Here is a 144179-nt window from a genome sequence, read left to right on the forward strand (position 1 = left end):
TGGACTGTTTATAGGAAAAATAGTTCCATCTCAGAGTTTGAGGAAAACTATGCTGATATATAGAAATAACCCCAAACAGTTTAAATATCTGTCTTGAAGCGTTACAGAGTGTACATCTTATTTCTAAAATCGGAGTATGTTTAAAAAACTAGACGGGTATCATACCATACCTTGTTATGAAGGTTATAAAGACAAAGATTGTTATATTGTGAGGCGATGTTTAAATTAAAAGTTATAAGAACAACATATGTAGCTAAAACCTCTCTTTATTAACTGCATTGAAAATACATCACAATACAAATAAAAATATCCATTTCTGCACAAAAATCACAAAAATTTACAAATGAATATTCATTTGTATTAGACTCTAATTTATTACGTTGTCACTGACAGAGAATATAAAGTAGACATTCGAGTAGTAGCAACAACTGAAGGATACATGTATACGGTACACTTAACAGCGGCTCAAATATCTAGAGCAATATTCCGGTACATCTCATAAATCCCTCAACTACCTAGTATAAAGGTCGTACAGTTTTAATGCTGTTTTTAGCAATTCTTGTGTAAACCCTTCATCTACGGGTAAAAATCATAATTTGTGAGAGAGCGCCAGGATATCTTATGTGTACCTTTATAAGATGTAGTCAAGTTTAAGATATATCACGCAGATCTGCAGATGTATCTTTACAGAAATTCCTTAAACATTAACGAATATCTCGTATGATTTGTTAACAAATATACCATGACCTATGATTGGCATATCTTTATTTCTTTTATAAATACCTCTTATTGTTTTGGATACATATCTATTAAAATAAAGATCTTCTTAAAATGTTGTATCTCTGAAACAAAAAGAGACCTGCCTTCACAAACAAAATAAATATACAGGGTGTTCCAAAAATCTGTTCCGACTTTTCGACATTATAAAACACTAAAACTTTTAGTATGGAAATAAGACATAGATTAAAGAGTAGTATCATAAAACATTTTAGCGTGTTATTTTCAATAAAGCTTTAAACATTTCAAGCAGCAATACCAAATTAATGCAAAATATCATGTGACGTGAATTTTACCAATAATGCAACTTGTAACGTCATTTTATGTTATTCTTTAGACTCCCAGACATTTTTTTCTGTTGTTAATTTTTCATGTTGCTTAAATTCGGAAACCATACGAAAATTTTTCTTTCTGGATAAAGGTTTAACGTTAGGCTTTTTTCCTCAGAAACTAATTCACCAGTGTCTGCGATTTTCCATTTGCATAATAAAATTTTACCATATTTATGTGTACATCCAATTTTTAATCCATCTAAAAAGAACAAAAAACAAAAAACAAAAAAACAAACTAGCAATTGATATCAGCAATTATTTTTGAGATGCAAAGAACGTGTTACAATATAAATCACGTGACACACAGTATAAGTGATATGTACACATCCACACTTACACACCCTCACACACTCTCACATACAGCCTCACACGAATACAAACTTCCTCACTATGCATTGTATTTAACAGACAAATATCGTAAGAAAAACGATTTATTAAATATTTTACTCTTAAATATATAATTTTACGTTATGAAACCAAAACACACAAACACACACACAAAAAATAATAAAAAACACCAAAACAACAAAACAAATAAAAAAAACCCCAATAATAATAATAATAATAAAATATAATCATATCTTAATGTTAAACCTAAGGATTTATCTATTGTACACTCTTTGACTGCTAAAATTTGAAAAAAATAATGGGCTGATTACTTTGTTTTTAAGCCAATGAAAATACTTGTTACTAGCAAGATTAAAATATCAAATAATTATTAATCTATCAACTATTACGATAATACCGTATATTTACACGTGCATTAAATTTAGTGATGCATTAAATTCAAGAAAAGAAAGGTATACACAGAGGCCTTCGACAAAGACAAAACGGCGTATATGACCTGGTCCCAGTTTAACATCCTGAAGTTTTTTTTGTTGATTCTATTTTTCTCTCTCTCTTTTTTTTTTTTTTTTGATTTAAACTTATTGATTGATTACACCTGATGTTAGGCACATATTCTATACGTTCATCTAACACCATGCTACATATCATACGATCATATCGATAATTGGATAACAAGTGTGCACAACAACCAAACGAAACATAAAAAGAAGAAAAGAAGACTAATGACCTTGTTTAAACATCAAGGTCATAATGTACTTTCTGTGTTTTACTACTAAATTTTAAGACTGTACGTATATCAGGCTGAAAGAAGGCAATAACACCAGAAATTCTAACATATCATCACTTCACCGCGATTCTCCGGAAGAAAGCGAGCTGAAAGAACTTTGACGATGTCCCCCTTCATGGTCCTGAAGCCAATACGTCCTGACTTTTCCACGAAAGCTGTTCGTCAGGTCACTTTGCATCTGAGTTAACAAAACATACCATTACAATTCTACCAGAAAAAAATCCGGAACATTTTTAGGTCACCTGAGACTTTTTCTCATTAACTAAGAAGGCTAGAAATCTGATACTGGGCCTATAGCATGCTCGGGGTAAATGGCTATAACGATTGTTCAGATGAATGAGCATGACCTTGAAATTCATTTACGGCCATCAGGCTCAAATATACTAAAATCTTTAGAATGTCTTCTTGAGGACCAACACACATAGAAACGATGTATTTTGCCTGTAGCATGCTGGAGGGAACACATTGACTTCATATTTAATGTCACAGGAATCAAATCTACCAAAATATATCAAAACTCATGTGACCGTTAAGGCCCATGGGGCTCTTGTTTTAGAAAAGTTATCTTTATGGCAGTGAGACATATCAAAGTGATCTAATCATAGCTCTCTTTGATCTTTACCATCAGAGGAAAGTTTATCATAGGTGTCGACGTATTTACTTCATTTGAGGGAATATTTTCTATCTAAGAAAATTGAGTGGTTTCAATTTAAGCATGATGCACATTTCCTCCAATATTTTCCCTAATGCTGCCTCACGTCAAACATGGAATAAAGCTGTCATACAAATGGAATCAATAGGGAAACATTTTGAATCCTTCTTTGTCTCTCCTCACCTTTCAATACAGTGATATAAATGTATTCTATACGGGAAAATTGATAAGAATTTTGAATTCACTTCAAGAAACCATATATCTTGTTATATATCTATAAGATTTATCAGTAGAAAGATGATGTTATAGTAATATTAACGAACCATCAATCTTCTTATATTTATGACATTTCTCATTAACAAAAGAATATGTTGTGTCATTACTAACGGATTATCAATTTTTTTGATATTTTCCATTAAAATTAATATGTAGTAGTTATACTAATGAGCGATGATACATTTTTCATTAAAAAGAATGTGTAGCAAACAAACTGTAACTATCATAATTGTAATTTTTTTAACTTAATACGATACACCATAAAACGTGTAATGTTAATGGTATGGCTCAGTATAAAATACTTTTATAATACTAACCATCACAGGAAGATCTTGTCTCTGCTTCAGGACGAAGCCACCCAGGTCACGCAGAAGATCGTGCATGGTCTCACTTATGTGAATTTTATTTGCTGGTATTAAAAAAAATAAAAACATAAATCGTTAAATAAGACGATCTTGGCAACATCTGGTACAGAAGAGTGTCGGTTCGCTTCTTCTCTTTATTGAGAGCCTTTGTACTGAAAGAGGGGTCGTAATACAAAATTGCGTTTAATTAGACTTTATTTATTAATATTGACGTAGATATTTGTTAACTGGGATTATGAAGAAATCCATTCCCTATATCATACTCATTTATATACATATAAAGAAATTATACTAACCGGTTAGCAATTGAAATAGAGTACTTTAATAGGTATAAAAAAAAAGTACTTACATAAGCTTTCTTAAATATAAAACCTTATATGACAATTTACCGTATTTATCTGACATACAGCCTACAATAATATGATTGTCCACTGGATCAACACATGCTTCTTACCTTTTCCAAGGGATTCCATCATAGAGGCTATACTGACTGTCACACCAAATAAACAGTATCGAGGCATCTTTGTACCAACCACAGCAGCCACGACAGGACCTTCAATCGAAGGGGACATCTTGCGTATTTTTATTATGATATATCACAATTATAATTTGCAATTTGTTGAGTTCATTTAAGCATTGATGTCATTTTTTTTAGTTTCATCGGGGTATGAAACAAATTTTGTTAGCAAACTGTATCAATCCGCGTAGCGGATTCTTACAGAAGTTTGCAAACAAAATTTGCAAACTAAGTTTGCAAACTTAATTTTCAAAAGCCATGCATTACGGACCATTTGTTTCAATCCTTAATGGGAAATTATTTAGGATGTCAAAAGAACCGGCGACACAGCTGTAATCATGTGTTTCTTTTGTTGCATTCAAATATCAACTCATAACCATATTAAAACGATAAGAATTTTGACTAATGAGCACCACCGGAAAGTAAACAACAAAAACAATGCTTAGAGGCAACAATTAGCACAAACATGGTTATATGGAATGTTGCTCAATAAGATCATCGTTAAAATATGAATATTCCTACCCGAGTGACAACCGATCCTCAGCTTAAACTTTGTCCCGGGAAGATGAGGGATCTCCAGACGGTCAATGTGTTCCAGAATGTCAAGGGCCATGGTAGCCACCTCAGCAGCATGACGTCGGCCATTCAGCTTGGGTACACCTGGATTTTAAATCAGTACTCATACAGTTTGAATTTTGTTTTGTTTGGGATTTAAAATATGCTTCTTACCTCCTCCTTCACCGTCCCTGGTGTAAAAGAGACAAACAGAAATTATCTAATCTTGCTTATAATAAGCATTTCCATTGGCTGAAAATATTATGTTATCAGCCAATAAAGTAAAATATGTTATCGTCATTTGTAACGTTGTTTTTGATTGGATGATACAGCAGCCTAATGCTAAGAGAAAATAGTTCGTCAATAAATTTTTGTGTTATGGAGCTGTAATGCAAAAAAGTGTACTATCATCTTCTGTTGTGTTATATCTGCATAAAATAAACATATTCAATTTCAATTATTAAATAAATAATGAAGGAAATCTTTATCTGATCACGAGGAAGACAGAAATAGATTAAAACATCGCATTGCTTTGTTAAAATAATCATCGTAATATAAACCAGTGAATTGAATGAAATCACATCCTCCTTACAATATGCTTTAGTGTTGATAAGAAAAAATGGTTCCCTAACTACTAATGAAGGCAGTAAACAATAAACCAAAACAGGTCATATAACTTAAGCAACGTAGTCGTATCTCATGAAACAATTGGATCGATTGTATTGGATATGATGTTATCGACAGTTCAAGAGTACACACCATATACTACCATGTTTAATTACCAAATACTACCATATATATACATACCAGAACTACCTTACATTCTCACCAAATACTACCAAATATATTTCCTACCATATAATACCATACATACCCACCAAATACTACCAATTATACTAACCATATACTACCATACATACTCATCAAATACTTCCAAATAGACTTACCAGATACTACCATATATGCGTCTCCAATGGTCTCCACCTTATACACATCAAACATTTCCAGTCGCTTGTCAAAGCACAGGTAGAGACTATTCAACATGTCAACCACTTGCATTGGCGAGCACTGTGCAGCAATTTGCGTGAACCCCACTATATCGCTGAATAAAACAGTAGCATCTGGATAATGTTCGGCCCCAACTTCCTCGTTTCTTTTCAGTCGTTCAGCAACGGATCTTGGCAACATCTGGTACAAAAGAGTGTCGGTTCGCTTCTTCTCTTTATTGAGAGCCTTTGTACTGAAAGAGGGGTTGTAATACAAAATTGCTGTATTAAAGTAGATATTTGTTAACTGGAATTATGGCCGGTGGGCCTCATCATAACGATAAACAATAAACTGAAACCACTTTCCAAACAATATTTTCATCATTCGAACATTACATTTATGTTTTTAAATTGCACCGCAAACATGGGTTCGTCCCTGTCCATTTTAGTTAATAACACGATAACAAAAAAGATTGTATATATTTAAAAAACGTTTTTTCAAAATATCTTTTTTATTTATATTCATTAGCGTTCTTTAATTTGTAATTCAATGGCATGGAGTAATTATTTAATTTGACTAAGGAAATTCATTAAGAAATCCGTTCCCTATGTCATACTTATTTATTTACATATTAAGAAATTATACTAACCGGTTAGCAATCGAAATAGAGTACTTCTGGATCTCAGACGTTAGTGAATACACAGCAAAGACGATCAGAGGGCAAAGAATAAGAATGATCCCAAATACGACTGAAATAAAAACTATATTTCTCAAGTCTTCCTCTGCTTCCATACGTAGGATTTCATCAATTTCTGAAGCGAGGCGGATTTGTACCTCACGGAGAGTGTCTTGGTATACAGTCATGTTTTCGAACCACCAGTTTGCATATTTGAAGGAACCTTTCACAGCTGAACTCCGATTGCTTCTTATCTCACTTCTCATTTCATTGATAGGCTGGATTACACTTGAATTTCGCAAAAGAGTATCTTCATAAATACTGTAAGCTAGCTCAGAATATCGCCTTGCAGATTCAAACGTAATGTTTGCAATATCCTGACTCTCAACAAAGTCAAGATATTCATCTCGAGTCAGAAAGCCACCTATAGCATAAAACGATACCCCTAGCCCTCTTTCTCTGCCAAAGTACTCACTGGCTACTACAATTTCTTGATATGCAACCAGCGTTGGCCAAACTGTACCAGATCGGGCTTCCACTATTGCTTGGTATAACCACTTTATGAAGACCTCGATACTATCTGAGTAGAAAGCCACCTCGTCTTTGGATGTTCGGTTGTAAGACTCAAGCTGGTATCGGTGACGGTTGAGATAAGACAGAAAGCTCTCTTTTGTTTGGAATTCTCGTCTGACGATAGTCTCGCTGGTGGGCCAGAATGACAGATTCTGGAGTCCAACATCTGTATCCGGATATCGATTTAACAAGAAATCCTTTGTCTGAGGACTCTTACTACTTATGTAAAGAGCACTAATGTCACGTTCTCGCTGCATCATACGTAAGAGCCACCCTAACTCGATGCTGAAATAGAGGATATTCCGGATGTTTGACAAACTTATGTAGTTGTCAAGGGAGACGATGAAGGTATTGGCAGTCATACCTGTTAGCACTACCACGGGGACAAGCACCACTGTCAACATTTTGAACATGTGCAATCTCTTACCGGCGTCCGTAATGGGATTTCCTGTCGTATCAAAATAAACATTTACTATCATTTCTATACTTTCTATATATATATTTCAGAAGTATTATTAATAGATTGTTGGTCAAAAAATTAATCTTAAAAATATCATCAAATGGTGATTTGGTAAAAGAAATGGAATTGATACCAAATCACAAAAGAAATTTCTGTAAGAAAAATAATGCTTATATAATGGAGATATCGTTATTCATATTACAAATATTCTTTTTTCAGAGATATTTATTTCATAACATTTCTAGGATATTTGCGCTCTATAAAAAGGTATATCATGTTCATATTTGGAATCGCTTATCGCTCTTTAGTTAATGTCATGGTTTCGTTACTTTGGTAGTATTCTTTGTAACAAAAAGAAAGAATATCACGTGTTTTGAAATACCAGTTATATAAAAATGAACATACCTCGACAAAGTATCTCGCATCTGTTCCAATTCTCATTCACATGCAGCATGTCCATGATGACAGCATTAAGCTGTGATTCGTTCAGAGATTCCGTGGACGACGAGGGACTTTTACCCGGGGTGGGCTCCATCGGTGTTATTTTGTTGCTCGCCATAACGTTTTTTCTACAGGCAAAAAAAAATTCTATGGCATCATTAGCACCATTAAAAACAGCAAAGCAAGATATACAAAATGCCATCTATAAGAACCACAAGTTTGTGTGACCTTTTTCTACCACAATGAAAAAAATATCCTGAAGATGGTTTGACTTCGTATGTTTTGTTAATTATATCATTAAGGTTGTCAGGATAAGACATGAAGTGACAATGCGCTATACATATTGCAAAAAAAAAAAAAAAAAAATAGAGACGATATCCCAAGATACATGATGAGTCATCGACAATGGTTACAAAGACACAACAACTTATCATATAACTAGGTAGTTACTGCATTCAATCAATGCACCATCATCAACACCAAGTATTGAAATGACAGGAATCATATTCGTGGATCAAAGGGCCGCTGATTCAGTTCAGCGGCAGGGAATGAGAATTGAAAGGGGTTGGAAAAACAAGTAGTGTGGGGCTATTGTGACTGCTGGAGCGGGAGGCCGGATACGAAAGAAGGATGAAGCATTCAATGTCAGTTCTCTCTAATCCATATCCTGCATGAACTATCTCTTGCCCGCAGCCTACGCCAATGCTCTCTTACCCACAACATACATAAATTCGCTCTTACCCGCAGTCTTTACCAATCCCCCCTCCCCTACAGAGCCTACGCCAGTGCCCTATTAACTATAGTCTACATCAATGATATCTCACCCACAGTCTACATCAATTATCTCTGACCCACAGTCTACATCAATTATCTCTCACCCACAGTCTACATCAATGATCTCTGACCCACAGTCTACATCAATGATCTCTGACCCACAGTCTACATCAATGATCTCTGACCCACAGTCTACATCAATGATCTCTCACCCACAGTCTACATCAATGATCTCTCACCCACAGTCTACATCAATTATCTCTGACCCACAGTCTACATCAATGATCTCTCACCCACAGTCTACATCAATGATCTCTCACCCACAGTCTACATCAATGATCTCTCACCCACAGTCTACATCAATGATCTCTCACCCACAGTCTACATCAATTATCTCTGACCCACAGTCTACATCAATTATCTCTCACCCACAGTCTACATCAATTATCTCTGACCCACAGTCTACATCAATGATCTCTCACCCACAGTCTACATCAATGATCTCTCACCCACAGTCTACATCAATGATCTCTCACCCACAGTCTACATCAATGATCTCTGACCCACAGTCTACATCAATGATCTCTCACCCACAGTCTACATCAATGATCTCTCACCCACAGTCTACATCAATTATCTCTGACCCACAGTCTACATCAATTATCTCTCACCCACAGTCTACATCAATGATCTCTGACCCACAGTCTACATCAATGATCTCTGACCCACAGTCTACATCAATGATCTCTGACCCACAGTCTACATCAATGATCTCTCACCCACAGTCTACATCAATGATCTCTCACCCACAGTCTACATCAATGATCTCTCTCCCAGTCTACATCAATGATCTCTCACCCACAGTCTACATCAATGATCTCTGACCCACAGTCTACATCAATGATCTCTGACCCACAGTCTACATCAATGATCTCTGACCCACAGTCTAGATCAATGATCTCTGACCCAAAGTCTACATCAATGATCTCTGACCCACAGTCTACATCAATGATCTCTCACCCACAGTCTACATCAATTATCTCTGACCCACAGTCTACATCAATGATCTCTGACCCACAGTCTACATCAATGATCTCTGACCCACAGTCTACATCAATTATCTCTCACCCACAGTCTACATCAATTATCTCTCACCCACAGTCTACATCAATGATCTCTGACCCACAGTCTACATCAATGATCTCTCACCCACAGTCTACATCAATTATCTCTGACCCACAGTCTACATCAATTATCTCTCACCCACAGTCTACATCAATTATCTCTCACCCACAGTCTACATCAATTATCTCTCACCCACAGTCTACATCAATTATCTCTCACCCACAGCCTACGCCAGTGCCCTCTTAACTATAGTCTACATCAATTATATCTAACCCACAGTCTACATCAATTATCTCTGACCCACAGTCTACATCAATGATCTCTGACCCACAGTCTACATCAATTATCTCTCACCCACAGTCTACATCAATGATCTCTCACCCACAGTCTACATCAATTATCTCTCACCCACAGTCTACATCAATGATCTCTGCACCCACAGTCTACATCAATGATCTCTCACCCACAGTCTACATCAATGATCTCTGACCCACAGTCTACATCAATGATCTCTGACCCACAGTCTACATCAATGATCTCTGACCCACAGTCTACATCAATGATCTCTGACCCACAGTCTACATCAATGATCTGTCACCCACAGTCTACATCAATTATCTCTGACCCACAGTCTACATCAATTATCTCTCACCCACAGTCTACATCAATTATCTCTGACCCACAGTCTACATCAATGATCTCTGACCCACAGTCTACATCAATGATCTCTGACCCACAGTCTACATCAATGATCTCTGACCCACAGTCTACATCAATGATCTCTCACCCACAGTCTACATCAATGATCTCTGACCCACAGTCTACATCAATTATCTCTCACCCACAGTCTACATCAATGATCTCTCACCCACAGTCTACATCAATGATCTCTCACCCACCGTCTACATCAATGATCTCTGACCCACAGTCTACATCAATGATCTCTGACCCACAGTCTACATCAATTATCTCTCACCCACAGTCTACATCAATTATCTCTGACCCACAGTCTACATCAATTATCTCTCACCCACAGTCTACATCAATTATCTCTCACCCACAGTCTACATCAATTATCTTTGACCCACAGTCTACATCAATTATCTCTCACCCACAGTCTACATCAATTATCTCTCACCCACAGTCTACATCAATTATCTCTGACCCACAGTCTACATCAATTATCTCTGACCCACAGTCTACATCAATTATCTCTCACCCACAGTCTACATCAATTATCTCTCACCCACAGTCTACATCAATTATCTCTCACCCACAGTCTACATCAATTATCTCTCACCCACAGTCTACATCAATTATCTCTCACTCACAGTCTACATCAGCTCTCTCTTATCCACATCCTACATTAATTCTCTCATACTCACGGCCATTACATTTTCCTCTTACCAATAGTCTGCATCAGTTCTCTTTTTCCCACAGCCTATTTCATTTTTCTCTTACCCTTAATTTACATTGATTATCTCTTACTTACAGTCTTCACTAATTCTCTCTTACCCTCAGCCTTCATTAATTTGTCTCTTACGCACAGCCTGCTTAATTTTCTCTTAATCCTCAGCCTTCATTTATTTGTCTGTTACTCACAGTCTACATCATTTTTCTCTTACTTATGTCCTCTCTTATAAATTATATACATGGACACATCAGAGTTTATCATAAATTATCATTCGTTGCTAAGGTGTTGCCAAGTAGGTAAATTAATGTTGCTATATTTAAAAAGTTTGTATCACCAACCAGGTTACACACTATGCTCAGACAATGTAACACATTCCCTGGTACGTGTGATCAACTGCCTAAAGTCGCATGACTACCAGATCAATAAACTTACGTGGATTTTGACTTCTACTCCATATTTCATCATATCTGTAAGAATAACTAAATATTTCTTATTTTGAATTTATATTTAAGCTTTACAGCCTCTCAGTGAAAAAAAACATAATATGTGCTAATAGGAATTTGGTTTAGTTTCATTTCATGAAATGGTATTGCTTATATGGCTTAGTTCCTAAATATAAAGTGTTCATGAATATATACTTAAACGTTTAATGGAAATTGTATATCTAATTATATACTCATTCAAGCGTCCACAACACCACATCTACTGCATCTCAATGGTTTTTTCCTTCTAAATCGATTATTTCTATATTTGTATATTTCATAATTGTATACATCGATAAACAAAGTATGTTATGATTCAAAGTACCCATTCAAGACAGAAAGAAACTGAAAAGAAATGATAATAAAACTTTCATTCCTTCAGAACGGTAAAATTCAGTAAGCTTAAACAAGAATATGGAAAGCAGATAAAACTTACTTAATGCAACGGAAGTCAGATTTGTCCTCCTTGCTGCGATATTACAGCATAACAATCCGTTTGTAGACTCGCTCTCTTCTTTTCAATTTACTTTTATAGGTGTTGAGTTGCCATGGAAATAAACCTTACGCGCATACGATAAACTAAAAACAAACTGTGAAAAATAGCCAACAAGAGAAAGTCGATAAATTAGGGATTGGGATATTTTGTGCTGGAATTCAAAGGATTGTGATTTACGGTCTGAATAAAAGAGGAAAATTGAATTTACATCTGATACTTTGAATCTTAATCACTTCTAGATATGATTTTACAAATAAATCTCTTGATGAAGGATTATATAAGTGCTTCAACATTTCCCAATTTTCCGTGTGTACTTGTCATATATTTATGTGGATCTCAACACCAATGTGTGTGTACTTGTCATATATTTATGTGGATTTCAACACCAGTGTGTGTGTATATATATTTATGTGGATCTCAACACCAATGTGTGTGTACTTGTCATATATTTATGTGGATTTCATCACCAATGTGTGTGTATTTGTCATATATTTATGTGGATCTCAACACCGATGTGTGTGTACTTGTCATATATTTATGTGGATCTCAATACAAATCTTTGATGGTTTGATCAAGATTGTAACGTACAATTTGAAGTTAAATGCAGAAGAACATTATACAGTCGAACCTCATGATCTCGAAGTTGATATCGTCATTGAAAAACTTCGAGTATTCGAGGTACCGGACTATATTCTACATATAATTTAACGTAGGAATTTATTGTTTATTTCGAGTTAAACAGGATCTTCGACATAACAGAGTTCGACATATTTGGATATACATCATTACCAACCAGTTTCCTCTCAGCTACCCCCTCGTTGATAACGACGGCGTGATTTTAATCGAACTGACGAATTCAAGAATTCTGCGAAGCAGAAGCAAAGATGACAACTGTAAACCTCGTAAACAATTTTTATATTTCACCTCATCGCCAATTTTAATAACGGAAATAGTGATTCAAAAATAAAAAATCGATAAACGGTAACGAGAAATTACAAAATTGTCCATATGACAGTATATACATATCTATGTATCTGATACCGAAATTATTTTATACTTTTATACAATCAACCAGCGCAGAGAACCATACTGTCACATGGGTATGCTATTAAAACTATTTTTAATACCAACGTTTTACCAATACCAGATTATATCATATTTTGCTTTCGGCATCAATAGCAAATGAAAAATAATGAAAAAAGGTACTTTGAAGATCAATTTATGTCAGTATTACTACTATGCTACTATTCATCTTTATCTTTTTTTGTGAAAGATTCCATTACTTTGCAGATTTTAACTCTTTTGTTTTCATGTTATTTCCTATTACTATAAAAAATCTTCTATATACGATCACAAATAATGCATAGTTACTCGATACCTTTACTAATTATACTAAACATGGAAAATAACTTTATTCCAAAGTTTCAACAGTTCATAGTTTGCTTTTTCTAACAAATAGCTGTAACTAGCTCCGATTGCGTTCATGGGTGTAACCATGGTAATGGCGAAAGTTCACCGTTAAAATATCTGTCCTTCCTGAAGGACTATGAAGTTGATACCTAAAAAAGGCATCAGAGAAGTATATATATGTTATACATGTAGGTATAATACATATATGAAATAATTCTTTTTATATTGGTGTGCGCTACAGTACAAAGCAAGCATCTATTGGCAGACATTTGTTATTTCCAGGCAGAATTAACACATACTTAGTTTAATCTATATCGATTCTTTTTACTGGGAATTAAATCATTTCTTTATCATTTATTGATAGTCGTTACATGGCGTTTTAACTGATAAATTATTTGAAATGTCAGTAATTCGGTGAACAGCTTGTTTCTAGGTAACGCCAAAGATAACGTCTATTATAAGGCAGATTTATTGACTATCTTCCGTTCTATTTGATATTTCAGCCATTCAATGGCTTTAACACACAATGCCGCCTGTTACACCTTTCTTTAAGCAAACATTACATACCAAAAATCACTAGCTCCCTCTCTTTAATATTTCTGATTGCATTTGCATTTTAACTGATATTCACTACTTAACATTTTCTGTCATTGGTATAGGCAGTTTCGAAAGCTTTTGACGCATGAAAGTTTTGATATTTCATTAACAAATACTCCGAGAGAGTTAATACTAGTACAGAGATTAAATACTAGAACAGATATTTAATACTAGAACAGAGATTAAATACTAGAACAGATATTTAATACTAGAACAGAGATTAAATATTAGAATAGGGGTTTAATACTAGAACAGAGATTAAATACTAGAACAGGTATTTAATGCTAGAACAGAGATAAAATACTATAACAGAGATTTAATACTAGAGCAGATATTTAATACTAGAACAGAGATTAAATACTAGAATAGTGGTTTAATACTATAACAGAGATTTAATACTATAACAGAGATTAAATACTAGAACAGAGATTTAATACTAGAACAGAAATTTAATACTAGAACAGAGATTTAATACTAGACCAGAGATTTAATACTAGAACAGAGATTTAATACTAGAACAGAGATTAAATACTAGAATAGGGGTTTAATACTAGAACAGAGATTAAATACTAGAACAGAGATTAAATACTAGAACAGGTATTTAATACTAGAACAGAGATTAAATAATATAACAGAGATTTAATACTAGAGCAGATATTTAATACTAGAACAGAGATTTAATACTAGAACAGAGATTTAATACTAGAATAGGGGTTTAATACTATAACAGAGATTTAATACTAGAACAGAGATTTAATACTAGAACAGAGATTAAATACTAGAACAGGTATTTAATACTATAACAGAGATTAAATAATATAACAGAGATTTAATACTAGAGCAGATATTTAATACTAGAACAGAGCTTAAAAACTAGAATAGGGGTTTAATACTATAACAGAGATTTAATACTATAACAGAGATTAAATACTAGAACAGAGATTTAATACTAGAACAGAAATTTAATACTAGAACAGAGATTTAATACTAGACCAGAGATTTAATACTAGAACAGAGATTTAATACTAGGACAGAGGTTAAATACTAGAATAGGGGTTTAATACTATAACAGAGATTTAATACTATAACAGAGATTTAATACTAGAACAGAGATTTAATACTGGAACAGAGATTTAATACTAGAACAGAGATTTAATACTATAACAGAGATTAAATACTAGAACAGAGATTAAATACTAGAACAGAGATTAAATACTAGAACAGAGATTTAATACTAGAACAGAGATTTAATACTAGAACAGAGATTAATACAAGAACAGAGATTTAATACTAGAACAGAGATTAAATACTAGAACAGTGATTTAATACTAGACCAGATATTTAATACTAGAACAGAGATTTAATACTAGAACAGAGATTAAATACTATAACATAGATTTAATACTAGAACAGAGATTTAATACTAGAATAGGGGTTAAATACTGTAACAGGGATTAAATACTAGAATAGGGGTTTAATACTAGAACAAATCAGAAGAGAAATAAAATAACGACAAAGAAAAAAAAATGCTCCTATTTAAAACAATCGTTTCCATATATGACATATAAACATTACACAAGTACTATTTCCTAACGAGATCAACTACTGACTCGGCACGTTCATGAAACTGCACTGATGGAAACCATAACTCGTATACAATAACCTTGTTCGTCACTAGTCGTTTATTACGGACAATTGAGGAAACGGTTGTCAAGTGAGGACAAACCAAACACTGGTCTAAAGTATACAACAGCTAATTCCCAGTTTGTTTTCAACAGACATTTCTCATTCGTAAATTTTGCGGATTCTAAACTTTAGTAACATACATAATTATTTTCCGATTGTAATGCATATGAGAATAAAGAATAAACAATAATACAAAATTAAATTTAAGTCTTGTAAAGACCTGACGAAATTGATTCGAAATAAAATCTGCTAATTAAATTATGTTAAGTAACGGAGAATGTATGTAATGATGTTTAAATTAATTCTGCAAAAAAAAAAAAAGAAAAAAAAAAGAAGAACATTTTAACAATCTTATCATTGCATGTGCAGTTTTATAATTGCCTTTTTAACGCATCATTGGTTTTAAATTATTGTCTGCAGGATAAACCTCAGTCTCAAGGAAATTAAGTAATTATAGAACCAGAATAAAACACATTTTTGGTTATATTAATTTTAATTAAATCAGTGAAAGAGTAGGATTACAAAAGCACATGAAATAAAAGTAAAAAGAAATACCTTCAAATATGTTTAAATTATACTAATTCATTCATGTATTATTTTTTTCTAATCGCTTTTTGAGCTGTAAGCCATGGCTGTTTTAATGATATTTGAATGTTTTCGTGTTTGAATATTACAAACAGCAAGCCACCCCCTGCTCCCTCTTCTGTAATGTCGATGAGGAACGGGCGAACATTTTTTTTTTGTAAATATTCAATATTATCCGTCTCTGTGGTTCTAAGGGGAAGAATATTTTATATTTTGAAAATATTCACGACTATCCCTCTCTTTGGTGCCAACTCATCGGAACATTTTTGAAAGTATTCGCAATTGTCCTTCTCCGAAGTCTCAAAGAGTTCGACTAATTTGAAAGTATTCGTAATTGTCACTGACAAATTAAATAACTTCAGGAAATAACAACAACTTCAACATTACTATGGATTGTGCAAAAGACACACGAAAAAAAATCACTTTTCAATACAAATTGAAGAGTAGCTACTGCAGAGCGAAGGATGCAATAAATTACATCCTACAGCTGTTTCGTCTTTTTAAGATTCGTCAGTGATGATAAGGACCTAAAGTGTTGATAAATAGTAGGTGATGTAGATGGCACGAAATAGGCCGAAAAATATGTCAAAATCTAGATGTGAGAGTTGCAATGGCAAATTTTCAGTGTTAAGATTCGGAGAACGTAAAGCACATTATATTTTTTGAACCGTTCCACAGTTCTACCAATGAAAACGTGGATTGCAACTTATGATATTTGTACGAACAAATTATATGAATATGTCAACATTGTAGACGAAAATGCAGAGGCATACATCCCAGTTATATTCGGCTGAAACATGACTGCTATAAAATCGACAACTCAACTAAAACATGATATGAGGCCGGGTTCCTTAAAAAATCTGTGAAATGATATTGTGTACACATTTGTATATTGACATTATTGCTGATGAGAGGTGAACAAGGGGCAAGTTCGAGATCCTTTGTGAATATATATAAAACATTCTGTATCACATTTGTACATTTGATGTGTGACAACAGTGGCAGTATCACTGTCATATAGAAAATGCATGCGGCGAAATGGTAAAGAATTGTTTCAACATTGGATGAATTGTTTGTAATGTTGATTTCAATATGGCCTATTGTATCATATTATTGTCGCTGGATTTTACTTTATTAGCTTTGCTGATTGTAGTATTAATATATGTACATTTTAAACACATTTAATGGATGAATATAATAATCCCTTGACTAGAGGGTGTGAGATACCTCCAAAACGAAGGGCGATTTTCTTGGTTGTGTAACCAAAGCTTCTGCGGAAGTTTGGACAATCAAAAATATCCCACTGCGGGATGAAGAATTCTCTGTCACGTCCTCAAGGTAGGACATAATAGTTTTGTTCCCATCATACTATTTCATTTGCTCGTCCACTTCAAATGTTTAAAGAATTTTGCAAGCTAACACGATGTTGACGTGGTCTGATTGAAATGTTAACGTTGCATTGTTGCTCCCTCTAACACGTGGAAAGTTTACGCCAGCCAAGTTGAATTTAAACATTTATATCGATTTCAAAATATATGTATATGTAATTCAGCATTTTAATTGATAATATTTGATTGTCACATAATTCATTGCATTTGAAAGCATATTTGTTCAGGGTGATTATCATCCGTCATATCGGTGCCGAGGGAAATTCCTCTCTATCAGGATGATAGCCATACGCTTGGTGAAGACTCACGGAAGTAGGAAAGCATTGGCTAATATCACAAGCAGGCCGATGAACCAGGACAATCCGTGTATAATGGATCCATTGTGATCTGAACAAAATAATGTATATAATTTATTATTATCAAAAATGCAGTTACAATATATATCTATTGTAATCGGTAATCTCATATTGACGGCTGCATGAGAATTTTAATTAATGTGATCTTTTTATGTATAAATGTTGTAGTATTCGTAACTTTGAAAAGATATAAAAAGGATAGTATCATTTGTAATAGATATAACAAAGAATAGTATCATTTGTAAAATATATAACAAAAGATAGTATCTTTTGTAATAGCTATATCAAAGAATATTAACATTTGTAAAAGATATAACAGGATAATATCATTTGTAATAGATATAACAAAGGACAATATCATTTGTAAAAGATCTAAAAGAGGATAATATCATTTGTAATAGATATAACAAAGGATAATATTATTTGTAATATATATAACAGAGGATAGTATTATTTGTAATATATATAACAGAGGATAGTAGTATTTGTAATATCTATATCAAAGAATATTTTCATTTGTAAAAGATATAACATTGGATAATATCATTTGTAATAGATATAACGGAGGATAAAATCATTTGTAATATATATAACATTTGATAATATCATTTGTAATATATATAACATTGGATAATATCATGTGTAATATATATAACATTGGATAATATCATTTGTAATATATAAAACATTGGATAATATCATTTGTAATATATATAACATTGGATAATATCATTTGTAATATATTTAACATTAGATAATATCATTTGTAATATATATAACATTGGATAATATCATTTGTAATACAGTGGAACTTCGTTAACTCGAGCTCGGAAAACTCGAATACCCCGCTTAACTCGAAGTACTTCGTCGGTCCCGGCCGAATTCTCTCTTTATCCCAGTAAAAAAAACTCGGAAAACTCGAAAAACTCGGATAATACGAAGTGAAAATTTGGTCCCAACAATAAAAATCCTACTTAAACTGATCGAATAACTCTAAGTATCATGTTTGTGTCCAACAACGATCGGTTGTAAACGCCGACAATTTTTCAACATCAACATTCCGTTCAAGTATCGGCAATACAATTCTACACGCGATTATAGGTGTTTCATAAATTCAAATTAAAAAAATGAAAAAAATTGTCGGTGGAATCTTATAACAATAACTGTCGGTGATAAAAAGTACTGCTTTACTTACATCAGGTAATTTCCTAAGGCGGTCGCCGATAATAGTACACACGATAGTCAACAACTCATCTACCCGATCGATCAAGTGGAACTAATCTCTGACACACGGTAGATCTACTCGGCTGTTGTTTTTACAGGTGTAGCAATGAAACAGTCACCGGTGCCTATTAAATCTGTAAACTGCAGAAACAATAGCGTAATTACTGCCGAGGTGTACAGAGTACGATTGTAACGGTCAGTGCTGTCTATTAAATCGGATAAAACGCCAACTCAGTAACAGTAATATTTTATACGCACATGCGCAGTACCAACTTCCTGTGCTAATACACATGGAAATGGCGTGGTTGTCGGTAAAACGTAAGTTGGACTATAAAACAGTATTTTATATGTCCAACATAAGGTAATGGTTCTGTTACGTTTTACATATAATCCGTGTTAAATTTAAACGGTTATTTGATATAACATTAAAAAATTGTTATTCGGTTGAATTCAATTTTATCGTTATTCCTTTTGCAAACATGAAATGAACATCATATAGTTATTGAAGTGACTAAGCGAAAGAAACTTTATCGAGACTGTATATCGGCAAAACTACACCAAACTATGAGTGACCGAACAAAACATTACATATACATTTGCATGTATTGACCAGTCTTTACACTGAATTGATGTGCGACAGAGCGGAGTTATAATGATTATATAATGTTGACAAATATTGACCAAACTTTGCACCAGAAACGACAACTCGCTTAATTCGAACACTCGGATAACTCGAAGTTTTCTCATGGTCCCGTCGATTTCGAGTTAACGAAGTTCCACTGTATATATTACATTGGATAATATCATTTGTAAAATATATAACAAAGGATATCTCTCATATCTTTAGTAAAATAGTCTTCTATTGTGTACCAGCTGTATAACTTACCGCAGCTGTCTCGGCATTCGAGTGTAGGATCACTAGTGGATGTGCTATTGGGGAAATCTGAAATTTTGAAATGACAACTGACAACAATACATTTGCATACACATTTATATTCATAATAAAATAACAATAACGTCAAGAGAATGCATACCGAACATCTTTGACCAACAACACCTACATATTAATATACCTCATCTATATTAAAACGGACTATATGAAATTACCCCAGCTCTCATTTTAAGAAAGTGACATTATTATGATATGATTAAGAGTCATAATAACGTATTGTCGGTGAACCAGAAGGCGTTTGATCTGCTAGAATACCTTTCCCCTCTACTTTATCAATTGTCTCTGCGTCTTCCTTTTGTTTATAGTATACCGTTATTTTAGCCTTTAAGTAAGGTTGATAAGGATTTATTAACCTGGACAAAAAACTTCCTAAATAACATAATTGTCATTTGTGAGATCAAGTATCCGCTATGCTTTTAATATTTGGGATAACATAACGAGTATATCAAATATTATCTTTGATCAGAACGCAATACCTTTTACCACCAGAAACTGACTTTTAGATAAATGACCGAAAGATTGACATTTTAGATAAATAGAACTAATCCATAATTCTGAACACAATTTTTTTATCATTCTACCATACTATTGCGTGTTAAATAAATAATGATTTTTTGCTTATATGCCTCGTGGTTCCGACATATATTTGACATATATTTGTAATACGGGTGACATTTAGCAGAAGCCGCTTAATCTTTTGGAGCACCTGGTCTGATTCTCCCTGAACTTTTTTCAATGGGCATTATGGAAATCTATATATAAATATTTTATAGTTGCCCCGTGTTATCATTTCTGAGTCAGAGTTATGGAATCATTGTGATGTCCGTTTCCTCTGTTGTGTTTTTAAAGTATTGTTGATTGAAAATACTGTACTACGTTTGTTGTGTGTACTTTTATCATCTTGCTTACCTGTAATGGACGCTGCTCCGCGTTTCCGTCTAGCCGCTAAAAAACGTAGAAACACAATATATATCTTTAATGATATGACAACGTGACACTGTGATAATTCATGACATGTTTTCAGTCACATTCTCCAATCTGTGTCATTGTAGAAATGTAATCATGTAACAATTAATAAACCTGGTACATAACGTGTGTGTAACGACTTGCTAGTCTGAGGTTCTTTATAAAAATGTTTTAGTAATTGTAAAAGCCATGACATCAAACAACCTTGACGTAAAATATTTATCAAATATCAGCCGAAAGGTATATTTATGACTGAGAATACTCCACTAAAGATGCCATAAAATATGTAACGCCTAAAAAGTGAGGGTATTTCGAAAACAATCTTTAGAGTCAGAGGACGAAATAATGTGTATTGATGATTACTACACCAGTTTAAATAAAAAGCATGATTCTTTCATATCTTCTTACCAGTTGAATTTATAGACGGTTTTGTTGCATTTGTTGTTGATTTCGTTGTTGTTGCATTTGTTGTTGATGATGGTGTTGCTGTTGTTGATAAGGTTGTTGTTGGTGATGTTCTCGTAGTGGGTGATGATGAAACTGCTGCTGCTGCTGCTGATGTGCTTTGAACCACTGTTGACGTCGACGGTACAGGAGTTGTAGTTACATTCTTAGATGAGGTAGGTATATGTGAAACTGTAGATACAGCTGCTGATGTTGAAGGGATATCTGATGTTACAGCCTCTGTATCTGGTAAAGTAGACTCCGCAGTTGAAAACATAGGACTACCTGAAGTTGACGTTTTAGGTAGACCTGTCAATTTACAACACTTTCCACCATTGCCACATGTATCACCTTCGTTTTGAGTTGTATTGCAGTAATCCACACCACCTGAAATGTAATAAAAACAAGTACTAATTGCAATGGGAAACCATTACAGAAGTCCCCCAAACACCCCCGCAGTCATACCATTACATTCGGCATCCCTCAATATCCCTATTAACCAAATTTCATTGAAATCGAACAACATCTAAATTTCGACCAATCAGAAGCTTCCGTATGGTTGCTATGGTAGCGAATCCAATTCAGTTGATTTTGCAGTCCCCTAATACCCCTACATACCAATTTTCATCAAAATCTGACAATATGTAAATTTGGACCAATCAGAGGCCAGGAAATGGCGGCCATTTTGGTAAAAAATGAAAGTGAGGTAACGAGAGTGACCGGTGACCGATAATATATCATCATACAAAATTCGATCAAAATCGGACAATATATCAATTTAGACCAATCAGAGACCAGGCAATAGCGGCCAATTTGTTAAAAAGTGAAAGTGAGGTTACGAGAGAGACCAGTATCCCATGATGTATACCTACATACCAAATTTCATCGAAATATGACAATACGTAAATTTGGACCAATCAGAGGCCAGGAAATGGCGGCCATTTTGTTAAAATATGAAAGTGAGGTAACGAGAGTGACCGGTGACCGATGATATACCATCATACAAAATTCGATCAAATTCGGACAATATATCAATTTAGACCAATCAGAGACACAGGCAATAGTGGTCATTTTGTTAAAAAGTGAAAGTGAGGTTACGAGAGTTACCAGTGTCCTATGATGTACCTACATACCAAATTTCATCGAAATCGGACAATATCTAATTTCGACCAATCACATGCCACCATTTCATTACCATGACAACAAATCTTTTCGGAAATGCTACCACGTTAATCGGCATTCCTAAAAACCCATATACACCAATTTTCACTGAAATCGGAGACCGAAATCTGAAAACAGGAAGTGGGCTCTGGCGGCCATCTAGATGTCCGATCGCGAAAAAAAAACACCTTGTTGCAAACCCACATACGTTAACGAGTATGTCTGTGAAGTTTGATGATGATCCGCCCAGTAGTTTCTGAGGAAAGTGTCGGAAACCTCCGCGGAGGAAGAAAGTGGAAGAAATAAGAATAATATTAAATTAAGTATTTATATAATAATCCGAATTTTTATGGTAATGACGGTAGCGACTAAACAACAACTGTTCTGGATACATAATGACAAAATTAGATGATCTGACCACACGGGAACCTTGTACGATGTTTACTTGCCGAAATATACGCAATTTAATTCCAATCCAAACCGCCACACAGCTTCAGGTCGCCATCTTTGCTCAAATCAAAGCATCTGGGCGTTTGAAAGAGTCAGTACTGCAAAGCTTCTAAAGGATCTTGTGATAAAACATTTAAGATTATAATAGAAACGAAATGTGAATTTTAGAATTTTGATTTCGATTACTTATGCTTTAGGTTAGCGAATCGAAGCAATTATTTACGATGAAACTTTAATGTTGCACAAAATACTGATCACAATATTTTTATTTAGACATTTTTTTATTTAGACATTTCATTTCATTTCAAGTGTTGATTTAGATTTCCCAATAAATTCGCGGGAAATGAATTTGATGACGTAACCGGAAGTCCACATGCTATTAGAACGTGACCCGGAAAACATGCATGACGATAATAAAAACAGAAGATCATTGAACATTATACCGGATTATTTTCGCATTTTTTGAGACACCAATGTGCTAAAATACAACGGAAGGTAACACTGATTTTGTTCATAGCTATCGTATCAAGCTTCACCTGGCTACACCTACTTTCGTTTTACAGTTTACAGATACGGTCGTATAAATAATTCATCTTCTCAACCATAGTCGATCTAATTACTTATCCGCGGGATTTTTCTATTAAGAATATTTGTACTTCTCATGTTCAGTGCATCTTTGTTTAAAATTGACTGGTCTGCAGGTCTGATCTGACTACCCTCAGCAGACCCTGACCACAGGGTCACGTTACTATCGTATCCCTTTTGTAAACACTTCATAATAAATGTCTGTATCCACGGCATATTCGTCTGTATTACTACAAATTTCTACCTACTGGCAGAGACGTGTATATGATATACACGTCTCTGCTTCTGGGACGTTGTGTCTCCACCCCCCTATATTGACTTCATACTTCTGTTTACCCACAGGGACTTGATAATTAGTTACAGTCTACATGTATTTGGACCTCCCCTTGTGTATATCACATTTTGAGACGTTTTGGGGGGCTAGATTAAACTTTGGCAAAAATGACATCCCCGATGGTCAGAATTCGAAGGAGGGAACCCTATGACTCGAGCTCATACAATTTATTGTAACCTGTCTTTGTACTCTATGACTCCTAACCTGTCACAGGTTTAATGGAGTTATGAGTTACAGGGTAAACAGACATACATGTACATGTATCAAGTGTGTCATAGGTAAACAGACATGTAACAGGAGAAAGAGAAAACTTAGTAGCGAGACCGGGGTTCAAACCCAGGACCCTCCAAATACTAGACGGACATTCTACCACTGAGCTACCTGGTCGCCGATGATCAACCGAGTCCAGTTCCGCAACATTCCTCCCTCCTTTTATCAAATCTTCACCCCCCTGGAGAAAGATAGTAGCCAAGACAGGTGTTCGAACCGAAGACCCTGCAAACTCTAGACGTACACTTTATCACATGAGCTACCTGGTTGCTGGTGCACTAATACATGATTCAGGAGTCTGCGGTATGTTCGTGTTTGTCTCCTTGTGGTATTACTGGTAATTTGGAAAACTCAAAAAAAAAAAAAGAAAAAGAAAAAAAAAGATTGTTCCAGCACTGGCAACCCATGTCTTTCCCGTGGTTGTCATTTAGATTAAGAAGATATTTATCAATTTAATCTCTTTTATTTGATCATGTAAAAACAGAAAATATTTCCCCAAATATTAAGTGTAATCGCTTTACACATACCTTGTGCTACTGACCAGGATTGATGTTTAAACGAGAATGGACTACACATTCTTATCAAATATTTGCATTACAAAAAACACTGAATCTTTTGGGAAAAAAACATGCAAGATTTTTTTTGTATAGTCAGTCGGGTTAGTAGAGACAAAGTTTTACTGTATTTGGCATATTAGCCTAAGTCATGAAAATGTGAAATTAAAAAAAAAACTTTGGTTATTGAAGATCAGAGAAATGTAAACAACAAATTAAAAAAAAAAAAAATGGAATTGGATTTTTCTCAGTCAGTCTGATGGCCTGTGTAAACACGTTATAAAGATATAAAATTAAGTTCATTTTACTCAATTACCGGCATCGATTGTCTTTGTTTTTAAATTAAGTTCATCAGTGTATAGTGGGTTTTTTTTGTTTTTTTTTGTGGGGTTTTGTTTGATAAATCCTCGCAACGACTTTTTTTAAGTCATGTAGATATATAAAAGAATATGATTCTTGACAACTTGACTACAGTAAAAATTTAGATTTCAAAATCCATTGCGCTCCACATCATATTGTTTGTTGACATGTTTCTGTGACATTTTCACAATAATTATATTACTTTATTAGAATACTGTGTTATATATTTCTTGAATCCACTCGAATATAGAAATATTTCCTTCATTTCCCAGATCTGTAATTGAAATAATTGTAGAATATACATTATGTGTTTGCAGTAATAAGATTTTTTTTTTAAATACTTGTTAACATATACTGCATTACTTTTGGTCTGATTTCAATACACAGAATGTCTGAATGTATTAATCAATAGATCTGGCAACCTCACCTTCTAACAGGTCAAAGACCTTTGATGAGACTAATTAATGAGTATTTAGAGTTTCCTCTTGCTCCCCATTACCGGAAGTTAGACACTGACAAGCTCTCATACAGTTTTCGAATTTAGTTTAGGAACACATTCTCAAATGACAGATGATCATATGCTAGATTAAGGGTTGGATTTTCACTCACTTGAAGAGTTGTGCCCCTTTGTTTTCTTTCCTATATGGTTGTTTTACTTTCCATTGTTGGAGGCAGAGGACATATTCATATAAATCAGATATATATATCTCCTATATAACAAGGTTTACACTTGCTTATTTGTATACTTAAAATTAGTTTCCTTTCTTTTGATAATATCTCTGTGGTTATAGTCTCTCACATGAGTCTTTATATTTTCTTCTATTAAATATCTTCAAAAGTTTCTTCTCATTTCTTTCTGTTTCCAGTTTCCGTTTGGTTAAAAAATTGTGATATTTAGTGGCTTTTGAGAATTGGTTGATTTTCAAAATTTGCTTTTTGTTTTGCAATACATGTACATAAATATTTTGCATGTCTCTGTAACATATATAAATATATAGAAATGCTCTGCTTCTTCATTTTTAACAATAATTTTAATAAAATCTTTAGTTTAGTTAAGGCATTTTGAATTGGCGGATCTGTCAGATCAGCACATATTCAGCACAGTAGTCCAAGATAGCATTCCTGTTCAATTGTTTTTCTTCTGTAAGGCTAACTTGATGATCTTTTCAAACTTGGTCTTGGGCATTATTTGGCTGGTCTGATTGTTGTTTAAGAGTCTTGAGGCACTATGCTGGCTCCCAAAGGAGGAGGGGATGGGACACAAAAGGACAATTCAACAATTCAAATGCACATGTATTCTGTAGTAATGGTCTGAAATCTTGAATGCTACTATAGGTTTGTTTTAATGAATGACCTTTACCTTCATTAAAGACCACTGGAGCCAGACGTGCAAATTACCTTGAAAATCTTCAACTGAATAACCTTGAGGCCAAGCTACATGGTATTGGGCCTGAAGTATGCTGATGAAGTGATACAAAATTCAAGGTCATAGCCGAAAAAAAATGATTAAATGTTAAAACCGTTTTTTTTTCTCAATAGCAAAAAGAGGTCCAGAGAAGGAGGTGATATGGCCTCTTGTTTGGTTGCTGTTTAATGCCTTAAGTACTCTTTCATACTCGGATGTCAAAGGCCAATGTCACTATTTCTGTCAAATGAAAACCAGTTGCTTGGAATACTACATGTAGCTTAAGATTTGAAAGACAAATGTTAAAGATAATGTAATTAACTATAGATAGAAAAATACTGCACATATATCAATGAAAGACCATGCTTTCCCTACATGAAAAAGTATTAGAACCCAATGCTACTGGTCACATAACACTTCTTTTATATATTCCTTACATGGATGGATAACGGCAACATTATAAATACTTTAATATATAAATACTTATTGTCGGTTAGCTTGTAATAATAATAATAATAATAAAAAACGGAGCAAAAACAATATGTCCCCCCCACTTCGTTTGGGGGACATAATAAACAATGATATATAATCATATTAGTGCCATACTGTATATTGAAAAATATATGGATATTATGTAAAACATCATTTAAATATTGACCATTTCTTTGTTCATCCATAAATCCGTATTGCTTCGTATAATATTTTCCATTTTCCTGAGAGTGAGGTAGGTGGAAATCACATCAAGGAGGGAAATTACTAATCTGCCATAATCTTAGCCAGGATGTTTGGTACATGTAGTTTGAGTATATCAGAGTACCACTGGGCAACGAATGCTCCCTCCCAAACAGTTGGTCAGGTCATATAGACCTATGCTTTGTTGATATTACAAAACTAATTGTTGAGATTTTGTTATACAAATGATATGAATGTATATTCCTCTAAACCAGCTAAAAATTATAATTAAGAAAGACTGTCGTGTCGACAAAACAAAATCGGAGCAGCTGTTTGGTTTGCCTCTGTTTGATATGCACTTCACGGACACCATTGAATGCTGTCGTTTTTATGTGCAATAGACGGTATGCGGTTTATGTAGCGGTGATAAATAATTTATTCACCGTTGAAGTTACATAATTGAAATGATGATTGTGGGATTCCAAAACACTATTAATGAATGCATTGCGGAAAATTTATTGAATTGATCTACGGTTAGAGAAATTGACACATAAACTGCTTTTATTGAAAAAAAGGTATGTTTGATCATAATAAAATAGGTTGTTGTGGTATTTTGGAAAAATAATGAAATATTTAGAATATGTCTGTATTTAAAATGAACTAAAATAATCTAAAAATTAAACAATGAGAAAAATTATATAACTACAGTGTAGCTAAATCACTACTCAATCGCAATCTCGCTTATATCTAACTTCATGCGACAGGCGTCTTATATATAAATTACATTACCGACAATAGGATTCATCGACGTTGTTATAGTTACTGACCTAGCACTCGATCAATAATTTCAAATCCGACCGAGATAGTCGACAATGATTAGTTTATCCGCTTGTCGCTATAACTAAAATTCTTTAAAACAAATAGTATAAAGTTAAATGATTTTTGATTAAGTAACATACTTTTTTTCCCCGAAGAAATCAGTGTAGAATTTAATGATAATTTGTTCGTGATTAAAGAGTTATTCATGATTGTATTTACGTTAAGCTTGCCATGCTTTCAGAAAAGCAGGTCACTGTTTAACATCCTGATAAGATAACAGTTGCATTGGTAATATAGGTTTTAAGCGTTGTTAACGGACACTGATACATGCTTGTTTTGAACTAAATATACGAATGCAGACGTAATTTCAAGTAATTATTTTGCAGGAAATCATTTGCATCTTGGACAAAAAATAACAACAACAACAAAATAGATAAATGAATAGATACGTACACAATCTAAATGATAAATATATATAAAAATAAATACATGAGGCAATTACATATAATTTCTGGTCATGCATTCTTTATAATCATTGATTTACAAAAAAATCAAGTTGTATTTTTTTTGTTGGTCCATGTGAGATAACATCGCTTAAATATCCCTATTTCATTCATACTTATTTGATCTCATAGCGATATTTGCATGTATATAAATATATTTTTGTATCCCAGATTCAAGAAGTATATTTAGATATATTCTTTTAACAAAGCTTATTGGACAAAAGCTTGTACTTACTGACGAACGTTCCAAATACCGCAAACAGGACGAGATATGTCAGTTTCATATTTGTCTACAATAGGGAAAAAAATCTGAATGTATCGATCTTTACAAGTATGTTATATATAAATCAATACAACAAATTAAAAAAATACCATATTTGTCATTTTTTATCAACATTTTCTGATTTATCAGTTTCATAGCAAACGAAATAGATTTTAAGTATATGTGGCAGAAATACATGCTTTATAAACTTTGACGTAGCTTAGTTACTATTATTCCATGTTTTTCTTAAATCAAATAATTATCAAAAGTGTTACTTATTAGTATCTTATTCAAATGCAGAGATCCGATAAAATAAGTTTTATATAATAAATGAAACAGTTTCACAATTATGTAGTGAACATACCTTTGAAAACTCGTGTGATGCCTGCTATCAACAATGAATACAATCTTGGCTATATAACAAGCGTTTATTACGCGTCGCCTAGGTAGCGCGAACAACAACAGCGGAAACACCAATTGGAGTCCCCTTATCTCGCAGTTTTTAGTCATTATCAAAATCTATCCATGCCATCTGTTAACATCAAGTTGTTGCGATAGATAAGAGTTGTATATAACATTTATCTGTCATGTTTGTTTATAACTGTTTACTTGAAAATTAATTCCTTGTAATTACTTATTGATCAGAGTATAATATAGGTCAATATGATTAACGAACATATAAACTGAGATGAGGTTTTATGAAAATGGAAAAAATACAAATTTAACAGTACAAGTGCATAGTTGTTTTTTTTCAATATAAAGACAAAGCTAATTCTATGTATCCCCATCGTTATGATTTAAAGACATCTAAACAAGTAAAACTTTCCGATTTTTTTTAGTATTATTTTTAATATTATTTTTGTAAGACACTTTGATGACTCGTGCCCTGATCTAAGGCACCTAACCGATTAGCCAAATATACCTGCAGCTTACACCACTACACCAAATCCATGTTCTTGATTATGGCTTTGGGTGTTATTTGTCTTTATGCGATGCTGGAGGCGAAAATATATATGGGAAATCAGATCGGAACCAGGGCAAGCAAGCTAATGGGCCTAACGACATCATGAGAGACGAATTGATATACGCTCTAAGCATGATTGTTAATCCTAATGAAATGTTTGTCATTATAAACATTATGAAACAACGCTTTAAATAAAATGTGATTGTGGGAGTTTAGTTACTCCTTTATTTAACCAACGTGGAAAATAATGGTAACAGAAACGAAAATTATATATATAAAAAAAAGAAAAAAAGTGATGTTAAGGTATAAAATGACAAAGGAAAAGTCAATCATCCATAACTAGACATGGTCAAACTAACTGGCTGAAACATGGTCAAGAGGACGTCATCATTTTGAGATATTGACCTAGGTTGTTTTTTTCAATTTAAGAAACAGAGTCAATCATTGTGACGCCACTTCTGTTATCAAAAACATTTCTGAAAAAAAGTGTTATATGTAACAAAAACAAACAAAAAAGAAAACGAAAAAAAAAAAAAAAAAATGCTGTGATTTAGACGATTATATAATTCAATAAAATTGTTAATAATATATAAGTTCAAATTGAGGGACGCTTGTTTACGTTTCCATATTGCACAAGGATATGAGATATGTCAGATGATGTCATGGTGTCTATCATAAAACGCATCCACTGTTCTGTAAGCCTTGTCAGCAGCCGACATATATCACAACTGGCAATGATATTGGGAACAAGCCCTCAGATTAGGATTATCTCATTGATGATAATCCATTATGGGTTTATCTCATCTTTCATCAATACGCATTACAAGTATGAGTTAATTTTTGTGAGGTTTGCAGCATGTTATATGTTTTCGTAATGGTCAAACTACATTACCCTTAGCGAAACTAAAAAAACCCACTTCGAAATCAATATTGAAAACAGTTTTAAGCATTTTGCCCTGTGTGCCTCGCGCATAGCGACGATATAATTTAAAACTATTTATAGACGTATCACTGAGTGTTCTTCATTCCACCCAGAATGCCAGTGAAGTCGTGTGCAGTTTTAGGGAGTTACTGTATATAAGTCGAGCTACGCCCCTGTTTCTACAACATACCTCTGTGCAACATATATTTATATTTATGTATTCTTATATTTAGATTATATTCAAACTAAAAACATTTGAAATCAGCAACATAAAAATTTAAAATGTTGTTTTCCACGAAGTTCACGGGTTTCATTGTTAGCATAATCTGATATTGAATGAGTTTATTGCAAAATTTCCACTGTTCCACTGACCACAAATATATTGTTAGAGAGTAAATAAAACCTGTACAGCCATTAGCTGCTTCAACACCAGATACGATAATGTTTTTTTGCAGACCAACACTTTCAATGCTTGATTATCCGAATACTATTTCCGGTTTCGATTCTAGTTTGATTGACAGGCTACTTTTTATTTGATTGTGTTGATAACGTCAGGTAACCCTGCGAATACTACGAATCAGGTAGCGATGCCCTACCTGGGACAGTTCGTCTATCCTCCAGCGTAGCGATAAGACAAATAATACTGCGAAACCCTTATCTGTTTGTCACCTTTACGACCTACTAGGATTGGCCGGATATGTAAGCTCCTGTCCTACGGTTTAACATTTCTATATGTTTGTGTTGATGTGTAGTATTGAAGATAAAGTTTAACATTTTTAAAAGCAACCTCGATATAAAACAAGAAATTTACTGTGTTACTTGAAGTGGTTTTCTAAGGGTGTAGTTACTTGAGTCTAATTCAGTACAGGGGTATCTTCTTTCTATTAAAAAAGAGTATTATCATTGTGTTAGTTTTCTATAACGTACAATTATTACGCCATAGCTCTGACTCAGCACTGTGTAACTCAATAGTTAAGAACTCGTCACTCAAACCTGTTTACGGAACACAACTCAAGTATGGTAACTCAAACTGCAGCTACTGATCACATAACTCTATTATCAAGCATGGTCACTCAAACTTGTTTAGAGAACACAAGTCTCTATAATCAAGTGCAGTTATTCAAACTTGGTTAGTGATCACCTCACTATATAACCAAGTATGGTAACTCAAGTAAGTACGTATGCTCAAACGTGGTTAGGGATAACTTTACTCTATAACCAATAGTAGTTACTTTAAACTTTGGTAAGTGATCACAACATTTAAAAATAACTATAATAAAAACTGGAGGATGTAAACAATCTCTATTCAGAACCAGAGGGGCGTAAAACTTGTAAAAATGTATCGGATTAATGGACACTGGTGTTCTGTCTGTAGAACAGATCTAGATACTGTGACATATGTTGTTATTATAGCCAGTCATTAAAAGGCGAAGTTAGAGGGTAGACATTTTATTACCATTCTTACATTTGAAAGGAAAGAAATATATACAAATGCACACACATATGAATTCCCGTCTTTTATTTCCACTTCTTTATAGTCATGTTTCCTTGTCTTTGCCGCTCCTGTTTTCAAGTAGTTATTTGAATTAAAGTGTAAGATCAATTATATAGGAGATTAACTAAAAGTTTATTAAATTACATAGCAATCACATGAAAATGTTAATCTCCATATTATACATTGCTATTCAGTTATGTATTATCGTCGCTTCTTTTTGAATATGACCTTCTCCAAACCCATCATAGGCGACTCAAACGCAAGAGACACAACGAAGGCAACTGCGTAGGAAGCTACCAGGGTTGCCAGGAACAGGTATCCCTGTAAAGAAAAACAATTCGTCAATAAATAGTTATTGTTATTCGCCTACATGATTTCGCCTACTCTAGGGTTTCGTCTCCCTACGATACGCAGCGCTCAATCGGCTTTAATCATTAAGTGAGTTAAAAAGTAATAAACCTCCCTTTATGCTGACATTTGAGAGAATAGAATAGGTTGTTTTAATAGTGACCTGGTGTTTTCCTTTGTATATCATATGTCTAACGACTCTCTGTTCTCCTACAATGAAGGTAATTGGTATTGTTGCATAATCGCATAATGGAGTTAGGTACCGTTCCAAAGATTTCAGGTATTTATTTTCGCCGAACGTCCTCATAACTCGTCCTTATCGATGTTTTATCCAACAGTTATCATCAGAGCAATACCAACTACATTGCAAAACTTGCACGACAAATTTTTCTTTCATATCGATACCTTTCCATATATTTTTGTGTAGAACAGTGTATATTATTTCCCTTCTTCCACAAAACTCCCTTGGTTCTAACATGGAAGTTGTAACAGTGTTCATTAATTATTTTTGCATTTTATGCCATATCCTGAAGAACCACTTCACCTTGTCTACCTACGCAGTAAATACATTTAGACATATATACGTATGTATGCAAACATATGAAAAAAACATAGAGATTACCATTCACAGTACAGTATTTGCTATGTGTTTATTCGCGAAATTAAATCCCCGCGAATTTGACCAAATGTACAGTTATTTATCCATAAAGCATGCTTGTTCTATTACATTGGCGTTTTCTTTCGTAAAAGACAAGCATTTTTTAGCAGAATACTGTAAACGTACTTAATTTTGTGTACTCAAATTTTAGCGAATTTTCGAAGTTTAACAGATTAGCGTATTGACTAAATGCCCCGCAAAAAATATTTTATATAAAAATAGTATAAAGAAAATAAATTTAGCGCAATCATAATTTAGCGTAATGATTATAGTGAAAATAGCGCCAAAATAATATAACCGCTAAAATTTGTATTTTTACAGTACAAATTAAGTAAACTAGCATCTTTGACGCGCAATCCATCCATTTAATCAGTCAATAGCAAACTTCATTACATTGTGTTTGTATTCATTTTGTCTTACCATCGTTATATCGTCCATGTAGAGGGGAACTCGCCGGTTGTATGAGACACAATTCAATATGATAGGATGTACCAGGTAGGCACAGTACGTCAATCTTCCAAGTGGCAGAAACGCCTTCCATGATAGCAACTGATTCACAAAACCTGCATTAGAGACAATTTGATGTCTTAGAAGGACGGTAATGAAATGTCCTAGAAGGGCACTAATTTGATGTCTAGATTGTCGCTGATGAGATTTCCTAGAAAGGTGCCAATTGGATGTCTTAGAAGGACGCTAATGATTTGTCCTAGAAGGGCGCCAATTGGATGTCTAGAATGACGCTAATATGTCCTAGAAGGGCACTAATTGGACGTCTTATAAGGACGCTAATGATAGGTCCTAGAAGGGCGCTAAGTGGATGTCTTAGAAGGGCGCAAATGATATGTCCTAGAAGGGTGCTAATTGGATGTCTAGAATGAGGCTAATATGTCCTAGAAGGGCGCTAATTGGATGTCTTATAAGGACGCTAATGATAGGTCCTAGAAGGGCGCTAATTGGATGTCTTAGAAGGACGCTAATTAGATGTCCTAGAAGGGCGCTAATTGGATGTCTTAGAAGGACGTTAATGAGATGTCCTAGAAGGGCGCTAATTGGATGTCTTAGAAGGACGCTAATGATATGTCCTAGAAGGGCGCTAATTGGATGTCTTATAAGGACGCTAATGATAGGTCCTAGAAGGGCGCTAATTGGATGTCTTAGAAGGACGGTAATGAAATGTCCTAGAAGGGCGCTAATTTGATGTCTAGATTGTCGCTGATGAGATTTCCTAGAAAGGTGCCAATTGGATGTCTTAGAAGGACGCTAATGATTTGTCCTAGAAGGGCGCCAATTGGATGTCTAGAATGACGCTAATATCTCCTAGAAGGGCGCTAATTGGACGTCTTATAAGGACGCTAATGATAGGTCCTAGAAGGGCGCTAAGTGGATGTCTTAGAAGGGCGCAAATGATATGTCCTAGAAGGGTGCTAATTGGATGTCTAGAATGAGGCTAATATGTCCTAGAAGGGCGCTAATTGGATGTCTTATAAGGACGCTAATGATAGGTCCTAGAAGGGCGCTAATTGGATGTCTTAGAAGGACGCTAATTAGATGTCCTAGAAGGGCGCTAATTGGATGTCTTAGAAGGACGCTAATGATATGTCCTAGAAGGGCGCTAATTGGATGTCTTAGAAGGGCGCTAATGATATGTCCTAGAAGGGCGCTAATTGGATGTCTTAGAAGGACGCTAATGATATGTCCTAGAAGGGCGCTAATTGGATGTCTTAGAAGGACGTTAATGAGATGTCCTAGAAGGGCGCTAATTGGATGTCTTAGAAGGACGCTAATGATATGTCCTAGAAGGGCGCTAATTGGATGTCTTAGAAGGACGCTAATGATATGTCCTAGAAGGGCGCTAATTGGATGTCTTAGAAGGACGCTAATGATATGTCCTAGAAGGGCGCTAATTGGATGTCTTAGAAGGACGCTAATGATATGTCCTAGAAGGGCGCTAATTGGATGTCTTAGAAGGACGTTAATGAGATGTCCTAGAAGGGCGCTAATTGGATGTCTTAGAAGGACGCTAATGATATGTCCTAGAAGGGCGCTAATTGGATGTCTTATAAGGACGCTAATGATAGGTCCTAGAAGGGCGCTAAGTGGATGTCTTAGAAGGGCGCAAATGATATGCCCTAGAAGGGTGCTAATTGGATGTCTAGAATGAGGCTAATATGTCCTAGAAGGGCGCTAATTGGATGTCTTATAAGGACGCTAATGATAGGTCCTAGAAGGGCGCTAATTGGATGTCTTAGAAGGACGCTAATTAGATGTCCTAGAAGGGCGCTAATTGGATGTCTTAGAAGGACGCTAATGATATGTCCTAGAAGGGCGCTAATTGGATGTCTTAGAAGGATGCTAATGATATGTCCTAGAAGGGCGGTAATTGCATGTCTAGAAGGACGCTAATGAGATGTTCTAGAAGGGCGCTAATTTGATGTCTAGAATGACGCTAATGAGATGTCCTAGAAATGCGCTTATTGGATATCTTATAAGGACGCTAATGATAGGTCTTAGAAGGGCGCTAATTGGATGTCTAGAAGGACGTTAATGAGATGTCCTACAAGGGCTTAACAGCTGCATGATTTTGATTTGATTTATTGTTTGACTCTTAATTCTATCGATATCTCAATTTGAATTGTACAGGACTAATATCTTGTGGTCATTTATAAAAGCCTTGTGATGACGCCATTTTCTTGTTGCTGCAATATTAGGTTTGATGCGCACATTCGTCACTTAGATATCATTAAACAAATCTATAATGATTTACCGAATATGGAAATAATCACGAATAATTGATATGTATTAAAGATTCATCTTTCCTTTAGTTAAATTATAACGCGAGCATTTACCGGGCATATATTAAGCCACTATGTGTGTGGATGACCCGAGTATACTACACAGTGTATTTGTGAAAAGAATAACATTTGGTTTGGTGATTTTAATGTGGACAATATTACTTCATTACTCTGTATGTGCATGTAAATTATTAAAAACGCTGACGTGTTAATTTCAAATAATAACATACCTCCATATCCATTTGCACATGAGAATATAACCCAGCATACGCATGCGCCCCACACGCTCCTGTGAATGGTGTTGTAAAGCGACCGAACTTCAGTACTTAGATCGGCTGTACCTTTGTTTTCCTCATACAAACCGTAAAGGCAGAGACAAGCCAGAACAGCCGCGATAACCCAACACAACAAATTCAAGGCCTGAAAAATACATAGATTTAAACAACAACAACAACAACAACAACAACAACAATAACAACAACAAACTTCATATAAAGTTAACATTTATAATAAAAAGCATAGATAGCCATAATCCCTAACAAACTCTGCTCCTGCGAATTCCATAGATTTGATCAAAACTTTTTTTTTTAATTTCGATAAATTAACTTGGACCACTTTGTTATATAAAGGTAATTGTTTGATATTTTCGTAAAACGTTGACGCATCAGCTAATACAAACAACACAAACAGATTAGATTGTAATGTTTATTGTAATGACAAATTTGAAACTCACTCTGTTTATTCTGTATTTTCCCTCCGTCTTGTACAGAACATAGCCTGTGACTATACCCACTATGTATGGACCCATTCGGCAGTATGGCTTTATATAATAATCTTCAAAGTAAGGCATAGCTTTCCTGAAAATGAAGGAGAGGAAGGGTTATAAGTCAAACGCATAGCATTATATTATACCAAATAACGAAAGTGACCATCATTTCTATGGAAATGCACAAAATAAAAAAAATAAATAAAAAAAAAACACAGGTGAAAATAACATTTTAATGTATGTTAAGTACCAGATTCCCTACAATGCATATAAAACTACACCTTGAGTTGCTTCGTCCTTACATGAAGTCACAAAATAATTGCATGATGTGTCAAATACTGAAGATGAATCTGGTTTGCGAATGTTCATTAAGTCTATTTTAACAGCCGCTTATAATCAAAAGTATAACAAAAGAAGAACCAAAACAAAAAACTTTATATTTACCGTAGAATAGTATCACCGGAAGTAAACAGAAGTTTCTAATAATTATGGAATTAAGTGAAAATTTATATCCGGAATGAATGAAGTATGACGAGTGAGAGCCCTGTTGTATAAGGACATTTTTGTAACTGAATGTGTTTCTCAACAATAAAACTTATTGGAAACTTAACAAAAATGGTTCGTCCTTGTCTGACAATCAGAACGAATGTTAATTCTATATTGTGAGAGAGTGGCTGTCTGTGGGAATCCTTCATTCCCTTGCATGAGGTCAGTCAACTATCTGCCTTATGCGTTTGCTCCTTGATATTATTTGTCTTCTTTGTGTCATATTCTTTATCCATGTACAATCTTAAGTCTATTGGCTTATTTAGAAAACGGACATTTCATATAAGTCTGTAAAGCTGACGGACTCTTCAGATCATTTCCTGTCCATCCAAAATCGTAGGAAATCGTTATACTTTGCTCTGGGCTATTTAATACAGGAAAATCTCGTTTTGGTGCTAAAAATAACAGCCAATCATTTGGCTTCTTCACATGATATCGGAACTCTTTTTGTTGTGTTTGTGAGTCGGGGAATACCCTTGAAACCAACATAACAGTGACGTTGTGACGCAAAAAAAAAAGAGCGCGGACTCGAACGACAGGGTATCGTTAGTTTCCGATGATGGCAGAAGGACGGCAGTGATAATCTGTTAAGAATTGTTTGATAATAAAAACCTTGACTGTATTTGAGACTGAAGACATTTATATGTTTACGATTCATTAACTAGAAAACTTCACGCACATTCTCTAGTTAAGAAAAGAGTAAAAATAAAAAGGGTTAAATACTAGAGGTAATTACGAGGTGTGATATCCTTGGTCGGTAATGAGGGATACACTGCAATGTAAAATGGGCACATTATTAAGATATATCTTCAATTTTGTTTTCCATATATCAATTCCTGTTGTCGTGAACCAGCAAAACGATGAGAAAGCTGGCCATTAAAATCGGACTTACGCTGGGTCAACATGTGGAGAAAAACTGGACACAGGTAAGTCTTCATTGGTAGTGATGACGCCTGTAGCAGTCATGGTACCTAGCAGGAAGATAGCACACACGGCTAGCCCAATGGTTTGGGACCTGGAAGAACAACCATCATGTACATACAGATTTTTTTTTCACAAAATTAATATTCTGATGCTTTCAGTAAGTTTGGTTTGCTTTGTTTAACGACCTATTAACAGCCAGGGTCATTTAAGGACATGCCAGGTTTTGGAGGTAGAGGAAAGCTGTAGTACCCGAAGAAAAACCACCGGTCTACGGTCAGTACATTTGTACCTGGCAACTGCCCCACGTAGGTTTTGAACTCACAACCCAGAGGTGGAGGGCTAGTGATAAAGATTCGGGACACCTTAACCACTCAGCCAACGCAAGAGACATGATACCAAAAATAGGAACCATCCGTTCAAGCTGTTGCAGGTTTCGTAATTGTTACGTATAATTGATATTCTGCCGGTTTTAGCATCGAAGTCCTAATTGTGACTACCAGTCTTTGCAGTAACCCAAAAGTTGAAGAGACACGAGTAAAATACGAAATACCTGTATAGTGAATATCTGATAGGAAATTTCTTACTGACAAATTAGTCATGCCTCTATTTCACTTTAAATGCTAAGTAGAACAAGAAGAAAACGTATAAAAGAACATTAAATATTACGGATGAACACAAGATTGTGATCAATTGAAATTTACATAAATTTAACACTCAATTTTATACTAAATAACCAGTGATTATTTTAAACTTGCATGGATTTTATATTTAATAACCAAAAGCTAACCATGAAGATGATGCATCTATGTTTCGCACCGAAGAATACATTGTATATCACATATTTTAAGACACCTGTCCAATCAGTAAAAGTGTCATTTCTACTGCAATGAACAAACAACCCACTTTCAATATGTTTCACCAGTGAAAATTTGACATTTACATCAAATCGAAAATGCCGAAAATCATAAATGACTGTTTGCGATTGACCAATCGAAATGCTGAAATGAAAATTCATGTATCGTATCAGTATCGTATAGTTTTGACAATATAATGCCTCTTCGGGATTTGCTGGTAACATCAAGAGTGTTGCAATTTTAAAAAGTCTCTTCCTTTATACCACCTATAATTCGCTGGTGCAGTTAATATTTTGATGTTTCACTAATGATATGAATCGTGTAAGATACTAAATACTTTCCATACACCTGAAATGTACATGATAATACTAAAAACACTATATCATTTACTCTTTAAATATCATTTGATAACCATATATCACCTGACCGAACGTACCGTGCGTTCCTTTATTGAGTTTGTACCAGTTGTACCGGTACGTATCTGATGTACTCATAATGGAACGCGCTGTACCAAACGTACCACTTGGATCCAAGATGGTGGAACTGTGATTTCTAATTCGTCATGCAAAGGTACTTTTTGTTCAAACCGAGACGGGGACAATCCATTTACGATGAAATATTATAAATTATGTAAGCCAGCGAATGGCGGATGTATCCAGGTGTTGATTTAACATCCATTCCGTTGTAAAAAGGAAATTAATGAGTTTTTTATGTTTGAAGCGGCGAGCCGCCATCTTGAAAACTCCCTTGGTATTCAATTGGATTCCATTATATGAGACCGCGCGTATTTGGTACAACTGGTAGGAAAATGATAAAGGAAGGTATGGGTAATCTTTTTACTTACAGATACAACGGAATCAACATCAGAGGGCTTAGAATGTAAAACTGCATATCGTTAGAGAGATACCACGACCACGTCATACACTGGTGACAAAAACAAATTTCAGCATTTCAAAATCAAAGTCCAGATTAAATATAAAAAAATCGGACGTTAGAATGAAATATAAATGTAATAGAAATGTTTGTAAGAAGTACATGGAAGTTAAAATCTAACAAGAATACCCATTTTCCCATTAAGGGGCATCTAAACAGCAAATCAAGTCACAACAGTGATATTTTACAAGCCTATAAATGCCTACTATGGCGCAGTTTGACATATGTAACTTGTTTAACTTCTAGTATGTATCATGGCAAACCGTGGGACTTACTGTTAAGATACAACAAAACATGCAAAAAAAAAAATCATATTTCAGGGGGACATAGTTAACTCATTTGTATCGCATATATTGCACAAAATAGCCATGTCGAATTGCTCACAATTGTCTAAAGAATAGAATAGGACCATTGGTTTTGACCAGATTTGACTTTATTATATGTATAAACACTGCTTTTATTTTGACCTTGAAATGCAAATGGCGGTTAAGAATGATATCACTCAAATATGGCATATAAGGATGTATTTTACACATCAAAAACACTCTTATTAGACACTATAAAGAACTCTATAGACATGGCAAGAGGACTGCTTTTAGAAAAGTGTTCAACTATTGAGTTTGTGATAAAATATGCATATTTCTGAAAAAGGCTCAAACTCACCAATTAAACAATTTGATTTAAAAAGATCCTTCTTACTATGATCAGATGTCTTAAAAGTATGATATAGGAGCATTTTTATTGATTGAAATTCATCCCTTTATGCCATATTTGTGTAATATTTACTACAGCCGCCATTTGCATTTCAAGGTCAAAACGAAATAAGTGATTATGCGTACACAAAGTCTAATCCGGTCAAACAAATGCTCCTACCCTGTGCTATAGACACTTGTGAGCATAACAGTAAGGCTATTTTTCAAGTTTGGTCATTTGTGTGACTTAGAATTACTCCATGCTGCATCTTACCACAAAGTAACTTTACAGGAAAAAATGTTAGCATCTACAGGAAATTTTTGGTGATTTTAAAAAAGTACATGTTCAAACAAACATTTTGGTATATTACATGACTATTTTTATTCGTGTTTGAAATTCAACATTAGTTTGCTGTATAGATGATCATTAAAAGCATTATCTAAATGTTACAATAGCCATAATAGTAATTGTTTATGTTAATCGAAGATGGAGTAGACCGGAAAGGCTGTCCTTTACAATCTGTATCGATCGAGTAGGATACTTTCGTAGGAAAGACCTCAATAGTGCATAAAACAGAGAGTATTATATTTTTGCAGATATTATGATGTATTAATATACTTTTGTCCGTAAAACGACAGATTCCATAACTCCGGGGACGAGACTGGCATAACACTACCTGGACAGCCGACGGGGACCGATAATGGACAGCGATATAGCTTAATAGCCAATAGGGGTCAAGAATGGACCATATTGTACATTTTGTTTTATGTTTACTTATTAATATTATGTCATGATCATTTACTTAATAGCCATAACACTATTGTAATTTTGGTAACTGGTATGGCACACGTCGTTGTTTCAACCAATAAATATCAATGTTGTGTTCTTTTATATATATATGTGTAAAATATCATTATATTGTATCGTAAATGCTGCCATTTGTTAATACCGTTATATTCATGTTTATGGAAGAGGACAATTATAAGTTGTAAAACTTGTGTCCAATTCCTTTTGAAATGTTTTCAAATAAAATATGTTTAAACTAATGGACAGTGATATAGCTTAATAGCCAATAGGGGCCAAGAATTGATAGCGATATCGCTTAACAGCCAATAGGGGCCAAGAATGGATAGCGATATCGCGATATGGCTAAACAGTCGATAGGGCAGAGAATGGTATAGCAATATGGCTAAACAGTCGATAGGGCAGAGAATGGCATAGCGATATGGCTAAACAGTCGATAGGGCAGAGAAGGGCATAGCGATATGGCTAAACAGTCGATAGGGCAGAGAATGGCATAGCGATATGGCTAAACAGTCGATAGGGCAGAGAATGGTATAGCGATATGGCTAAACAGCAGATGAGGCCGAGAATGGTATAGCAATATGGCTAAACAGTCGATAGGGCAGAGAATGGCATAGCGATATGGCTAAACAGTCGATAGGGCAGAGAATGGTATAGCGATATGGCTAAACAGTCGATAGGGCAGAGAATGGCATAGCGATATGGCTAAACAGTCGATAGGGCAGAGAATGGTATAGCAATATGGCTAAACAGTCGATAGGGCAGAGAATGGTATAGCGATATGGCTAAACAGCAGATGAGGCCGAGAATGGTATAGCAATATGGCTAAACAGTCGATAGGGCAGAGAATGGCATAGCGATATGGCTAAACAGTCGATAGGGCAGAGAATGGTATAGCGATATGGCTAAACAGTCGATAGGGCAGAGAATGGCATAGCGATATGGCTAAACAGTCGATAGGGCAGAGAATGGCATAGCGATATGGCTAAACAGTCGATAGGGCAGAGAATGGTATAGCGATATGGCTAAACAGCAGATGAGGCAGAGAATGGTATAGCGATATGGCTAAACAGCAGATGAGGCCGAGAATAGTATAGCAATATGGCTAAACAGTCGATAGGGCAGAGAATGGCATAGCGATATGGCTAAACAGTCGATAGGGCAGAGAATGGTATAGCGATATGGCTAAACAGCAGATGAGGCCGAGAATGGTATAGCAATATGGCTAAACAGTCGATAGGGCAGAGAATGGCATAGCGATATGGCTAAACAGTCGATAGGGCAGAGAATGGCATAGCGATATGGCTAAACAGTCGATAGGGCAGAGAATGGTATAGCGATATGGCTAAACAGTCGATAGGGCAGAGAATGGCATAGCGATATGGCTAAACAGTCGATAGGGCAGAGAATGGCATAGCGATATGGCTAAACAGTCGATAGGGCAGAGAATGGTATAGCGATATGGCTAAACAGTCGATAGGGCAGAGAATGGTATAGTGATATGGCTAAACAGTCGATAGGGCAGAGAATGGTATAGCAATATGGCTAAACAATCGATAGGGCAGAGAATGGTATAGCGATATGGCTAAACAGCAGATGAGGCCGAGAATGGTATAGCAATATGGCTAAACAGTCGATAGGGCAGAGAATGGCATAGCGATATGGCTAAACAGTCGATAGGGCAGAGAATGGTATAGCGATATGGCTAAACAGTCGATAGGGCAGAGAATGGTATAGCGATATGGCTAAACAGTCGATAGGGCAGAGAATGGCATAGCGATATGGCTAAACAGTCGATAGGGCAGAGAATGGTATAGCGATATGGCTAAACAGCAGATGAGGCAGAGAATGGTATAGCGATATGGCTAAACAGCAGATGAGGCCGAGAATAGTATAGCAATATGGCTAAACAGTCGATAGGGCAGAGAATGGTATAGCGATATGGCTAAACAGCAGATGAGGCCGAGAATGGTATAGCAATATGGCTAAACAGTCGATAGGGCAGAGAATGGTATAGCGATATGACTAAACAGTCGATAGGGCAGAGAATGGCATAGCGATATGGCTAAACAGTCGATAGGGCAGAGAATGGTATAGCGATATGGCTAAACAGTCGATAGGGCAGAGAATGGTATAGCGATATGGCTAAACAGCAGATGGAGGCCGAGGTTAGTATAACGATAGCTAAACAACCGATGGAGGCCGAGTATGGAAAGCAATATAGCTTAACAGCCGATGGGGGCCGAGAATATTATAACGATAACTGGATATCTGATGGAGGTAATTTTCCATACATACCATCTCGCCGAAGTCGAAGAAATTATTGATATATAGCAAATTTCTCCACCATGAATCTTTGCAAAAGTCTATTTCAAATCCATCTTTTTGCCACAGTGGTCCGTCACCCCAGTATCGTGTGAGGGTGGCGTTAACGAAAAGAACTAGCATGTAAGCAGGAGTCAGTCTGCAACAAATAAACCAATCACGTCTCGGTAGGGAATCACGTGACGCACACTTAATTATAGGATAAGCTATCATTCATCTTGAAATTTGATTTTCATAATTTGATTACAGACCAGCTAATTTCAATATAGGGTAAATAGTTTGATAAATAACCTGATTTTTAAAATTATTTTTTTGTTTTCAATTAATTAACAAAACATATATCACGATATACAATGTAAATTGTTTCGGGGGGATTTATACTGTTCGTGATAATCGTAACAAAATAGACGAGAGGAATGTTTGGAGTAGATTCGTGCCAATAGGAAACAAGGCGGGGGACATATCAAAATTACCACCCTACAAAGTATATTGATATAGACCATTATCTGTGTAACGATATAACTTGTATCGGGCGGTTTATACCTTACGCCAGGCTTAACTTAACTAATTAACCAATTAACTTACCTCCAAAATCTATGGAAATAGAACATCGCCCAGTTTAATTTTCCACTATTCTTATCCATTTCTCGAAGAGTTAAGTAGGCAACTAAAAGTCCACTGAAATTAAGAGAGCCTAAATGAAAATCCATGTTCGTATTAACAGCCGAGATGCTTGTACTAGATTTTGGATTCATCAGCAGTATTTGTAAGTTGAAAGAATGAAAATGGAAAGACAGCAAAACAATGACGTTACATGTACTTAAAAATGGAAAAATAAATAAATCGTAGTCTGTGTGTAGGTTCTAAATAAGTGCCACAAAAGGATTACGGCAAATTCGAATTTCTCTTACCTCAGAGCAAAGAATGTATCCACGGAAACAAGAGCATTCATGATTGCTTGAAATGAAACTCTTTCTGACATATCAATGATGAAATCTCCATAATTGCCTGCAAATAATGAAAAATATTGAATTGATGGAAATGAAAATACAAAAATAAATAAATAAATAAATGAATGAATAAAATAATTATCCTGTTGCCACAGCGACATTTGCTCGACATCCGGAACACATTTCAGAGGATTGTACAAAATAATAGTTTCTTTAACTGTCTTACCCTAAGTTTAACCATTTGATAACTAGCATTATTAAAACTGAATGTCCTGATATTTACACTTTTATCTTATGTGAGTAAAGCTGAGTGAACCGCTCACCAGATATCGTTCTCTCGATTTTGCGAGATTTTAAAAATGATTAAATAATGCGATTATTTAATGTAAAACATATTTTTAAATACATACGTCGAATTTAATCTCGTGACGAATGTACAAATGTCATTTAATACGTTTTTCGTGTCAATAATCCATGGCCATTTGGTATGAATGAACGTATCTGTTTCTAAAAACAAGCTAGTTTGCAGTAGTACGTAAATTTCGTTTTGTGTTAAAGCTTTTTGTTTATTTGATTAGATATCATGCAAATTACGTGTCAACGAAAAGAATTGCAACATTATTCAGATCAGTAGATTTAAACACAAAACGTGGTTAAATATTTTGTAATTTCATTAAACTAAATCCGTTTGCACCATTCTTACTTGCAACTCTTTGAGGAAAAACGTATGCGTGACCCAGAATGACCCAGAACATGCTGAGTACCCGGATGCCATTGATCGCTGTTAAAGAACCCGGAGCTTGTTTTGTACTCAACAACTTCTCACCATTCGAGTAGACAGAGAAGCTAATGAGGAGTTGTGCAAAAATACCTGTATAAAATGACAATATGGTACATTTGTACATTCTAATAAACATTTTGCAGATAGACATATGTAACGGGAGTTTCAATTAATAGTTTCGAAAACGTATCTGTTGATATTACAAACTACTCATGCAAACATGATATTTATACAAATTAAATGTCAAACATAAAACTTTAAAACAGCTGATATAAATTTCGAATTTAATTTTCTTTTAAATCTTATATCAAAATGTAAACTTTATTTATTTTACAGCAATTGCCAAACAAGTTATATTAACGTTTATTAATCACGCTTGTTGGCCCGGATTGAAGCGCGCGAGGGCTCTTACTGTGGGAGGAAACCGGAGTACCCGTGGAAAATCCACGTGGTCGGACAGGTGACCCCATACCTTTTCACATCCGATCGGGGAATCGAGCCTCTGCCGCCTAGGTGAAAGGCAAGGGTGTTACCACTGTGCCACCTGACCACACTTATATCTTATCTTATATTGATTACCGGATATCAATTTCGTGACCCTGACATTCAATATCTTAATTTGACATTACAAATATTTTGAAACGTGATTCAAACAAATAACATTATTTTAATCATATTTTTTAGAATCCGATTTCATTCTTTATGTATTATATTAAGCGGTATGTTATAGTACTAAAATTATTTTTAGACTCTTGTGAGAAGAAGTTATACACAGAAAGCCGCAGACATTACGGCTGAATTTTGAAATATTAACGATAAATGTATCCGAAGGAATATGGTGGAGTAGTGGTATTAGTTCATCTAAATGTTAGCTCATATGCTACTTACTGGCCTAGTGTCATATCATAAAACGGTAAAAATTGTGGAAAGTCTAAAAACCCCGAATGAATTATATATTGTTCAGGGACCAAATGTTATCATGCAAAAGTTTGTATAGCCATTTTATTCATGGCAGCTCAATTTCCTAACAAAAAAAAGAACATAGAACTGTGTCTGTTATTTGAAATGTGTCATTCTAGATTCTGTCAATTAGAAAAAAGAAAAGAAAAGAAAAAAGAACATGTCTGTAAATGCCCCCGCTTCCAAAATCCTCAACCTCAGCAGTTTGTGAGATTAGCTAGTAACATTGTATCAGGACGGGACGGGACGGGACGGGACGGGGTGGGGCGGGGCGGGAGATGGGAAGGTGGGCGAGACAAGATGGGACGGGAGACGAGACAGGACGGGACGCGCGCGGGACGGGACGGACACGGGTAAAACTACATGCCCCCCTACCCCCACCATTTCATGGCAGGACATAAAAAAAATCTAAAAAAAAAAAAAAAAATCATTCTTTTACGCTCTCTAGAACAGGAGGCAAACCTTACCCGGCTGTCCAATGTAGCCATATGATGGTTTGTTTTCTCCAACTAATGGTGTCTTCTCAGACAGCTTCCGTTCATTTGTCAGAGTAAACTCCTCCATCGTAGCACGTGACCATGGTCCCCATTGGTATACCACGACGTCATATGTAGTACCGATCAGCATCATCAACATGATTACTCCAATCAGGACACTGTTTATATAGACCAAACATCCAGGACAACTTATACATGATTATATCATACCATTCGTGTGCTTGCGATTGTTTATCCGTGAGTTTGGAACATTTTAGTATGCGCCCCTTTCAAAATCAAATATTTTCTTTTTTTTTGGTGAGAACAAGAACATGTTTCATGCATATATAACTACATATAAGAGACCAACCAACCAATTGTTTTTCCATAGACTTTAGTGTTAACGCTTTGAAGTATTTCATTCAAATTCTTGAATTCAATATGACAATTATGGTTTGTAACAAAAGTTTAGGGTCTGATATAACACCTAATCAAGAAAAAAAGTTGGGTCCTTCAGCTCGAATTTTCTCCAGGGTAGCCATTTTGAAAATGGGAGAATTTTGCAGTAAAAAATTTCAAAAATCTTAAATGTTTACCTGTTTGTTATTATTACCTAAACTTTTGGGAAAAAATCAACCGGACTTACGAAATTTATATCAACATTTCTTATTGATAGTTACCTATCAGGCTACATATCTATTTTCTCAATTCATAGCATACTGGCCAATCAGTGGCTGCCAGACATTTTATCCTTGGCTCAACTTTCTATTCACAGGGGCTGTTTCAAAATTATTTTTTTAGGGGCTGTTTCAAAAATTCCTTTTTTTAGGGGCTGTTTCAAAAATTCCTTTTTTAGGGGCTGTTTCAAAAGTATTTTTTTTCAGGGGCTGTTTCAAAAAATTCTTTTTTTAGGGGCTGTTTCAAAAATATTTTTTTTCAGGGGCTGTTTCGAAAATTTCTTTTTTCAATTGGTTGGTTGTTCCCTATAACACAAATCCACAAGTAGTAATTGGTATCGATTGCCATATTATTTGATGTCACAGAACCGTCTGAATTATTATTTGGGTATATCAACTTACAATCCGCCAATGGCCTTAGCGTCGTATTCTGTTGTTTCTCCCTCCACATCACAGTCTACGACGTAGGAAAACAATGGCTGACTTCCGTTTCCGGTCGGCAACATGGATAACCCTTGAAAACGATATGCTATTGTTAATGCTATGGTTCAAATATACTTCCATGGCAGATAGTTCTCGCATAAACTTTTTATACCGTCTTTTCAAACATATGTATTATAATCTATCACAAAATCAAATGTTCTCAATGTAATTCGCAAAAAGAGCGTGGGAAAATGTATTATGATTAGTGCGAATTTTTAATTAACATAACCTTGTGGAGTTAATTTACGCAAATTGATAATTGTCACTATATCTAAACAATAGTTGCCGAACATTATTGACTGTCAGTTAGGTTGTAAGGATAGACAAAGGTAAACAACTCTCTATTTTTGGAACGAATTTTTGTGAAAAGGTGAATGTGTTTTCATGATTTACTACAGTGATTTGTAAATATGGAAACTGTCTTTACGAATGTGAAGATGACATTTATACACAATAGTATTCCCAAGTATTTGAGGTGTTCCATTAATACATTTGGCCTGACTGTATTTAATCTAATGCAAAATTGGGTACTGTCATTAAATTCAACTAATACAGAACCCCCAAAGTACAAAGTAGCTAATCGCCAGCCATTCTTTGTACTGTACATTGGGCATAAATTATTAGCTTATCAGACACAATAATACACTTGCTTTTGTCAACCAATTCCATTGTTCAACACTCGCATTTTTTAACAATGATGCCTCTTTTTACGCAAGTATGATCTCAGGTCATTAATACAACATAATTCTAATTCTACCTGTGTTTAAATACGCCATGACGTCATCAGCAGAACATGTGCTAGGGAAACACACTCCTAATGTGAGAGGGGGGACTGCATAGAAGCCGTTTTGCTATAATGAAAAAGAACAAGCATGTTGACAATATCTATGTATATACAATGTATACATAACATAGTAACACAAATGATGAAGGAAGTCAGTGTGTGTTACTCCCGTCCTGACAGAGCTTCGAACCCGTGATCCACGGCACCTAATCGCCCAGCCAGAAGTTTCCCGCATCTTATACCACTGCGCCACATCCACGTTCTTGAAAAGAACATGTTAATGGCGCAGTAATGGTCGGCCCGATACTCTGACATGATCATAGTGACAAATCCTCTATTAGATTATATGAATACCTGAATCACAATGTATATACATACATGGATGCAAATTGTACAAATATTATAAATATTCATCACAGTACAACTACGACAGAAAATTTAAATATTTACCTTCGAATCAACAACCTATGATGCATTAATACATTGTGCTAATAATAAGATATATATCAGAGTAAAACAAATGACGAAGAAAACAAACTTGTCACTTGTGCCCTGACCGGACACAATCGTCAGCACCAAATGAAGATATAATATATACATATTGATGTATGTTGACCTATGTAGATATTGATGTATGTTGACCTAAGTATATATTGATGTATTTTGACCTATGTATATATTGATGTATGTTGACCTATGTATATATAGATGTATGTTGACCTATGTATATATTGATGTATGTTGACCTATGTATATATAGATGTATGTTGACCTATATGTATATATTGATGTATGTTGACCTATGTGTATATTGATGTATGTTGACCTACGTGTATATTGATGTATTTTGACCTTAATGTATATTGATGTATGTTGACTTTTATGTATATTGATGTATGTTGACCTATGTGTATATTGATGTATGTTGACCTATGTATATATTGATGTATGTTGACCTATGTATATATTGATGTATGTTGACCTATGTATATATTGATGTATGTTGACCTATGTATATATTGATGTATGTTGACCTATGTATATATTTATGTATGTTGACCTATGTATATATAGATTTATCTTGACATATGTGTATATTGATGTATGTTGACCTATGTATATATTGATGTATGTTGACCTATGTATATATTGATGTATGTTGACCTATGTATATATTGCTGTATGTTGACATATGTATATATTTATGTATGTTGACCTATGTGTATATTGATGTATGTTGACATATGTATATATTTATGTATGTTGACCTATGTGTATATTGATGTATGTTGACCTATGTATATATTGATGTATGTTGACCTATGTGTATATTGATGTATGTTGACCTATGTATATATAGATGTATCTTGACATATGTGTATATTGATGTATGTTGACCTATGTATATATTGATGTATCTTGACCTATGTGTATATTGATGTATGTTGACCTATGTATATATTGATGTATGTTGACCTATGTATATATTGATGTATGTTGACCTATGTGTATATTGATGTATGTTGACCTATGTATATATAGATGTATCTTGACATATGTGTATATTGATGTATGTTGACCTATGTATATATTGATGTATCTTGACATATGTGTATATTGATGTATGTTGACCTATGTATATATTGATGTATGTTGACCTATGTATATATTGCTGTATGTTGACATATGTATATATTGATGTATGTTGACCTATGTGTATATAGTGATGTATGGGAATATATTGCTCAGTATTTTTTATCAATATTGATATTGAATAAGAAACTTAACATTGGATATCTAGACACTCTTTGAAAACAAGACATGCATTTCACATAAAGGTTTTAACACAATCTGCAATGGTTAATATTTCAAACAATAATTGGTAATTAAGTTATTGTTGGAAATCACCTTAAATATGGTAAAACATAAGAAAGCTGAGATGGAATTAAATCTTTCTAAATTGCACTGCTATGACTTGTGTACAGTTTGAAGAGGAACCGGAAATATACGTACGACATCCGGTGGAGCCATTGGAATTTTTGCAGTGCAGTGTTGCCCTTTGAACACATTTTCCGGATCGGAAGAGTTGTCGTACCTGATCTTCAAGCATTGATCATACGAACCAAGAAAGAACAGATTGCCGTTGAGAAACCCGGGCGGAATTTTCCCAAATGCGTCAAGAACTAGAAAACAGAAAATATTTATATAAAATTGTTAATAAAACTAAACAATTATAAAACGAAGGCAAAAAATAGAAATTGTATTAATTTACGATTAGATCATTTAAAAAGAACCAGGCGAATCACGGTATTGTTATATTCAGCATTTCAGTTACGACATTTGATTTAATTGGTTTAATCTTTTTATTGACTTTTTAGCAACGGAATTGGACACAACTTATCCAAAGCTCTTTCCCTAACGGCTGACCTGTATTATCTGTATTTCTTAACTAGGGGTCACTTTGATTTTTAATTCCTGATGCTCAAATGGACGTATCTATATCTTTCAATTATTAGAACAGCTGAACTGTCTATTGAAGTAATGAGGAAAACAAGTTTACAGACTATAGAATCCTCATTGGGAACCTGTGAGGATTTCCATATTAATTTTGTTGATATTTTTCTCCGGAAATTAATTATTCGCCATGTTAAACATCATATGTGCAGAAATCTTCGCTATCAATACGATATATATAACATGATAATCATTCAATTCTATCACAGTTAACACGGTAACAACACCAAGTCAAAACAAATTTTTTTATAATGGTACAACAGCGTTCAGAATATTTACTCCTAAATATTGTTGTCTCACCTTTGTAGCTCATTCAATATAGCCCACTTACATTGCAGCGCCCATTCATGCCTGTTCTGTATCCCTGCCATTATGAGGGCAGTGTGGTTAAAACAGCTGTCTGATACATTGTAGAAACCTACTACAGCTCCAAGATTTCCTGTTTCTTCACTGAGAAACGCACCAGAATTAATCCATTTTGAATTCAGTGTATATAATTCTTCGGGAACATTTTGTCTTAAGAAGTCCTTGTTGCGCGCAACGATGTCTTTATTGGCTCGCAAAACGGCTGATCGTAAAACATCGTTTTTGAATTCGCAATCCACATATCCACAAAAAAGACAAAATATTACAAATGTGAGCGAAATTGAAAAATTGTCAATCATTTTTACCTCGAAGAAAACACAAATGAGTTTCAATCTAGCAACAGTATCAATCCAGGTGTTATTAAGATAATGGTTATGACTAATGACCTCTCGTGTACGATAAATAATCACGTTTTGATCAGGTACATCGCATCAACTATGATATGAAGCACGTCATATCTTTATCATTTATCCCCGTGATAATACGTTAGAGATAAAGATGCATTGATTAAGTAAACCTTGCCTATGGAGACCACTGATGGCCATTAATATATATATTATTTAATATTATGAAAATTTGAAGATATTAATGAACGAAATTTTATAAGTGTTTATTACTTAATATCAGTTTTAACTTGTACAAAAAGTCAACCTGTATATGCATGAAACCGACCTGTGTTCATGTCACATGAGGAACGAAATCCAGGATAAATGATAATTAACCATTCTGAACAAACTCTTCACCGGGCGTTGTCATTTGCGGCAGAGGAAATGCGACATCTGGGGGATCAGATATAATGATCAAAAGGTGTGTAATATTTCAGTTATCTATTTCCCACGTGATAGTACATGTTTCATAAGGTCATGAAATGGAAATGTCAATCACCCAAAGTGTATTACAGGTATCTCTTTAAATCAAACATCGACTAAAAATATAACGCTTTCCTTCACGGAACGCCTGGTCCTAAATACTCTTCAATATATTTTCAAGGGTATCTGTGATTTCTGTGATATATATCCATATTTTTCAATTTTTACCTCTTTTAAGAAATTTGAATGACTGCAGAATTGCCATTTTTATTATGTCGGTATTCTCTATCTTACGTAATGTTAGTTACAGAGCATGGTTAAGTGTATTGAATCAGAAGTTCGTTTCTTAGTTCGTTTAGCTAGTCTTATGTGATATGTATAGTTCAAGGAAAGTGACGGGTTTCCATATTTGATATAACAGTATAATCACTTGGGTCAGTATTTAGCATGACGCGTATATATAACTTTAAACATAATGTAACGTGCACCGATTGTACAGCGGAGTGGTCACCCATCCAAGAGCTGACCACGCTCGACGTAGCTTAACTTTGGTACATAGACACGGTACTCAACCGCTATCGGACAATGCAGTAGACACGCCCACCCAATAACACAAAGTGTATAACAGGTAGTCTGGAGTTTCCTACCAATTATTTACCTTTGACCCCTGAATGTTAGTAAGATAAGTAGGGAAGGGGAGATAATTCGATTGAAAAGTACAGTGTATCGATCGATTTATATAGGTGCCGCTAGGTACCTTTTACATTAGCATTTATTCAATAATATCAAGCAATACATTCTAATGAAATGAAATATATCAGACTCTGTCAATTGTATCGATCTTGCTTTCTAATTGCAAAAACACGTTAATTGAAGATACATTGTATATCAAAGTAACACCGTATCGGGATTAGAAAGGTTTGACATCTTTAAAAAAACAATTTTTTATCTTTTGATAGCTTTACAGAACGAATTATCAAAATTTATCAAACAGTTAAAGCGGCATTATTTATCGTGTGAGAGTAGTCAGTGCTCCACGATCTTTGAAGTGTAGCTGTTACCTGTATAATGAGTGGATAATGGAAATGTCGATAGGGGATTTGGATACAAATCTTCATCTTTTAGAGTGAGATAAAATATAAAAATATGTTTTATGCATATTAATTATCTAAGTTCCAAAAAAGTAAACTGTAACTTTTAAAAGTCAGATTCGACTTCATGTTATGCAATTTGATAAATAAGATTCGCCTCACTACATGTACATGTATGTGTGATATCAGTAAATTGTCACATTGTACTGTATACAACGACACCAAAGAGTTCCTTTTAAAGGTAGGATTTGCCTACTATACTCAGAATGTACTCATACTCTCTATTTCATGTATATAATAATTATTTTTACTGTTTAATAAGTTTTTCTTAAAATGCCATTTTTTTTTCTCTGGATTGACGGAACGTTGCTTCAAATATCAACACAAATGTTTACTGTACAAATGTATATACTTTATTGACGATCGTGCTATGACAGACGTGTGTGTCGTGATGGAGGTGATGGACGGATGTGTTGTGGCAGACGAATGTGTCGTGGCGGACTAAAATGTCGTGGTGAACGAATGTGTCGTGGTGGATGTGACGGACGAATGAGTCGTGATGGAGGTGGCGGACGAATGTGTCGTGGCTGACGAATGTGTCGTGGTGGAGAGAGATTGCGGATAATTGTGTCGTGGTAGAGGTGGTGGACGGATAATCATTATATTATCGTGATGGGCGAATATGTTGTGATAGACGTGATGGATGTATGTATCGTGATAAATGAATGTGTCGTGATGGACGAATGTGTCGGGATATACCACACGGACTAATGTGTTATTAAAGACGTGACGGACTAATGTGTTATTAAAGACGTGACGGACTAATGTGTTATTAAAGACGTGACGGACTAATGTGTTGTTAAAGACGTCACGGACTAATGTGTTGTTAAAGACGTCACGGACTAATGTGTTGATGAAGACGTGACAGACTAATGTGTTGTTAAAGACGTGACGGACTAATGTGTTGTTAAAGACGTGACGGACTAATGTGTTGTTAAAGACGTGACGGACTAATGTGTTGATGAAGACGTCACGGACTAATGTGTTGTTAAAGACGTGACGGACTAATGTGTTGTTAAAGACGTGACGGACTAATGTGTTGTTAAAGACGTGACGGACTAATGTGTTGTTAAAGACGTCACGGACTAATGTGTTGTTAAAGACGTCACGGACTAATGTGTTGTTAAAGACGTCACGGACTAATGTGTTGTTAAAGACGTCACGGACTAATGTGTTGTTAAAGACGTCACGGACTAATGTGTTGTTAAAGACGTGACGGACTAATGTGTTGTTAAAGACGTCACGGACTAATGTGTTGTTAAAGACGTCACGGACTAATGTGTTGTTAAAGACGTCACGGACTAATGTGTTGTTAAAGACGTCACGGACTAATGTGTTGTTAAAGACGTCACGGACTAATGTGTTGTTAAAGACGTCACGGACTAATGTGTTGTTAAAGACGTCATGGACGGATATGTCATTATAGACGTGACGGACTAATGTGTTGTTAAAGACGTGACGGACTAATGTGTTGTTAAAGACGTCACGGACTAATGTGTTGTTAAAGACGTGACGGACTAATGTGTTGTTAAAGACGTGACGGACTAATGTGTTGTTAAAGACGTGACGGACTAATGTGTTGTTAAAGACGTGACGGACTAATGTGTTGTTAAAGACGTCACGGACTAATGTGTTGTTAAAGACGTGACGGACTAATGTGTCATTATAGACGTCACGGACTAATGTGTTGTTAAAGACGTGACGGACTAATGTGTTGTTAAAGACGTCACGGACTAATGTGTTGTTAAAGACGTCACGGACTAATGTGTTGTTAAAGACGTCACGGACTAATGTGTTGTTTCAATTTCAATCATTTTATTCCGTATGCAAATAGCATATAGGATCACAATATACATACACATGACAACAATTTACATTTGCGCAAGACGGCGGAGAACACAGCTAATGTAACACCAAGTATTATACATTTCAATAAAGCATGTGTTAATATTTTTTTTTTTTTTTTTTGCCATCACAAAAAGTGTATATCATACAATTACAATATTACAATTGCAATTTTAAACTACACGAATTTTTAAGACATAAAAAGACAATCACATACTTGAAATTATATTCCTAGACATATTTTCTCTAGGAGTTTCTGATAAAGAAAAAACTATTGTGCAATTACTAATTAATTTACTATTAATCAAACATATAAATACTTATTAACTAAGTAACAGTGACTTCCTTTTGGCCGTCGCCTGAATTAAATATTTTCCAAAATTTCTTAAAGTTTTTACATTGGTACTACAGAACAATTCAGTCATTTTGAAAACAGATGGACGGCGATAAAAATATGGTTTTAAATACTTCACCCTTAAATCCAAATACTTTGGACATAACAAAATAAAATGGACTTCATCCTCAACTTCATGATTATCACACAAAGTACACAGCCTTTGGTGTCTAGGGATACCACTGTACCTACCAATTTCAATATTCAACGAATGAGCATTTAATCTGTATTTGGATATTATTCGTTTTATTTTGAAAGTTAATGGTTTACTGAGATAGTCCTGTATGATAAACGTATCAACGATGTGTTTATATATGGTGCACTTAGAAGAGCTTTCTAAACTAGCTCTCGTTTCTTGGATAAAAATATCTTGTAACCGTTGTTTATACAATAACAAAAATATGTTTTTATTTGGTACGTTCTGTGCATACCATACATCGCCAAAACCAAGTGAACATAAGTCATTTTTCAAATGATAAACCCAATTTGCTTTGCTATTAGGCTTTTTAATGTTAAGTTCGAATAACTCATTATAGCAAGCCCTCAATATACAGTTTTCAGTATTCAATAGTTGTAGCCAATATTTAACAATAAACATCTTTCTCGTTATATAAAAAGGAAAACGTCCTAGTTCAAAATACACCATAGAATTGTTAACAGATCTTTTAACGCCCAAAATCGACTTTAAAACCATCAAGTGTAGTTTTTCAACCTGTGGCGCAGTGTTATAGCCCCACACTTCACAAGCGTAATTCAGAATACATGATACGTATGTATCAAACAATGACAGTTTTGTATTTTCATTTAATATAAACTTTTTCATTTTACGATTAAGAAGATAATATGATTTTCTGCCTTGTATAGCAATATTATTTTGTGCTATTGTAAACTTACCATTGTAATTAAAAACTAAACCCAAATAACAAAACTGGTCTACTATCTCAATAACTTTACCATCATATCTCCATTGTTCATTCGGAAACAAACGCTTATTTTTTCTAAATACCACAATCTTTGTTTTATCTACATTGACGGACAAATTCCATCGATCAGAATATCGTTTCAAGAAGTCAAGCATATTTTGAAGGTCATCAATATTCTCAGAGAACAAAAAAGTATCGTCTGCGTACATGATCAAGAAAAGGTTAAGCATCTGTATTTGATAACTTTGACAATTAGATTCAATAAGTTCTGATTCCATATCGTTTACAAACAGGGAAAACATTATCGGCGACAAAGATTCTCCTTGTAATAAACCGACCTCTAGGTCATACATAGGAGATATCTCGCCATGTAATTTTACACAAGATTTTATACTATTATATACAGATTTAATAACATTTAACAAACGTCCTCTCACCCCAGATTTCCAAAGCTTTAGCCATAAATTACCATGTGATATACTATCAAACGCTTTTTTGTAATCAACGAATACACAATACAATCTTTTATTGCTCTGTAATGTTTTAGTTATTAAACTATTAAGGACAAAAATGGCGTCTCTGGTACCACTTCCTGGCTTAAACCCGAATTGAGCATCAGTTATGACGCCCTCACTCTTACTCCACTCTAACAGACGCTTATTCAAAAGTGATGTAAATAGTTTTGCTATATGACTAATCAAAGTGATGCCCCTATAATTATTAACGTCATTTTTATCTCCTTTCTTGTGCAAAGAGATGATAACTCCTTCAGACCAAGCTTTAGGAAAATAACCAACGTGTAAAATCGTATTAAATAGTTTCAATAAAACTGGTGCAAAAACATCACTGTACTCAATGAGATATTCATTAAGGATCCCGTCTAGCCCCGGAGACTTACCTCTAGACAACCCCTTAATTGCAGCTAATAATTCTTCAAGGCTAAAAGCATTGTCAAGTTCAGGATATATACACTGATAATCTCTTATTTGATCCAAATTTACTTCAGAACCCTCAACTGTATTATTAGCGATACCTTTAAAATAATCATACAACTGGTCCAGGCATAAATTACCTACATTTTGACTCTTCCTTTTTGAAAAATGCTTATAAAACGATTTGTGGTCATTTGTCTTTAATATGTTTAACATATCTCCTTCCATTCGGAGATAATTACGTTTTACCTTTGATTCGTAAACCTTATACGTTTTCTTTTGACGAATTAATATTTCTCTGTTGCCAGGGGATCTACAATTATTAAACGAATGCAATGATTTTTTATACTCATTATATAATCTTTTGCATTTCCTATCAAACCACGGCTTATTTGGCTCTTGAAACTTACGTTTAGTCATCTGGTGGCATGAACAATCACATTTACACACAAATTTCTCATTGACACAAAATTCATCAAAAACAGAATGTATATTGTTCGTCAACAATTCTAAGCATAAATCAATACTTTCTGCAGAATTCTCTAATTCATCTAATGAGGCAGTTATTAAAGATCTATTCTCATCAATTTTTCCAGCAGATTTATATTTTGCCTCTTCTGTCCATAATACTGAACTGACTTTACACCGCTCACTAGTGCCACAACAATTACAAGTATTACTTAATGATGCCGACAAGTTGAAAAACAACGGGGCATGATCAGAAAAGTCACTGAAGTTTCCAACTTTAAAATCCCTCACATCATCCATATGATCGCTATGAGAAAGTAAATAATCTATGGTGCTTGTACCTAAAGCGTTATAAAATGTTATTTTACCATTGCTGTCACCCGGTGTTCGACCATTCATGATTCTAAAATTCGGCAATACATCAAAGGAAATAAAACCTTTATCCCTACCAGTTCTACTGTTAAAATCCCCTGTAACATAAACGTTACCTAACCCAGTAAACTTTGCAATGTCTGATTCCAATATTTCAAAAATATCAACGTCATAATTATCGTAAAAGGTCGCTCTTTCTGGCGGAATATAAACAAAACATATGTATGTGTCAATGTTATTACCCAATAATATACCATCCAATTTAATCCACACGACACTATCAGCTTCAACGGAAACTAGTGAAATGTACTCTTTAATCCAAGGTTTGAATAAGCAAATCATATCCCCTCCCTTACATCTACTTCTCTTGAACGGCGGGAAAAATTCAAACCCATTTACTGAGAAATCATCCTTTACCCAACACTCACTAAGGAAAACTATATCACATCCTTCAAAATTTCCCAAAAAATCATTGTTTACGATTTTATTGCAAAAATCTCTGTGTATATTCCAGGAGCATATCTTAACAGTGGATATGTTCTCCTGTATATCCTATCTGGTGACGACCTTTTCTAACGTCTCATCCTCATCTACACTTCTGTCACGCGATCTTGTGACGTTGTCATATTTGGCGCGTTGAGATGGCGGCTGCCTGGAGGACACTCTCCCATCAGGCGTAGAAGGCTCACGTTGTCTTCTCCTACTATATGATGCGCGATCCCTAGTTGCAGAAGATCGAAAAGATGTGCTATCATGGTCCTGCACTCCTGCAGTAACACTGCCGTCATAGAGTTTGCCATCGACAAACATTTTGTCCCTGACGAACTTCACACTATGTCTGCGCTGTCGCAATTCCTTTGCGATGGAATATAGTGTTTTACGTACCTCCTCGACGACTTTGGGGAATTGTTCATTAATACCATAAGGCTTGCCCTTTAACCGAAACGCCTTACTCAATACCATGTCATGTTGATGTTGGTATAGGAAACGCGCTACAATAGGTCGAGGTTTGTTGCCACGTTGCCTACCGAACCGATGAACGTTGCCGAATTCCAGAACATCGTCGATCCACAGCTCGTTCTGTATAAATTGTCGTACCAATAATTCAGTATGCTCCCCACTAGATTCCTTCAGACCAGAAAACACCAGGTTACATTTCATAGATCTACATTGTAGGTCAGTGACAGCTTCCCTAAGTTCGTCTGCCTGTGCATTAAAATCCTTTGAAACACCGTCGACTTTAACTACACAGTCCTTACACTTAGCATCGACCTTGACAATGCCATCCTTGTTTTTGTCTACAGCTACTTTTATGTCATCATACATGTCACTGATAAATTTAGTACTGTCTTTTAATTCCTGTGTAACCTCAGTAACATCATTGACCTTAACCTCGACCTTTTGAACTCTAACGGAGAGCGAATTTAACGCCGATTGAATATCATCTATTTTTTTCACCTGGACTTCAATAGCTTTCAATCGAATGTCATCTATCTGTTGTTAAAGACGTGACGGACTAATGTGTTGTTAAAGACGTGACGGACTAATGTGTTGTTAAAGACGTGACGGACTAATGTGTTGTTAAAGACGTCACGGACTAATGTGTTGTTAAAGACGTGACGGACTAATGTGTTGTTAAAGACGTGACGGACTAATGTGTTGTTAAAGACGTCACGGACTAATGTGTTGTTAAAGACGTGACGGACTAATGTGTTGTTAAAGACGTGACGGACTAATGTGTTGTTAAAGACGCCATGGACTAATGTGTTGTTAAAGACGTCACGGACTAATGTGTTGTTAAAGACGTGACGGACTAATGTGTTGTTAAAGACGTGACGGACTAATGTGTTGTTAAAGACGTCACGGACTAATGTGTTGTTAAAGACGTGACGGACTAATGTGTTGTTAAAGACGTGACGGACTAATGTGTTGTTGAAGACGTCACGGACTAATGTGTTGTTAAAGACGTGACGGACTAATGTGTTGTTAAAGACGTGACGGACTAATGTGTTGTTAAAGACGTGACGGACTAATGTGTTGTTAAAGACGTCACGGACTAATGTGTTGTTAAAGACGCCATGGACGGTTATGTCATTATAGACGTCACGAACTGATGTGTCGATATAAACGAAATGGCGTTATACTCTGCTCAGACCATGATTTGACACTCTATAATGATCATAGAATGGTGTCAGATACGGCATTTTTACTGTAATGGTTTGGTTTGTTTTGTTTAACGTCCTATTAACAGCCAGGGTAATTTAAAGACGTGCCAGATTTTGGAGGTGCAGGAAGGCCGGAGTACCCGGAGAAAAACCATCGGCCAACGGTCAGTACCTGGCAACTGCCCTACATAGGTTTCGAACTCGCAACCCAGAGGTGAAGGGCTAGTGTTAAAGTGCAGGGACACCATAACCACTCGGCCACCGCGACCCCGAACCGTAAAAGGCCCAATACTTTGATGTACTGACCTTTACATGACATTGGTTGTGTCGAGCGCATATTAAGAATAACTAGCAGAAAATCCAGTTATAGCGAATTGCATGTAGCAAGGTGGAGGGTATCTACATAAATCTTTTCAAAACCAGAGAATACAGTCATTCAAACAAAAGCGTAATTCTGTTTCATAATCGATAAAACGAGAGAAAACTTAACACCGAATATAGTATAAGTTTTCGCATGATAAACGTTTTTTTTACACCTATGTTCATATACAAATATTGTTATTGATATTTAGATTGATGTTGTGAACCTGACAATTTCCTAGAGAGACATCTTCATAGAACGCGTTGCCTTTTACACTGTCAAATTGAAACGGTTATAACCTTTTGTAATCAAAAATGTAATATCTATTATTAATTAACTTCTTGCATATTGGTAAAAATATGAAAAAAACGGCCCGATCAATATCACTGGAAAACTTGGCCAATATGGGCAAAACTGAGCTAATATCATATTGGCCCAGTTTTCTCGTATTGGCTCAGTTTTTCGATAGCATCCAGTAGTACAGTATCAAATTCTGAACAGGGTTATCTGCCCTTTTCTCTCTCTTATCTGGTGCAAACGTATCCGGAGGTAACATTACCATCACTCTTATGCCGCCACAGAAACAAATGAAATATTCCCATCAGTCTAGATCTCTATCCAGCTCTCAAGAATAAATTAAATTAATTGAACTGACTCATTATAATGATTCTTGTTAGAATGTTTTTATTGAATTAATTGTTGTCATTAAATTTGTTGAACTGATTATTACATGTATTGTTGTCATTAAATGTTATTTGACAAAAATATGCGTTTTTTCATATTTTTACCAATATGCAAGTAGTTAATTAATAAAAGAGTCATTAATCAGCCAATTCCATATTGGCCCTGTTATTAGGCCTCGTTCCAATATGACAGACCTTGGCCTAATAACAGGGCCAATATGGAATTGGCTGATTAATAACCCTATAATATTGCGCTTATGAAAATTCAGACTTAATATATAATGAATAAGGCTGTGTGAAGTTAGCTCAACATACGACATACGACATTCAAATATTGAATGTTCAGCCGCTGAACATACGACATACGACATTCAAAACTTCATATCTTGTGTTTTTACCAGCCAACGAGATAACTTTTGAATGTTCAGCCGCTGAACATACGACATACGACATTCAGATTTTGAATGTTCAGCCGCTGAACATACGACATACGACATTCAAAACTTCATATCTTGTGCTTTTACCAGCCAACGAGGTAACTTTTGAATGTTCAGCCGCTGAACATACGACATACGACATTCAAAACTTCATATCTTGTGTTTTTACCAGCCAACGAGGTAGCTTTTGAATGTTCAGCGGCTCAACATACGACATACGACATTCAGATTTTGAATGTTCAGCCGCTGAACATACGACATACGACATTCAAAACGTCATATCTTGTGTTTTTACCAGCCTACGAGGTAACTTTTGAATGTTCAGCGGCTCAACATACGACATACGACATTCAAATATTGAATGTTCAGCCGCTGAACATTCAAAAGTTACCTCGTTGGCTGGTAAAAACACAAGATATGAAGTTTTGAATGTCGTATGTCGTATGTTGAGCTAACTTCACACAGCCAATGAATAATCAGGGTGTAAAGTCTACAAGACAAATAATCAATTTTAATAAATGTACTAACCGACCCCCAATACAAAGACACCCATATCGTAATGACAATGGTGAAAAGGAATGCTTAATCAGCAATTAATTTAAAATTAAAATTAATTAACTTGATAGTTTTCCACTTGGACACTATTGGGACATTTTTACGATTGTGATATCCTCGTGCCTTTCAAACAACTTATTTATTGAGCAAGACGCAGATGTAATCATACCAAATTGTCGCCATTGCCGGGCTAAGGCATTTTATATTATTCCTGTTTCGGTATTGTCTCTGGTGCAAAGCTATATCAATCCATCGTCATATCGATTAAATATGACCATAAACAAATAAATTAGTTCCACTGCTGAATTAACCTTACGACAGTCTCCGTCGATAAAGCAGGCTAAACCTGTCATCCATGAGAAATACGAGCGACGTTAACCTGCTTCGGACTTTTAGGTAGCGGGCTGAAGTTAGCAGCGGTTCGTTATTTGTTATAGGGGATTCAAAGGACGAGTCCGCTGCCAATGTTAAATTGGTTATTCGAATCTCTAATCATACAGCCTACACAACATACAAATTGAATATGTGTAACTGACAGCCCGACCCGCTGCTGCAGCGAATTATTTATTTGAATACCAACATCAAAATGTCAATAAAAGGAAATGTTAATTAAGCATAACGAACTGAAGCTGGCAGCGGATTTGTTATTCGAATCCCCAATAACGAATAACGAATCCGCTGCTAACTTCAACCCGCTCTTTTAGCTCCCGCTATTATTTCAAAAACAATTACAACCTACAGCATTATAGATCGAGATTGCGAGACATACCCGTTTTAGACATCTTTCGGTTCAAATTGAGTGTTAGATTCAGAAGAGCTATACTTTAACTTCATCAAGCAGCTGTTTCAATTTATACCAGAGAGGAGGAAAATTAGTGCGCGTATCTGACACCACCGGCGGCCATTTTCATTTTCACTCAGTATGTCATTGCAAAAGATATCGAAACAAAGTGATAATTTTGACTTTGTCTACGCAATTTATCTTTGGGTATTTTATTAAGCAATCACAATAACAAAGAGGCTCAATCTTGGCGCTATATGGCCAATAGCTTGCTGTTATGAAGGGCAGTCCAGTTTGTTTTAAAATGACATATACATGTACCTTTTTTTGCTGAAGGTCACATTTGTGAATTCCGGGATATAGTGTTGTTAAGGTTTGATTTCAATTTTTCAATTCGTAAAGTTGTTAAATCAAAATTTTGAAAACAGTAAAAGCGTGGTAGGGCTATTATAATCACATCTTGGCAGACGTTCTTAATTTTGAAAATATGAAGCCGATTGGAAAGCATTTCAAACTTTAAATGAAGATATCAACGCACTGTAAAGGAATGAAGACAAATGCATATCCAGGAAATGAAGAATAAGATAATGTGATGTAATATCATCAACCCCTTGATGATATTACACCGTTAAAGGGAAAACACCAGTAGTTATTCCAACGCCCGGCTATTGTTCATCAGTATGGATATAGGTACACAAATCAATCGCCTCCATTGCAACATCTGGGACCAAAAAAAGGATATGTATACCAAATGTGTTATAAAGTTAATCATAAGAGGTATTCCCTTCAAGTTTGGTTTGTATGGAAGCCTAAAAGTGCCAACAAGGAAAACGTTAATGTTGAGGACGACTCTTAATTACCGTTTTTTTTTTTTTTTTTTTTTGTTGTTGTTTATCATTCAAACAAAAGGACATAAAAAGTGACAAAGATTTAATCTGAAAATTATGGTAAATTAATGATTAAAACTTTTATTTTGATAAAATTTTTGTGATTTAATAATGAAATCAAACTATCGAAGGTGTTATTTCAAAGAAACAGTCCTCATTTTCTGTATCCAACGTCAATAATTTAGTGGCGGCCGCGATATAAAATGTGGCACCTTATAAATGATACTTTTGGGCTGCCGATACATGTTTACGCCCTATCGGCAAGGATTTTTTAAAACTGAAGAGCATGCAGTCATAATGCGCAGCCAATCGTAGCATCTCACTGGCTGTTGATAAAACCCACATTTGAAATAAATTTGATCTTGCTCTCGCTTTGATGGAAAAGAGCTCAAATGAAAATCAAAAGAAAAAGCCATAGAAAAATTCCAAATCGAAGTGTACCATATTAACCCCCCCCCCCCCCCCCCCCCCCCCCCTCCCCCAAACTGAAAAAAACAACAACAAAAAAGCAACATGAAAAAAACTATGGAAGCTGACGAATGTTGTTGAATGAATCTGTCATTAACATTATTTTGTAGTGACTGAATATTCACATGCCTTTACTAACATCGCATTGAACAAGCCAGCAATCCAATCATCAACCTTCACACAGGCATGCAAAGGAGTGTCTGGCTCAGCTTGGAAAGCTGTCGACGGAATCCGGAATCCTGTGTATTGCGACGGCTACTGTTCTCGTACGGGATTCGATGATACGTTTCCATGGTGGCAGGTTGATCTGGGGTCGAAGTATTCCATCACTCATGTAGAAATTCTCAACAGGGCTCTATTTCGTGAGTAGCTGAGACCTGACTTTCTATTGCTGAAAGCTGCTAAAACTTTGTTCTACTGTATCAAAATTGTCATTTCTATTCAAAGCTGCTAAAACTTTGTTCTACTGTATCAAAATTGTCATTTCTATTCAAAGCTGCTAAAACTTTGTTCTACTGTATCAAAATCGTCATTTCTATTCAAAGCTGCTAAAACTTTGTTCTACTGTATCAAAATCGTCATTTCTATTCAAAGCTGCTAAAACTTTGTTCTATGGTATCAAATTCGTCATTTCTATTGAAAGCTGCTAAAATTTTATGTGCTCAACACCGTGGCATTGATTTGGTAATAGAATTGTATTATGAACAATTTTTAAAAACTCATGTTTATTTGATATTCAATGAATTTAACTAATCAATTAATTTGTAGACCTAACGAACTAATTCAAGGTATTCTGTGGTTCAGAATCTTCATTTAACAGTTCGTGCCGGTAACGTGATCTTATCTTATGTTACATATGCCGATGTTTGTATAATCATTAAAGCAGTCTACAGTTTTATAATTATTTTGCCTTTCTTTTTACCAATTTCGAGTTGGGGTTACGGTCTCGTTTTATTACAAATATTCTCTGTTTTCAAATTATCATCACTCCGGCTATTATTTTTTTTATTACCGCAACGACTCTGGTTATGTAATGCTTTTACAAATTAAGACTTGTGCTTTATCTAACTTTAAAAATATCGTTAGCGTTCAAGGAATATTCAATTTCATTATTATTTTTTATTTCAAACAATTTCCTTAACATAAGAAACACTATTGACTAAAAGACTGGATTGCAGGCAGAGCTTTTTGAAGTTCTCTCCGAACAAGTACATTATGTAATACAAGACATTAAACACATACCATAGAGAGTCATTTGACAAAAATTGTTCCAGGGGTATGTGTTGCCATTATATTTTTCAGCTGAACGACTGGCGGGTTTTCAGATAGAAGTCTCTATGAGGAACGACACTGATCCGAACGGTGAGCTAAGAGACGCTGTGTCATGTTTCAAAGACACCGGACTACAACTCATTGCTGGTGACCTGATTAACGTGGCATGTGCTGAGCAGGTTGAGGGCCGGTACTTACGGATATCAAACAGAAAATCACCAGATCTCACTCTCTGTGAAGTTCTTGTTGAAGGTTTGTTTTTGAAGTACATTTTCATTCAGTGCCAGTAAATTATGTCTCAATTGCTGTCGTAATTTATATGCCATATGCTATATTATTCGGTCATTTCGCTACGAAAAGACTATTGGGCTGGAAAACTGAATAGAATTTTCAAGCGTTAGTTGATCAGTTCGTGCCAGATAGCAAATCTTGTATTTTTCTTTGGCTTGATCTTAGGCCGAAAACAAGAGAATGCAAAAATGCGATGGCAGAGGAGCTAAAGGCTAACATGCGAACCCTATCAATGTGGAAAAACGAGGGCGAAGGGGAAAAGTTTACAATTGACACTGATAAAGTTTATGTGTTTAAATCTGATTCGGAAGGAGAACTTGAATCAATAATTGATACACCATTAGGTATGGTAACCTTGATCCTAAAATAATTCGGTTTAGCCTCAAAGCTTGCCTACCCTTGTTTAAAGCATTAGGGGTATGCTTAGCAAGGGAATATCCGAACTTGTGGTCTTCGGGGGCGAAGACTTGAAAAAAGGAGGAAGGAATGTAGCGGAACTGGACTGGGTCGATCGTCGGCGACCAGGTAGTTCAGTGGTAGAGTGTCCGTCTAGAGTTCGGAGGGTCCCGGGTTCGAACCCCAGTCTGGTTGCTACATTTTCTTCTGTTACACCAATATCCTTACTGTGGCTTATCAGTATCGGTGGTTATATCGTTAACACCGTGGGCCCCTTTAATAAACAGTCTGTGTATTGTGTTAGGCTACAGGTGTAACTTGGGCGACTACCGGATCTTGGTGAGTTGCCGGAAGAGTTCCGACCTCACTACGCAATATGCCATAGATTTGCTCAAACAGACTGGGTACGCAATGCAGGTTGCATGTAGGACCAGGGGACAGGGGTATAAAAGGAGCTGCGCAGAGATGAATGTTGACTTGCATGGCCATCCCCTCAGGGGAGGAGAGCCTCCCCACCAAGGCTCCGATAACATCGGCACACCTACGTTCGGGTGTAGGGCACGTAACACGTACTAAAGGTTAAAATATATTTGGAGGGTTAGATATCACTCTATCGGGTGGTGGCTAGGTGTTGATAACTGCTCTCTCTCTGGTAGGGCAGTGGTTAAGATAAGATATCCCCAGGCTTTTGTACAATATACACCCATCTACTCTACACATGTTAATGCATTGCTTATATCATTTCATCTATTTACTTTAATAAACTATATGTAAATGTACACAAATGTTTGATTGGTTTATGATTTATAAACTCCTCCACATCAGGCGGACATTGGTTTTGACTGAAGCTGGCTGTAACAGCAGGGAGTTGGAACGAAATAACAAAAATACTACGTGTACGATCATCGGGTTTTGTCTCGCAAACGCTGGCTCGGAAAGGTCGGTTCGGGCAGATCCTCTTTACAACACATAGTCTTGGTTGCATTTTTATGGAGGTTTATTAACCAGAAGGATGTCACCCGAGGGTCAAAGAACCATATCATCCTTCAACCAGGGCCATAATTTAAGTTTAAAATACTGAAAATGATAATGATAAAAAATGATGTTGCTCAAAAGAAGAGTAGAGATAGCCTAAATAGTCAGGTTTTTTCCACAAATCATTGTGATTTAAGTCCTTCAAATGATATATGGTTCCAAGTCTAGATCATTGTTTCTTTTAAACCTCTTGGAAACAGTTGACCGTTCCACTTTTTTTGTCTTATTCTTAAAGACAATAATTGTTTTTCTGTTCGTCAATCATTGACAAACAGCCGCAAAGGAGACCACTCCGTGCAGGAAATGAGGGTCTCCTACTCCAGTGATATTTGACGTTTCCTTTCCATCTCGTGAGAACGATTTGATTTTTATATTCCTGTTACATGAAACGTTTCAACTAATCATTAACACTGTAACAAGCATGATGCTTTAATAATTTACAATCTAATCTCTCTAATCTACCCTTACAACAGTATACATGTTATCCCAATAGGCCTTTTACAATGTAACGATCCATGATAAATTATATACCAAATAAACACTCTAGCTAGATATTTAACTATTTGGTTTAAAACTCATGATAGAGAAACCATGCTTCCTATTAATTGTTGATGTCATTCTGTGTTGATATTTAATAGTTCCATATATTCATATATCTTTACATAACATACCGCCCTGCAGGAAGGGCGTACCTGCGTTTACCTACGTTTACCTGCTGCCCCATTGCAATATCGTTAGAGGCGACTAAATTTGGTATATTATCTTTGCTCTCTTTTTGAATAAACTTTTTTCTTCTTAATGTCTCCCTTGACAATGCCTCACTTTTGACCTTTAGTTGATCGTTTGCCCCTGTGAGACAGGCTTTGGGTTCTTAACTCCGGCCGGGCCATACAAGAGTCTTTAAAAATGATTGCTACTTCTGCTTAGCTCTCAGCATTTTGGGAATAGGAAGACTGGTTTGCTTGTTGTCATTATAATGTAGCCAGGTGGAGTGTCCTGCTGGATGTCTTCAGCAGAATGTTTCAGTGAGGTAGCACTGCAAATCGGCAAAAGCTCCGGACGAGAGACCGTCCTTAAATGACCTTAACTGTTGATAGGGCGTTAAAGAAATAAAACCAAGCCATAACATGATATGTAAATATTACAGAAATATTTACAAGGATACAGTGATTAGATAGGACTATAATCACGTGATAATTATATTTATTACTGGCTGTTATGATAACATCGTGTCAGTAGGTGTAACGTTCATCGTAACGTATATCTAAAATCAGTACCTATCTTATCGGCTCAATGAGTCCATCATGAATGTTTCAGTATCTTCCGTCGACATAAAGAACCATATTGTATCAGTACAGTAACCAGAGAATTTTAGATGTGATGGCGTCGTAATAGTACATTTATTGTTTTCAAAAGATCAGCATCCTCTTGGTCTGCTTCTAGGTAGCGTGTACAATTAAAATATCCAATTCTGAAAAATAAGGCACATGTTATAGATATGTAAACATAGCCACTTAAATATACTAAAGTATATATATTTGTAACCTATACTACGCTTGCAATTTTAAGCTGTGAAGGATAAATGAACTTATTTTCTCCCTGTTTTCCAGACCTTTGAATACTATGGTAGCCACTTCAAAAAATCTTTAAAATTCCATAATATGCTGATATTTTACTTAAAAGGACACAATTCCCTGCACATTTGTTTTCTCTGAAACATATTTGAAATTAAATATATCTATCCAAAAGACGGAATCAAACTTGCATTGACATATGCTCATCATTAAGTTTTCCCGCAATCTTACCTTTTCTGTTCGGTACCGTTTTTCCCTGTAGGCAAACCTACATATAAATTTACGGTGTAAACACACTTTCAGAAAATCCAGAAAATCCTGACCGATGGCCAGACTGTCCTGCATAAGATATACAACCCATCTAGTTTATTTTACTTAACTTCAATGTATGTATACACGTAGATTTCATCATTATCTGTTTATGCACCATTCTGAAATTGTGTAAAAAACACAAACCCATCTGTCAATCTGTCTGCTCCGTCAAACTCAAATTGCAATTTGTGTAAATAGTTAGATCATCTATTTCTCAGAATCCAAATTAATTGACGAATGATCGGTGTATTTTGGTAAATCCCAAATCATGAATAGAAAACTGTACCATACAAATGTTTCATTCTTCAATCGTTAGTGTTGCCAAGGGCCAAATGTGAATCCAGAAAGGAAATAGAGGAATGAAATGGGTCTAAACAAAATAAAAAGAAAGAAGCGGAGATGGATCAACCTCATAATTTGATGAAATCAATACATTTACACTTAATTTACCCGGAAAATAGACCTAAGGTGTTTCACTGCTGTCTAACAACCTAAATGAAAATAACTAACTCTTCTTTCTTTATTTACAAATTGTTTACAATTATCTTGAGTGTTCATCAAAACTATTTATCAATCTCTTGTGTTGCTAACAATTCTTTATCTATCGTATGAAAACGTTTCTATCTGGATACCGTTACGAGATGTGGGATGAAATCATTATCCTGCTTTAATGCCAATGTGTTCTGTTGCCGGATTATCTCATTAATCTGATTAAAATCAGGTCATCCTTATATACTATGTTAAACAGATCTAATGATGGCCAGTAAGGGTCATTTTAAGAAGACCTTTCAACAAACAGATAAAACAAATCTGACATAATTTTGCCATTGTCTGTTTCCACTCGACACCCATTACGGTTGGTCCGTGTTGAATCGATAATATTAGAGTGTCCCAAATGTCAAACCAACTAAGATAACAGCGTCCATCGCAAACCACTGCACACGTAAACCGACGTATTCATTGGACAAAGTGTGCTTAGATTGTGGATTTTCCTTTTTTTTTTACATCGTCAACTACTCTGAGATAAAGACAGTGTATATTCATGCACGAATTTCCCTCATACAGTCAAACCTGTCTATAAAGGACACCAAAGAGACAGATCAAAATTGTTCTTCATATACAGGTGTCCTTTATACTGAGGTTAATTATATAGTAAATTGGAAGGAGCGGGTCTGATGTGTCTGTCTTTCAAAGTGTTCTGTATATAGAGGTGCCCTTTCAACAGGTTTAACTGTGTCTAGCACGACTCAGTGGTAATACAGAACATATAGCCGGGTGCGAACTCTCATCTCAAAGGCCGGAAGTGAAACAGTGTCCAGGAAAATTTAGAAAGAAACTCAGTTGTTAAGAATATAGTTAGGAAATGAAAAAAGCCCACTTCACTAGCATATTACCCGCAAGGCTATTCTGAATTGATTACCCGTAGTCACAATGTGGAACCAATAGAAAATAGATCACTGAAGCCAATCGATATTATGTTAGCACCTTCATTTATATAGTGTAGTATCCGTGAAATCCAAACACTTACAAGGAGTCATGGGGCGTAGAACTATCAATGTTGGCTTTAGGATATCTCTGTGTCTACCAATTGTGTTCTTGTTGATTAATGGTGAGTATATTGGTATCGGTACAATCCTAACACTTCCAAGGAGTCATGGGGCGTAGAACTATCAATGTTGGCTTAAGGACAACTCTGTGGCTATCGATTGTGTTCTTGTTGATTAATGGTGAGTATATTGGTATCGGTACAATCCTAACACTTACAAGGAGGCATGGGGCGTAGAACTATCAATGTTGGCTTTAGGACAACTTTGTGGCTATCGATTGTTTTCTTGTTAATTAATGGTAAGTACATGTATATTTATATCTACCAAATTTAATTTCATAACTATTGTAATTCGTACAATTTTTCATATCGAAAACTATCATTATACATAAGAAAAGACAACACCATAAAACTAATTTTCTACTCGTTACTTTACCATTCCCCATTTCACACCTGAGGGAAGCCTCCGTGCTCTTGTTTCTTTACCAAATGTACGACTAGGACTCATAGAAAAATTATCCAATTTCCGTGTACCACATAATGAATGTACGGCGATTTGTTCTTTAAATAAAACCCTAGTGGCCAAACCTTCGAAACATGGCCATAAAAGGCAAAACACAAAAGCAACTTTAAATAAAAATTGAGACTCACATACAAAAGAGTCCAGAATGCACACTGCATCATACATCACTTCCTCGTTCTTGGACTCGTAAGTGATGATATAAAATTGATCTCTGGATAAGGAGGATGTATAGTTGCCAATATTGGATTTCGAAGTCAAGTAATCATATCGATAATTGCTTATAACGGTGCCTGGGATAAGCCGAAACGCATCACGTGGAAGGGGGACAAAACATCATATCTCCCTGGGGCGCGTGAGCCAGCGAGACAGATATCATATCTCCCTGGACCGCGTGCCCCCATGGCGACCCCAACATTCTGTGGCGAGGAATTGTCTCTCTTCCAGTTATTTACAAATGGCAGACGAACAGAAACGCAAACGTTTTCGTGCAGTCGAAGAAGCAGAAATAGATAAAATTCTGCAAAACAAGATTTCTCAGAACACGAAAATATCAACAAATGTACAAGCCAACTGTTTCAAAGAGTTTTTGGTATAATAAACAATGTATAGCCCTGGATGCAGGGTAATATGAAAGTGTGTCTACCCTCAGCTCTCATATTTCCCTCGGGCATGCCCTCGGGAAATATGATACCTTCGGGTAAAAAAACCATCATATTACCCTGCATCCAGGGCCATAAATGCATAATATTTGATATTGAAGTAAAGCATTCGTATACATATATGTAAATAGTCGCCGATATTGGATTTCGAAGTCAAGCACTCGTACCAATAGTTTTCAATATTTGATATCGAAGTGAAGCATTCGTATAAATATTTGTCAATATTTGATTTCGAAGTCAAGCAATCGTATAAATACTTGCCAATATTTGTTTTCGAAGTCAAGTATTCGTATAAATACTTGTCAATATTTGATTTCGAAGTTAAGCACTCATATAAATACTTGTCAATATTTGATTTCGAAGTCAAGCACTCGTATCAATACTTGTCAATATTTGATATCCAAGTCAAGCACTCGTACCGATAGTTGTCAATATTTGATATCGAAGTCAAGCAATCGTTTCAATAGTTATCGATATTGGATTCCGAAGTTAAGCACTCGTATCGATAGTTGTCAATATATGATATAGAAGTCAAGCACTAACGTAGTAAACAAATAAATGAAATATAAGCATGTTATGAACGTCTTATCGTAGTTCATTTTCGTAAAGTCATTTATGATGAGCCTCTGGATCAATTAAGACAAACTTTGAATGAATCTGTCATTAACATTATTTTGTAGTGCCTGCATATACACATAGCTTTGCTAATATCGCAATGAACAAGCCAGCAGTCCAATCCTCAACCTATATATATCACAGGTCAAGGAGAATGTAGTAGGATTTCCGGCTCAGCTTGGAAAGCTGTCGACGGAATCCTGAATCCTAGGTATTGCGCAGGTTCCTGCTCCCATACGGGGGTTGAGGATACGTCTCCATGGTGGCAGGTTGATCTGGGATCGAAATATTCCATCACTCATGTAGCAATTCTCAACAGGGCTTTATTAGGTGAGTAGTTGTGACGTATTTTCGTTTGATAAAGTTTAATAATTGTTGTTTGTTTTGGTCTGCGGTAAGTAGCTTTCTATTTCTATTGAAGGCTGTCAATATATTATATGTCGTTTTTTTTTACTATTAATACCCAAAGTGCTATTTATTCAGCATATGCTATTTTATATTTTACTTTTATCATTTAAATACTCTAACACTCATACTTATTTAATAACTCGAATATCTAATGAACATATGTGCAAGGCATTCTGTTATTGGAATTATCATTACGAAGTTCATGCCGGGACATGCTACGTGTTATATCGTGCGTTTATACATGATAAAGTATTACATATGCCGATGTATGTAATATGTACTTATTGAAGTATCCTAAGGTCTCCTAAACATTCTTATTTTGCTTACGAGTTCATTTTGATATCGATACTTTCTGTTGTTTTCAAATTATAGCTCCAGCTTTTGATATTTTTTACTTATATTACAGCAATCGTTTTATAATACCGTTAGTGTTCAAGGAATATTTTTTCGACTTTTTAAGTTACTTATGATAAAAGGACTGAATATCAGGAAGAGCTTTTTTAAGTTCTCTTCAAAACGTAACAACACAGTGATACAAGACATTTAACACATACCATAGAGAGTCATTAGATAAAAATCGTTCTAGGAGTATTTGTTGCCATTATATTTTTCAGCTGAACGACTGGCTGGTTTCGAGATAGAAGTCTCTATGAGGAACGACACTGATCCGAACGGTGAGCTGAGAGACGCTGTGTTATGTTTCAAAGACACCGGACTACAACTCATTGCTGGTGACCTGATTAACGTGACATGTGCCGAGCAGATAGAAGGCCGCTACTTACGGATTTTAAAAAGACGTTCACCAATTCTCACTCTCTGTGAAGTCCTTGTTACAGGTTAGTTGCATAAAGTAACTTTCACTCAGGGTCTTATTATTATTATTATTATTTTTTTTTTTGTAATTTCGTGCTACTCGCAACATAATTTTTCCTTTTACTACGAAAAGAGCATTGAACTGGTAAAAGGAAATAAATTTGGAAATTTTGTAGCGAAATAAGTGCTTTCAACTAAAGTGAGGACATCATATTTGTTCGACACGGGTGAAACCTGACTCAACAGAGCATCATATAACGTCACAAAATAATAGTGAAATTTGATCCCAGTTGACAGTTTGTGTCAAATTTAGTATACAAGCACATTTCGATTAACCAATTTGGCGTTGATCGCAATCTGTTGATGATCTGACGACACCAAATGTAAAAGACTAACAAAAATGAAACATTAAAATCATCAATCTAATAAAAATGGAAATGTATAGTACATCCCAGATTAATCAATAGTACAATAAGTTGAGTAATTGTTTAACCTTACCATGTATGTATGTGCTCGATATTCCATTATATTTTATGAACTTGAAATTAATTCTGTTTTATTAAACTCCAACAACACATGTCCTTGCACCTCGATTAGGTTCCTCTTGTAAATAGAAAGTACATCCTTGTCTTCAACTCGCTATATCCACTTTCGTTTATTTTTGTTTTTAGAAAAAAAGGAAGTGACATGATATCTGAATTATGACCAATATATTTATATCATTTGGTCATATGCTTTATATAAACAATATTCCTTTTTACAGGTGTTCCGGTCGGAGATCAAACCACCAATGAAGATACTACTTCCACAAGTACGACAGAGGCTGCTCCGTCGGACCATTTCAATACAACTTGTCATTCTTGTCAATGTCACAACACTAATGCATCGTTGAAGTATATGAACAAATCCATTGAAAATCTCATCCTGGAACTTCAAGAAAAATTATTGGTCCATAAAAAGGCCACTTCGTCCTTTAAAAGGAAACTACTTAGTGCGAGGGACGGCAGATTATCTTCACAAGTCATTGGATCCGCCGGATTACTTATTCTTGTACTTGTCTGTATGGTCATCGTATTGCCCGATCTGGTCACATTCATCCGGTTCGTACGACTGCGTTTACGGAAAACTGAATAGAATTTCAAAGAAACACTAAAAACATGACTGAATATATGGGCTTTGGTTTGGTTTGTTAGTGTTTAACGTCCTTTTAACAGCCATGGTCATTTAAGGACGTGCCAGGTTTTGGCGGTGGAGGAAAGCCGGAGTACCCGGAGAAAAACCACCGGCCTACAGTTAGTACATGGCATCTGCCCCACGCAGGTTTCGAACTCGCAACCCAGATATATTAGCGTATATTAAAACAATCTATACATGGAATAGCAAACACGTCAGCGTTTGATATGCAAATTGTTTGTATGACATAATGTCGTATTGTTTGCGTCAAGGCGTTCGATCACATTCTATGCATTTGTGGGGGAAACCGATTACTAACCTTACGGAAGTTTATAAATATCAGAGGTAAAACTGTTATCACTGGGGATCCCTTTAATAGTACTATCCTTTGCTTTCAACAAAATAGTACGGAAGTGCTACGCATTACATGTATACTTCTAGTTGTGCACTAATCTCTATAACCGGTGCTATATCTAAGTGAACAGGTGAGCTGCCGGAAGAGGTTCCGACTCGACTTCAATTTCAATTTCAACAATTCAATAGGAATAGGCATAGCATGAACAAGTAGTCCGCTTAAAGTGACAACACGTGGTAAGAAATACAGTTACATTTATATACGTCCGAGATGTAATATAAACGGTACTTATCCGGATAAAAAAGGTATGTCTGCAGGATATGAATTTCTGAAAATGTTAATATGGGGAAAAGAATTCTAACAGCGTGGACAGTAAAAATGTCAAATTTCGTGGCAGTTGCGTTTCTTTTTTTCGCTAGTATATATATAGGTCACCGATGCATTAGTTTGGTCTGCTATATTTTGTGCCAATGCTTTTCATATACTTTATGTTGTTTAGTCCTAATGGCAAAGCGGTGAAGCATACATTTAATGTTATGTATTTATGGCCATGGATACAGGGTAATATGAAGGTTTGTTTACCCTCAGCTCTCATATTTCCCGAGGACTTGCCCGAGGGAAATATGAGAGCTGAAGGTAAACAAACCTTCATATTACAAATGTACCCTGTTTCCAGGGCCATAAATTGTTTATTATACCGAAAAATAATCAGTAATGATGATACTCAAAAATAAACTGAAGATATGAAATATCATTTTTATCACAAACCCCTGTGATCCTGGTCGCTCAATTGATACGATTCCAAGTCAAGGTGGTATTGACAGTTTCTTTTAGAAACTCTTGGAAACAGTTGGCGTGTACATTTGTCAATATTTTCGTGTTCTGAGCAATCCTGTTTTGTAGAAGTTTATCCATTTCTGCTTCTTCGACTGTAGGAATACGTTTCCGTTTCTGTTCGTCTGCCAATTGTAAATAACTGGAAGTGAGACAACTCCTCGCAACAGAATATGGGGGTCGGCATGGGGGCACGCGGCCCAAAGAGATATCACATTTGTCTCCCTGGCTCACGCGCCTCAGGGAGAAATGATGTTTTGTCCCCCTTCCACGTGATGCGTTTCGGCTAATCACAGGCAGTGTTAACACATGAGGTATAATAACATAATACGTCAGCAATCTACGGGAGAGGCCGTGTACCCCTTTTAGTGTTGTAGTTTTGAAAACTGTCGTCTTTCCTTTCATGGCAATTTTGGTCAATCAAGGATTTTGACATTCATCTTAATACCAAATAGATACCTTAAAACATGAAATATTGATCTACCGCACCTTATCTTCATCGGAAAACTAAGAGGTTCTTTATCGTGCGAGTTGGTCATTCTCCAGCGGAGCAACACTTTGAGTTCCATCCTTCGGTCTGAGTGTATTTGTGTGGTTAGTGGTTAATTAAGAGCTGCTGCTGTTGTGTATGTTTGGTTTACAGCTCAGTTAAATAAAATATATTGTCATTATTAACATCACTAATGGTCCCGTCCCCTAGGTTGTTACATCAAATTCCAACACTGCAGCTTTGTATCATTACTGTAGTTCGTAATCCCGGCTGTTTCGGTCACAGTATATATATAGCGTATGGATTTACTTGGTGGTAATTGTAAAGCTGATAGTATCGTGCTTTTATAATGTTTGAAAATATGCTAGGTTAGATTTACTCAGTCTTTACCTGTAATCCGCTAACCAAACCATGTTCCGGGGCGGTTTCTAACCAACTTAACTCAAGTGAGATAAACGTTTAAAAATGAGAGCACCAATGCACGAATGGGCAAGGAAGATTTAGAAAATCGGGTGAAAATCAAACCAAACGTTTTTAATATTTATTGGAACGCTAATTAAGTATTCCGTTCGAACATTAACAACTTGTTTTGTGGGTCTATGTATTTGGAAGGCAGTAAAGACATGTATTGATCCGTTTTATTTGTCAGGTAAGATTTCCATTTAGATTATATATTTTAATATTTATTACATACTATCGGAAAAAATCAATTACAGTATATACACCTCATCGTGTTTACCGGCAATTAAGCAAACACGTGTAATCTTTACTCTTTACGGTTGACATTTGAAAAAAGATATGTGTAATTGATAAAACACTTTGATGTCACACTTTTTCAACCGTGAAATTGACTATTCTTTTAGTAGAAGTACATTCTGTTTAAATATTAAAATATGATTAATGAATATTTAGATACCTAAAACCGATCTGTATCGTTAAAAATGCTGTTGAAACTCTACAACTTCACCTTTGAACGTAGTCTACTTTGACTTGATGCTCATAGTACGCTTAAATATTGTGGACAATATTTTTTTGAAAATTGAATAATTTGAATTGAATCCGACCTTGTAATTGTTTACTCTTTTCAACATGATTTTTTTATGTTTATTAAACATATTTATATTATCTCGAGGCTAAAAGATGTTGGTCGTTGTCTTTATTACCGCACATTTTCATTTCCTGCTTGCTTAGGGCTTGCCCGAGGGAAATATGAGAGCTGAGGGTAAACAAACCTTCATATTACAAATGTACCCTGTTTCCAGGGCCATAAATTGTTTATTATACCGAAAAATAATCAGTAATGATGATACTCAAAAATAAACTGAAGATATGAAATATCATTTTTATCACAAACCCCTGTGATCCTGGTCGCTCAATTGATACGATTCCAAGTCAATGTGTTATTGACAGTTTCTTTTAGGAACTCTTGGAAACAGTTGGCGTGTACATTTGTTAATATTTTCGTGTTCTGAGCAATCCTGTTTTGTAGAATTTTATCCATTTCTGCTTCTTCAACTGCAGGAATACGTTTGCGTTTCTGTTCGTCTGCCAATTGTAAATAACTGGAAGGGAGACAACTCCTCTCAACAGAATATGGGGGTCGGCATGTGGGCACGCGGCCCAAAGAGATATCATATTTGTCTCCCTGGCTCACGCGCCTCAGGGAGATATGATGTTTTGTCCCCCTTCCACGTGATGCGTTTCGGCTAATCACAGGCAGTGTTAACACATGAGGTATAATAACATAATACGTCAGCAATCTACGGGAGAGGCCGTGTACCCCTTTTAGTGTTTTAGTTTTGAAAACTGTCGTCTTTCCTTTCATGGCAATTTTGGTCAATCAAGGATTTTGACATTCATCTTAATACCAAATAGATACCTTAAAACATGAAATATTGATCTACCGCACCTTATCTTCATCGGAAAACTAAGAGGTTCTTTATCGTGCGAGTTGGTCATTCTCCAGCGGAGCAACACTTTGAGTTCCATCCTTCGGTCTGAGTGTATTTGTGTGGTTAGTGGTTAATTAAGCGCTGCTGCTGTTGTGTATGTTTGGTTTACAGCTCAGTTAAATAAAATATATTGTCATTATTAACATCACTAATGGTCCCGTCCCCTAGGTTGTTACATCAAATTCCAACACTGTGCAGTTTTGTATCATTACTGTAGTTCGTAATCCCGGCTGTTTCGGTCACAGTATATATATAGCGTATGGATTTACTTGGTGGTAATTGTAAAGCTGATAGTATCGTGCTTTTATAATGTTTGAAAATATGCTAGGTTAGATTTACTCAGTCTTTACCTGTAATCCGCTAACCAAACCATGTTCCGTATCGGTTTCTAACCAACTTAAGTCAAGTGAGATAAACGTTTAAAAATGAGAGCACCAATGCACGAATGGGCAAGGAAGATTTAGAAAATCGGGTGAAAATAAAACCAAACGGTTTTTTGATATTTATTGGAACGCTAATAAGTATTCCGTTCGAACATTAACAACTTGTTTTGTGGGTCTATGTATTTGGAAGGCAGTAAAGACATGTATTGATCCGTTTTATTTGTCAGGTAAGATTTCCATTTAGATTATATATTTTAATATTTATTACATACTATCGGAAAAAATCAATTACAGTATATACACCTCATCGTGTTTACCGGCAATTAAGCAAACACGTGTAATCTTTACGCTTTACGGTTGACATTTGAAAAAAGATATGTGTAATTGATAAAACACTTTGATGTCACACTTTTTCAACCGTGAAATTGACTATTCTTTTAGTAGAAGTACATTCTGTTTAAATATTAAAATATGATTAATGAATATTTAGATACCTAAAACCGATCTGTATTGTTAAAAATGCTGTTGAAACTCTACAACTTCACCTTTGAACGTAGTCTACTTTGACTTGATGCTCATAGTACGCTTAAATATTGTGGACAATAATTTTTTGAAAATTGAATAATTTGAATTGAATCAGACCTTGTAATTGTTAACTCTTTTCAACATGATTTTTTTTATGTATATTAAACATATTCATATTATCTCGAGGCTAAAAGATGTTGGTCGTTGTCTTTATTACCGCACATTTCCATTTCCTGCTTGTCGACTATGCAGCAGCTTAGCAGATCGTTGATGACACTACTTTCTTTTAATTGTATACTTAAAACTAAACTTGTTTTGGTAAATATCCCATACTTAGTATACTCCCTGTTTGTGTATATGGTGATATATACAGTTTTTACTTTATATACAGGCTTCTAAGCCAATTCAACATTCAAGAGTGGAAAGATATTCTATTTTGTTACATTTTTACTAGCGAAATATCGAAAACTAATCATTTTACAAAAATGGTATTTTCACTAGTGAAAAATAACATTTTGTTTCTGATTTGGCCAATCAAAGCACTGCTTAAAAATGACAATTGCCCCGGTAAACTTTGCTATACAATGTAATAAACAGAATATCCAACAGTATATTCAGTAATACCGAATATATTTATATATTCCGGTGCCAACAACTTCATGGGTGCTTGTTTTGGTCTTTTTGAGGGTTTTGTTTGAATAATTTCCTACTTTATATCTAAAGGGGTCACTTGTATCCTCTATCCCTTGTAGGTAGCATTTGGAGCTAGGGTGCCCGCCATTACGCCGTAAGACCTTGTGTGTATTGGTACAAATCTTGCGACTTCATTGACCCTTAACGTTAAAACAGTGTGTGCTGACACAGAGACATTTACATTGTGTTTAGAGTTTGAACCCTGATGAGTCAAGGATAGTAAATTAAGCTTATTGTTAACCCTACCCCAAATACTTTTCAATTTTGACCCCCTCCCCCTCCAGATCTGTGTATGTATTTAAATATACCATGACTTTTTGAGGGTAGACAGCAGAAAAGATGCAAGTGTCTGTTTATTTACTCAAGTCAACAATCTTTTTGGCTGTACCCTTTGACTTAACCACTAACTCGACATCCACTAGACAAAGCCTCTGTGTATCATTTCCATTCCCTTAATAATTTGGTAACAAACTAACCAAATCTACATACTCCCCATCCTTGTTTTTAAATCATCCTTAACTCTAACAATATGGGTTCTACCCAAAGATTCAGAGAAGGATAGACGGCCTTATTTGTGTGTGTGTGTGTGTGTGTGTGTGTGTGTGTGTGTGTGTGTGTGTGTGTGTGCGCGCGCGCGTGCGTGCATGCGTGCGTGCGTGCGCCGTTCTGTAGTGGAAGGTTCCGGAATCTACGGCTTTCTTCCTTTTCTGTTAAGGACCACCTCCAGCACTTTTATTCCTCTTCCGCCCTGTGGTATAGATAATACTTAATTGGAAATATACATTAGAACCTGGCTAACCTGGATCTATATGTTTGATACAAATTAACTGTTTACTATAGTATATATGTATCATATTTACAATTGTTTATAATACCCTTTATACCATATATTTATGTTATCTTGCCCCGTCCGTCTTAGGTAATATATTTTACGTATACTTATTATATTAAGTAATCTTTACCACACTATGCAAGTCATAGGATTTCTCAATGCATGTTAGTTAACAACGAACAAAGGAATGCCCCATCCAGCTTTTGTCGCTAAAGGAACGCGGGATACCGCATGTCTGAATAAAATTAAAAGCATGGTAACATATCATACATTTCAAGCAAATGTATGAAACTGCAGGTTTGCCTACTCTGCCAGTGACTAGAATGGCGACGCGGCCTGGCATAATTGAATAATTTTATCGGCCTCAATTGTGCCTAGAAAACAACATAATCTGATGAAGTTAACATAATGATTTGAATTATACTCTGTTGTAAACATTTCTACGAGAGTTCCTTTCAAGGACGAAATCAGTGTAAAGGAAGATAACTCGCAGAACTAAAAAAATCATCGAGGTGACACTAAATAATTGATTTCTGAGTAAGTTTATATAGTGTATTGCAGGTAATGTCACAATACGTATTATATTTAGGCCAAAATGTGTATCGTTCTTCAGGCACTAATATGTTCAATGAGATATAGTCTCCTGGAAAAATGCCCATAAGAAAATTTATAACTGTTGTTCAAAAGAAACGATTACTGTCTCCGTTTCTGGAAGCAACTGGGATATGATCAATACTCCAACGTTAGACAACGTGTCAGAACAAAATTTAACTGAATATGGAATGACACATTGCTACCAGGTAGCTACAGATAATTCCCAAATCAACCACATTCTAACTGATAACTATCAACATAACGGTGTCGTCCATGGAACATAAGATGCTTACCCTTCCGGGATACCTGGTCTTCTTCACCTAGTATTGTTAGTGGTATCCGTGTAAATACATATTGTGTTTATATTTTGCCCTCCGTTTGTCTAATTCTATGAATATTTGTGCTAATTTTGATTCCCTGATTGTTTCTCCTCATTCTGATTCTCTGATTATTGTTACTGATTTTGATTCTATGATTATTTTTGCAGATTTTGATTATCTGATTGTGCTAACTCTGACCCTCTGATTGTTTGTGCTTTCCAAGATTCTCTGATTGTTTGTGATAATTCTGATTATGTGTGTATTACAATTCATCCCATTAATGCAAGATAAGAATAGTTCAGTCCCATCCCTGAAGTTTAGAAAAAAAGATCAATCACGTTTGGAAAGCACCATAGCATACAAATGAATATATAGAACAGATATACATTTTGGTTCGTTATACTCTTCTAAAGGAACATATACAACACAGATATTTCATGACTTTTATTCAAATGTGTTTAAAGATAACATACAGATGAATAAAAAAAGACCGATGTCTACATGAGATGCTAAAATAAAATTTAAAAACAGCAAAGCAATTTCTTTGTCATTATAAAGTGTAAGAATCTTTTCAGTTACTCTAAAGTTTTTAGTTATCGTAAAGCTAATATCTCGCGGTTACCCCATTTGGACCTAGATCGTTGGTATACAATTTCGCGCATCCACATCTAAACTGTATGCAGTAAACTCATCTAGACATCTATTTATATTTTTTAATTTCGCGTCATATTTAGTGACAAAATTATAGCGAAAATTATTGTAGTTTTGTTCAAAATCAATGTCAATGGAATTCAATATAAGCCGTGGTTTATTTTATTTTTAGGTTATCGACAGTGTTGTACTGTCAAATTAACATTGTACTTAAGTTAATTAGTCCCGAGTCACTGTTAACAATTCCTTGTATTATCATTTATATAAATCCATATACTGTAAGCATACTCCTTTTAGCGCATTAAAAGTTTAGTGCATTTCCAAAACCAAACATATAAGCGCAACGCTGACTCTGAAAATAGAGCGATGATGATTTAGCGAAATGCTGCATGCGCGAAACAAGGTAAAATAAGATGATTTCTAACCTAATATTACTGCTAAAATAGGATGACCACTAAGATAAGATTAGAGCTAATATAAGATTGCATATAAAATGAGATTACAGCTAACAATAAGGGACATTTTACTTACAATGATTAGTTCATTTGAGTATGGAAAAGTTCAAAGCATCACAAATTTATAACGCCATTTGGTTATTTGTGTTTTGTATTGTCTATAGGAAATGACATATTTTTTTTAATCGCGACGTACAAAATAATGTATTTATAAAATGAAATATCTAACTCCGTGTAGTTAATGATGTTTGCAACAAATTCGTTGTCCGTCGATTTTATTAGAAATATAAAAACAGAACATATAAGTCATAATGACAACGTAGCAAATGACAATAAAATTATGATACTGAGCATATTATAACTGATGAACACTATACTGTACTTGATATTTAAACTATTCAAGCTTATTTACAACATCATAGATGCATATATTATATAGAATCAGCAATTATATTGCCATTGCAAACAACAGTCCAGAAATCTGCATGTGGTCTGCCATGAATATAACATATTATCAGTGTCGCAAATACCTGCCATCAAACTGTAGCGAAAATTATTCAAGCATAGACTGTTAAAATGATAATGAAAGTACATATATGATACCAATAATCAGTCTGAATTGGTACTTGTTTGTTTGTTTGTTTCTTTGCTGGATTTATCGCCCCGTGAACAGTAAGGTTCATTTTGTGGCGGAGCCTCCTTGTAGTAGTTGGTGACGACATCACTAAATAACTTATGAGAGACCCGTCCCATGCCATCCAGAGCAATTAGGGTAAAGTGTTGACGAGGTCAGTATACCGATTTGGGGAAGACATACCGATATTTTTCTTTCTGTCTAGGGTTTAAGTTGAAAAGATCATAATAATTTGGTAGCAGTTGTGCCTAGTAGGTGTAATAATACGATGCTGTCTATCAACATTCAAAAAAATAATTGTATCATATATACGTATGTTTGTTATAAACACACCCGATGAGCTCCATTCTCAAAACTGGGTATTTATTCCAGGTCTGTATCGCAACTCGAAAATATTTTGCGATAATTGGTTTCTGGAATTTATTCGTGACATTGGAGGTATCGTCAGTGCTCCAATTGAAAATCTAAAATCAACAGAAAAAAATCCAGTCGAGTTCATTCATTCCGTTTCATATTCGCTTTACATACCTTCAAACTAAAATGTTCATGTTGCAATTATTATTGAAATACGTGTTAATTCAGGCTTGATATATCCATGATTATCTTCTACAATGCGTCACTTAAGAATATTGGTACGAATTCAGTGTTTTGTAATGATCGCAATTATCAGATAACAAATTGCTTCTTCACAACAATTCAAATATAAGCAAACATAAAGGTGATTATTGGAGGACAACGTGCTTTTACATTAGATCATTTATAAAATACTTAGTACTATGACTTATGTTGATGTAGTTCATAAATCATAACAATGAAGAACAATTCCATATACCTGTACTGTCCCATTGTCGTCTTCAATAGGATCCCAAATGACGCCATCCTGACTACTGGACACAGTGAAGGATGTGATGTACTGGTCACTCGATCCTTTCCCTCTAGAGACGATAGCCAATATAGCTGAGGTTTCCTGGAAGTCAATCTGAAAAAAGGCAAACAGTGAAAACTCCTGGTATTATCAACACCTGGGTATAGCCCTCGGGATGGAAAATAAGGCAGAGATATATCATTTCAAATAATCCGCGCCAGCAGTTAACCCACAGTTAATACGCCGATTGTATCCATGTGTGTATATTGTTATATATAAAGGGCATGTCAATCAGACATAGTATTATTGATCTAAATACAGTTGCGCAGTAAACTTTATTAATGGGTTTAGCGACATTGCAGATCTTTTATCAACAAGGTCGGACTTAGTGCTCGGAGTGAACATAGAAAACATATCTTTTTTTTAAAGAACAGAAACATACAAACGTACTATATTCTAAAGTTTTACTTTCGATATTTTTATGAAATTGATGAGGAAACAAGAAACACAGTTTACCCATTATTTTTCACTTTTAGTGTAACAAAAACCCACATATAGGCGGCCACAGCATATAGCTAACCCCTGCAGATAGTCAAGCCCGGTAGAAAGTCAGGCCCGCTGATAAATTAACGGATGCAATTTCTTTCCTAACGTGATGCAATCAACAAGTAATTTCTGAAATTTCATTTCAAAATTCCGTTTATTCCATCGCTAAAAGAACATATGCAAAACATATAAACAGTAGATGAAAAGCCAAAATTGATTTCTCAACCATCCATCCATCTGGATCGCGTAATTTCGATAAAAAAATGTGACTTTAACCAAAGGCTTGACGAGTTACAACTGGTCGCATATACCACGCCATTTTGACCGCCTCTCGGGGCTGTTGGACCACAGCCAAATATTGCCATCTATAGATAGGCAATGGCTAACTCTCAACGATATTAGTTTCCCCGGCTATCTAGAAGGTGGTGTTACCCTCAAACATTTACTATTTATCGGTAACCGGTAATTAAAAAGATATCTTAGTTAAACTGTAGTAGCATGATTGACGTTTATTTTATATTCAGGGAAGCTTTTGAATGGAAAATTTGCAAAAGGGCCCATCTGAATGCCAGCAATTTACTTGCATCGTTATAATAAATGTTCGATTCCATGCATGACCATTTTATTTAGCCAAGCGCTTCCCGTTGATTATGACGCGTAATCTTTCCCATGTCCTGATCCATTGTTTGTTTTCCCTTAACTTGTATTTAATAAGAAAAACGTATAAACGCTGGACAATTTAACCGAAGACATAGCCATTGGTAAGGATTGTACTAACGACAAACAATATATTGGCACCATGGAGACGGTTTGTCTGTTAAGGTGTCGCCAGTAATGCTAGGGCCACAACAGGTGCAAGGCACTATGAACATAAAGTTCCTATAATGTACATGTACATATACGTATATAGGAGAGGGCACTATGTTACAATGTTTATATCTAAATTATTGAGCGAATTCCCTATATAGCCAATAGGCCCCTTAGGAGGATACTAAACAAAAGGTCAAAACTTGCAAAAATCCGAATGATGAGATGCAATAGATTTTAAGTCAGCTGTAATAGTGTATCTTTTAAACCTTTACTATTATTCCTACTGATAGCAGTTCAACTACATTTTTGTAAAATCACTTATCCGTTGATAAAGTGAAAATTCCTGGGTTTTATGTTTGAATTGCAACAGCGAAATTAATTGTAGCAAATACTGTACATCACCAATATAATGACGATATTTGTTTATAGGACAATAACCAATGCAAACCAAACCTTAACCTATATCAAATAACCATAAATTACTGTTACCTGAATATACTCATCCTTCCTTACATGTGCCGGCATCCAGCCAAAACCTGTCGGTGACGTCATCCGTATGCTAGGAATCCGGCCATTGCCAAACGATGATTGACTTGAAGCGGACAAGGAGGAGTCCTCAACTCCCTTTGGACCAGTAATCAGGTGATGGGAGCAAAATTCTGCAATTAAAAAAAATTGTTATGAGTATGCTGGGCAAAATTGTCATAGGCACATGTTTTATTAATAAAAGGTTCACCTGATGGTATGCTTGAAACCTGTGATAAAATGTTTTTGTTTTGATTTACAAGTTCCTGTAGTAGAATGCTATTATAATAGATATAAATTGCATATCTCGAGAATATGTATGGTTATGTGGCTCACCAAGAGGCAGTTATATACGAGGGCTGATTGATACGTTGTGAGCCTCGTATTGAAGGATTTGAATTTTGCCGGACATGTTACATTACTATCAACATAATCCCCTTCAGTATCTATACACTTTTACCAGTGGTGTTTAAGGGCCTCAAGGCCACCTTTATAGAACTCCTTTTCCTGGCTATTCAGAAAGTCATCCACTGCATGTTAGGGTTGGGGTACATGAAATAGCTGTTTTCAGTTTTGTAAATAGATGAAGGTCTGATGGAGCGAGATCAGGTGAATAACGCGGATGCTCTAACCAATTCTGTCCATTTTGCAAAAGCCGTTTGTCTTGTTTACTTTAGAGTGCTACCTCGTCGATATAAGCTAGCAAAATGAGACCAGTTCTCGGGTACACGGCCCTATATAGCCCGAGAATATTAATCGGATTATGAAGAATTATCTCAAGAGCAATGGCGTATTTTCTACCGTTCGCAAAACATGTTTTTTCTTTTGTTTTAGGTCATTTCTGGATGATGTATTTGGCTTTCCATTGTTTTGATGTAGATAAAGCTTTGGGTATATTCAGTACATGTGTTTGGCAATATCGACAACATGGATAAATGTCGAGTTGTTATTCATGTACATGTATATTAAAACCGAAAATTCACGCCTGAATTCAGTTTTGCCATTTTCGCTTAGTAGTGAAGATTCCACTGTAAAACACAAAGTTGTTTGCTTAAATGATGATATCAAGTACGTAAATCTAAATCCGATTCCTCAGAAAAAAATATCTACTTGGATATGTACTCAGAAAAAAAATCTCTTGAATGAAAAAAAAGCATGTTCAATACCGATAGCGCTGGCGATAATTCGTAACTGACTGTTCTGTCTGGGAGAAAAAAAGAACTGCTCCCCATTTAACAATCGCGAATAAGAAAAATGCCGAAAAATGGAATACACTAACACTATAACTACACATTACGTACAGGATCACAATACAAATGTAATACTACAGGTACCGGTAATGGTTAGTTTGTATTTCTGAAATTGTAATTAATGAGTGCATAGAAAACGAATTTAATCGATTTGATACTCATCAAAACATCGTATAGTTTGTTATACATACCAAATTGTTGCTAAATTTCACAGGGAAATATTTCGCTGTTGTGATTATACATAAATATCGCTGGTTATTAATTTTCGCGGTATATGAAATTACCGCGAATAAATTGCAATTATATCCTTGTGAATATTACCAATTATACAGTATCGAATACACAGACGATACAGAGAGGGAAACACTTACCGCCATTTGTTATGTGAACAAAGCTTAGGAATGCAATCGATACCACGGCTAACAGACCCATGTTCAGTAGAATGTTTAAATTCTGAAGCAAAAAAAATGGACAATGATGAACACATACGAATAATGGATTCCTTACTGTTTTCTTTCACGTTCGCTTGATGATATTTTCAATTAAAGCAAGAAAGAATACCGAATAATGCCGTGCTTTGTGTGCGTGTGTATGTATGTATGTTTGTATGTATGATGTTCAATATTTGATTTGTGTACCTTGTATTTAAGTTACTTGCATGGGACACCAGACTGTTTAAATTGTAAGATGTATGGTATATGTTTTGCGAGTGAGAGGCCCCTGTATACAAGTAGAAACATGATTTATATTGGAGGCAGCCTTGCTATGTTTATATGTCTGTGGAAATGAATATTGTTATCATGGCTTGCTTGATTATGTTAGTAAGGTAGTTTGTTTTTTGTTATTCTTTTTTTTTAATTATTAAAACCAAAACAAAACCAAAATCACAAGTTAAAATCAATAAGACGAGGGAAAATATGAACAATAAAAAAAAACCCAAAATAATTAAATGAAGACTCCTGAAGAAATCAGAATAAGACCATGAGTTCCGGAATAGTAAGCGTCTTCCGCTTCATCGACGACACATGGTGTACAAATAAAGGTCAAATCAAGGTTAAATAAGATTTTAAAAGGAAGAACTTCAGTGGTGACAGCTGAAGCTCAACGCATTCTAAATAAACATAAAATATGTCTTTTTATCTGATCAGGAAATATCAAACATTCTATTGAGATTATGATATCGAGCTCAAATATTTCCCATAATCCTCATCAACTTGTATTTCTCGAAACCTTGTGTTTTTAATTTCTCTTTGAGTAATCGACAACTGTCTCATTAATAGCAAGATTTGGTATAATCAAATTTATTAAGAATTTACACGGGAAAACATTTATTGAGGAACAATGAATGTTTGAATGGAATGGTCTTGCTATTATAACGGCCATGAGTGCCACATGAAGCCAGTTCAATACTAAACATACATTATTACCCTGGATAGAATGACTAGTTTGAAGGTTTGACAACAATTGTTTAACGATATTTAGATCTCACAATTACTATTGTCTAGGAGCAATGGCTAGTAATAGATAACGACTTTGTTTTCTATTGTTTCCAAGATATATCATAACACCGTGATAAAATAAACGGACATATTTCATTTGCGTGCTGAAAGTTAGGTAAATTAAATTGAATTGGTCGAATGGTAGCTATGAGTTGAACAGTGATTTATCAAAATAAAAGTAAAAGATACTTACACTCATATTAGTGCCTAACTATGATGGAATAAATATGTTTGTACAGAAACAAAAACATATATTGCATTAAAACGCACCTGCTGTGCGTCCGCGCTTGATATCCCATCACTCCTCCTCTGGCTTATTTAGATATCACGTGATAAGTCTAACTGTCCCAAACAAATAATTCAGCTTATATCCACCTGTTTTATTTTTCAGCATTCATCTAAGATGCATTTAAGTCAAAATTATCACGTTTCCCTCGCCTGTGGGCGCATGAAGAATGTGGTGAACTGTCTAAGCAAACTTAGATGAGGTGCATAAGTCCTGAAGTATTTTGGGAGTGAATAGAGGTCCCAAAAGGTGCAGCTTAATGTGATTATTTTAATTTTTTAACACTTACTTTACGGAATAAACAAGTGAGGTGCAACGTACAGGTGATAATCAAAAAATATATAATGGTTAATAGCAGAACTGTACAAGACGCGCAAAATGTCATGACACAAGTTCTTTAAAACACATTTTCAACACATCCTATATGCACAAATCTTATACAAATATTTAATGAACAAGACAATACTAGCTAGTTAAAGCATACTGCATGCGTAAGAAATTATTGCCAAAAATTAAAGTTTTAAAGGTTCACCTTCAGTATGATAAAATTGTTCATCTTAGCATTAGTTACAACAATTTGTGACGTTTTTATAACAAGAGTACTGCGGATTGCAGTTTGCAACAAAAAGAAACATAAAATGTCGTATAATATTAAACTTTTTTGAGGAATACACATGTTCAATTATGTAAAATCTATATATACTCTGAAACGTTACTTACCCGTTCCTTTGTAACTGACTCGACAACCATACCACTTTGCAACCTAAACTATTGTGAAAGTAATGTGTTTGACGGGCAGATATACAGCTAATTAATCTCGGTATCATTACTCCCTTGCGATTTTCTTTCTTTGGAAACAAAACGCATACATCAAACTGTAAAACATATCCCAATGCACATTGTTTTCAGATGCAAAACAACATCGAATATATTTTCTATATCCATGAAAATCAATCATTTAACCAATTAGATATATATAATATATCTAATATATATACATTATTAGATATATAGAATTGATTTTTTTTTCATTACCATTTCTGTCCATAAGACATTAAAAAAAACAAATGTTCATTTTGTTAACAAATACGTTCTCTTCATTTGTGTAGCAATAAATATTACACTAGATTTTAAAGCTACAAAATACACTAAAGTTAAATGCATATAAAGTCAATGAAATAAATTGTAAACAATTAATGACTTGAATTTTTTTTTGTTCCATTGGAAATCAATAACTAAAACTGCCATTTCCTTTCTTTATAACATCTGTGTCTTCTTTAGAATGCTGTTGATATCATTTTCAACAATGCCACATAAAACATGAATCGAATTTGGAATGGTACTATTGAAATAAGATTTTTTTATCATTTTATTAAGATGTTGAGAATCGACTATCGATTAAGCATTGATAGATCACTGATTGCAATATATTGCTATTAGAATGATACTTTGTTTGTAGATTCGGATGTCAATTGCTCAAGGTTGGCAAATTAACTTAATCTAATCGCTAATTAGATCTATCTAATTAGATGGTATCAGAACCACAATTATCTATCAAACATTTTAATTACGATATATCCATATAACTGCATACATAATGCACTACCCTACCTTCATTTTAAAATTATTACATTTAAATGCAAATTGTTATCAGCTATCCGTTTCTCTTGGGACATTAACTTCATTAACACACGAGTCTCTTAATCAATTAAGAATTAATTTCAACAACAACATGTCCAGGAGGAATGATACATTCTGTCGGGAAATGCTATCACAAACTATCATATCCAATTATCATCGTACTTAGCTTACCATCTGGTTGGGAGTTGTTTGGATTTATTGTACAAATTCTACATATACTTATATGAAAAATTGTAGTCTAGTTTATTTAATTAGCGTATAGTATTTATTTTCATTGATCAGCCACTGGGCCATTGAAGGGAACGTTCTGTAAAAGAAAGAACTCGGATGTGGCGCAGCGGTATCAGCTGCGGGTATTTATGGTCGGGCGATCGGGTGCCATAGATCGTGAGTTCGAGGCCCGGTCAGGGCATGAGTCATCATGTTGTCTTCCTTCGTCTATTGTGTTACTACATTTATATTATATATCTAATTATTAGCAAATTGTATTATATGTATTATGTGTTGTTGGTCCGAAAGTAAAGATTTGAATTTCCTGTCGTAGTTGTGATATACTGTAAAGGATATAACAACCAAAACTTAACGATAATCTTTCTAGCTATAAAGGTACTATATTTGTTTGATCACCAGCACAATCATCTATATGTTTATTGACATATACATTACGTTATGAGTGAGACTTTGTTTGATGTCTATGTTTAGTCATGTGATGTCCTAGTTTAATACTTGCTTGACCAATGTAAAAGTCACCATAATGAGAACACATTATGGCATGTATCATACGCTTTGATTAACAATTCATATCAGCTATTACATTAAAAAGTTAGCCATTTTAAACTGTGTGGGCTACATACAATGATTATAGGGGATGTACCGAATATAGGTGTCTTACATTTAGACATCCGGTGATTAACACCAGAACTGTCAAATTATGAGCAAGTCAACATTCGATCTAATTTATTAGGCTACCGTCTACAATGAAAAATAGTCTGTTTTATTTTTTAAATCGTTCGCATACGAGTTTTGCTCTAGCTTCTCACATTTTGTTTTAAGCACGGGATAAATATAGAAGTTCTTTGGGTCAACGGATGAAACAAAAGCATAATTAAATAGGTACTACTTTCAATGTAGTGGATACAATCTTTACTTTTTCTTCTGTTTAATTTGGTTCTACTTTCAACATAATGAATGCAATCTTAACTTTTTCTTCTGTTGAATTTGGTTTTCCATTTGGTGGCCATCTTTGTATAGTTGTTTGGTTTTCCATTTGGTGGCCATCTTTGTATAGTTATTTGGCGTATGCCCAGTGGATGTCAGACCCAAAGTTTACACAAAATTAGTAAGTTCCTTCACTCAACTATGATCTAGACTTAACTTGTTACAGACGAATTGGATAAGTTTCCCCAATTAGACCCCGCCCTTATGATGCCTCCGGCTAAATTTGTTCAAAATCTTTCATTCTCGACAAGAAGCGATTTGTTCAGAAAACAAGCTGATAGTCGGATGACGGACCCCTAGCTATGGCCTAAGCTCACAAAAAACCACTATGCGCCGCACAAGTGTTAAAACATAGTTCTAAGGTACATCATACCTGTAAAAAGCTATTCTAATCCTTACAATACCTATATCAACACATATTTCAGAAAACTAGCGAGTAAGAATGTTAACAGTTATTTCATTTTAAGTGCAAACGTTCGGCGTAAAACTAATTCCACGCGTAACTGTAAACAAGTAAATAATTATTTTTCAATTTTTAAAATAATCAAAATGCAAATATCTGCTTGAAATAGAAATCTATAGCATTTCTTTTGGGGACTTAATCACATTAATAAACAATGGAAAATCTTACTTTTGGACGAAAACAAAACAAAAACAAATTCCAAGCTGTGTTTTGTTTCCCTAACTAATTACTTATTAGTGGTCTTTGTATTTGTGAGATTCCTTAATTGTGTATCGGGCAGAATGCATTAATCTCGAAACATTGAGCAATTGATTACAAAATATTAAGAATTCAAGACCAATACCAGTAAAACAATATCAATTAGTCCCACAGACTTGTATGTTGAATGAATATATATATTTATTACATTTTTTCAAAAATGATTCATTCTATAAAAGTGTTATTTTTTACTAGTGAAAAATATCACTTTTGCTGATTTGACCAATCAAATTAATGATTAGAAAATACCAAAATAATTGACCAATCAGAAAGCCCGACATATATGTCAGCACCTGGACGGGGGTAAACGTATGCAAAATTTCACTGTAGGCCTAGTTAGCGTACGGGGTAGGTTTTTCGTTGATAAAAAATGTAATCAACATAATATCTAACAGTGTCTTCAGTAATACCAAATATATTTCACTCGTGTGGCTAATATTCTGATATTTTTCACGAGTGCGCAGCACGAGTGAAAAGTATCAAAATATATCTAACAGTGTCTTCAGTAATACCAAATATATTTCACTCGTGTGGCTAATATTTTGATACTTTTCACTCGTGCTGCGCACTCGTGAAAAATATCATAATATTAGACACACGAGTGAAATATACATGTATTTGGTATTACTGAAGACACTGTTAGATATCCTTTCTATATATAAACACTACATATTCACAACAGTCATAAATGTAAAAATACAAAGTCGTTAATTCCTACTTTCACTTAAGACAAGTTGCCAAAGCAGTGGTCTTGGACTGAAACTAACATAAACATTTATTTTCAGAATCAATTAATCTATCACCACTAATTTCATCTAAATCTGAAAATGAAATGAAATGTTCCCGTTTATTTTGTTATGTTGTGATATAATGGACATCAATGGTTACATTTCTTAAACAATTTATGCTCTCTTAACAATTTACTTTTCCTAAATCGTTAACTTTTCCTAAACCATTTACTTTCGCTTTTTACCTTTTATATTTACTTTTATTAACTACCTACTTTTAACCTTAAAAGAATTTTAGGCAAACGGACCATAATCGCCCTGGACAATACACGCATGTCCCTGTGCGGTCGGGCAGGTAAAAGGCGAAGGCATTACCGTACCACAGTGGTGTGCTACCCAATTTCTCAAGTGCATTCTTCAATCATCTCTTTTCTAGAATTCTCTAACACACGTAAGTACCCGTAAACAAAATATTATGATACATCTCTCTTTTAGAACATTCCAGACATGTCAGATAAGGTTGCAAGAGCTCTATATGTATGTAAGGGTTGTCTGCCTTTAATCAATGGTATATATAAAAATGGACCATCTTGGGTAGATGTAGATAATATATTTCATAGACTGTGTGATTCGTACTATTTCTCAATACATGTATGTAAATAACGAGCAAAAGAATGCTCTAATCCGACTATTTCCGCTAAAGGAATGAGTGAAACCGCATATCTGCGGCCTGACATGATTGAACAATAATCGGTCTCAATCCTGCCTAGAAAACAATCAAATTGACATCAGTTTTAAAAATATATTTTGTTGTCAACAATGTTACGAAAATATCATTTGTTTTTATATATCGATATTTGCTAGCTATTTATTTTCGCGCCATATATAATGACCGCAAATGTAACGAAAGTTAGGGTGGTCTTGAACAAAATTAATGTCTGTGTAACAAAAATATAAGCTGTGGTTTATTTCCAGTTTTAGGTTATCGCCAACGGTGCATTATAGGGTAAAAATTTGACTTAAGTCACTAAGTCCAAAGTCACTGTTCACGATTCCATTTATCATCATCTACGAAAATCCATATACTGTAGGCGTACTTTTTGGAGCATTAAAATTTAGCGCATTTCCAATAGAAAACCAAAAACACAAAAAACGAAAACAAACAAAATCTCAACGCTGAAAATGCAATAAGTGTAATCGTAATTTAGAAAAATGTTGTATGCGTGAAAAGCATTAAAATAAGATTACCTCTATTACAGATAATCGATAAAATGGGACACTCACTAAGATAAGCTTAAAGATAAAATTAGACTACCGCTAAAATGGCAGAACCGAGTAGATAGGATTAACACTAAAATAAGATAACCGCTCAAAAACGATTTACGCAAAAATAGGATTGCCGCTAAAATGGGATCACCACTAAGATAAGATTAGCACAAATATAAAATTACCACTAAAATAAGATTTTCGCTTAAAATGATAATTAATCTCTTGTTTTTCCTAGAATGCCCTTCTTGCAGTATCTTTCCACCTGCCCAAAGCCATCATCTTCGTTGACAGGAAGAGTAAAAATATCGGGGATGACGGAGATGCTTACTATGGAACGATATGACGAGGATCATATATCGATTTGGTGGAGACATAACGAAATATAAACTGATGAAGAGCTACTGCAGATCACATAACAATTGTTTTTATCACGTGATACTGTATTGGTTAATCAGAACTAAGAAAAGTGGATGAGGTAAAATATATATTATCATATTGTGTGGAGATTCATTTATCACCTCTAGATGAATAAAACAATGACTATATGTAAACATATGGCTGTAATATGAAACGGCAAAGATCAATACTACATTGATCTACACGAAGAATATCCTTAAACATGTATAAATGTAGGATGAATCTGTAAAACCAATCAGATCCAAGGTTTAATAATGATAGAAACTTCGGCAGGATTGTGGTCACTTTGGCCTTAATCTCTCTTCATGTTAAAAATAGAATGCCAATTGGTTATGTTTGCTTCATGGATTTGATTTACTTTCGTTTTCGCTATGAAAAACCTTTTACCTCATTACCTACCTCTTGAGCCACCCATTGACGTGTCAGTTCAAAAGCGTCTCGATAGTGCTTTTTGTATAATACACCTCTGGAGCTGATTCGCCCTTTGTAACTTTGAATCCTTTGAACTATGCAGCTTGCATATGTTGGAATGAAAGACAAACATAAAACTTGACATAACGGAAAGGGCATCATTTGGTGCCGTTGTCTCATGTAATATAGGGAGAGCATCTTCCAAGATACCGTGTTGTCCTTCTCAGCATCTCCCCCGATCTGAAATAAGCAATATAAAAGAAAAGTATTGGAGATGTATATACCTATAAAATTACATTTTAATTGTATATACATAGAATATTTAAAAAAATAACAAAAAGCAAGACTTTGTTGCAAGGCCTCTCTGCTCTCTCAGGCTTTCTCCAGGCTTCTTCACTCCGCCTGAAGAAGCCTGAGAGGGCAGAAAGGCCTTGCGACAATGTCTTGTTTTTTTTTTATATAAACATTCACCTTCGCAAGGACATATTCAGTTTTCTTATATGCATACAGTATTATATATAAGTTGTATATACAGGTACCTGTAACATTATATATAAAGTGTATATACCTATAAGGCTATATGTAAATAGTATCTATAACATGATGTATAAATGTTAAGGTAGTCTAAGAGTATCATATCATTTGTTTCTATTTTACAGACAAAACACACATTTGTATCAGCTATACAAAGGTTCGTTATAACCACATCCGATGAGTTCCATTCTCAAAACTGGGTAATTACACCAAGTCTGTATAGCAACTCGAACAAATTTTGCGTTAAGCGGTTCTTGGAATTCATTTGTGACATTGGAGGTATCGTCAGTGCTTCCATTGAAAATCTAAAAGCATGAGTAAAAGAATCCAATCGAATTTTCAATGTAGTATTCATGCTGTTTACTTTTCACTTTACATACTTTTATTAGCTTTTTATTCAATGCTAAATATAATATTTTATATATAATACCTTCAACGAGTCCCTTTATACCTTTCAGACAAAATATTTTGAAGGTCAGTAAAACTAATCTAAACGTTTTCATGTTGCAATGATTATTGAAATACGTGGAATCCGTATTTATTCTTTACAGTTTAAGCGTATTATCTATTTGAAAGACCATGAAAAGTATTTGCAGAAATTTCTTTAAAGGCCTATAAATAAAAAAGAAAAATATCAGTATCTGAAAAACATTTTTTTTAACAGGTCCTTCCCTAGGCTTTCAAGAATTTGCAACAATGTATATTTTTGGCATTTACTAATTATATATCAACGAATGAAATCCTCCTCGGGTAGCAGAGCATATAGATAATTCAAAACGCTACCAAATAATACGAAAAGGTAATTCTATAAAATGTATTTATCTAGCTACTTGGATTTTCTTTTGATTTGATTTTAAGTGTTTCAGCATCCGCGCAACATCCCTAGTAACAAAAGGAGTCAAGTCAATGACACCAAGGGAGGTAAATAAGACACAAGGAGTCAAGTCAATAACACCAAGGGAGGTAAATAAGACACAAGGAGTCAAGTCAATGACACCAAGGGAGGGAAATAAGACACAAGGAGTCAAGTCAATGACACCAAGGGAGGGAAATAAGACACAAGGAGTCAAGGTCAATGACACCAAGGGAGGGAAATAAGACACAAGGAGTCAAGTCAATGACACCAAGGGAGGGAAATAAGACACAAGGAGTCAAGTCAATGACACCAAGGGAGGTAAATAAGACACAAGGAGTCAAGTCAATGACACCAAGGGAGGTAAATAAGACACAAGGAGTCAAGTCAATGACACCAAGGGAGGTAAATAAGACACAAGGAGTCAAGTCAATGACACCAAGGGAGGTAAATAAGACTCAAGGAGTCAAGTCAATGACACCAAGGGAGGTAAATAAGACACAAGGAGTCAAGTCAATGACACCAAAGGAGGTAAATAAGACACCAGGTGTCAAGTCAATGACACCAAGGGAGGTAAATAAGACACAAGGAGTCAAGTCAATGACACCAAGGGAGGTAAATAAGACACAAGGAGTCAAGTCAATGACACCAAGGGAGGTAAATAAGACACAAGGAGTCAAGTCAGTGACACCAAGAGAGGTAAATAAGACACAAGGAGTCAAGTCAATAACACCAAGGGAGGTAAATAAGACACAAGGAGTCAAGTTAATGACACCAAGGGAGGTAAATAAGACACAAGGAGTCAAGTCAATGACACCAAGGGAGGTAAATAAGACACAAGGAGTCAAGTCAATGACACCAAGGGAGGTAAATAAGACACAAGGAGTCAAGTCAATGACACCAAGGGAGGGAAATAAGACACAAGGAGTCAAGTCAATGACACCAAGGGAGGTAAATAAGACACAAGGAGTCAAGTCAATGACACCTAGGGAGGTAAATAATACACAAGGAGTCAAGTCAATGACACCAAGGGAGGGAAATAAGACACAAGGAGTCAAGTCAATGACACCAAGGGAGGGAAACAAGACACAAGGAGTCAAGTCAATGACACCAAGGGAGGTAAATAAGACACAAGGAGTCAAGTCAATGACACCAAGGGAGGTAAATAAGACACAAGGAGTCAAGTCAATGACACCAAGGGAGGTAAATAAGACTCAAGGAGTCAAGTCAATGACACCAAGGGAGGGAAATAAGACACAAGGAGTCAAGTTATAGACACCAAGGGAGGGAAATAAGACACAAGGAGTCAAGTCAATAACACCAAGGGAGGTAAATAAGACACAAGGAGTCAAGTCAATAACACCAAGGGAGGTAAATAAGACACAAGGAGTCAAGTCAATGACACCAAGGGAGGGAAATAAGACACAAGGAGTCAAGTCAATAACACCAAGGGAGGGAAATAAGACACAAGGAGTCAAGTCAATAACACCAAGGGAGGGAAATAAGACACAAGGAGTCAAGTCAATAACACCAAGGGAGGGAAATAAGACACAAGGAGTCAAGTCAATGACACCAAGGGAGGTAAATAAGACACAAGGAGTCAAGTCAATGACACCAAGGGAGGTAAATAAGACACAAGGAGTCAAGTCAATGACACCAAGGGAGGTAAATAAGACACAAGGAGTCAAGTCAATGACACCAAGGGAGGTAAATAAGACACAAGGAGTCAGGTCAATAAAACCAAGGGAGGGAAATACGACACAAGGAGTCAAGTCAATAAAACCAAGGGAGGTAAATAAGACACAAGGAGAAGGAGCATTCAGTAACCTGGTAATGAATGGATTAGGTGACGATAAGACAAGAATCTTAGATATTTAAATTGAGGAATCCGATGGTTTTTTGTCTTTAGTGTCCTAATCTGATATACCTCTTACAATCAACACAAAGAGGGATTTAACTGGCAATATTCTTGAGCTCCCCAATGCCCCTTATGTATATAAATTAAAAGGAAAATTAAAACAATGAAGGCTAATTCCGGATACCTGAACTGTCCCATTGTCGTCTTTAATATGTAACTTTTTCATCATTCTTATCTTAGAACCAATTATGTTTTCCTTAAATTATTCTCGAGTTAGTTTATGACTAATGATAGGTATATCTTTAACAATTGGACAAAGTCTTTGTTACCCGTTCCGATTATATTTGTCATATTGCTACACCCAGAGTGCATGAGAAAATCGTATCAATATATTAAACAATTTTTACAGGTTCTCCCTCAGTATATTAATAGCAATTGTCATATTGGCATTAGTCTTGTTCTCGACAATGTGTACTCAAGTTTAAGTTACGACCATAAATACGCACATCGTTAACAGTTTGTGACGTTTCTATGACAGGAGTGCAGTGAGTTGCAGTCTTCATCAAGAAAAAACAACATAAAATTAAATCTTATTACATAAAACATTCCTGAAGAATAGATGTTTTGTAAACAATATACAAATACTGAAACGTTACTTACCCGTTTTGTTGTAACTGAAAGATACTTTGCTTAATTAACTTTAATGAAATTAGAATGTTTGACAGAAAATTCACTGCTTATCAACCTCGGCATCTGTATTACCTAGCGGTTTACTAGTGAAACGAAAGCGCATATGTCATAACCATAAAATTGCTCCCAATACAACTTGCTCCAGATACAAAACAATAATGAGATTAGTTTCCATATCTCTGAAAACCAATCATTTACGCAACAGAAGTGACATATAGATCTATCTGTATTATATTCGTTCTTGTTTAACGTGATAAAACCCGGTTTCATACTAATTGTATAATTACCATTTCCGTCCATAAGACATTAAAAAAACACAAATGATATTTGAAAATAAATACGTGTTCGTCCATTTTGTAGCAATATATAGAACACCGTAGTTTTTAAAGATACACAATTCATAAAATAATATGCAAACGTTAGTTAATAAAATGTATTTTGAACAATTTATATAAATTGCTTGACAATCTTTTATTCCATTGGAAATCAATGAATGAGACTGCCATTTTCTGAAATATACCTGTAGAAATGTCTTCTTTAAATGGCTGTGGATACCATTTTTTAAAATGTCATAAGACGTAGATCGTATCGGGATAGTATTAATTAGTCATTATTGGAATTAAATGACAATTTTGTCATTGTATTAACATGTTAAGTATCGATTATCGATGACACATTGAACGATCACTGATTGTGATATACTGCTTTTGAAAATTATAATTTTTTGTAGAATTTGATTTCAACTGTTTAAGGTGAGCAAATTAACTTCATCTAATCGCTGATTACATCTGAATTAAACCTGAAGATTGTACAAGAACCACAATTATCAATCAAACATTTGAATTACGATATATTCATGTACCTGTATACATAATACACGTATCTTTACCTTCCTTTAATTTCAGAGATAACTTCAGTGATAGCGAAACCATGTACTTTCATAAATAATTAATACATTTAAAAACAAATTGTTATCAACTATCTGTTTCTCTGGGGACATTAACTTCATTAACAAACGAGTCTCTAAAACAATTTAGAACTCAATACAGCAACAACATGTCCGGGACGAATGTTACATTCTACTTGGAAATTTAATCACACCCAACTACATATTGTTTCATATTCAGTTAAAGTCGCGCGTACCATCTGGTCTCAGTATTTGGTTTTACTGTCTAAACTTTCATTGATACTCATATAAAAAATAGTACTCAGTATGTCAAATGAGTTTGTGATTTTTTTTCATACAAATAAAAAGATTCCTGATAAGCATTTTTGACCAACACAAAAGCTGAGCCCTTGACACAATTGACCAGGAAAATTATTATTATTACGATACTTCAATAATAATAGTACTATGATATTTATTACAACTGAACTATTGTATTACTATGTGTGTTTCATAATTAAATGCTTAATCATGACAATAGAGGGAATCGTGCTATCAACAGCTACAGTGATCAATACCATCTGGTTTAACACAGGAGTAATGGGAGACTGTCTCACAGAATGTAAATATATAGTAATAAAAAAATAAAATAAAATGCCCTTAATAGAAAATTACTTTTTAAGGTACTTTATTTTTAGAGATACATATTGTTTTAATTATATCGACTGTTAACTATAATATTTTTCAGACTATGTCTGGCAGCCCTGCATTTCAATGCAAATACCTCAAGGCCACAGGCAACTCTGGAAGATGGGACAGCCAGGTACAGAATTGCTTTTCCAAAAGGAAGAAAAGGGGATGCTGTTCCAAAAGAGATCAAAGTTAAACAGAACTTTGGTATGTAAAAAATGAAAGCAATGTGTGAATTTATGTAGAATCTGCCTGAAAAAAAGACTGAACACTGCTGTTGATATAGAAAAAAATACTTTTATTTGATATGTTCTTGGGCACGGTCATACTAATCTACATATTTGGTAGCAACAACTAAAAAAGATAGTTATGATGAAACAGCACATTCAGTCTCTATGCTATTGAATTAATACAATATTTTGTTTTTATTTATAGATGACATCACAGTGTTTGTTGAATTGTATATTTACAGATTACATCACAGAGTTGATGGAGGAAATCATAATCAGAAGACTCCAGTTCACAACCATCCAACAGGCTGAAGCAGCTCTTTGTCAGGAAATGGACGCACCCCCTCCCTCTATTGCCAGTCAACTCCGTAGTGCAATGGGAAATTTTGACAGGGACTTGATCATCCACAACCATAGTCGCAGGTTTACAAGTTACATCAGGAACGTGGATACTTGAATCCAGTATACTGCTCAGATGGAAACTGTTTCCGTATGGCAGTCACTGCACATGCTGGTATAACCCGTCTGTTTTTCTTTCCAAGGACCTTCCATGTCCACCTGATAAAGCGGCGGTATGCTATCAGACGATACATCCTGAAATTAAAAGACTTTGATAATAAAAGCTCTTTAATGTCAACTTGTCAAGATACTTCTTCACATACTCAAGTGTATTTTTACTGTTGCAATCGACAAAGGTCCAAATGAATTAAATTTGTAATCGCACCACTCATTTGTATACTACATTATTTAACGATGTGGTATAAAAAGAATGTACTGCATTGCCTGCTGTATTACCTGTGACTGTCTTCTTGTGCCCCTGGGCCATATGTATCAGCATATTCGTAATATGATGTTTCCAGTACATGCAAGTTAAGACAGTTTGCTATAAATCCTTCATGATGGGTGATACAGTTTATATTGGTCATTTTTTCCTCTAAAATACTCATATCATGACAGCATTTCCTTTCCTCTTTAGTAGGCATATGCGTACACATACCACAAGAACACCTGGAAATACAGAAAAGTTCTTGCAAATGTTATCAAATGATTCAGTAGTTTGTTGTGCACTTACATCAGATAAAATACATCCATCCATCCATAGACATTTAGGATGTCAGATTTGGTAAGACATTTTCCTTAACTAAGTAGATGCGCATTAGATTTTTCAGGAATTTGAAGGCATTAAAAGCATAAATATGATGTGAGTTCACAAAGAAAAATGTTTGCATAGATGTGTTGTATATTTATAGCTGAGGACAATAAGTATAGACCTGGTAATGTCTCTTACGCCACAACATGTAAACATCTATGCGGATGAGCGACTAGTACATCCATGTATGTTGCACATCAACTAATCGATTGTTTGTTTATGTGAATTATGAAAATGTGTAAACGTTCAAGGAGTAGTAGTGTGCAGCCAGCCGGGATCAAACCCATGCCATGACCCTCTGCTTTATTTTTGCATCTTTTATATATGCCGAACAACTACATGCAACATCTTTTTTTAAGAACTTCTACACTTCATTGTCAAAGTTGCAATAACAAGATACTCTGTGAGTAAGGTACTATTCAGGTTGTCACTTTATGTTACATTCTACATTGAATTTTCTAAGTTCCTTTCTATTTTCTTTGGCATTATGAATCCATAGTTTAAGTAAATACATTTCAAAAAGAATTCAGATTTACCGTACGCTTAAGCTATGACTCTTTTACACTGAAATGAATTGTCTGCATATTAATAAAGATATATACATAATGACAAGTGATTTTTTTATGTATACTAATGCTAATATATTTGTTTACAGTTTTTCATTTTAGGATACCTGTGGTCAAATTCATTGTTGTCCAGGAATAAACGTTCTCGTAATGAAATGAACTTGTTCCATGTTATTTCTGTTCGAGAATACATTTTATGAAATTGAATGCAGACATCTGTACTGTATGGTCTAGCACACATGTAAACTTTATTTTCCTGCTTTTCAAACTGCATGACAGCATCATACGGGGTAAAGACAATCTTGCGGTTTGTAACTTTTCGCTAATCGCGAGAAATTGGTCTAATTTTGGTATTTGATTAGCTCTTGAAAAAAAAGTAATAGGTATTTCTTAAAAGAAGTTGTGAAATAAGTCTCAAGCCCAAGCAGACTTACGTGTCCGATACCGGAAGTACAGTTATGTCCCTGTAGGCACTAAACGATGCATATATTTCTTTAATTTTGCTGTTACGTTGGCTATTGTATAATGTGATAATATAAGCTGCGTTAAGAAATAACGACACAAGAGTGAGATGATCGAGTGAACAGTCTGACATACAAATATAAGCAAACAAATCAAAGAAAACTAACCATTCTCCGACAGGTTGATTGGAAGCTGCGCTGTCCGTGTCACTTTCGTCACATAGATGCAGTTCTGCTGGACAATCTGACGAATCTGAGTCGATGTGGTGGTCATCATTAGATGCCTCGGGCTCATACATATATGGGTGGATATTTAATGTGAAAGAGACCTCGGGTATCTCGTCACTGTCGCTACAATCGGAGTTGTATACGTGCGCCATTGTGAAGTTTCCTATGCTCGGCGATTGTCATGTATGACGTCACAACACTTTCGAATTCAAGAGCGATAACTCATGCTAGGTTTAACATGCGATTTCGAGAGGTCCTTTATTATTTACCATTTCAAAAATATAACGCACACATGAGACGATTTAAATTAATAAAATAATAAAATTGAATGATGAGTGAATGTTTTAATTGTGGAAACAATAAAAAAAATCAGCATTTCGTTTACCTTTAAGGAGGGCCACTCCTGTGTGGTATTGGCTAAGTATTGTTTATTAACCTATCAACAGCTCTTGACGGCCTCCCTGTGTCTGGTCGTCTTCATATCATTTAAAGTCCTATCAATATGACCTTGTATATACAATCTTATTACTTTAAAGTCCAAATGTTTGCAATATTTTTTTTAATAATTTATAAATGTGTGGTTTCCAGCAATATTAATTTCCCTTAGGTTTTAAAGTCCAAATGTTTGCAATATTTTTTTAATAATTTATAAATGTGTGGTTTCCAGCAATATTAATTTCCCTTAGGTTTCGGCCTAAAGAATTGTTTACACTTTGTTGATTGGTTCATTTGGCTATACATTTAACAAAATCGATGATGCACTTGCCTAATTAACTAATAACGTAGCTCAAATACTAAACGACGAATGCTGATTATCACAAAACAGAATATAAGTATTTATTTTAACGGAATAGGAAAGTTTGATCCATAAACTAAATACCAAAATACTAAAACAATACGTATTTCGCCTATTATTTTTTATTTTCGTTTTGTGGAAAAAATCATTTAAAAAATCATTCATTTTTTGTGAACAAATGTCATATTGAATGTCTTTCATATTCACCCCATTCAAAATTATTCAGCGTTTAGAGAACTGGATCATATATCCTAATCCTGCTCTAAGATCGAAACTTAACCATTTGTGCAAAGTGTTGATTTTTGGCTTTGATGTGTGTCACACTAATGGCTTGTTGAATGATAGTGGACATAGCAGACCACCCTATTACACTCCAAGCCTTAATGTACACACGTGCTGTTCCTAATATAAAACAACCCGTAGCACGCATACAGTTAATGCCGTTATGTGTAGGCCGCGTTCTGTTTTGGCAACATGGCGACTGTCATACTTGACGGTACATATAACTTTATTACTAAGAGTTCTGATCGCAAGCCCCAGAGAATATTCCACCCTGACCAGACGTTATTTGAAATTCATGAGCATAGCCCTGCCTGATGGTTACATTCTTGTCAGAACATCAGCAGTTGTAAGAATAATTGATATTTCTAGTTATCAGGGAGGGAACATGGCGGCAATTTTAATAGTGGAAATGTCCCTTTAGTGGATTATTAATGTAGGTATCAGTCTGTCTGTAGTAATGAAGCCAAGCATAAACATAGTATTTAAATTCACTTTACAATATTTCAATGTAAACAGATTCCCCCTATACTCATTTTTCTTTTAAAAATTGCATAGTAATATTGACAATTAACTACTTTACACATAACTCCTAATTACTTTTTTAAGCAATATATTTTCTACTGTTTCAACATGTTTTAAGCATATAAATACGAATGGGCTGCAGTAGGAAGTTATATTTTGACCTTCAGAAAAATTCTCTTAATGTAAAAAGAGATTGTTTTTAAATTGATCACAGTTTTATCTCTTGTTCCTAATGTATTCATCAATGTAAATCATTGCTTTGCAAATATGATATATAAAGTGTTATTATCGCCCTGTTTATGTTTAGAATTTCAAAAAAAGAAATGATATATAATTTTCCCCTTTTTTTCATTTTTTGCACAAAAAGGCACTTTACTCTCGTGTTTGTACATGTCCTCTTACAGAAGAATTGAATACATTTCCCCCATTAGGCCCGGTCCATAAGAGATTCCGACTGAATTTGGTCAAAATTCTTGTCTAGAAGCGATGAGTTTAGAAACAAGTTGACGGTAGGACGACGAATCACTGACCATGACCTTAGCTCACAAAAAATCAATATGCGCCTGAACATAGCATTGAGGCACATCAAACCAATTAGAACCTTCTTACTCCTAACAATATACTTTCATTAAAAACATCAACAAAGCATCTTTGAGTAAATTAGTGAGTAAGAATGTTTATAGTAACTTTAATTCATGTCTAGTGCAGTTATACAGAGAAAAAATAATTCAATCTATTTTCAGTACAAAAATTGTAAACAAGTCAATAATTAATTTTCAATTGATAAAATCATCAAAATGCAAATGCATACCTGCTATAAAAATGCAAAACATCTCTTTAGGGGACTTACTCACCTTAATAAACCATAGACTATGAGACGAAATGAAAAAATAGATAAATAAATAAACCTTTGTTTCGTTTCCCAGAATACCTAATTCGCTATTAAGTGATTTTATTTTTTGCCGGATTCCCTGTGTATCGGCTATAACACATTAATCTCCTACAAAAAATGAACAATCGATAAAAAAATATCAATACCAACAAAATAGTATCCATTAGCCCTAAAGATTTGCAGGTTGAATGAATGCATAGATACAAAGACTTCAACCAAAAGCAAAATATTTACAACAGTCATAAATGTAAAAGTGCAATGTCATACATTTTGTACATTCATATTGCTACTGAAAATAAGTTGCCATGGCAGTACTCTTGGGTTCACACTAACATAAATAAATATTAAGAATCAATCTATCTATCACCAATGGATTGACACACAATACATAAGCAATATGTATTATAAATTGAGAATAAGATACATTAGAGCCGAGAATGATTTTGTTTGTCTATGACTTTTCAGTGATACTGAGTTTAGGTACTACATCTTACCATTATGTATCTGTTGAAATATATATAGGGGCCGCGGTGGCCGAGTGGTTAAGGTGTCCCGACACTTTATCACTAGCCCTCCACCTCTGGTTTGCGAGTTTGAAACCTACGTGGGGCAGTTGCCAGGTACTCACCGTAGGCCGGTTGTTTTTTATCCGGGTACTCCGGCTTTCTTCCACCTCCAAAACCTGGCAGGTTCTTTAATGACCGTGGCTGTTAATAAGACGCTAAACGAAAACAAACCAAACGGTTTGAATAGCACAAGAAGATAAAGATATTAAGGTGATTTTTTTTTTTAAATTAGTGATTTTTGCGAAATTTGGAATTTCTGTCGCAATGCATTAATATTTACACATCTCTACTATGTGTAGGGTGCTTCTATACTATTAGTGGAGATATGTGTGGTTGGTTCTGGGTGAAACACTAAAATTTAAGTGAATTTTGGAGTTTGCTTAAAACTCAATCCATAGCCAAAGCCTGACAGGCGGGGCATATAATTACATGTGTTTGTAATAGTATGAGTATCCACTAAACTCTGCACCGCAAAAGTAACTGATTAATTTGAAACCAGATAGTACACGCAACATTATTCATTACACAGTCATATATTTTACGAAATTTTAGGTTCTTACTTTATGCATATGAGAACATTTGTTCACCTGAATTAACAACTTAGAATGTCAGAGTTATATGTATAGATGGCCGAAATCTAAACGGTAGACCAATCTCCGGTTACCAAAAGTAATGCTAAGTATAACGACACCAAGTGACTGCATGGGGTTTTGAGGGAAGCATGTCGATGAAAATTAAACTGTTTGACAATGTTCTCATAGCAGATGTAGTTTGATGATTGTTAGAACTAATAAGTTAGTTGTCTCCTCTCTTGGGTTACTGGGATTTCACTATCGGTATTATATTGTCAGTTTACTCTAACATTGTCTTTCAAAGCTGGCTATTCCACCAACTTGGACTTTCATTGTATGTCGTTTACAGTAAATTGTCTAGCAACTCTGTAAATTAAATTTATCAGTTTTTCACGGAATTTCCCAGACCTTTCAGTAACTGATTTATTCATTTTTTTTTAATTCTTAAAACAACAACCAATGATCTGTGTCTGGTGTCATATAACCTAATTTGGTGTTCTTATGAACTATTAACATCATATAAATACTACTATATCAGTTGACAGTGTAAATATCAATACCGCTTCAGAGTATTTCAAGAATTAGAGTTTGTCGATATGACAAGGGTGGTCTAGCCGACCATAGCAAGCCATGACATCACGGAAAGAACCAATTATCCAATATATATCTCCATGGAACAGTTTTTAATTGATCATTAAAATTGATTAATTGATTAATACCTAAACTCTCATTACGTTCTTAGATATAATTGACTTAAGGTAATCAGTGACAATATACACAACAAAATGAAATATTCACGTCTATATTGTTATGGGTTGTAATATATCAATGGGAAAAAAATGGCTACATTTCCGAAACCATTTACGCTTTCTATAGCATTTTATTGTCCTAAACCATTTACTTTTCCTAAACCATTTACTTTTTCTTAACCATTTAGTTTTCTTAACCATTTAGTTTTCCTTGGTTTAATTACAGTTCAGTTGGGTGAACGTATGCCTCTAGTTCTGCACAAGGTTTAAGGTACACACATGTACGGTAATTTTGAGGCATATAGGAAGACCTTTTGGTAATCAAGTAATGCCGAGAAATCTGTCTATTCATTACAGATGCAAGATACGATCAATCATAATTACAAGAGGTTCAATGAGCCTGCTTCGCTCATCTGGTATTCACTTAGATGATTCTCTGTATTTCATTTTATCACAAGAACTCCATTCTAGGCCTTTCGGTTAATCAGAAGTCGTTTATATGCCTGAACAAATTTGAACTCTGCATCTTTCCCCAAAATCTGTGGCTCCATACTAGAAATCTACCTCACATGATTCTAGGAATTTTGGTTTGTGAGAATTTTCATTTCATCAAAATATGGAAATTTGAACTTTTTATTTGAAAACGAAATCAAACGAAATCTTACAAACTTCCTTTCATTGAAATGATAAAAGTTAGATAATTGAAAAATAAAAACATGACGTCACCATAGAATTAGAAATGATAAAACACATTATTGTGATTTTCCTTTTTATCACATAAAATGGTAGTTAGCTCCCCTTTATATCTTTTTCACATAGCTATATCTCATATGTATCAGCGCTCATAGGTGATATCATATAAACAATACTCAAACATTTTATAAATGTTTCATATCCTATCAACAAAATTGTTAGCTCTTCATCCACGTTGCTACATGTATGATACATGCCAAATATCAGGTCTCTGTGCCTTTTGGTTATTACAAAGAGGTCCTGGAAGTATCCCTGCAGCATGCTACAAATCAAATATCAGGTCTTTTGATTTGACATACGGAGATGTTTAAAGGGACAGAGTAGGGAAGAAAGGCTATCTAAAAATGCATCAATATGATGATGAAAGTCATGAAGCATAAGCTGGCTAAAGTAGAAGAGTAGATGCTGAAGCAGCTCTTTGAAACCTGATGTTATCTTTAACGTCATCAATGAAACCATTTCCAGGTTGTTCACAAACAATATAAATAAACTATATTAGAGTGGGACAGCTGGTTTACCCGTTGCTAATAAAATATTAATGTGACCGGGTTAGATGTCTTGCTCGATGTCTTCCGTAAGGTAGCACTATAAAGTCGGCTGCCGTTGCATTCTATCACAAGGGGCAAACAAAGGGGGTCTTCCCCGAACACCAACTCTGGTTAGGGATGGGGTGTTTACATAGGGGTTAAGATGTGTTGATAAGGAGTTATAGCCTGTTACAGAAATGTTCTCTGTGTTAGAACACAAGGTAAATCAGAACACAGGTAAATGAACTCACCTGTTAGGTGATCAGAAAATCATTTTGCTTTTAGCTGCTAATCAAATGTTGTTGTTTTTTTGTATAGAAGATCCAAACTGTTTCAGAAATAGTGTATAAAACTGAAGCACACTTTGGAAAATTATCATATTTTGCTTTGATATTTGAATTATCAACATCTTGGCATACATACGTACTTACTGAATCTTGAAATGTAAAACAATTGTATCGTTGGATACTTTTGAATCATATTTTCTGTAAAAACGTGCCATATTGATTTAATTTGTGCTTGTTTTCAGATTTAGTGTAAATATTTAATTTACATTCTTTTATATTATTTCAGCAAATTCAGCCTGGTATCATATTTCATTTATGGTGTAAATATATATCTGATTATCAACATTTAAATACTTACAGAATCTTAAATTAATACTTTTTCACCGTAAAGTAGTAAAGCAATATTAGTCAGACTTTGTATTTTTTTCATATTGATAAACTTTTTATGTTTTTCAGATTTGTAAAGATAATTAAGTTATTGTAGAATTATTGTAAAATTCTTTAAAAGTTATATATGTTTCAGGTTTAGTTAGTAGTAACAGTTTTTGTTTATATTTCATTTTACCTAGAATAGCTATACATGTACATTTGTATTGTATTGGATTTTTTTTTTCTGCATAGCCGTATAATACTCTTTTGGCCCCGGATATAACGCGAACGGTGGCGTTACTGGTCAAGATGAAGTATGTGATTGATCAATGTACCGGTTAATGCAAAATACAGATATGCAGTTAAAAACGAGATTAAGTTAAGATTGAATACAAGCTGTATAAGTGGTTATATCTTTTCAAATTACAAATTTATAAAATTATATTCCTGATCCAAATGAAGTCACCAAAATTATCACCAAAAATGATTCAAACTGATATCATTTTGTTATCCGTGCTGACACGCATAAGTTGATTTTTTTTCACCAGCAGTTTAACATTATAACCACCAGCATAAAACTATGCCGTTTATCTCTTTTGAAGATATTTCATGTTTATATTTGTTATTATATAACACAATATAGATCAGTAACTGCAGAACTATTGTAATATTCTTGTAAAGTTGTATCTGTTTCAGGTTTAATTAGTACAGGTTCTCTTCAAATAGCTATACATATATTGCTTTTTTCCAGATTTGTTTAGATCATCATATAATTACATGTACTTTTATATATTTTTTTATAGATCAGTTCTGGTAGAACAATCTTCTTGTGTGTATCTGTTTCAGGTTTCTTTAATAGAAATATGTTTTGTTTATCATACAAGGAATGGCAAATGCACAGGTCAACGTTAACTTCATCATCAACAGATATTGTCATTATTAATAGTTAACATATAAAATTAGTGCTTTGAATTTAAAAAACAATTTTTTATTTTATTGATTTTTTATTTGTATATTTATTCTGATATACGATAGCAAAATATATAGTTAGGCATAGTGCTTTGAAAATTTGATTTTTTATTCATTTCATATATATTTATTTATATAATATTGTCATTTTATTATTACAATCAAAGTTTTCTATATGATAGTGCGTTGAATTTAGAAAACTATATCTGATTCATATACCTGAGCTGACTCTATTTTTTTTACCTGAATTGGTATTTCATATGGAAACAGACTATAACTAAACTTCAAAGACCTTCCTATTAAAACACCTTCCTTTGTCTTTACCAGAGTTGGTGTTCGGGGAATGAGCCAAACAAAGATATACCACTGGCTACAAAAGCATACACATTCACAACACACATGCAGGTCGCACACAGGGGATGATGGCCTCAAATATACATAGCTGTTGATAAGGACGTACAACAATGCTAATCCAACTTAACACAGTGGAGGTTATCCTTAAATTGACATTACTGTTGATAGGACGTTAAACAATACTAGGCCAACCCCTACAGAGTAAGTCGTCCTTAAATGGATATAGCTATTGACGGAACGTTAAACAATACTAAGTCAACCCCATAAAGGGGAGGTCGTCCTTCATGGCCATACCTGTTGGTAGGAGGCTAAACAATAATAAAAAAAATCATATAGTGTAGGTCGTCCTTAAATGGACATAACTGTTGGTAAGACGTTAAACAATCACCAAAGACACAAAATGGAGGTCATCCTTAGATTCTAAAGCTGTCGATAGGCCGTTAAACAATACTAAGCCAATCCCAAACAGAGCTGATCGTCGTAAGATGGACATAGCTGTTGATAGGACGTTAAACTATACAAAATAAAACCCATAAAGTGTAGTTCGTCCTTAAATGGACATAACTGCTGGTTAAACAATAACCAAAGACACAAAGTGGAGGTCATCCTTACATGCTAAAGCTGTCGATAGGACGTTAAGCAATACTAAGCCATTCCAACATAGGGGAGGTCATTCTTGAATGACCATACTGTAGGACATTTAACCATGCAATGGCAGTGAATTCACGATTCCCTATATTGCTCTGTAACTGAAATATTCTTATTTAACCCGTATGATACTGTACAGAAAAATTATCTCATCCTGTTCGGTGTATAATCATTGTCGAACAGCGATCCCTACATAAACAATGTGCATATCAAATATAATGTAGGATTTTAATACTCACATTATCATTTTATTGATATTTAATAGGTAAGCTTTTACACGTACAGCATCTCACACTTATCAGGAATCTTTTGATTTTTATAAAAGAAAAGCAATAAACAAATAAATAAAACTAAAAAAACATAGGTTTTGTGGTTGTGGAACTACGGAAATAAATACATGTACTACCAACTCATTTGACATACTTGACTTCTAGTTTTGATATCAGTATCAATGGAAGTGTGTACAATAAAAACAAAATATTGCAATCAGATAGTAAGCGCGAGTATAACTGGATATGACAGTTGCGTGTGATTCCCAGCAGAATGTATCATTCCTCCCGGACATGTTAATGTCGAAATTAGATCGTAATTGTTTTAGAGACTCTTGTGTTAATGAAGTTAATGTCTCCAGAGAAACGGATAGCTAATAACATTTCGCATTGTGAAATTTAAAATCTATTATTTATATATTCATGAAAGTACTTTATATTACTATCACTGAAGTCATCTCTAAAATGGGAATGCAAAAGTACGTGTATTGTCTATACAGCTTCATGAATTTATCGTAATTAAAATGCTTGATACAAAGATAATTGTTGTTCTGATACCGTTTTCAGGCTTTATTTGAAAATAAGCTTTACGTAACGATTATAAGGCAGTACATTTTCCCTCCTGGAATAATTAACATAAAAGTCTACAAAAATGTATCGTCTTTAATGCAATTTTATTAAAATCAGTGATTATTCAATGTTTAATCGATAACCGATACTAAATATCTTAATATAATGATAAAAAAATCTTATTCCAATAATGACTAATAAATACAATTCGATTTACGTCTTATAGCATTGTTGACAATGGTATCGACAGCATATTTTGAAGAAGACACTTATACAGGTATTATAAAAAATTAATTGATTTCCAATGGAACGAAAGATTATCTAGTAATTCATTGCTCATAGTTCATGTTATTGACTTACGTTTGCATCTATTGTTTGTGTACCTTTAAAATCTGCAGTTTACTATGCAATGCTTCATAAAGGCCGAAAATGTATTAATTGCTAAAATCAACATTTGTGCTTTTTAATGTTTTATGGACGGAAACGGTAATAATATATTAAGTATGAATAAGTATTTGACAAGAAAGGATACTAATACAGATAAATTCTACATCAAGTTATGTTGCGTAAATGATTAATTTTCGTGGCTATGGAAAATATTCTCTATGTTGTTTTGTATCATTAGGGTTCATTGTATGGTTATGATACATACGCTTGATTTGAAATTGGGAGCTAGGACTTTTATTTGTCGTGTCAGAGAAATAGGGAAATAGGTCAGGTCATATTTACGTATCGTTTCACATGAACGATAACCACTAGGGAGTAATGATAATGAGATTATTTAGCATTGTATTGCCTGTCAAACACTTTAGTTTCATTATAGCTAAGGGGGCAAAGTAACATGGTTGTCGAGTCAGTTACAACGGAACAGGTAAGTACTGTTTCATTATTTTGATGGGGTTTTTTTTGTTTATGGGGGGGGGGGGGGGGGGGGGGGGGGGGTTAGCAGCGGATTTGTTATTCGAATCCCCAATCCGCTGATGGTAGCGGATTCGTTATTCGAATCCCCAAACGAATAACGAATAACGAATCCGCTGCTAACTACAGCCCGCTGTTGTTGTTGTTGTTTTCTCTTTTCTTTAATAGTTTGCTTGTTAATTTAAGAATTGTAGGCTTTGTCGAAAATGTATTTTAAAGAACTTGAATCATGCCATTTTTCGCGTCTTGTACAATTATGCTATTTACCTTTATATATTTTGTTTATCACATTTTTATTTTAATCTCATAAACTTGTTTTCACGACCCTATGATTCATCTTGCAACTAGCGCGGCCTATGTCGGAATAAACCTACCACATATACATGTTTTGCCAGATTCGGAAGTGAACTGTATTTAAGCACGTGCATTTAATCGACGGAACAGCCTTTCTGAGAACCTGCATTGAAACCTTTGGTGTCCATATAACGTAAACTAACTCACATCTCATACATTTCGAAAATGAACAATAAAGTTGAAATTTATTATTTTTATTATTCTGTCAAGCTGATGTCGATAAAATAAAGAAATCATATGAAGCTGAACATGTTGAGAACTATTTTTTTTTTCGAAATAGTTAAGGACTTACCCTACCTGATCTATTGTCGAATTGACAGCTAATTGCATTCTTGATGCGCCCCGAGACGACGGAAATGAAACAGTCTTCAAGCAAGCATATCTGGAACATCGTTGATAACTTTGACTTGAAAATGTATGTATAAGTTGTATTATTGGTTTGGGACAGAAAGACAGAAGTGACTATTGTCTTCCCTAAAGGGACATCACGTCGTTGAATTGATTGAAGCTATAAGCATTAATGTAAACGGGAATCTTTAATTTTCTTTAGGTAGTAAAAGCTATAAACTTCAACTTAATATGACACTCAAAGTCCAAAGTTCAACACACGCTCTTAAAAATTAACCTATGCTGAAATTAATCATCGCCAACGATATATCATTACGAGCATGCGCAGACGGGTTTCTAAAGTTCAAGAACAAGATATGTCGGTGTTGGCGATACGACAACAAGACAGTGATCGTCACAAAAAGTCGTATAAATATCGGCAACCAAATGGAAAGATTAAGGAAAGCGAAGGAGGCCACCTCGGTCGAGTCGAACAAGGCATTCGCCTTGTAATGGAATTTACCTTCAATCACGTATGCTGTGCTTTGTTTACGAATGGTCACGTGATATCTCATTGAAGCCGAAGGAGTCATAAAATATTTAAGTGCAGACGCACAGCGATAGCGTTTTGATGCAATTTGTAGCTCAAAGCTGTCATTCCAAGAAAGAAATGGCCCTGTAACCATCGCCAAACTCAGTATACATGCGTGAAAATGGGAATATACAAGCTGGTTTACCATATCTCAGGAACTAGAGCGTGTCGAAATGACAAGAGCGGTCTAGCCGACCATGTCAAATCAACAAAAAATCATGCTCTGACTGAAAGGACTCGCACAACTAGATAATTTACTATATGTTTTTACTAATGACCCCATCCCTTTATTCGCTCGTTTGAAGTTCAAATATTTTGAAATTTATATCAAATTGAAAGTTGAAGTTTTTTCTATCGGATAAATGTTGTTATTGCATTTTTGCCAGTGAAATATAGAAATTTATCAAACTAATAAAACTAATTTCACTGCAGCGATGAGCAGTGAAAATATAAGATTTTGCAGTGAAAATATAAGTTTTCCGTTTTTGGCCAATCAGAGCAGACCTTTGCATTCACCTCGTTGAAACTTGCTGATGTTTCCAATCGAAGTGGAGATGGATAAATTGGTTATTTTATTGTATTTCTGAAATTTTCAGACTAGTTTTTGACACAATACTCATTTAACGTTAGTTATTCATGCACAGATTCTTCGATAACAGCAGAAAACGCTTAAATTGCACTGATCAGTCCTTTCAAAATGGCGCCGTCAAGTTGACGTGGAGTAACGTCACAAAGAGATGACGTCATTACTGATTCTCGCACTTTTTGACTAGTAATTTTTCGATGTTTTTAATTTTGTTTTTAAGTTTATGAAATGCAATTAAAAGAAAATTGAATGTTTTCCCGTTAAATATAACATATATTTCACTTGTATGACAGAATATTTCGATATTTTTCATTCGTGCTTCGCACTCGTGAAAATATCGATATTCTGTAGTACGCGTGAAATATGTTATATTAAACGGGAAACCATTACATATCCTCTATTTATTGTATAGGTTTAATGGCATATAAGAGCACACGGGTAATCGAAAGATAGTAACCCCGACATTTACAGTACACTGGAACCCCCAACTGGGGAATTCCCGCCTTTTTACACCTCGAATCCTACGCCATTCTATTTTTAGTAGCTGTTAGATTTTTAATTTTCCAAATCTCAAGACCCTACACTTTATTCTCGTATATAGAAAGTTCCCATTTCATATGTTATTTACTCAGGAAAAAAGCTACAAACCGAAGAAATATATTTTCCTCATGGACTTTGTTCAGGTGAAACACCAGCTGATTGGCTGATTTAGTTGTGCGAGTCCTGAAAGAACACACCAAACTCGCCATTGATCATTTAATATTTAACATTTAAAATATTTCCGTTATTTTATTATGGTCTTATGATATATCTTGGAAACAAAAGAAAACAAGGTCTTAACCTATTGTTGGTCATTGCTTCCTAGACAACACTTAATGTGAGATATTAAAATCTTTAAACAACTGTTTTCAAACTAGTCATTCCATCGACGGTAATGCTATATGTTGGCACTGAATTGGCTTCATGTGGCATTGATGATCGTTATTCAATTCCATACTGGCATTCATTTTTCCCCTAGATATTTTCTCAAATAAATTCGAGTTAAATTTGATTGTATCAAATTACAGTATATTAGTTTTATAAATGGACATACATGTATGTCGACTTCTGAGTGTGAAGTCGATGAAGCAGAAGACGTTTATTGTTCCCGAACGCCTGGTCTTATTCCCCTTCTACATTTTTCATGTCTTCATTCAAATTTGTAATTTTGTTCATTTTCCAACCTCATTGTATTGATTTTGCGTTGAATTATCGTTTCGTTATTGTGTTGGTATCATTTTACCGATATTTTATTACCATTGAACATTGGAAGTATGCCAAGGTTATGGTCATAGGGTCAACCTTCAATATAAATCATGTTTCCTACACAGGGTGGCTCTCACTCGCGACACAAATACCATACATCGCAAAACTTAACATTCTAGTGTCACATGCAAATATTTAAAATACAAGATAACCAGATAAAAAAATTAACATAATAAGTTTTTTGGGTTTTTTTGGGGGGATAATAACAAATAAGTCCTTACATACATATTTACTTACATACATACATAATCGTACACAATACGTTTTTTGGCGATATAACGAGTTTGGAGGTCTATTGAATTCGCCGTTCAAAGCCGAGTTTGCTATCCAAACACTGTAGCTAGTGTTTCAATAACAATAATAGACTTTGAAAATCAATAATAACTTCAGAAAATTTTGTTTCATAGATATGCTTTGATAACAAATGAATATATCACGAGAACGTCACGATAATTTTTATCACATGTTATCGTAACATGATTTTTAATGTTACCTCGTTTAACTGTGTTCTACCGGGTGCCGGAAAATGTATCAATTGTCGTTTGTTTTGCACTTGACTGACCAACTAACAAAACAACAGTCAAAAGTTAATGTCAGAAATATTTCTAAATGTCTGATTCAGTTGTAGAATGCTCGTGGTCCAGAAATTGCCTTGCCTATAGCAGGGAGTGAGGCTATGTTAATTTCTTCGCTGTCGTCATCATAAATGTACAAACATTACCTTAAGAGGGATGCACACAAATAACGACATTATCTAATAATATTTATTGTTTTTATTGAATATATCATAACGCCAACATGTTTGAAAACGGATGAGAATCCATTATTCGTATGCATTCATCATTGTCCATTTTTCTGCTTCAGCATTTAAACATCCTACGTATAACATGGGTCGTGTTGCCTTGGTAACGATTGCATTCCTAAGCTTTGTTCACATAATAAATGGCGGTAAGTGTTTCCCTCTATGTATCGTCTGTGTATTCGATACTGCATAGCTGGTAATATTCGCAGGGATTTAATTTCACTATAATCGCGGTCATTGAACAAACCGCGAAAATAAATACTCAGCGAATGTTTATATATACTCACGAATGTAAGGAAGTATTTACTGCAAAAGTTTTACAAGACGGTGGTGCACGACATTAAATGCCAACGAATTGTACCCTTAACTAAAGACGACGACGTAAAAGTCAAAAACACCAATATGTTATTTATCTCAAAATCTACGAATCAAACAACCTTAAGTGTGTTTTAAAATATTTTCTGGGTCAGATTCGGCTTCCAAAAGCAAATACGACATATTTGCAAATACACGAAGTCAAGATTGAAAAGAACGTACACGTACAAATGTATATTGCTGACATTATGATCTTACTGAGAAACATTATATCATCCTGTACGACAAAACAATCACAGATGTATCGGTTTGTCCAGCATGGAGAAACATCGTGAGCCTTTTATTTTCACGGTCATTTTGAGCAATGTTTTCGACACAGGTTACGGATTTCATCAACATGTTGCGTCATCTTGATAGCAAATCCAGTTACTTTTCACTGGCCTAATACATCACTACTCTGTACGATTAAACAAAAGTTACTGGATATTTATGTAGCTCATGTGTATCACATTTTAATATTATTATACTAAAGAAACTTTACAACATAACATTTTACCACAAGCTTAAAGCATACAAATGCATAAAGATTCAGTATTTAAACATGTAAATCTAGAAATTTTGCCAAGTATATGCATAACATGTTTTGGTTTGTTTTACTTACAGAATTTTGCTCCGATCACCTGATTACTGGCCCAAAGGGAGTTGAGGACTCCGCCTTGAGCGCTTCAAGTGAATCAACGCTTGGTGGTGGCAAGGTGAAATACATACGGATAACAGCACCTGCAACCACTGGGTGGATGCCTCAATATTTAAGGAAGGATGAATATGTCCAGGTAGGTAACATATGCCTATTGGATATAGGTCAAGGTTTGGTTTGCATTGTTTAATGTCCAACAATTATGGTCATTATATTACAGTACAGTATTGGCTACATGTAATTTGGATGTTGAAATTCAAACATAAAACCATGAAAGTTTATTTAATCAAGGGATAAATGATTTTAAAAAGCAGTTGAACTGCTACCAGTAAGATTTACCGTAAATGTTTAAAAGGTACGCCATCACAGTTGACTTGCAATTTATTGGATCTCATCATTCAGATTTTTACAAGGTTCTTACTTTTGTTAAGTATCCTCCTGGAAACAGTATCAACACCTGACGTCCTCACATGAACCTATAATCAGGAGTTGAATGATCATATTGGCTACATAAGGGAGACACAATGCTACATAAAAATTATATATATAAGCGAATGTTTTCTATATAATGTATATAATAGGATATTTCCATTCATACTAACTTGTTCCTGTTGTGGTCCTAGCATTACTGACGACAAGCTAAAGGACAAACCAGCTCCACTGTGCCAATATATTGTTTATCCATTGTTCATGGCTATGCTGAAGTGCCTTCAGTAACATTTTGTCTTTTACTGTTTTTTGAGTTGAGGGAATACAAATCTTTTATTAGGATATGGGAAAGATTATACGTGATACTCAACGAGAAGGGCTTGATTGGCAGTCAGATGGGCCTTTGTATTTTCCTTTCTAGGAGCTAAGCTAAAGATAAATATACGCCGATCATACTGCTACAATCTAACTAAGATATCATTTAATTACCAGTAACTGATAAATAGTGAATGACATAGTGTTTGAAAGTAATACCACTTTCCAAACGGTCGGGAAACCTGTTGTTCCAGTTGCAAGTCCGCCAACAGTACTTCCTATCCATGGATGGCATTATCATAGCCGAGATCATTTGTAACGCGACAAGCCATTGGTCAAAATCACTTGTCACTCAAAATGTTCTTGTAACCCACGTTTCATTATTTTAACCTCTGTGTAAATATGTTCTTTTAACGATGGAATGACCGGAAATGAAAACAAATTTTCAGGAATTACCTCTTGCTTGCATCCATGAAGTCTGGGAACAAAACGTTTGTATCCGTTAACATGTCCTTACGTCCGTCTGGGTGAATGGATTACCGTAATTTTCTGCGTATATCCAGTGGGTTATTTTTAATGTCTTTAGCGGGCTATCTGCCTTGACGGGCCTTCTGTTGTTTCTATTTACAGTAAATGGCAAAATATAATGTATGCTCCTTGTTCGTTTCCTCATCAATTTCATGAACATAAATCCAATGTAAAGCTACAGACTGTAGTAAGTTTGTATGCTTCTGTCCTTTTAAAACGTGATACGTTTTCAATATTCACTCTGTGTACTAAGGCCGTCCTGTTTGATAAAACATCTGAAATATCGTTAAACATATTTAATAGTATTTACTGCGCATGCCCAACTGTATTTAGCTCAACAATACTATGTCTGATTGACATACACTAATATATATAAATGAACACACATATAATTGCCGTATTACCCGTGGGATAACTGCTGGCGCGGATAAGTAGTATTTGAAATGATGTTTTTCTACCTTATCATCCACCCCGACGGCAACACCTCGGTGCGATAATACGCAGTATTTTTCACTGTTTGTCTTTTTTTCCAGGTTGACTTCCAGCAAAGCTCAGCTGTAATGGCTATCGTCTCTAAGGGAAGAGGATCGAATGACCAGTACGCCACATCCTTCACTGTGTCCGGTAGTCAGGATGGCGTCATTTGGGATCCTATCAAAGAGGACAATGGGACAGTTAAGGTATGCGGAATAAGTCTGCATTGTCTGGGTTTTGTTGTTGTTGTTGTTTTTTGTTTTTTTGTTGTTGTTTTTTTACACGCCTAAGGTAAATTGGGGAGCTCATGAATAATGCCAGCTAAATCCCTCTTTATGTTGATCGTGAGAGGTATATTAAATTAGGACACTAAAGACTAAAATTATCGTATGCCCTAATATAAATATTTAAGATCCTTGTCTTATCGTCACCTGATCAATTCGGTCCTGACTGCTCTTTCTCCTTGTGTCTTATTTTCCTCTCTGGGTGTCATTGACAAGCCTCCTTGTATTACTGGGGCTGTTGCGCGGTCGATAAAACTTTTAAAATAAAATAAAATCCAAGTGACAAGATAAACATATTTTAGATGATTACCTTTTCATATTATTTGGTAGTATTTTGAATTATCTAAATACTCTGTCACCCAAAGGAGATTTCATCTGATGATATATAATTAGCCCGTGCCAAAACAAACATTGTTGTAATTTCTTAAAAAGCTCAGAAAAGGAGTTGTTCACAAAATGCATACAAGGTTTACCGACAATTGATTTTTTTTTTTTATATATATAGTCTTTTATAGAAATTTCTACAAATACATTTTAAGGTATTTCAATTACGATATACGTTTAAACTGAAAAGAAAATATCTTGATAACATGTTTTCAATACATATCTCAACATGAAAACGTTGAAATTAGTTTTATTGAATTTCAAAATATTCTGTCTAAAAATACCAAGAGACTCGAGAAAAGTATTACATACTGAATATAAAACATCATATTTAACATTACAGGTAAAGTAGGTATGTTAAGTAAATATAAAACGGCATGAACACTACATTGAAAACTCGATGATATTCTTTTTCTGATGATTTCAGATTTTCCAAGGAAGCACTGACGATACCTCCAATGTCACAAATAAATTCAAAGAACCGATTTTCGCAAAATTTGTTCGAGTTGCCATACAAGAATGGTATAGACACCCAGTTTTGAAAATGGAGCTCATCGGGTGTGCTTTTAACGAACGTAAGTGCAAATGATATGAAATCTTTCTTTTTTTCATCTTCAAAATAGTAATAAATCCTACTAACGTTAACGTTGCCCTTTCCTATATTCTACCACGAATAAAACGTTGATAGACAACACAGTGCTTACTAGGCGCAAATTATACCCTATTATGATGATTCTTTCAACTATAATCCTAGACATGTAAAAATATATAAAAATATATGTAATATTGTTTTCCTTTTCTGGAAAGATTTTGCAAAATGACACAAGTGAAAAAAACATTTAAATGGGAATTGCTGTCAACCAAATTATTTTCGCAGCGACTTAATTTCCATTTTACAGTCATAAAAGGCCTACTGTACCTATAATTAAACTGTTTCGCGGTGATTGATTTTCGTGAATTTTAATCGCCCGTGCAATATTAGTTTGCTTACAGTAACCCTGTAGGAAAATAGACATAAAAAAACTGCATTATGTCCCCCTGAAATATGCATTTTTCACATGTTTTGTTGAAATTTACAGCTTAACAGAAAGTCCCACGGTTTACTATGATACATACTAAAAGTGCATCAAGTTACTTCTGTTAAATTGCACCATAGTAGGAATGTATAGGCTTGTTAATATCAATGTTTTGACTGGATTCCTATTTAGATGCCACTTTAAAGACATAAAGACAGTACAATCCAAGATGCACGTTTGCTTATTTTTTCCCACGAAGCTTATATATATTTACTTATCTTTATATTTTTATACATTGGCAAGTTGCATTAATAGTTATTTGTAGAGTTATTTTTTTTCATCTTATATGTATATACAATTTAGTACATGTATATAATATTATATATTATGTACATACAATTTTATAATCAGATATTATTTACATATAACCGTATAGGTAGCAGTGTACAGTAAAAATGCCAAATTCTGAAAAATATGGCACATGCTTTAGATATGTAAACATTGCCAGTTAACCTTACATATAACCTCTAATAAAGTATATATATTTGAAATCTGTACAACATTTGCAATTTTAATAGAGCTCTGAAGGATAAGTAAACTGATATTTTCTGTGATTTTTAGAGCTGTGAATACCATGGTAACAGCTTAAAAAATTCTCAAAAATTGCAAAATATTATGATATTTGACCCAAAATGGCACAATTCTCTACACAATTTTTTTTCTGAAACCTATTTAAAATTAAATATCTCTATCCCAAAGACAGAATTAATCTTGTTTGGACATATGTTGTAAATTAAGTTTTTCCGCTATCTTACCTTTTCTGTGGGCTTCCATTTTGCGCTGTAGGCGAAACTAAATTTCCTGTGTAAACACACGTTCGGAAAATCCGGATATTTAAAATCCGGAACCAATTTATTGATTTTTGTTTTAATAAATGTGAAGCCTGTATGTACTACTTCATACTGGATATACCAATTATAGTGTACATTTATTTTTTCATTTTTTATACATATCATAATACAGGAGTTATTTGCTTAACAAAAAAATTGCCCATGGCCAGGCTGTCTTACTGTGGTGTGCTACCGGTAAATACACTTTAAATATAATGTTACAGGTACCTGTATATACAATTTATATATAATCTTATAGATACATGTATATTCAATTTAATATAATCTTATGGGTAAATTCATTCCAATATTTTTCTATTACTCATTTCAGATCCAGGGAGATGCTGGGAAGGAGAACACGGTATCTTGGAAGATGTTCTTCCTATATTACACGAAACAACGGCACCAACTAATGCCCTGTGTGGAATTGAATGTCACAAATATCCGTCATGTGAAAGTTTTATGTTTGCCTTTCATTCAAACATATGCCAGCTGTATAGTTCAGAAGTATTCAATGTAACGAAGGGCGAGTCAACTCTAACTCCAGAGGTGTATTATACAAAATGCACCATTAAGACGCTTTTGAACTGATATGTCAAGGGGTGGATCAATGGGTAGGTAATGGGGTAAAGGTTTTCTATAGCGAAAACGAAAGTAAGTCAGATCCTTGTAGCATGAATAAAGGATAGGCATTCGGAAAATACCAAAACAAAAACAAATCATGTGATATTATTAATATTAATGGACGTCCCTGGTTTTTGAGGTGGAGTATCCGGAGAAAAACCACCGACCTACGGTCAGTACCAGGCAACTGCCCCAGGTGGGTTTCGAACTCGCAGCCCAAAGGTGGAGGGCTAGTGATAAACTGTCGAGACATCTTAACCACTCGGCCACTGCGGCCCTGTTCAGTGAGGTAGACACCAACTACTACAAGGAAGCATCGCCTCAAAATGATACTGGCTGTTCATGGAGCGATAAACCCAGCAAACAAACAAATAACAATTCAGACTGATTATTGATAATATATCAATTATGGTGTTACAGTATCATTTTAACAGTATTGTTTAAATGACTTTTGCAACAGTTTTGTGACAGGTATTTGCGACACTATTGATATGCTATATTCACGGCAGACGAAACGCAGATTTTTCGACTGTCTTTTGGCATTGGCATTATAATTGCTAACTGTGCACAATATATTCCTCAATGAGGTTGTAAATACGTACACTATAATGTATTGTTGATCAGTAATGATCTGTTCAATGCCACAATTCCATTATTATTTACTACGTTTTTAATATGACTTATACAAATGTATGTTGTGCTTTATATTTCTAATATTACGACGGCAAAATATATTTACAAGTAAATTAGTTGCGAACAAAAAATCGTCTTAAAAATTCATGGAAGTAGATATTTCATTTTTATAAGCAAATATTGTTTGCGTCATGAGTTTTAAAAAATATGTCAAACAATTCATTAACAACTTATTGAGAAGTATACCAAACACAAGTAATAACGTTATATTTTTGTTCAACTTATTTCATACTCGATTGGTTAAAACTTTGGTTGGTAGTTTTCCTTTCAGCTGATTTTTTTCCAGATATTATGTTACGTTGTATTCAGGAATTCAGTTCCTGCATGTACATTTAATATATATTTTCAACTATTACAACCATTTATCTTCACTTTAAAATCACAGTATATGTAGTTTTCACGGTAAGTATCAAGACATAAAGGTACAGTACTTAAATAATCTGAAGAATATCCAGACAAATTTGAACGTTGGTGTCTACAAAGCAGAAACGGCAGAGTCCCCAAATATGGACTTTATGTAACCTTTGAAAGTAACTTCCACTATTGGCTTCTCGAATTGAATTCGGACATGACACATAAAAGACTGGCCTAGCGCCCACAGAAACATGGAATGTGCTGCTATTCATAAATAACCTACATTGTACTTGCAATATTCCAATGTGAAAATATTGTGACACAAATCAAAGATCAAAGCGATGTTTTAAAAGAATACATGATAATGGAAAAAAGGTCATAGTTATGTATATGTTATATGTTTTGTAATGATACAGTACGTATCCACATTAGTTTCTTCAGATCATTTACCAATATCGGACTGAACCCTCGTTTTGTCTTACTTGACCCTCTTTATCAAATTCAGCGTATTTTTCGTCAATGGAAAATCCATGCCTTTTACATTCTGGATTGAAATTGAGGTGTTCGTATTTGAGACGAAGCTCACGTAAAGTAAAATTACATATTTTAGCGGTAATCTTACTTTAATTGTGATCTTATTCTAGAGGTAATCTTCTTTTAGCGGTTATATCATTTTAGCGGTGATATCATTTTAGCGTTAATCTCATTTTAGTGTTAATCTTATTTCAGCTGTATTCTTATTTTAGTGTTAATCTTATTTTAGTGGTAATCCTATTGCAGCGTCAATCTCATTTCAGCGGTAATCTCATTTTAGCGGTAATCTTATTTTAGTGGTAATCTTATTTTAGTGGTAATCTCATTTTAGCGGTAATCTTGTTTTAGTGGTAACCTCATTTTAGCTGTAATCTGATCTCAGCTTTAATCTTATTTTAGTGTTAATCTTATTTTAGTGGTTATCTTGTTTGAGTGGTTATCTTATTTCAGCTGTAATCTTATCTTAGTGGCTATCTTGTTTAGTGGTAATCCTATTTTAGCGTTAATATTATTTTAGCGGTAATCTTATTTTAGTGGTTATCTTATTTTAGTTGTAATTTATGTTTGTGGTAATCTTATTTTACAAATAATCTTATTTTAATTCTTTTCACGCTGACAGGTTTTTTGCTAAATTACGATTGTTCTAATTGCAGATTTACCGTTGTACTAAATTAATATGTTTTGGTAATTCGCTAAAATCTTTAATGTGCCAAAAAAGTACGCTTGTATATAGTACGTGTATACGGATTTATTTAGATGATAATACAAAAAAATGTACATGGCATTGGTAAGTGACTCGGAACTTGGTAACTTTAGTCTACTTTTACTTCAAGGTGCAACGTTGACGATAACCTGAAATAAAAAATAATCCACGGCTTATATTTTGGTTACACTGACATTAAATTTGTTCACGGCCACCTTAACTTTACTATATTTGCGGTCATTAGATAGGGCTCGAAAATGTGTTTATTGTAAGTTTAGACGTGGCTGCCAACGAATACCAACGATCTAGGTCCTATTTGGACAAAAGCAAGATATTAGCGCCGTGAAAAAACTATAGAGTAATTGATTATTACGAAAAGATCCTTATACTTTATGATGAAATTTGTTGGGCAGTTTATAAACGTATTTTTGCATCCAATATAGACTTTGGTCTTTATTTTCATGTAAGCTTTTTTTCTGAATGTTATCTTAAAACATATTTCAATAAAAGTCATAAAATATCACATATGTTGTATATATTCTTTTTAAGAGAGTAAAAACAATCCAAAATGTATACCTATTTGTATGCAATGATGCTTTCCGAAAATGATTTTTGTCTTTTTCTAGTCTTCAGGGAAGAGACTGAACTATTCTGATCATACATTCATGCGATGAATTGGAATCCACACAATCAGCACAAACAAACAGAGATTCAGAATTAACACAAACAATCAGAGAATCAGAATTATCACAAACAGAGAATCAGAATTATCACAGAGAATCAAAATTATCACAAACAGAGAATCAGAATTAACACAAACAACCAGAGAATACCGATATTCAAATGAAACCGTTATTCTATCTCTAACCGGATAAACGATGGGCAAAATATGAACACGATATTGATTTACACGGAGACCTTTAACAGTACTAGGTGAAGAGGACCAGGTATCCCGGAAGGGTGAGCATCTTATACTTCATGGACGACACCGTTATGTTGATAGTTATCAGTTAGAATGTGGTTGACCTGGAAATGATCTGTAGCTTCCTGGTAGTCTGATTCCCGTGCCATTCCATATCCAGGTGAAATATGTTCTGACACGTTGTCTAACGTTGGCATTTGGTTGTTTCTCAGTTTCTTCCAGGAACGGAGCCAGAAATTATAATCGTTCAAAACTGCAAATTTTATGATTAACAGTATTAGCTGCAGAAAGCACGAAATCCACAAAGTATTTGGGGTAGAGTTGACAATGAGTTCTATAGTATATTTGTAAATCATAGGGGTTCGAACTCTAGAAATAAACACAATGTACATACTGCTGTTTCAGCTCAAAAATGTTTTGTTTACAATTTTAGGGATCAATTAACTCGCAAGGTTTGTACATTGTACCTACACTGTATACACACGGGTACATATGTACTTACAGTGTTAGCCCGAGTTTCCTCTGGCCCTGACACCAGACATGGTATACGATATCAGGGCCAGAGGAAACTCAGGCTATCAACAACGGTACAGGGTACAAATAACCCCTTTAGATAGAGAGCAAGAAATAATTCAACTAAACAACCCAAAACGTCCAAGTCAAGTACCCAACAAATTATGAATATTCGAAAAATCAATACAAATAGTTTTCATGGAGACAAGTAAAATACATAAAAGACATTACTATTTTTGCATATTATATTACATTCAATTTTTTTTCAATCGGAAGTATTTCAGGTCAGGATGAGAAAACATCGCTAAAGTATTCATCTCTGAATCTGGCACACACCAAAATTAATGAATCACCACCCTGTACATGTTTACAGCATAATGTAAACTTTACAGGTCATGTTTTATGTTGAAGATGATGACTTACAACCTACTAAATCGTTAAGAAGAATAAAACTGATGTACTCGTTATCGCGAGGGGTAATTCACAGTATAACTATAATAACCAATTTCCTTTGTGTTAATGTTAAAGTCAAAAAATGGTGTCATTTATACGGTATGGAGGCCTAACTCCCTAAAATGTTGACATACACCAAGGCTATTACATATTATGTAATGACATTTCAGTGAGATTGCACTTTAAACTTGTCCTTGAATGGCCACATCATGCATGATCACCATCTTAACATCACGTTATTGCTTTGAGGGGTCATTACCAATAACTAGAAGGAAAGTAAAAGACGTGTATTTAAACAAAACCGAAGATCTCCAATTTGATCAAATCAGGGGAAAATAGGAACAAAAAAACTAAGATAAGCAAAGACCCTAGAATATCAAGGTCCAATCCGGAATAATTAAATCCAGTCTTCTATGGACAAAATCAGTCATACTGAAGTTACTTTCACCAACTTGAAGCATGTCCGAGAAATGTGCTAAAAACCGAGTGGACGGATGGACAGATAGACGATGGACAGATAGACGGCCGTATATGAAGGAAACACATGGTTCCCCTGGTTTCGCCAGTAGAGGACTAATGACACTGTGTATAAGAGGAGTGGGAAAATGCATGGCCAGACCTTGGTTCGAACCTGGGACCCTCCGAACACTAGCTTGATACTCTACCAAATGAGCTACCTGGTCAATATTTGTAGAATACTGTACAGTGAAATTCTGGCAATATTATACTCCTGTTCTACAAAATTAAAAGGGAAATTCGGTTGTTGTTTTTTTAGACTTTTCTGGATGTTTAGAAAAAAAAAACAGCAAGTTGGTGCTGAAACTTTTTTTCCTTTTGACTTTCATAAACACAAGATTTTTATTTGAAAGGTGCACATGGTCAACTGCAACCTTTGACCTTTAACCTTGACGTATTGATGTACAATTGTATGGATGTACAGACAAAGTGCACGTGATTACTACATGTATATATCAACATTACTGAAGTGTTTTTTTTTAATTTTTTTATTTTTTTTTATTTATTTATTAACATATTTACAAATGAAAAATTCTGGTTTAGACCATTCACTCGATCACTTGCCAAAGTGCCCAAGATATATAACGTCTGAAAGTTTTAATATTCTAAAATATAGCTTGTCAATCTCTTTTTTAAATTTCTAAAAAGTTGAAATTTTCTATTCTTCAGCATTATTGGTGAAATTACCCAAACCTATTTTAACAAACTATATAAACATTTCACAATACTTGATTCTATACAAAACAACTTTATTTAAACAATTCATACAGCAGTCATTCTTCAATTAAACTTCTATTTCCCAAATCAGACATTCCAGTTAATTGTAAATGCAATAATGATTTCGCCAACTTTATGCCAACTTTTCAAGCCAACTCTCGACTTCAGCCAAATCCATTTTGCCAGTAAGTGAGCTACATTCCACAAAGTCAACCTTGAGAGGTTTTAGGTCTTCAAAAGCAAAGTCTTTGTTCCGTTTTCCAAGAAATGTATTGTTGTTTCCAGTTCCCTCCAGTTGCTGCAGTGCAGCAGACCGGGTCACTCGCATGATGTTCCTGATAATAAAAATTACTGGATTAAATTCTGGTATCCTACAATATTTGAAAACTGTCTTAAAATGTGATATCATAAACATGTAGATATGAACAAAACACAGTTTTAATTTTGTAATTTTCAATGAAATGACAAATGATTTAATATTTGGCTAAAGATCAATACAGTGAAACCTTGATATACTGCTACAAATACCTCTGTAATGATAGAATAAGTGGGTTTAATCTTTTTTATGTTTTTTTTTTTAAATATTGCTCTGGAATTGATGGAGTTTGGCATTAATTAGGGTTTCTTACATTGTGTCCATACTTAATTGTTTGGACAACATTACATGGTGACACAACAGAGTATGTATATCATTTATTATAACAAGCATTGTGAGAGTATTGCTAATACAATACATATCCCCTACTGGCCCCAACTAAAAATAGTAACAGTGACCTTGACCCAAAAACCCTGAAGCTTAAACTTGATATATAACATCTTATACCAAAGTTACATACCAACTTTCACCGACATACTTAAGTATGGCTGAGAAAAGTGTGGAAAACTGAGTGGACGGCCAGACAGACAGACAGACAGACAGACAGACAGACCATTGGGGAAAAAACCTACAGTCCTTACGATTTTACTTGTAGGAGTCTGATAACAATACAGCTCTAAATCTGAAAATACTGATTTACCGTCAAATCTGTGATATATGTGACCTTCCAAGGGAGGCAATACAAATGTCGCCAATAAGACAGGTGGTCTATGAATACAGGTTTGGGTAATCAGGTAACTAGTATAGTCATTAATGTCGGGAGTGTAAACATAGTCTCATATGAGAGGTATTCACTTAAAGCTGACAGTACAAGTTAAAAAGCTTCCTATTGAGATTTTTTTAAAAATGTATCATGTGTCTGTTTCCAGAAATTGTCTCCGAGATACCCCCATTTTAGCTCGTGCTCTTCTAAGAGACACACACCTCGATCCAACCCATATAAAACCCTGTGAAATTGTCATGATTATACTTTTTTTATAATGTCAATTGGAAGTTTTTTAACTTGCACTGTCAGCTTGATTTCAGTTGGTCATTAAGGAAGGTATGCTTTTATATCACATCTAATTAGTCATCACTAATTGGATGTACATTAATCACAATGTATATGTACATATCAACCTGATGTATTTTTTATGAGTATATTCAGGGATTTTCCTGCAATAGAAATAGGGTCTGTTAAAAGGACCCATTCCCTTAAAAAATCTTGTGAAAATTCCCAATTTTGAAGTCACTTTTGAATGATTAAGTAAGTTTAATCTACACAGTCCTATATTAAGGTACTTTTGAAAAATTAAAAACCGGCTATAGATAACAAAATGAAATAGAAAATAATAAAAAGGCAAAGAAAAACTGAAATTTGTATGATTTTCACTGTTTTTTGTTTTCCCCGATGTCACATTTCGTCACACAAAAATTCCCAATTCAATGGACCTTGGGCCCAGTTGAAAAATTGTAGGAAAATCCCTGGATATCAATTGAATTCCAGCACATGTAAAAATACACTACTTACATTTCAGCTGCTAGATTTTTCTTGATAACATCCTTGCCTTTCTTGACGGTGAGATCTGATTTGGTACAAGCTACCAGTATTGGTGGAGCGTTGTTTGATATCACACTGTCACTGAGTGCTGTGTATAAGTACCTGTCATTAATAAAGACATCTGATAAGTAGGGTCAGTCACAGACATAATATTCAAGAATAACACAGAAACACAAAAAAACCTGAAATACTCAAAACATGAGCCTCATTATATACATGTATGTGTGGTCTGACCCAACATCTGGGTATATACCTTTACCCTGAAGATGTGTTAGCAACAGTGAATTTGCCCTTTATTTCATGAACTTGTTACAAATAAACATTGCAATTTTATAAAATATAGAATATAACAATTCTATTGACTATGTGAAATTCATGGAGTTTTTGAACATTTTATTTCATGATTATCTCAAGAACTTACTACAATTAGGATCCAAGGAGTTGATTGTATAAAAAAAAACAGGATCTAAGAGGCAGGAACCTAGAAACTTAATCAGCAATGTAACAATTACATCAACAGTAAATTTATTTGGTGACGTAACAATAACAATAACAGAAATCAAACTTTTTTGTCAAGAAACAATTACATGAACAGAAAATTGTTTCAGTCATGTGACTATTACATTAACAGGAAACTTACTCTGCTACTTCTTTCACCTCTTTCATCAAAGTCCCACTGTCCACCACAAACACCACTCCCCTGTAAAAGTAAGAGATCATTATGGAACGTCATAAACAAGAGTTATGTGTGGAATCTTTTTTTTTACTGGCTACTTACTTACCACTACTGGCAAAATATCATTACCATCTGGGTTAATGAGAAGAAGTTGCTTCAATACTTTTAGATGTTTAACCTCTGTGACCTTGAAAGTATACCTTACATATTTATCATAGATCAATCTTCATAATCCATCAGAATAAAAGTATGTTAAAAATTTGATTAGCAGAATTATTAAAGTGACATCAAGTGGCCAAACAGCTGTGGAAAACCCTACCATAGAAACAAGGTTTGGAAGATTAAAAATATCAGTCATAGATAGAGCTGTGTATCGCACGATGGGTAGTGATACGATTTGTATCACGATACAGGGGTAACGATACGATATGTATCATGATATATGAGAAGCTGATGACCTATCAGATATCTGGTATTCCATCATATAGTCGATGTTTGTGTTTGTGGTATTTCCGGAATATTTGTGTCTTTATCTTCATTTGTTACAAAAAACATATGTTTTGTTCGTTTCCCAGATAGTGTTCTTGAATTTAGATAATTTGGATTTGAAAGAACTCCAACAGGCAGCTTTATAGGCCACTGAAACGGCCTTGTCAGCCATGTTGTTTACTACAAAATGTATCAATTTAAGCTAAGGTTGGTCAAGGGAGATAACTATAAATTTTCAAGTATTGCGATACAAATCAAGGATAGATGATGCATCGATGCACCGTCCTGCAATCCCATACATCGATGCATAGGTGAATCGTTACAGTACCACTAGTCATAGATACCTTGCCATGTTCTTGTGTTGCTCCAGATGCTGCATTCTGACCCTCTCATGACCGGGAATATCCACAACACGCAGGCTTTTATTCTGTCAAAGTGTCAATACAGATTCACATTAAATTTAACTGCATAAGTTAAAAAGAAAATGAATACAATTAAATGATTAGATTTGGATGGTGTAACAGAAAAACTTGGGTGAAACAGAAAGAAGGATTTTAACAAATTTGCTCAATTACACCTATTGGGCCCTGTAAATCACGTCCCCAATGGCCCAGACCAACAGTTTACACAAAATTTGTACGCATCACCAAAGAGATGCTTCAGAACAAATATGATCAAACCATGGAGTCGACCATGACTAGTAGCAATTTTAAGAAGTCCTTAACACCAGGTGAGGTAAAAATGGAATTGTCTTTCTTTTCGAAATTCTCAGGAGTCTCTTTGAGTAAAAGACTGAATATCCAGGTATCCAGTTACCGGGTATCCAGTTACCAGGTATCCAGTTACCGGGTATCCAGTTACCGGGTATCCAGTTACCAGGTATCCCGTTACCGGGTATCCAGTTACCGAGTATCCAGTTACCATGTATCCAGTTACCGGGTATCCAGTTACCGGTTATCCAGTTACCGGGTAACCAGTTACGACTGAAAAGCTTTAAATAAGTAACAGTCATATATACAACTGAAGAATGGCCAGAACCAAGTCGGAAGCTCACTTTAATAATCGTAAAAAAATCACCAAGTTCACGAAAGTAAACATGGCTGGCCTACCTGATTGACGAGCTTGTGTCTGTCATATTGTCAGTGTCAAGAGAAGGAATATTTGCATTATAATACCAATAAATAATTTTTAAAAAAATCAACGTTCACTACATCGGGTCCGTATGTAAAATAACATGAAATAAAAACGACCACGAACTATCCACATGGTAAATTTTCCTCTGTCGGTTGAGTGCTTGTAACCGGGAATGTTGCTATTGTTGCAAAGCGTTTTATTGACACTGACGTAATGCATATGGCGCACCACATAGTTGATAGTACTGTACACAGTACGGATATGAAAGATAGCAGCACTGTACCTTATTTACGATGTCATGTCAGAAAAATGTTTACATCTTTTCATTAACGCGTTTTGGAACCTATTCATGTCAAAATAGTTGTATATACATGTTATTTTTAGGTTAAACTGAAGGCTGGATTGGAACGGAAAATTTGACGTTTGAACACGTTTTCAATGAGCATACTTGCCAACTTTTTTAAAATTCTCATGGGGAGAGAAAGTGCGTGAGCGACATTTTTGACTGGAAAACACATTTCACACGCGACACATTTAGCAAACAAAAACTAAGGGGAGATAATTTGCTATTGGAAAATAACTTCCTTGCATTAACACTTAATCTTCCTTCCCTCACTAAAAAAAAGAGGAAAAACTTACTTCAAGATTGGCCAATGATCTTTTTTATTCAAGTTTGGAAAGATAATTAAGGGGCATCTAAACAGCAAATCCAGTCAAAACATTGATATTTTACAGGCCTATAAATCCCTATTATGGTGCAATGTCACAGAAGTAACATGATGAACTTTTAGTATGTATCATGGCAAACCGTGGGACTTGCTATTGACATGTAATTTGTTAAGCTGTTTGTAAATTTCAACAAAATGTAAGAAAAATGCATGTTTCAGGGGGACATAATTAACTCATTTGTATCCCATATATTACACAAACTTGCCATGTCGTTTTGCTCACAAGTGTCTAAAGCACAAAATAGGAGCATTGGTTTGACCAGCTTTGACGTTATTATATGTATAAACGCTGTTTTTATTTTGACCTTGAATTGCAAATGCCGGTCGTGAGTGATATCACACAAATATGGCATATTAGGAGGTATTATAACATCAAAAATGCTCTTATTAGACAATATAAAGTATTCTTGATGTGGCAAGAAGACTGCTTTTATGGAAAAATGTTCAACCGTTGAGTTTGGGGTAAAATAAGCCTATTTCTGAAAAAAGCTCCAAACTCACCAGTTTAACAAATTGACTTCAAAATGTTCATGTTACTATGATAAGATGTCTTAAAAGTACGATATAGGAGTATTGTTATTAACTGAAATGCCTCCTCTAAGCCATATTTATGTAATATTAATCTCAGCCGCCATTTGCATTTCAGGGTCAAAACAAAATAATTGTTTATACGTACATACAGTAAAATCCGGTCAAACAAATGCTACTACCATGTGCTATAGACACTTGTGAACATATAACAGCATGGCTATTTTTCAGGTTTGATAATTTGCGTGACTTAGAATTATTCCATGCTACATCTTACCACAAAGTTACTCTATAGAAGAAACTGGTAGCATCTATAGCATATGATTGGTGATTGTAAGAAGCTACATGTCCAAACAAACATTTTGGTATATTACATCACATTTTTTGTGCAAATCTTTAGGTATTTATTCGTATTTGAAATTCAACACTATTCTGCTATATAGATGACCCTTAATAAGCAACAAGTTACAAAAAAATAGATGCAAAATTACATCATTATTAATTATTTCTGGAAATTATTTAACTGACTGTTCACTCTAAATAAAAGTATTTTCTTAGATATGTTATGAAAATTATGTTGTAAGATAGATGTCAGTCAATGAATGCAAATTATCACAATGATATCACTTTCTATATAACAGCTTTCTCTCCGGCAGTAAACTTCAAAAGAAAATACCTAAAATGTCACAATAAATATCTAGAGTACAATATAATATCTGAATGAAATTTCAAATGTTTCCTTTGGTTTAAAACAAAGACAATAATACAAAAAAATAACTAAATAAAAAGGGCTGTACACTACTAGCAGCTGTACTCACTATAGGCTTACAACTCAGTGCTTTGTAGGTGGGGATTGATACTTAAATTCTAAGTTTTTAACATGACAGTATTTAGTTTAAGAAAGTGAGTATTTTTGGACATGTTTTTGTCTTTCAAAATGTGAATTGGGAAAGTTTCTGCCAAAATAAGTCTCTGCTAATTGACACCAAGTATGCTGATGATACGGTGATTGAAACGACATGTTACCTACCGGCAACCAGGCCTTCAGTCTATATGGTCGTTATTGTGAATTTATTTCCTTGTGCTAATTATCTAAAGATCAGCCAATGTTTAAATGTAGTTAACATTTCATTAAGTAATCTGTCACATTCGATACTCCGAAACCATCACCATGCGTCCTCAGCTTAATTGGTTTTAATTAATTGTTTATTTATCGGGGTATTGTCACGTGCACCCTTGCAGTCGGTGAAGTGTCAGAATTTCGTTACGGTCTGTGAGCAGGTCAGTTAACTGACCAATGCCCCACACATATTTCTTTCGCCAGCCAGCAAGCAAGCTTACCTGTCATAGGCCTAAGTGAAACTAACAAGATGAATAGGGGCTCCATACGGGGTTATCAACACATATTCTCCAAAATCGGGAGAATACCTTATGTTTTATCTATACGATTGGGAGACGGGGCAGGGAGTCTGGAATCGGGAAATTCCCGACTAAATCGGGAAAGTTGGCAAGTATGAATGAGTTTGGCCCGGAGATGATTTGCTATGTTGGATGTATAGTACCTTTGTACGTTAAAACCCCTAAACATAGGCTAGCTTACATTCTGCTTAAGAATTATTGGAATTAAGCTGGAAATGCTCCCGAACTCAAATGGAACGTTTGTACATGTTTCAGATCAAAGGACTAAGGGAAGTAAATATCATACCGAATATTCGAATACGATTCCACTATTCGAATATTCGGGGAATTGGTATTCATTCGCGAACATTCGAACATTCGTTTCAGCTCTACTTGTCACATGCTTTGAATATCGATAAATGCACCGGTACCCATCACCTTTCCAAAGAAATGGCAGACATTCACTCAAGCCTAAAAAACAGTACCTGTGTTTCCGCTAGCCCTACCGACCCTATATTTGTGTGCCTTCCCTGAAGTTTTTTTTACCATTTTCAAGGAAGTACTAGTACTATTAAAGTCAAGATTCCTTGTCTATATAACCTCAGTAAAAACTAGTGCTGGGTATTGATAAGATTTTTTCAATACAATACGTATTGGTTAACTGGGTTTCAATACACAATATGTATTGCTGTATTGATCATTGCTTTAAATCTGTATGTACAGTCGTACATTATTGGTTGTGGAGTCCTTTGGTCAAATGTTTAATAATATGCATTATTTATATCATTGATTTCATCAATTATTTATATAAATCTACATTATTGTATGATTTTTAAAACTAATAAAGAGTACTTAGTCATCATTGTTTGTTTTCAAAAGATTTTTTATAACAATTATCTCCATATTAAATGGAGGCAGCCCAGACAAAGGGAATACTAATAAGCAGGTAAGTGACTAGATTATTTATTGAGTCAATAAAGTCAACAAGGTCAAGTGTGCATTGCCGTAGGCATGGGGTCAGACGACCCACCACCTTTCCCAGCAACATTAATCTTATGGTGTCTGATTAGGTGGGTACTTAGGTTTGTAGTCCCCCTTGACGTGGCCACATTGAGCTTACAAATGTCGCAGCTCGCAACATCATTGTTGATCTTTTTAAAATATGCCCACACCTTGGATTTCGAGGGCGGCATGTCGTTAACGTTTTCGCGTGTCACGGTCACACAGACACTTCAAGAGACGTGTATTACAAACGTTTTGGCGACCTACACGCAAAGTGAAAGTAACTTTTCAGAAACGTGCCGTGTATCGATTCAGCCGACGTTGTGTATCGATATACCGAAAGGACCTGTTATACCGATATATACCGGTTTATCGATATATTGATCCACCACTAGTAAAAAGCTTTTTGAAAATAAAAAGATTTCCGTACCTTCCTACCCTATTTTTTTCAGGCATGTTATAGCGGAAACACATATATTAATTTTTCAGGTCTCATAGGTGTAACTAGGTGCACTGCACTTAACGGGTTGATAACTATATTAGGGTATAAACCAATGTTAAATGATAATACATTTTTGTATATAATGCCCCTTACCTTGCTTTTAACTTTATAGTTTCCAATGTTAGTATTCATTGAGGTAACAGTCATCACATCATCGGTAATTGCCTTCACCAGCTGCAAAAAAAAAATGGGTTTGGAACTGAGATTTTTTTAAATAACTATTTCCACTTATATAAATAAAATATTATATAAGAAGCTAAGTTGATCACTCGATATTACGTTGTAACAAGATGTCTAAGCAACAAACATGGCTGGATTTAAAGCAACATTTGTTACGTTTTCATATTTCTGAATTGACTTTGAGTTATATAATAACATTTGCCAAAACTATAAATGAATCTGATGTCAAAACATGTATCTATATACTGTGCCTCCGCAAGCATCATGTGTTTCTGCTTACACATGATCATGACTGTCTCTCTTTCAAAACAGGCACTTGATGTTACATGCACTAAATTTGAGACAGGTTTAATTTCCCCAATTAGATTGAATGGTCAAGCTTGATATTGGGAATGAATGTGAATATCGGGATAGAATCAATAACAAAAAAATGTTTTTACCATGATGTCCCTTTTAATATCTAACTATTTTTTTCAGTTTCAAAGGCTTAAACCCCTTTCCAAACATAATTTTTTAAGATCTCCAGTTTTGACTTCTTGACAGGTATACACAATATCATTATGTGATATTACATGTAAGAGTTAAGTTTACCCTAGAAAATAGCAATGTTTTCCCAGCATCGCAGTTTCCCAGCAACAGGACAGCACGGCGAGTGTTACCTTTCCGCGACACAAATAGGAGAATCACTGAAACAAAAAAGTAAGTTCTAAAATAAAACATCGGAAAAAACCTTCTTGTGTGCATGTGCACATGCTTCTGCAATACATATATGTTACATGTTTGATGAATAATATTCGGTGATATAGAACAAGTTTGCAATATTAACTTCATATTAACATCAATACATTTATATATAGTTTTTTTTTTTTAAATATTGTAGAGAAAATGGTGTGGGATTGATATAAGTATCTCACCAGTCTTTTCCAGAAGACTAATGATGTGTTGCTATATATACATGTATATATAAAAAAACAGCAGTGCATTATAAGAACTCACATTTCGTGGCCTTACATTGTGAAGTTCAGGATCAAAGAGACTTAATTACAGCTGGCTTACCTGCAGAATGAGTTCCAATCAAGGGTGATAACTTCCCTGATTTTTACTTAAAAATCCATGAGTTTGCATATTCCATATAAGTTTAGGAATTTATATGATACTTTGGACAAAAATTGTACAAAAGGACAGACTGATATTCTTATGAAAATCATACACCCCAATCTTCCATATAAACAAAGATCTATAATAATATGCCAGCCAAGTGTATTCAATAGGATACCCTCCTTGAAAAGTTTGGTTTGGTTTGTTTTTGTTTTAACGTCCTATTAACAGCCAGGGTCATTTAAGAATGTGCCAGGTTTTAGAGGTGGAGGAGTACTGGAGAAAAACCACCGACCTACAGTCAGTACCTGGCAACTGCCCCACGTAGGTTTCGAACTCGCAACCCAGAGGTGGAGGGCTAGTGATAAAGTGTCAGGACACTTTAACCACTCGGCCACCCTGGCCCCTCTCCTTGAAAGGAAAGTATTGTATTGAAGACACTTGGCTGTCAAAGTTGATCTTAGCTTTAAGGCTGGTGGTTAAAATGCACCTATCCAGAAAAGACTGTAACAAATTGTTCATAACTGCCAGTGTTCTAGTGCTAACAATAACATCTTTTGGTATTATTATTTCTTATTATGAACAGCTCAAGTTTGAAGAGTTTTTATTTTCTGACAAATTCCTTGGCTTTTATATCTGCCAAAAAGCCAATTAAATCCCAATATTTTGATGTTTTATATAGGGCACATGAAACAATTCGTAATAACGTAATTAACATGTACACATGTTCATTGTATTAACATGTACAGGCGTTCTAGTATAGGTGCTTCATGCACACTTGTGTCAAGCTTTAAGTAAGATTTGAAAAATAACCAAATGCAAACCGTGAAACGGTTTGTAATCACACAAATGTTTTGATGCGATATATTTGTTAAGGGATAGTTACATAAACATTAAAACCAGATATTTCAATGTAAAATCGTTTGAATTAGATAAAATGACTTAGTCTAGTTGGTATATAATTAGAAACTACAGAATTTAGCTAGAGAGCTTATATTTTTTTTATATCTGAAATATAATTTTGTTACACATGCATACAGTTACAATAATGTCATTGTACAAGTGCTTATATAATTAGCTACGTGCTAGGCTTGTTTTTGTTCAAACGATCAAAATAGTGTTGTATTGTTGTTTTTCACGATAAAAATGGCTATGTGCAAAACCGTATAATTATATAATAAACTGTTTAATTTTAGCTGATCAACACCAACCATTTATTGAAATCATCGTATTGGCATAAATATGATAATTATATACTCTTTTAGCATTCCGCGATGAGATATTGAATATTTTTGTGATAAATGTAGAGCAGCATAAGTTAATTCTGGCGTTCTATGGGGAGCAACTTCGCCAGCCAAGGATGTTCAATACGATATTCTGCTTTTCACCTTATTGAACACCCTAGGCTTGCGAAGTTGTATCACAGGCGTCTGAAGTTCTGACAGTAAAACGAGATATAATACCATATAAAAAATAAGAGGATCTAACTCTTATTTTTTATATGGTATTATATCTCAGTTTACTGTCAGAACTTCAGACGCCTGTGGTTGTATGGGGAGTACAAGTGTCATGATCCACCTTCAATTCTGACAGCCAATTGATCAATAAAAAAACATTATATTATATGATTGGCCTAGTCTTGATCTTGATTAAATGTCAAAATTACAAAGGTCTGTTACAAGTAATAAAGCCAATATTGAAGTTAGTCCGAATTTTCTGACGATCTTACTATGTAATCAGCTTTTGGCGATATTAACATCAGAACCCTTCGGATTATATTGAAGTATGCTCGAAAAATCTCGAGACTCAAGACTGTCACGACTATCCGAGTAGAAATTGGCCATATCATTTTTTAACAATAAAAATATTCAATAAATTAACGAAACTTGTTTCCCCGTATAATATATGTCTATCATTATAATTCCGGTTAATAAACTTAACCGTTTTGTAAGCCTAAATGGCACAACACCGGTACCATATGTCATCATCGAGACTGCCACATTTTTGCCTATGTGGCACCGGTCGCGTTAAATTGAGACTTACAATTTGAATGATGGGTACACACTCAAAATACTTTACCTATAGTTAAAAACACGACAAATGCAGCTACTAATATCCCTATAACAGTTGTATCCTGCCTTTCGACACCTATTTTGATGTAATTGACGAGCTCTGTGAGCTGTTGCTGCATTTCAGCTGCCATCTTGGATCAGATTGTGTATTTTGCAAAATACCCATAAGTAAACGAAACGAAACAGATGGGAATGAAAATATAAACGAAACGAACAATCTAACGTGTTACTTTTAGGATGAATGTTACGTTCACATGTAAAAGCAAAATTTGTAAATTCACGGATAATTTGCATCCAGAAGCTGTTATTAACATTGATGATTTTATCCATAATTATGTGTAACACGTTACAGGTATTTTTATGCACTTGACGATATGCGGTGAGATACACCATGTATACTCGTTACACACTCCTGCACGGGTGCGAAAAAAAATAGCCTAAAGTGTGAAAGGAATTTTCCACGTAGTACCACACAGAACATAAAAATAAAACAAACGTCATAATTAAACAGTTCAACGAAGTACTCATCTAAGAACAGAGCACACCAATATAAACCTAACAATTAAAGGACTATCACCTCACTCACTCATTGTCAGATGTTAACATAACACGCAACTCCTAAACAGTTCCAACCCGCACAAAGGAACGAGAAAAGATCAAATAGACGGGGTCAAAATACTAAAAAACTGGAAGACATTACACCACCAATACTTACAGAAATATTCAAAATATTATTGATCACAGGAACACTGCCACAAGAAAATTAAGAAAGAAAAAACAAAAACAAACAAACAAAAAACAAAAGCAAACAAATAAACTAGAAAATGTCTTTAAGGCATAAATGCTCCGCTGCCGTGTGAACTTTGCATTCAGTTTGACAAAAATCCGTGAAAGAATGAAGTCGCTTAGTATTGATATTAAGCAATAGTGACCTTGCTCTTGACCTTGGAACTTAACCCTGAAACGCAAGAAAATCAGAGTTACACTCATACTCGACATGTGTTTAAGTTTGATATATATCTATGAAAAAATCTTATTACTAGGTGTTAACAGTTGAGGATATTTTTTTTTATATTTAGCAACAGTGACCTTGGACTTGGACTTGGACTTGGACTTCGAATCCCGAAATACAATATTTACGGCGGATGCATAAAAAGGATAAATAAACAATTATATAAGGAAAATGCGCGTGCATTACACGAGAGCAATGATATACGGTGTACATTTAATCCGATTTGGGACAAGATCCTCGTTCGAAAGTCAAAATATACTGCTAATCAAGCGTTAGTCTGTGACTAACATGTAAACATAATTAAAGAGCACTGCGGGCGTCCCGTATCTTTACCCACACGCGCGTGACGGGGGATGGGTTTGTACTAACGGAATCATTCATTAGCATGCTGATCTAAAATACTAGGTCCTGTATTTTTCGTGATTTGAAGAACCCTTACAATAAATAGACGACGACTTATAAAGGCTTAGCCTGTTTGTCTTATTCTTTTAACAATGCTGTATTTGCATGCATAAATATTTGTATGTAATATATATATATTTATTGTTAATAAAATAATTTGAAATGAAATAGAAGACAACAAATATCGTGTACTTCATCATAAATTGATTTATTTTTCTGCATGTCTTCTCTTCGGTTTTCATTTATCCTCTATTTCTGTGGTATATCTTTTCATATCTGTTTGTAGTGTTGATTTCCCCCCGAAATTATTAATGATAATGGATGAATTCAGGACATGTATATCGACATATTACTACACTTTACGAGAATTACCTTATAATATAGTATTGGATATACAGTTCCCCAGCTACGTAGAATATGTATGTATCCCAATTGCGTTCATACCACCGTAAACGCAATAAAAATATCGTTCAATCCCTATATAACTTCACAGGGAAACTACTAATAAGTCGCCATCAGAAAGAAAAGTTGACTCACTGTGACAATATGAAACATCAATGACATGCAATTAGCTTATTAAAGCTGTAATTGTAATACTGGCTACAAACCTTACTTGGAGACTCTTGAAAAAAGAACAATAAAACTAGGACCATGGGTTTCAGAAGGGTGAACGCCTTTTGCTTCATCGACGACATCTGACATGTGAATCCAGACTATGACTGTTATTTTTCTTAGAATA

General features: G+C 34.8%; 8 protein-coding genes across 8 annotated transcripts; 3 read left to right on the forward strand and 5 right to left on the reverse strand.

Moving 5' to 3' along the window:
- Nucleotides 1-248: 248 nt before the first annotated feature.
- LOC117345411 lies at nt 249-12031 on the reverse strand. The gene is made up of 8 exons (XM_033908485.1): nt 11978-12031; nt 7711-7874; nt 6246-7293; nt 5557-5849; nt 4577-4714; nt 3992-4090; nt 3490-3581; nt 249-2422 (listed from the first exon to the last, which is right to left on the reverse strand). The coding sequence occupies exons 2-8, from the start codon at nt 7862-7864 to the stop codon at nt 2303-2305; spliced, it is 1944 nt and encodes a 647-aa protein (XP_033764376.1). The 5' UTR covers nt 7865-7874; nt 11978-12031; the 3' UTR covers nt 249-2302.
- Nucleotides 12032-17816: 5785 nt separating this feature from the next.
- LOC117314681 (cell wall protein DAN4-like) lies at nt 17817-29519 on the reverse strand. The gene is made up of 6 exons (XM_033868770.1): nt 29385-29519; nt 28994-29048; nt 21610-22032; nt 21145-21180; nt 20170-20226; nt 17817-18090 (listed from the first exon to the last, which is right to left on the reverse strand). Exons 2-6 carry the CDS (start codon nt 29040-29042, stop codon nt 18008-18010), a joined length of 648 nt encoding a protein of 215 aa, XP_033724661.1. The 5' UTR covers nt 29043-29048; nt 29385-29519; the 3' UTR covers nt 17817-18007.
- A 2891-nt stretch (nt 29520-32410) lies between these two features.
- On the reverse strand, nt 32411-52425 carry LOC117314667 (nose resistant to fluoxetine protein 6-like). The gene is made up of 15 exons (XM_033868750.1): nt 52001-52425; nt 51169-51338; nt 49129-49222; nt 48291-48402; nt 47203-47390; nt 45698-45865; nt 44956-45052; nt 44630-44722; nt 44018-44183; nt 40134-40213; nt 38404-38526; nt 36933-37056; nt 36430-36619; nt 33828-33970; nt 32411-32722 (listed from the first exon to the last, which is right to left on the reverse strand). The coding sequence occupies exons 1-15, from the start codon at nt 52332-52334 to the stop codon at nt 32603-32605; spliced, it is 2202 nt and encodes a 733-aa protein (XP_033724641.1). The 5' UTR covers nt 52335-52425; the 3' UTR covers nt 32411-32602.
- A 12166-nt stretch (nt 52426-64591) lies between these two features.
- LOC117344720 (fucolectin-7-like) lies at nt 64592-67038 on the forward strand. The gene is made up of 4 exons (XM_033907550.1): nt 64592-64601; nt 65377-65628; nt 66569-66790; nt 66995-67038. The coding sequence occupies exons 1-4, from the start codon at nt 64592-64594 to the stop codon at nt 67036-67038; spliced, it is 528 nt and encodes a 175-aa protein (XP_033763441.1).
- Nucleotides 67039-73509: 6471 nt separating this feature from the next.
- On the forward strand, nt 73510-78689 carry LOC117314832. The gene is made up of 3 exons (XM_033868938.1): nt 73510-73819; nt 74512-74733; nt 75474-78689. Exons 2-3 carry the CDS (start codon nt 74547-74549, stop codon nt 75842-75844), a joined length of 558 nt encoding a protein of 185 aa, XP_033724829.1. The 5' UTR covers nt 73510-73819; nt 74512-74546; the 3' UTR covers nt 75845-78689.
- Nucleotides 78690-102965: 24276 nt separating this feature from the next.
- LOC117344721 (P2X purinoceptor 7-like) lies at nt 102966-105085 on the reverse strand. The gene is made up of 3 exons (XM_033907551.1): nt 104874-105085; nt 103324-103536; nt 102966-103122 (listed from the first exon to the last, which is right to left on the reverse strand). The coding sequence occupies exons 1-3, from the start codon at nt 105083-105085 to the stop codon at nt 102966-102968; spliced, it is 582 nt and encodes a 193-aa protein (XP_033763442.1).
- Nucleotides 105086-121760: 16675 nt separating this feature from the next.
- LOC117344557 (neuropilin-1-like) lies at nt 121761-125029 on the forward strand. The gene is made up of 3 exons (XM_033907341.1): nt 121761-121906; nt 122796-122943; nt 124606-125029. The coding sequence occupies exons 1-3, from the start codon at nt 121787-121789 to the stop codon at nt 124863-124865; spliced, it is 528 nt and encodes a 175-aa protein (XP_033763232.1). The 5' UTR covers nt 121761-121786; the 3' UTR covers nt 124866-125029.
- A 5289-nt stretch (nt 125030-130318) lies between these two features.
- Nucleotides 130319-142175, reverse strand: LOC117345399 (signal recognition particle receptor subunit beta-like). The gene is made up of 7 exons (XM_033908473.1): nt 142034-142175; nt 139448-139542; nt 138770-138850; nt 133729-133811; nt 132860-132919; nt 132190-132321; nt 130319-130638 (listed from the first exon to the last, which is right to left on the reverse strand). The coding sequence occupies exons 1-7, from the start codon at nt 142155-142157 to the stop codon at nt 130437-130439; spliced, it is 777 nt and encodes a 258-aa protein (XP_033764364.1). The 5' UTR covers nt 142158-142175; the 3' UTR covers nt 130319-130436.
- Between the last annotated feature and the right edge of the window lie 2004 nt (nt 142176-144179).

Source organism: Pecten maximus, chromosome 16 (genome assembly GCF_902652985.1).
Source record: "Pecten maximus chromosome 16, xPecMax1.1, whole genome shotgun sequence".
Taxonomy (NCBI): domain Eukaryota; kingdom Metazoa; phylum Mollusca; class Bivalvia; order Pectinida; family Pectinidae; genus Pecten; species Pecten maximus.

What these genes read in the sequence shown, in the direction of transcription:
- LOC117314832 (XM_033868938.1), top strand. Translation starts at nt 74,547, where the DNA reads ATGAGGAACGACACTGATCCGAACGGTGAGCTGAGAGACGCTGTGTTA. An exon ending in CTGTGAAGTCCTTGTTACAG is followed by an intron (nt 74,734 to 75,473) that starts GTTAGTTGCATA and finishes TCCTTTTTACAG; the next exon opens with GTGTTCCGGTCGGAGATCAA.
- LOC117314667 (XM_033868750.1), bottom strand. Translation starts at nt 52,334, where the DNA reads ATGATTGACAATTTTTCAATTTCGCTCACATTTGTAATATTTTGTCTT. An exon ending in TGGCTACATTGGACAGCCGG is followed by an intron (nt 45,866 to 47,202) that starts GTAAGGTTTGCC and finishes CATTTTATACAG; the next exon opens with GTATTTTTGCACAACTCCTC. An exon ending in TATTTCCATAGATTTTGGAG is followed by an intron (nt 44,184 to 44,629) that starts GTAAGTTAATTG and finishes TATTTGTTGCAG; the next exon opens with ACTGACTCCTGCTTACATGC.
- LOC117314681 (XM_033868770.1), bottom strand. Translation starts at nt 29,042, where the DNA reads ATGAAACTGACATATCTCGTCCTGTTTGCGGTATTTGGAACGTTCGTC. An exon ending in CGGAGCAGCGTCCATTACAG is followed by an intron (nt 20,227 to 21,144) that starts GTAAGCAAGATG and finishes TCAAAATTTCAG; the next exon opens with ATTTCCCCAATAGCACATCC. An exon ending in CGAATGCCGAGACAGCTGCG is followed by an intron (nt 18,091 to 20,169) that starts GTAAGTTATACA and finishes TATTTTGTTCAG; the next exon opens with ATCACAATGGATCCATTATA.
- LOC117344720 (XM_033907550.1), top strand. An exon ending in TCTCAACAGGGCTCTATTTC is followed by an intron (nt 65,629 to 66,568) that starts GTGAGTAGCTGA and finishes TATATTTTTCAG; the next exon opens with CTGAACGACTGGCGGGTTTT. An exon ending in CTGTGAAGTTCTTGTTGAAG is followed by an intron (nt 66,791 to 66,994) that starts GTTTGTTTTTGA and finishes GCTTGATCTTAG; the next exon opens with GCCGAAAACAAGAGAATGCA.
- LOC117345411 (XM_033908485.1), bottom strand. Translation starts at nt 7,864, where the DNA reads ATGGCGAGCAACAAAATAACACCGATGGAGCCCACCCCGGGTAAAAGT. An exon ending in CGCATATATGGTAGTATCTG is followed by an intron (nt 4,715 to 5,556) that starts GTAAGTCTATTT and finishes TTTAAAATCCAG; the next exon opens with GTGTACCCAAGCTGAATGGC. An exon ending in GACAAGATCTTCCTGTGATG is followed by an intron (nt 2,423 to 3,489) that starts GTTAGTATTATA and finishes TTGTTAACTCAG; the next exon opens with ATGCAAAGTGACCTGACGAA.
- LOC117344721 (XM_033907551.1), bottom strand. Translation starts at nt 105,085, where the DNA reads ATGGCGCACGTATACAACTCCGATTGTAGCGACAGTGACGAGATACCC. An exon ending in AATCAACCTGTCGGAGAATG is followed by an intron (nt 103,537 to 104,873) that starts GTTAGTTTTCTT and finishes CTGTATTTCCAG; the next exon opens with GTGTTCTTGTGGTATGTGTA. An exon ending in GCACAAGAAGACAGTCACAG is followed by an intron (nt 103,123 to 103,323) that starts GTAATACAGCAG and finishes TTTTAATTTCAG; the next exon opens with GATGTATCGTCTGATAGCAT.
- LOC117344557 (XM_033907341.1), top strand. Translation starts at nt 121,787, where the DNA reads ATGGCTATCGTCTCTAAGGGAAGAGGATCGAATGACCAGTACGCCACA. An exon ending in AGGACAATGGGACAGTTAAG is followed by an intron (nt 121,907 to 122,795) that starts GTATGCGGAATA and finishes TGATGATTTCAG; the next exon opens with ATTTTCCAAGGAAGCACTGA. An exon ending in CGGGTGTGCTTTTAACGAAC is followed by an intron (nt 122,944 to 124,605) that starts GTAAGTGCAAAT and finishes TACTCATTTCAG; the next exon opens with ATCCAGGGAGATGCTGGGAA.
- LOC117345399 (XM_033908473.1), bottom strand. Translation starts at nt 142,157, where the DNA reads ATGGCAGCTGAAATGCAGCAACAGCTCACAGAGCTCGTCAATTACATC. An exon ending in GAGGTGAAAGAAGTAGCAGA is followed by an intron (nt 132,322 to 132,859) that starts GTAAGTTTCCTG and finishes TATTAATGACAG; the next exon opens with GTACTTATACACAGCACTCA. An exon ending in AAAAATCTAGCAGCTGAAAT is followed by an intron (nt 130,639 to 132,189) that starts GTAAGTAGTGTA and finishes TTTTATTATCAG; the next exon opens with GAACATCATGCGAGTGACCC.